The sequence below is a fragment of the Eschrichtius robustus genome, chromosome X, assembly GCF_028021215.1.
Source record: "Eschrichtius robustus isolate mEscRob2 chromosome X, mEscRob2.pri, whole genome shotgun sequence".
In the NCBI taxonomy this organism is placed as follows: domain Eukaryota; kingdom Metazoa; phylum Chordata; class Mammalia; order Artiodactyla; family Eschrichtiidae; genus Eschrichtius; species Eschrichtius robustus.
Genome location: NC_090845.1, coordinates 82940731 through 83084909, shown reverse-complemented (window position 1 = coordinate 83084909; position 144179 = coordinate 82940731). Strand labels below are relative to the sequence as shown.

Genomic DNA, 144179 nt, shown 5'->3' with positions numbered 1-144179 from the left:
GTTTAAAAACCTCATTGATGAGTGCTTCCAACAGTTATCCAGAACTTTGTAATTATAGAGACTTGAGTGTATCATTTTTTATTCGGAGGTGATTAGGTTCTAGTGAATTATTGCTAACCAAACTCACATGAATCTGACACATCCAAAATGTCCATTTAAATATTTCTAATATGGAATATACCTTCTCAGTGATCTGAGAACATGCTCTGAATCTCAGGTAAGTTTCACTGGCTCCAAAAGTTAAACTTAACTCAAACATTCCTCCCCATCAATGGAGTTCAAAGATAACTTTCTCTCTGGTGGCTTAATTAGATTTCAGTTTCCTTAAACTCATAACACATCTACAGATTAACCTTAATATCTAGTAACATATTCAATCAGACAAAAGATAATTTTCATTTGGGACAGTCACCATAGTACATTTATCACATTTATATTGTGTGTCACAGAGAAGGGCCCACTTATCTTGACCCTAGATTTTGGAGTCCATTATCTTTTTGTGGGGCCCAAAGCATCCTATTTATCTATGTCAGTGACCCTAAGCTACTAATATTGATATCCATGTTCAAAATTCAAGTTCATGATTTTTGAATTTAGTATCAGCTATGCTGTAGAAGTTAAAAGGCCAGAGGAAACAATCAGATATGCTATTCATGTGATTCAATCCATCAAATATAGATGAAGTGTTTGGTATCTGACAAGTACTGAGGAGAATTAGTAAGACATGATTCCTGTCTTTGAGAAAATTATAGCTTGTAGGTGACAGAGGCATTCCATGAAGGATCATCTAAGAAACAGTGCCTGTTCTTTGGATACCAAAGTCTCCATTCTCCTGTTCTTTTCAATTATAAGCATTTATATTTGTTAGATAAGTCTAATAGACTTTTTCCTAACCTATTTGGTCTAAAACCATTGTAACCACCTTCCTGTTCTTTGAATACATGAACTGTGCTCTTGCCTTTGAGCCTTTGTGCTGATCGTTCCCTCTGCCTGGAAAATCACACCCCCACGTAGCCACATGCTTGTCCCGTCACTTTATTTAGATCTCTGCACAAGTGTCATCTCAATATGGAAGATTTCCCTGACCATCCTATGTGTCATTCTCTAATTTATGCCCTTAGCCTGCTTTATGTTTCATCTCAACACTTCTCATCATGTATTCTTCATCCTCACTTGAATATAAGCTCCATAAAATGGACTTTCCATATTTTTTTCAATGTCAGATCTCCAGCACCTAGAATGTCTGGCATAATAGGCACCCAATATTTGCTAAATGGTGAATTATTAATCTATAATTTCTTGAACCTGCCTAGGGAATAAAAAAATCATTTTGTCATTTTTTCTATGATATATGGTAGGAAAGTGATTTTCAATTAAAGTGTTTTATTTTAGATGAGTCCATTAGGAAAGATTTATTATATAAAATACATTTAAAAATAATTTTTAATCATATTAAGTATGCAGTACTTACTTCTGTTTCTCACTATTTAATAAGCCAAGCATATTCTCTAATTTACTTAAATTAATTATGTAAGAAAAAGCATGATATGTAACTGATTTTTTAAATTATGTATGAAATTCTTATATATTGCTCTTACAAATTTAACTGGTTTATTTTTTATAATTTTCCTTTCATATATCAAAATAATGAGATGATAATAACAGTAGGTAACACTAATATGTAGCTTATTATTCCCACGCACCGTTCCAAGCATTTTGCATGTAATAACTCATTTAATCCTCACAACAACCTCATGAAGTATATACTATTATTGTTCCCATCTTTGAAGTGAGAAAGCTGAGGTACAGATATGTTGTGTGTGTCCAAATTCCCACAAGTTCAAACTCAGAATTTAGGCTGGTATTTTATCCAGTAAGTTGTTTACAAATAATAAATTGCAGGTGTGAATTTTTTACTGAAGTATAGTTGACTTACATTATTAGGGGTACAACAGAGTGATTCAATATTTTTATAGATTTTACAGGTTATACTCCATATAAAGTTATTTTAAAATATTGGCTATACTCCCTGTGCTGTACATTACGTCCTTGTATCTTATTTATTTCTAGTAGTTTGTACCTCTTAATCCCCTTCCCCTATGTTGTTCCTCCCTCAGTCCCTCTCCCCACTGGTAACCACTAGTTTGTTCTCTGTATCTGTGTGTCTGTTCCTGTTTTGTTATATTCATTCATTTGTTTTATTTTTTAGATTTCACATATAAGTGAAAACACACAGTATTTGTCTTTCCTAACTTATTTAGCTAAGCATAATACCCTCCAGACCCATCCATGTTTCTGCAAATGGCAAAATTTCATTCTTTTTTATGGCTGAGTAATATTCCATGGTGTGTGTGTGTGCGTGTGTGTGTGTGTGTGTGTGTGTGTGTGTGTGTGTGTGTGTATATATATATATACCACATCTTCTTTATCCATTCATCTGTTGATGGACACTTAGCTTGCTTCCGTATCTTGGCTACCGTACATAGTGTTGCTCGGAAGGTTGGGGTGCATGTATCTTTTTGAATTAGAGTTTTTGTCTTGTTTGGATATATGCCCAGGAATGGGATTACTAGATCATATGGTAACTCTATTTTTAGTTTTTTAAGGAACCTCCATACTGTTTTCCATAGTGGCTGCACCAGTTTACATTCCCACCAACAGTGTAGGAGGGCTTCCTTTTCTCCACCCCCTCTCCAGCATTTATTATTTGTAGACTTTTTGTTGATGGCCATTCTGACTGGTGTGAGATGATACCTCAATGTAGTTTTGATTTGCATTTCTCTAATAATTAGTGATGTTGAGCATCTTTTCATGAGCCTGTTGGTCATCTGTATGTCTTCTTTGAAGACATTTCTATTTAGGTCTTCTGCCCATGGGTTGTGTCTTTTCTAATTATTAAGTTTTTTCTTTTATATATTCTCAATACCAGTCATTGATCAAATATGTGCTCTTCAAATATGTTCTCCTAATCTGTGTGTTATCTTTTCATTCTCATTAAAAGAGAAGTTTTGAGTTTTGATGAAATATAATGTATCTCTTTTTTAATGGATTTTGCTTTTTGTGTCATATCTAAGGAATCTTTGCCTAGTCCAAGGTCACAAAGGTTTTCTCCTATGTTTTCCTTGAAGAGTTTTATAGTTTCAGGTTTAGCGTTTAGGTCTTTTATCCATTTAGACTTAAATTTTGTATGTGATGTTATGTATGGGTCAGTTCATGTTTTCAAATATGACTGTCCAGTTGTTACACATTGGTCGAAAATCAATTGGACACATACGTGTGGATCTAATTTTGGAATCTCTGTTCTATTCCATTGGTTTATGTATTTATCCTTTTACCAATACCACACTGTTGACTGAAAAAAAAATTGCACAACCTAAAAGTTGAGAATTATGTGTTATTCTGCAGACATACTGAGGACTTAAGCCAAAGAGACAGGCTCTCAGATAGCTCTGAGGGATTGTTCTGAAGAGGTAAGGGAGGAGCCAGGATATATAGGAGTTTTTGCAACAACCCCCCCCCCCCAAAACAAGTAGTAGGAACATCAAAAGATTACTGTTAATTAAAAAAACCCAGACTTCTGAAGTTAATGAATTTAGCACTTTTCTGTGTATGGGAAGATGCAAGAGTCTGGGCTCATTGAAATCATTCCTTTGATATGCACCTCCGCTATCTAGGGCCAGTATTGTTTTTCTCCATCCTGAATTCCCTCAGAGTTCACAGTCCGGGATAGCTACAGTGGCTGATGGCGTGATGGCTGCAACATCCTTTGTTTACTGATATGGCAGGCAACGTTCTTTGTCCACAACAGTGTTTTTTTTTTTTTTTTTCTGGCCATGCCACGTGGCAGAGTGCCGAGTCTTAACCACTGGTCCCCCAGGGAATTCCCCACAACACTGTCTTGATTACTGTAGCTTTGTAGAAAGTCTTGTAAATGGATAATTTAAGTTTTCCAACTTTGTCCGTTTCAAAATTGTTTTTCCTCTTGTAGTTGCTTTGCTTTTCAATATCAATTTTAGAATCAGTTTTTATAAAAATTTCTCCTGGAATTTTTATTGAAATTCCATTCAAATCATAGATCACTTTTACATCTTATCAATATTGAGTGTTACAATCCATGAACACAGTATACAAGTATACCTCAGAGATATTGTGGGTTTGATTCCAGACCACCACAATAAAGTGAATATCGCAATACAGCAAGTCATGTGATTTTTTTGATTTCCTAGTGCATATAAAAGTTATGTTTACACTCTACTGTAGTCTATTGTGTGCAATAACATTATGTCTTAAAAACAATGTACATACGTTAATTTAAAATGCCTTATTGATACAAAAAATGCTAACCACTTTTAGTGAGTCATAATCTTTTTGCAATAGTAACGTCAGAGATCACTAATCACAGATCACCATAGCAAATGTAATAATAATGAAAAAACTTAAATATTCCAAGAATGACCAAAATGTGACGCAGAAGCATGTAGTGAGCAAATGCTGTTGGAAAAATGGTGCCCATAGACTTGGTTGACACAGAAATTCAGTTTGTAAAAAAACCCCCATTTTCTGTGAAGTGTAATAAAGTGCAATAAAATGAGATATGCCTATATCTTTCCTTTATTTTAGGTCTTCTTGATTTCTTTCATCAGTGCTTCACTGTTTTCAGCACACAGCTCATACATATATTTTCTTAGATTTATACCTAAGTATTTAATGTTTTTGGTGCTATTGTAAGCCATACTATATACTATTTCAATTTCCATTTGTTCACTACTAGTGTATAGAAATATAATTGATTTTTGCATATTGATCTTTTATCCTGAGATCTTGCTAAATTCACCTGTTTGTTCTCATCGCTTTTTTGTACATTTTGGGACTTTTTACATAGACAAGTGTGTTTGAATAGAGACAGTTTTGTTTCTTCCTTTCTAGTCTATATGCATTTTCTTTTCTTGTTGCACTGGATAGGACTTTTGGCACAATATTAAATAGGAGTGTGGAGAGCTGACATCCTTTCTTTGTTCCTGATCTGGAGAAAGCATTCAATCTTTCACTGTTAAGTATGAAGTTAGCGCTAGGTTTTTTGTAGATGCCCTTTATCAGGTTGTTGGGATTCCCTTGTATTCCCAGTTTGCTGAGTTTAACATTTTTATTTTTATTTTTTTATCATGGATGGGCATAGAATTTGGACAAATGCTTTTCCTGAACCTACTGAGATGATCATATGTTTTTTCTTTAGTCTGTTGACTTAAATAAAGAATTACATTGTTTCATTTTTGGATGTAAAACTGGCTTTGAATTCCCTGGATAAATCCCACTCATCATGATGTATTATCATTTTTATACATTGCTTCATTCAGTTTACTAATATTTTGCTGAGAATTTTTGTATGTATGTTCATGAGTGATATTGGTCTTTAGTTGTAGATTGATCTTATGTATCCAGTCAATTTTCTAACCTCTTATTTCTAGTAGTTGGTAGATTCTTTTGGCTTATTCATGTGGAAAATTATATCATCTACAAGTAGTGGACTTTATTTTCTTCTTTCCAAATCCTCATGTCTTTAACTATTTGTGTTCTTTTTTTCATTAGACTGTTTAGGACCTACAGTGCAATATTGAATTGATCTGGTAATATTAGATATCCATGTCTTTTGCTTAATTATAAAGGAAGTACTTTTAATTTTTCCGATTTAGGATGAAGATGTGGTAGATTCTTGTAGATATTCTTAATACATTTAAGGAAGGTGTCTTCTTATTTCTAGTTTATTAAGAGACCTTTCTCTTGTTTTTCATTCATTAATGGGTGTTGATTTCTACCAAATGCTTTTCCTACCATGAAATGATCATACTTTTTTCTCCTTTAAAGTGGTAAATGACATGTATATATTTTCTAATATAAACCATCCTCAAATTCTTGGGATAATCCTAGCTTGGTCATGGTATATTTCCTTTTTCACACTCTGTAGGATTTAGTTAGCTTTTTGTTTAGGATTATAGCATCTCTAGTAACATTTGAAATCACCCATAGTTGTCTTTTCTCTTACTATCTTTGTTTGGATTTATTATGGCTGCTAAGCTGTGTAATATTTCCTCCTATTCTAATTCTTTGGAAGAATTCTCATAGTATTGGAAAAATCTTTTCCTTGAAAGTTTGTTAGATTTTTCTTGTAAAACTCTCTGGGTATGGTGTTTAATTTTGAAAATTTTTAGAACTACTTCTTTAATTTCTATGCTATTGGAATCTTTATACTTTTTATTTCTTCTTGAATCAGTTTGGCAATTTATGTATTTCCATGAAATTGTCCATTTCATCTAACTCTTCAAGTTTACTGACATAAGATATTTGACAACCTTTTAATACTTTCTAATATCTTCTTTAATTGTGATCATGTTTCATTTCTTATTTATAGTATTTTATACCTCCTGTCTTTTTGAAGGTAGATATTGCCAGGAGTTTTTTTCATTAGCATTTCTATATCTGAATCCTGTTTTTGATGTTCATAGATCACAGTGACATGCTACATCTGACACCTACTAAGTTCTGGTAATGGGTAGAGGCTTTCAAACTTCATCTAGAAAAAAGAGGGTCTATTTATAGTGGGGTTAAAAGATTGAATACAAGGATTAAGCTCATGATTTTTAGGCACTTTCTTGAAATCCGACAGAAATCCTTCATCCCCTTGTCTCTCCATCCTTAAGCTATCAAGTGTGAAAAGCAATAAATAGGTCATTGTACTTCAGCTACAGTAAAATAAGGAGAATTGTTAATGAAATCGAAAGTGATGATTAATAATATATGTATACTGCAATCTTTTGGAGGCAAATATAACAATGGCACTTGAATTTCAACGCACAGTGTACATGGGAATCTTTTTCACTTATGGTATTATTAACACAAAACACGTAGGTCCTTTTTTTTCCTATTTCTTCAGCTTTCTCTGTGCCAAACAAGATACCTAAGTTATACCACTTTGACAATCCAAGAAGTTGGCAATTATTAGTAGTTTTTGAAAAACAACAGACCAAAAGATTGTTAATTTGAATTTGACTTTGTGATGCTTTAAAGACTATCAAGGTGTCAGTTCTTAAGTCAGTTATACCAAAGGTGGAGTGTTTACATTAGAGGTGAAAGGTAGATTTAATTAAGAAAGAAGAACCATCTAGAATGTCCTGTTACAAAGTATTGTTTCTTAAATTCAAACCTATGCTACTAGCTGTAGCTTTTGGAGCATATACTAAGTTCCAAGTATTGTGCAAAAACTTTACATATATTTTCTCTGTTAGTCCTCATAATAAGCCTGAGAGGTAAGGAAAATTATTACCACTAGTGTGTTAAAGATGAGGAAATTGAAGCACCGAGATGCCTCATGGTTAAAATATTATTAAGGGTTTCAAAACAAGTTTGGCTCCAGAGCTATTACATTGTACACCAAAGAAGAACTATTTTTTCTGGTTTACTCAACTCAGGTTTATTTCTTGCTCACATTACATGTCCAGCACAGGTCAGAGTAACTTAATACTTTAAAAACAGTACATGTAGCTAAAGAGGTAAAGAAGTTCAGTGACCTAAGGATGAAGCATGCCTAATTGAACCAAAATATTTGCACTTGAAACTGTGCAGCATTCCTTGAGGATGACCCGTGCCTACTGTAAATACAGGGATGTTAAATCATATCAAAGAGAAACTGCAACTTAGGAACTTAGGCAAGTCAACAGCTGTGACCTCAGTCAAGCAGGCAGTAGAGTTTTCATTCAGCAAGCTGTGCCTCATGCTTCTTTGGCTAGAGCTATGTATATTTAATTAGTGTCCTCTCACCTTCACAGTACATGTTTTTCCACTTGACAGTTTCTGGCACCAAAAGAATGTCCTTGAGAAAAAAGTCAGGCCTGTTGACTACTAAGCATATTATTTGACTTGATGTTCAGCCATTCTGAAGAAAGAATTGGGAATAATGAAAGACAGTGGGGCATAGAGCCACTTTAACTGACAGTGTCAGGTCGGTCGAAGCTATTGAACAGTTCCTATTAAATTAGCTTAGCTTCATCTCGGCTAGTTAAAGCTGGCATGCTGACAAATGAGTTTCTATCTGTATAGAAAAAAAGAGTAAGGAAGAGCAGATTTACATTTGGGAGCTTAGTGACAGTCACATCACAAGGTCAATAAGAATATGTCCATCACAGAACTATGTTTGTCCCATGTCAATACATTGGATGACCAGCTTCAAAATATTTAACCCTTCACAAGGTGTGAGCGTATTCTTCCTAATGGAAGTTATTTCAACATTTCTTTGAAGGAATTTTAACACAGATAATGTCACAGTTTTTGTTACTTGTTGGAAATCCAAGTGTAAATTTTATTTAGCATTTTCACTCATAGAGATGTGGTGCAAGATTATATCCCCTTTTGAAAAAAATCATAAAGATGCTCATTTTCTTATGAAAATGTTTTTATTCTATACCTTAAAAAAACTGTATATATATTTTTGAATGGTGCCAAGAATAACCTTGGATCTATGATTTAAAAATGAGACAAAAGTTGATCCCATCTGATTTTTTTATCCTAGGGGTTAGATTTTAAGTTCTGTGATATTTAGGATTTCCACCAACACAAGGGAAGATAACTTTAATGGAGGAAATCCTAGACACTTCTAGGAATTCTTTTGGTTGTGGAACAAGAATCCTTTATTTTCCTTTAATTTTAAAAACTGCCTCTTATGGATACCAATGCCATGCATGCATAAAATAGCTTCCTTCCTTATGTTGCTCATAACAGAAGTGAACAGAAAACTTATTCTGGAAAAATCAGAAAATGAGACATGTCAAAACAATGTTCTGGCTGCTTGGGTATAGTGAAAAAAGTTTCTGCCATCCCTAGGCTAATCTCCTTTTAGCCTCCATTTACCTGATCCCCTTTTTGTTGCTCAAAATCTTTTCATGCTTCAGAATCCGCTCTTTCCTCTCCGTGCCTACTCATTGTCCAGCCACATATTGGAGCTGATCTTAGTATTTAATCAGATTACTCTATCACAAGAGGTTAAGTGGCTGATAGCTCTCTCAGAGCAACTTCGTACTTTAAAAGAGAAGTGAATGAATTTCTAATTGGTAGAATTTAGAAACTGTCACAAAATAAATTACTCTTCTAGAAGAATTCAAAAGCAAAGGGGCTTACCTGGTGCTTGCAAAGTACCCTACCTAATTTCCTTCATGCCTACTCCACTCTATTTCTTCTCCTCTCTCTCTCTTTTTTTTTTAAATTTATTTTATTGAAGTATAGTTGATTTACAATGTTGTGTTAATTTCTGCTGTACAGCAAAGCAATTCAGTTATACATATATATATTCTTTTTCATATTCTTTTCCATTATGGTTTATCACAGGATATTGAATATAGTTCCCTGTGCTATACAGTAGGACCTTGTTTATCCATTCTATATATAATAGTTTGTATCTGCTAACCCCAAACTCCCAATCAATCCCTCCCCTACCCCACCCCCTTGGCAACCACAAGTCTGTTATCTGTCTGTGAGTCTGTTTCTGTTTCGTAGATATGTTCATTTGTGTCATATTTTAGATTCCACATATAAGTGATATCACGTGGTATTTGTCTTTCTATTTCTGACTTACTTCACTTAGTATGATAATCTCTAGCTCCATCCATGTTGCTGCAAATGGCATTATTTCATTCTTTTTTGTGGCTGAGTAATATTCCACTGTATATACATACCACATCTTCTTTATCCATCTGTTAATGGACATTTAGGTTGTTTCCATGTCTTGGCTATTGTGAATAGTGCTACTGTGAACATAGGGGTGCATGTATCTTTTTGAATTATAGTTTTGTCCAGATATATGCCCAAGAGTGGCCTTGCTGGATCATATGGCAACTCTGTTTTTACTTTTCTGTCTTCTCCTCTCTTTAAACCCCCACCCCAACAGATTGCGAAAGTTGGTTCTCAGGCTTCACACCTGCCGTATTAGTTATACCACTGAATAACAAATTACCCCCAAACTTAGTCTGAAAACAGCAACAAACATTTTTATTTAACAGCTTTTATAGATCAGGAATTTGGGTGCAGTTTAGCTGAGTGGTTCTGGCACAAGGTCTCTCAGAAGGCTGCAATTACCTCAAGGCTTCACTGGGAGATGATCTACTTCCAAGCTCAAGTCATGTGGCTATTGGCAGGCCTCAGGGCCTCATTGGCTGTTGGCTGAAGATATCAGTTCCATAGGGCTGCTCACAGCATAGCTTCTTAATTCTCACACACACACACACACACATTGGGATTGAACCCAAGATGGAAATCAGTGACTTGTATACAACCTAATCTTGTCATAAGTGATACCCCGTCACTTCTGTTCCTCGGAAGCAAATCACTAGGTCCAGCTCACACTCAAGGGAAGACGGTGACATAAGGGCCAGAATACCAGGAGGTGGAGAACATTGGGGTCCATCATAGAGGCTCCTGCCACATTTACACACATCTAAAAAAAGGGATGGGAAGGGTGACATCACTTTGTTAGAAAGTTTGTTATGCTTAAACTTATATATAGAGTCTAAACTTGGCTATATCTGTAGATGTCCATGTGACCTATGTCAGTTACTGTCAGTATACTTTTTGAGAGCGCCTGCTTTTATGAAGGTATAACAGTGCATACTTTTAAGGATTCAGTAGAATGGGACTATATTCAAGAAAGAAGTGAAAAAAGAAGTAATTAAGTATGCCCACACAAATAATTCTTTTGTTAATTTCTAATTAAATAGTCATATTTATGCTCCTGCTGTATGTCAGGCATCATACAATATACTGTAGATTCAAATGTGAATAAGATAGTCTCTGCCCTGCAGGTCGCCTAGTCTAGTAGAAGTAACTAACAGGTAAACAAAACTTACTGAAGTATAAAGCATGTGTGAGAATAGGGGATTGCCTAAAATAGCACAGATAATGAAGTGTATACCTTTGCCTGGATAGCCAGGAAAGGAGTTGAATCTTGACCTGAGTCTTCAAGTAAGAGTGTTTCAGGTGGGCATAATGGGGGAGTGAATTACAAGCAACAGTGAGAACAATATGAGCAAAGATGTGAGTCAAGAAGGCATAGGCACTTTCAGGGAGCCCAAGATGTTCAGCATGAGGAGCCCTGGGTGTGTGAGAGAAGGAGAGGCATTGCAGGAGGCTTTAAAAGTAAGCAGGAGTCAGGTCATATTGGGCCTTCCCTGCCATGTGAGGAGCTTGAATTTTATCCTGAGGTTAATGCTGTACTACTGGAAGGATTTACACAAAGGTTTAAGAAGGCCAGATTTGTGGTTTAGAAACATCACTTTAACTTCAATGTGGATTTCAGAGTGGGGGTGGGGGAGGAAGCGAAGGGGAATGGGATTATACTGTGGTGCAGTGGTACCATGGGTACCATGAGATTGTACTATGGGTTTAAGAGCATGTGCTTTGGCCTCAAACAATTTCTGTTTCACAGTTACATAGAGAAAATAACAATCTCTTGCAAATCCTCAGATTCCCCATCAGTCAAATGGAGATTATTATAGCAAGCACCTACCTCACAGGGTTGTGATGGGGGTTGTAGGAACTGATAGTTCCTGGCACATAGTGATTGCTCCATAAATGGTAGCTCTTACTATTCAGCCTGTTTCAAAAAAAAGACCAATTATGAAGCTTTTCCAATAATTCAGGTGAGAGAAGACAGTGACCTGGATTATGGTGAAGGACGGGAGTGGATACATTAAAGAGACGTCCAGGAGACAAAATCAATAGGTCTTAATAACCAGTTGGAGTTATTCCACTATTCACAATTTCTGAGTCATCTATTATGGACCACTTAAGACTGCAGCTTTTATATGACTGGACAAAGGACCCGGTTATGGGCTGAACTGTAAGAGATCAGTATAGACCCCTAGTTACTTTAATCCTGCTGTGTTAATCAGGGTTGGCAGGATCTGTTCCTTTCTGTCTCTCTTTCTTTAGATTTGAAATTATGTAAGGAATACTTGCTCACTTTGGGAAGAAATGTAGAAAAAAATATCTCAGGAAATAAAATTCACCCTTATCAGTTCAACTGTTTTTGGATTCCATATCTAAATGAGATTGTGCAGTATTCTTATGTGTCTGGCTCATTTCACTCAGCAAAATGTCCTCCAGATTCATCCATGTCATTGCAGATGGCAGGATTTCCTTCTTTTTTAAGACTGAATAATATTCCATTGTGCATGTTTGTGTGTGTGTGTGTGTGTGTGTGTGTGTATACACACACATACATGCATACCACATCTTCTTTTTCCACTCATCTGTGGAGGAACACTTAGATGGCTTCCAAGTCTTGGTTATTATGAATAATGCTGCAATGAACATCAGAATGCAGATATCTTTTTGAGATATTTCATGCCCTTTGGGTATATACCCAGAAGTGGGATTGCTGAATCATAAGGTTGTTCTAGTTTGTTAATCTGAATATGGTGATTATTTCACAGTGTATATATATATATCAAATCATCAAGTTCTACACCTTAAATATATATAGTTTTTAATCATCAAATATGCCTCAATTTTTAAAAATCACCCTTATAATCCTACTAGCCAGAGAAAAAATTTTAATGTATATTAGACTGATTTTGTATAGATAATAATGATAATAGTAATAGTTTTAAATGATTATTAGTAGGTAATTTCTGTGTACCAGGATATTTTCTAAGTGTTTTACTTTGATATATATTTACGTATTTCATAGTTACAGTGACTCTGTGGGTTCAATACCATTTATTTCCCCATTTTATCAATGAGGAAAAGTGAGACTTCTTTATTTATTTATTTATAACATTCCCAAACCTATTTTTTAATTTAGCAGATAAAGTCAGTTCTCTACTTGAGGCGATGAACTCCTAACTCTCCTAGCCTAATAAGCTCTTCTTTTTATTATTTTTCCACCTTTATTGACATATATTTCACAGATAAACATCTTCTATATTTAAGGTATACAATGTGATATTTTGATGTATGTATACAGTGGGAAATGATTACCATAATCAAGATAATTAATACATCTATCACCTCACATAGTTATCTAATATTTTTGTGGTGAGAACACTTAAGGTCAGTTCTCCTAGCAAATTTCAAGTATACAATACAACATCATTAACTGTAATCACCACACTATACATTAGATCTTCAGAACTTATTCATCTACATACTGAAATTTTGTACCCTTTGACCAATATCTATTCATTTCCCCCATCCCCCATTCTATACTCTTTCTGAGCTATTATGAGCTCAACTATTTTAGACTCTACATATAAATGAGATCATGCAGTATTTGTCCTTCTGTGTCTGGCTTACTTCACCTAGCATAATATCTTCCAGGTTCATCCATGTTGTTGCAAATGGCAGAATTTCCTTCTTTTTTTTAAGGCTGAATAATATTCCTGTGTATATATGTGTGTATGTGTGTGTGTGTGTGTTACATTTTCTTTATCCATTCATAAATTGACAGAAACTTAGGTTGTTTCCATATCTTGGCTATTATGAATAATGCTGCAATGTATACCTCACAACATACACAAAAATTAACTCAAAATGGAGTAAATACTTAAATGTTATACCTGTAACCATAAAACAACTAGAAGAGAACATAGAGAAAAAGCTTCTTGACATTGGCCTGGGCAGTGATTTTTTTTGGGTATGACACCAAAGGCACAGTAAACAAAAGCAAAAATACACAAGTGGGATTGCACCAAACTTAAATGCTTCTGCACAGCAAAGGAAACTATCAAGAGTGAAAAGGCAACCAATGTAATGGGAGAAAGTATTTGGAAGCCAAATATCAGATAAGGGCTTAATATTTAATATATAAAGGAACTCAACTCAGTAGCAAAAAGTGACACTAACAGCCAAATTCAAAAATAGGCAAAGGACCTGAGTACACATTTTTTCAAAGAAGACATACAAATGACCAACAGGTACATGAAACTTCAGTGCTCAACATGATTAAGTATCTGGGAAATTCAAATCAAAACCATCAATATCACCTCACACCTGTTAGGATGGCTATTGTCAAAAAGTCAAAACAGGAGATAGCTTCAAAATGGCAGAGGAGTAAGACGTGATCACCTTCCTCCCCACAAATACATCAAAAATACATCTACATGAGGAACAGCTCCTACAGAACACCTACTGAACACTGGCAGAAGACCTCAGACTTCCCAAAAGGCAAGAAACTCCCCACGTACCTGGGTAGGGCAAAAGAAAAAAGGAAAAACAGAGACAAAAGAATAGGGATCGGACCTGCACCTCTGGGAGGGAGCTGTGAAGGAGGAAAAGTTTCCACACACTAGGAAGCCCCTTCACTGGTGGAGACTGGGGGGGGGGGGCGGGGAAGCTTCAGAGCTACGGAGGAGAGCGCAGCAACAGGGGTGCAGAGGGCAAAGCAAAGAGATTCCCGCACAGAGGATTGCTGCCGACCAGGACTCACCAGCCTGAGAGGCTTGTCTGCTCACCCACTGGGGCGGGTGGGGGCTGGGAGCTGAGGCTCGGGCTTCAGAGTTCAGATCCCAAGGAGAGGACTGGGGTTGGGTGCGTGAACACAGCCTGAAGGGGGCTAGTGCGCCACGGGTAGCCGCGAGTCTGGGAAAAAGTCTGGAACTGCTTAAGAGACAAGAGACCATTGTTTCAGGATGCACGAGGAGAGGGTATTCAGAGCACTGCCTAAACGAGCTCCAGAGATGGGCATGAGCCGCGGCTATCAGCATGGACCCCAGAGACGGGTGTGAAACGATAAGTCTGCTACTGCAGCCACCAAGAATCCTGTGTGCAAGCACAGGTCACTATCCACACCGCCCCTCCAAGGAGCCTGTACAGCCCGCCACTGCCAGGGTCCCGTGATCCAGGGGCAACTTCCCCGGGAGAACACATGGCATGCCTCAGGCTGTTGCAACATCACACTGGCCTCTGCCGCGGCAGGCTCGCCCCACATTCCGTACCCCTCCCTCCCCCTGGCCTGCGTGAGCCAGAGCCCCCTAATCAGCTGCTACTTTAACCCCGTCCTGTCTTGGCGGAGAACAGACACGCTTAGGCGACCTACACGCAGAGGCGGGGCCAAATCCAAAGCTGAACACCAGGAGCTGTGTGAACAAAGAAGAGAAAGGGAAATTTCTCCCAGCAGCTTCAGGAGCAACTAATTAAATCTCCACAATCAACTTGATGAACCCTGCATCTCTGGAATACCTGAATGACAAGGAATCATCCCAAAATTGAGGCGGTGGACTTTGGGAGCAACTGTAGACTTGGGATTTGCTTTCTGCATCCAATTTGTTTCTGGTTTTATGTTTATCTTAGTTTAGTATTTAGAGCTTATTATCACTGGTAGATTTGTTTATTGATTTGGTTGCTCTCTTCCTTTTTTTAAATATATATATATATTTCCTTTTTCTCCTTTTGTGAGTGTCTGTGTGTATGCTTCTTTGTGTGATTTTGTGTGTATAGCTTTGCTTTTACCATTTGTCCTAGGGTTCTGTCGATCATTTATCTATTTTTTTTATTTTAGTATAGTTTTTAGCACTTGTTATCATTGGTGGATTTGTTTTTTGGTTTGGTTACTCTCTTCTTTCTTTTTTTACTTTATATTTTTTATTTTTAATAATATAATTTTTATTTTAATAACTTTATTATATTTTATTTTTCTTTCTTTCTTTTTGTCCCTTCTCCTCTGAGCTGGTGGCTGACAGGGTCTTGGTGCTCTGGCCGGGTGTCAGGTCCGAGCCTCTGAGGTGGGAGAGCTGAGTTCAGGACATTGGTCCACCACAGACCTCCTGGCCCCACGTAATATCAAGTGGTGAAAGCTCACTCAGAGATCTCCATCTCAAGGTGAAGACCCAGCTCCACTCAATGACCAGCAAACTACAGTGCTGGACACCCTATGCCAAACAACTAGTAAGACAGGAACACAACTCCACCCATTAGAGAGGCTGCCTAAAATGATAATAAGTTCACGGACACCCCAAAACATACCACCAGAAAGGGTCCTGCCCACCAGAAAGACAAGATCCAGCCTCATCCACGAGAACACAGGCACCAGTCCCCTCCACCAGGAAGCCTACACAGCCCACTGAACCAACCTTAGCCACAGGGGGGAAGGCACCAAAAACAATGGAAACTGTGACCTTGCAGCCTGCGAAAAGGAGACCCCAAACACAGTAAGTTAACCAAAATGAGAAAACAGAAACACACAGCAGATGAAGGAGCAAGGTAAAAAAACCCACAAGACCAAATAAATGAAGAGGAAATAGGCAGTCTACCTGAAAAATATTTCAGATTAATGATAGTAAAGATGATCCAAAATCTTGGAAATAGAATGGAGAAAATACAAGAAACGTTTAACAAGGACGTAGAAGAACTAAAGAGCAAACAAACAATGATGAACAACACATAAGTGAAATTAAAAATTCTCTAGAAGGAATCAGTAGCAGAATAACTGAGGCAGAAGAACGGATAAGTGACCTGGAAGATAAAATAGTGGAAATAATTACTGAAGAGCAGAATAAAGAAAAAAGAATGAAAAGAATTAAGGACAGTCTGAGAGACCTCTGGGACAACATTAAATGCACCAACATTCGAATTATAGGGGTCCCAGAAGAAGAAGAGGAAAAGAAATGGACTGAGAAAATATTTGAAAAGATTATAGTTGTAAACTTCCCTAGTATGGGAAAGGAAATAGTCAATCAAGTCCGGAAAGCGCAGAGAGGCCCATACAGGTTAAATCCAAGGAGAAACATGCCAAGACACATATTAATCAAACTATCAAAAATTAAACACAATGGAAAAATATTAGAAGCAGCAAGGGAAAAGCAACAAATAACATACAAGGTAATCCCCATAAGGTTAACAGCTGATCTTTCAGCAGAAACTCTGCAAGCCAGAAGGGAGTGGCAGGACATATTTAAAGTGATGAAAGAGAAAGACCTACAACCAAGATTACTCTACCCAGTAAGATTCTCACTGAGATTCGACAGAGAATTTAAAACCTTTACAGACAAGCAAAAGCTAAGAGAATTCAGCACCACCAAACCAGCTTTAGAACAGATGCTAAAGGAATTTCGCTAGGCAGGAAACACAAGAAAAGGAAAACACCTACAATAAGAAACCCAAAACATTTAAGAAAATGGTGATAGGAACATACATATCGTTAACTGCCTTAAATGTAAATGGATTAAGTGCTCCAACCAAAAGACATAGACTGGCTGAATGGATACAAAAACAAGACCCTTATATATGCTGTCTACAAGAGACCCACTTCAGACCTAGGGACACATACAGACTGAAAGTGAGAATGTTTCATGTGCACTTAGAGAAAGAAGAACAAAAAAACCCCAAAGTTAGCAGAAGGAAAGAAATCATAAAGATCAGAAAAGAAATAAATGAAAAAGAAATGAAGGAAACAATACCTAAGATCAGTAAAACTAAAATCTGGTTCTTAGAGAAGGTAAACAAAATTGATAAACCACTAGCCAGACTCATGAAGAAAAAAGGGAGAAGACTCAAATCAATAAAAGTAGAAATGAAACAGAAGTAACAACTGACACTGCAGAAATATAAAGGATTATGAGAGATTACTACAAGCAAATATATTCCAATAAAATGGACAACCTGGAATAAATGGACAAATATTTAGAAAAGCACAATCTTCCAAGACTGAACCTGGAAGAAGTAGAATACATAAACAGCCCAGTTACAAGCACTGAAATTGAAACTGTGATTAAAAATCTTCCAACAAACAGAAGTCCAGTACCAGATGGATTCACAGGCGAATTCTATCAAATATTCAGAGAAGAGGTAACACCTATCCTTCTTAAACTCTTCCAAAATACAGCAGAGGGAGGAACACTCCCAAATTTCATTCTACGAGGCCACTATCACCCTGATACCAAAACCAGACAAAGCTATCACAAAAAAGAAAACTACAGACCAATATCACTGGTGAACATAGATGCAAAAATCCTCAACAAAATACTAACAAACAGATCGAACAGCACATTAAAAGGATCAGCCACCATGATCAAGTGGGGTTTATCCCAGGAATGCAAGGATTCTTCAATATACGCAAATCAATCAATGTGATAAACCATATTAGCAAACTGAAAGAGAAAAACCATATGATCATTTCAATAGATGCAGAAAAAGCTTTCAGCAATATTCAATACCAATTTATCAGAAAAACTCTCCAGAAAGTAGGCATAGAGGGAGCTTACCTCAACATAATAAAGGCCATATATGACAAACCCACAGCCAACATCGTTCTCAATGGTGAAAACCTGAAACCATTTCCACTAAGATCAGGAAGAAGAGAAGATTGCCCACTCTCAGCACTATTATTCAAAATAGTTTTGGAAGTTTTAGCCACAGCAATCAGAGATGAAAAAGAAAAAAAAGGAATCCAAATCAGAAAAGAAGGAGTAAAAGAGTCACTGTTTGCAGATGACATGATACTATACATAGAGAATCCTAAAGATGCTACCAGAAAATTACTAGAGCTAATCAATGAATTTGGTAAAGTAGCAAGATACAAAATGAATGCACAGAAATCTCTTGCATTCCTATACACTAATGATGAAAAATCTCAAAGAGAAATTAAGGAAATGCTCCCATTTACCATTGCAACAAAAAGAATAAAATACCTAGGAATAAACCTACCTAAGGAGACAAAAGACCTGTATGTAGAAAATTATAAGACACTGATGAAATAAATTAAAGATGATACGGACCGATGGAGAGATATACCATGTTCTTGGATTGGAAGAATCAATATTGTGAAAATGAGTATACTACCCAAAGTAATCAACAGATTCAATGCAATCCCTATCAAACTACCAATGGCATTTTTCACAGAACTAGAACAAAAAATTTCACAATTTATATGGAAACACAAAAGACCACGAGTAGCCAAAGCAATTTTGAGAAAGAAAAACGGAGCTGGAGCAATCAGGCTCCCTGACTTCAGACTATACTACAAAGCTACAGTAATCAAGACAATATGGTAGTGGCAGAAAAACAGAAATATAGATCAATGGAACAGGATAGAAAGCCCAGAGATAAACCTACACACATATGGTCACCTTATCTTTGATAAAGGAGGCAAGAATATACAATGTAGAACAGACAGCCTCTTCAATAAGTGGTGCTGGGAAAACTGGACAGCTACATATCAAAGAATGAAATTAGAACACTCCCTAACACTATACACAAAAATAAACTCAAAATGGATTGAAGACCTAAATGTAAGGCCAGACACTCTAAAACTCTTTGAGGAAAACATAGGCTGAACCCTCTATGACATACATCACAGCAAGATCCTTTTTGACCCACCTCCTACAGAAATGGAAATAAAAACAAAAATAAACAAATGGGACCTAATGAAACTTAAAAGCTTTTGCACAGCAAAGGCAACCATAAACAAGACGAAAAGACAACCCTCTGAATGAGAGAAAATATTTACAAATGAAGCAATAGAGAAATGATTAAGCTCCAAAATTTAAAAGCAGTTCATGCAGCTCAATATCAAAAAAACAAACAACCCAATGCAAAAATGGGCAGAAGACCTAAATAGACATTTCTCCCAAGAAGATATACAGATTGCCAACAAACACATGAAAGGATGCTCAACATCACTAATCATTAGAGAAATGCAAATCAAAACTACAATGAGGTTATCACCTCACAGCAATCAGAATGGCCATCATCAAAAAATCTACAAACAGTAAGTGCTGGAGAGTGTGTAGAGCAAAGGAACCCTCTTGCACTGTTGTTGGGAATGTAAATTCATACAGCCACTATGGGGAACAGTATGGAGGTTCCTTAAAAAGCTAAAAATAGAACTACCATATGACCTAGCAATCCCACTAATGGGCATATACCCGGAGAAAACCATAATTCAAAAAGAGTCATGTGCCACAATATTCTTTGCAGGTCTATTTACAATAGCTAGGACATGGAACCAACCTAAGTGTCGATTGACTGATGAATGGATAAAGCAGATGCGGCACATACATACAATGGAATATTACTTAGCCATAACGTGGAACGAAATTGAGTTATTTGTAGTGAGTTAGATGGACCTAGAGACTGTCATACCGAGTGGAGTAAGTCAGAAAGAGAAAAACAAATACCATATACTAACACATACATATGGCATCTTAAAAAAAAAAAAAAAAGATTCTGAAGAACCTAGGGGCAGGACAGGAATAAAGACACAGACTTAGAGAATGGACTTTAGGACACGGGGAAGGGGAAGTGGAAGCTGGGACGAAGTGAGAAAGTGGCATGTACATGTATGCACTACCAAATATAAAATAGATAGCTAGTGGGAAGTAGCTGCTTAGCACAGGGAGATCAACTCTGTTCTTTGTGTCCACCTAGAGGGGTGGGATAGGGAGGGTGGGAGGGAGACGCAAGAGGGAGGAGATATGGAGATATATGTTTATGTATAGGTGATTCATTTTGTTATACAGTAGAACTTAATGCACCATTGTAAAGCAATTATAGTCCAATAAAGATGTTTAAAAAAAAGTCAAAACATAAAAAGTGTTGGTGAGGATGTGAAGAAAAGGGAACTGTTTGTGGGAATGTAAACTGATACACCTGTTATGGAAAACGGTATGGAACTTCCTCAGAAAGTTATAAATAGAACTACTGCATGATTCAGCATTCTCACTTCTGGGTATGTATCCAAAGGAAATGAAATCAGTATCTCAGAGAGATATATATATGGTTGTAGGTTTTAGATGCCCTTTATCTGGTTGAGAAAGTTCCCCTCTATTCATCGTTTGCCGAGTATTTTTATTGTGAAAGAATGTTGAATATTGTCAAATGCTTTTTCTGTGTTTATTTTGATGTTCATGTGATTTAAAAAATTTACATTGATATATTACATTAAACCAACCGTACAACCCTAGGACAAATTACACTTGTTCATGGTGTATGATGTTTCTGGCTTTGGCTAGTTAGTATTTTGTTGAGTAATTTTATGTCTGTGTTCATAGGAGATATTGGTCTGTGATTTTAATTTCTTGTGATGGATTTGTTTTGGGATTAGGGTAATACTGGCCTCAAAAATCAGTTGGCATTTGTTCCCTTTTCTCTTTTTTGGAAGTGTTGTGAATAATTGGTATTAATTCTTCTTTGAATATTGGATAGAATTCAGAGGTGAAATCATCTGGGCATGGGGTCTTCTTTGTAGGTAGATTTTTAAAATTATTATTAGATTCAGTTTCTTTATTTATTATAAGTTTATTTAGATTGTCTATTTATTCTTGAATTAGTTTTATAAGCTTGTGGTTTTAGATGAGTTTTCCATTTAAATTATCTAATTTGTTGGTGTAAAATTGTTTATAGCATTCCTTTATAATCCTTTTTATTTCTGTAAGGTCAGTAGCGATTTCCCACTTTTATTTCTGTTTTGGTAGTTTGAATCTTTTCTCTTTTTTTCTTGTTCTAACCAGCCAAATGTTTGTCAATTTTGTCGATCTTTTGATTTTTCCTACTGCTTTTCTATTCCGTATTTCAATTATGTCCACTCTAATCTTTATCTATTTTCTATCTACTTGCTTTAAGTTTAGTTTCCTCTTCATTCTTCAGTATCTTAAAGTGGAATGTTAGGTTATTGATTTGAGATCTTTCTACTTTCTTAATATGGGCATTTACAGATGTAGATTTCACTCTAAGTACTACTTTTAGCTACATCTAATACGTTTTGGTATGTTGAGCTTTTATTTTCAGTTGTCACAAAAATTTCTCTAATTTTCCTTGTTATTTTTTTCTTTGATCCATTGACTGTTTAGTAGGGTGTTGTTTAATTTCCACGTATTTTAAAAATTTCTCAAATTTTCTTCCATTGTTGATATATAATTTGATTCCTTTGTTGTCAGAGAGGAAACTTTGTATACTTGTATCATTTAACTTCTTTTAAATTTATTGAGGCTTGTTTTATAGGCTAGCTTATGGTCTAGGCTCTAGAATGTTTCATGTGCACTTAAGAAAATATGTATTTTGCTGTTGTGGATGGAGTGTTTTATACATGTTTGTTAGCCTTAGTTAGTTTATAGTATTTTTCAAAGTCTTCTAGTTCATTGTTTACCTTTTGCCTAGTTGTTTTACTGATTATTGATAGTGGGGGTTTAAAATCTCAAAACATAATTTTGGAATAGTTTTTTTTTTTCTCTGCCATCAATATTGTCTGTTTTCCTCATATATTTTTAGGTCCTGCTGTTATGTGCATGTATAGTTATATCTTCCTGATGGATTGACCCTCTTTTCATTTTAAAAGTGTCTCTTCTAATAATTTTATCTTAAATTTCATTTTGTATCATACTAATATATCCACTACAGCCCTCTTTTCATTACTGCTACTTGGGTATATTTGTTCTCATCCTTTTACTTTTGAACTATTTTTATCTTTGAATCTAAAACAAGTCTCTTGTAGATAGTACATGGTTGGATCATGTTTATTTTTCCTTTTTCTTTTCTCCATTCTGCTAATATGTGACTTTAGATAAGAGTGTTTAATCCACTTATATTTAATGTAATTCCTGATAAGATAGGTTTTACATCGGCCAGTTTTCCAACTTGTTTTCTATGTGTCTTACATTTTTTTCCCTCTAGTCCTGAAATCCTGCCCTTTTTTTTGTTTGTTTGACTTAAGTAGATATTTTTAGTGTGCCTTTTAAATTTCTTTGTTGTTTCTTTCATGATATATCTTTTAATCATAATTTTCTTCTTGGTTACTTTGGTGAATATAATTAACATCTTAACTAAAAAACATCACATCCAGATTAATGCTAACTTAATTTCAATAGTATATAAAAACTTTGCTCCAATAAATTCCAATATTTCCCTCATTCTCTGTATTATTATTGCCATGCAAATTTATGTTTTCCCAACAACACAGTTTGGTAGTTGTTTTGTTTTCTTCTAAAATAGGTACAAGAAGAAAACAGTTAGGGACAAAAATACATATACTATCTTTTATAGTACGTATATAACTACTTTACAAGTTTTCTTCATTTCTACATTTGAGTTACCGTCCTGTGTCCTTGCCTATCAGTCTGAAGGATTCCTTGTAGTATTTCCTGTAAGTCTGAACTGATATCAGTACACTTTCTCAGTTTTTATTTATCTGTAAATGTCTTAATTTCATTTTTATCTTTAAGGGAGATTTTATAAAGGAGATTTACTAGGAGATTTTATAGAATTCATGCCTGATAGTCATTTTCTTTCAACAGTTTGAAGCTTTCACCCCATTATTTTCTGTTATTCATAGTTATCTGATGTTTGTGAGAAGTCAGCTGCTAATCTCATTAAGAAACACTTGTACCTCTTAAATCATTTTTTTTCTGCATTCAAGATTTTCTCCTTCGAACTTTGTCAATTTGACTATGGCATGTTTTGGTGTTATCTCTTTCACTTTATACTAATTTGAGTTTGTTGAGCTTCTTGGATCTTCAGATTAATATTTTCCATCAGTTTTGGCAAGTTTCCCTCCATTATTTCTTCAAATATTTTATCTTCCCCTTCTCTTTCTTTTCTCCTCCTGTGATTCCCATTACACATATGTTGGTATGCTTGAAGATGATGATGTCCCACAGGTCTCTGATGCTCTGTTAGTTTTCTTCATTCTTTTTTTTCATTTTGTTCATCAGACTAGATAATCTCTATTGATCTATCATCAGAATCACTGGTTCTTTTACTGTAAGCTCAAATCTTTTATTGATCTTCTCTAGTGACCTTTTTTCAGTTATAGTATTGAATATTTCTCAACTCCTGAATTTCTATATGATTCTTTTTATCATTTCTAAATATTTATATTCTCTAAGGACATATTTTTCTCATACTTCCTTTAATTCTTTAAACATGATTCCTTAAGTCTTTGAAAATAGTTATAATAGCCTCTTTAAAGTCTTTGTTTACTAAGCCCCAAATCTAGGCCTGTCTCATGAACATATTCAGTCAGCTGCTTTTTTTTTCCTGATTATTTGGCACACTTTTGTTTCTTTGCATATCTAGCAATATTTTGTTGACGTATTTTATATTTTATCCACTCTGATATCGTATTCCTGTGTCTCCAAGATTTGTGGTTGTTGCTGGTTGTTCTTGTACAGTTCTTTGTTGTTAGATTTTTATTTGAGAATTTTCCTTTTTCTTAGTGTAGGCATTTGTCACTATAAACTTCTGTCTTAGAACTGCTTTTGCTGCATTCCATAAGTTTTGGTGTGTTGTGTTTTCATTTTCATTTGTCTCAAGATATTATTTGATTTCCCTCTCGATTGCTTCTTTGACACATTGGTTGTTTAAGAGCGTGTTGCTTAATTTCCTTCTATTCGTGAGCTTTCTAGTTTTCCTTCTATTATTGATTTCTAATTTCATACTATTGTAGTCAGCAAAGGTACTTGATATGTTTCTTAAATTTGTTAAGACTTGTTTTGTGGCATAACGTATGATCTGTCCTGGAGAACGTTTCATGTGTGCTTGAAACGAGAAGAAAATGCATTCTGTTGTTGCTGAGTGGAATATCTGTTAGGCCCACTTGGGCTAAAGTGTAGTTTAAGTCCACTGTTTCCTTACTGATTCTCTGTCTGGATGATATATACATTGTTGAAAGTGGTATATTAAGGGCCCCCAGTATTATTGTATTGCTGTCTATTCCTCCCTGCAAATATGTTAATATTTGTTTTATATACAGTTGACACAGTTTTGATCTGCACAGGTCCAGTTATATATGGATTTTTTTCAATAAATACATACAATACTACACAATCCATGGTTGGTTGAACCTGCAGATGTGGTACCACACACATAGAGGGCTGACTGTTGGACTTGAGCATCTGTAGATTTTGGTATGTGCAGGGGCTCCTGGAACCAATACCTGTGGAAATTGAAGGATGACTGTACTTAAGTACTGTAGTGTTGGGTGCACATATATTTACAATTGTTATTTCCTCTTGAAGAATTGACCCCTTTTTCATTATATACTGACCCTTGCCTCTTATTACAGTTTTTGACTTTAAGGCATTTTTGCCTGACATAAATGATATAAAAAGAGAGCCTCTGCTCTCTTTCGGTTACCATTTGCAGGGAATATCTTTTTCATCCCTTCACTTTCAGTCTATGTGTGTCCTTAAAGCTGAAGTGAGTCTCTTATAGGCAGCATATAGGTGAGTCTTGTTTTTTTTTTTTTTTTTTTTCATTCAGGCAATTTAGGTCTTTTGATTGTATAATTTAGTCTGTTTAAATTTAAATAATTATTGATAGGGAAGGACTTACTATTGTCATTTTGTTAATTGTTTTCTCAGTGTTTTATATATCCCTTTCCCGTTTTTTCTCTCTTACTGTGTTCCTTTTTGATTTGATGATTTTCTGCAGTGATTTACTTTGATTCCTTTGTCTTTATCTTTTGTGTATCTATTACAGGTTTTTGCTTTGTGGTTACCATGAGTCTTCATATAACATCTTATAACCGTCTATTTTAGGCTGATAACTACTTAATATCAATCGCATACAAAATCACTACACTACTACTCCCCACCCTCACATTTTATATTTCTGTTGTCACTGTTTACATCTTTTCATATTGTGTACCCATTAACAAATTATTGTAGTTGTCTTTTTTAAAAAAAACACTTTTGTCTTTTAACCTTTATACTAGAGTTATAAATGATTTACACACCCTAGGCATGCAATGGCCCCAGGTATGTGTGTGTTTGGGGGGGTGTTCAGTGTCTCATTGGCTCAGGCAGCCGCAACTTACAATGTCAGCAGCTGTATGGTCTTTGGCAGCTAGAGCTGTGGCGGGGCATGGTGGCTATAAGGGCTGCTGGGATTCTCAGCAGTTCCTCCAGGTCCAGCAGAGAGGGACTGACACATCCAGCAGTGATGCTTCAGGGTGATGGTGTACTCATACATGGTTCCAGAGGCTTGCTGTGAGCATGCATACAGGGGTGGGGGCTGACAATAGGAGTCATGGCTGGCTGTGCTGTGTGCATGTGTTTACCTGCAGGGTTCAGGGTCAGCTGTGGGGGGCAGGATGGAGAGACTCAGGTAGCTGGAGCCTGTGAATGTGAAAACATGTGGGACCCTCAGGGGTGAACTCTGCTATGAATCCAAGACAGCTGTGCTGGCTGTTGGTTTCCTCAGTAGTGAAACCTGCTAGGGAACTCTGTGCAGCAGGCCACTGGGTTCTGTGGCTGGTCTCAACATGTGGCTGATACTGATAACTCTTGCCATTCTTCTTTCTTCCTAGCATCTCCAGAGTCTCAGCTATGCCTGTCTCCCCAGCGAACTGGATGGGGATAAACTGAGGCAAGTCCTTCATGCAATGCCCCAAAAAGCTGGGAGAGGTGATTGCTTGGACTAGGGATTTACCTCTTTGCACTGAGCAGTGCTGGCTTGAGGAATGGGATGATGCAGGCAAGATGAAACTGTTGTTCCTACCCTTTTTTGGATTCCATCTTGATTTATTTGTATTACTTTTCAGAAGTGTATTGCTTTGTATGTTTGTATTAGTGGTTGCTCTGGGCATTACAATGTATGTTAGGTCATATATATATATATATATATATATATATAGAGAGAGAGAGAGAGAGAGAGAGGGAGGGGGGGGGAGAGAGAGAGAGAGAGAGAGAGAGAGAGAGAGGGAGGGGGGGGGGAGAGAAAACCTATCACAGTCTACCCATATCACCTCTACCATTTCAAGTGAAGTGTAGAAACTCTTACATCCGTATAGGTTCCTTTACTCCCTGTGCTTGTCAAATATAATTGGCTTAAGTATTTCCTATATATACATTGAGTGGCACATAAACAGGTAGGGTTATAATTTTTGCTTCAACCATGTTTTTCTAAAAGCATGTGTGTGCGTGCATGTGTGTATATAAAGAGATTTTGATTAAAGTATAGTTGACTTACAATATTATATTAGTTTTAGGTGTACAGAGTAATGATTCAATATTTTTATAGGTTATACTCCATTTAAGGTTATTACAAAATAATGGCTATATTTCTCTGTGTTGTGCAGTATATCCTTGTTGCTTATTTATTGTATAAATAGTAGTTTGTATCTCTTAATCCCCTATCCCTATCTGGTCCCTCCCCCTTCCCTCTCCCCACTGATAACCACTATTTGTTCTCTATATCTGTGAGTCTGTTTCTATTTTGTTATACATTTGTTTGTTTTATTTTTTAGATACCACCATAAGTGATAACATAGGGTATTTGTCTTTTTCTGACTGACTTATTTCACTAAGCATAATACCCTCTAGGTCCATCCACATTGCTACAAATGGCAGCATTTCATTTTTTATGGCTGAGTAATATTCTATGTTTGGTATAATTCACCTGTGAAGCTGTCTGGTCCTGGACTTTTGTTTGCTGGGAATTTTTTAATAACAAATTCAGTTTCACTACTAGTAATCAGTCTGTTCATATTGTCTATTTCTTCCTGATTCAGTCTTGGGAGGTAGTATGTTTCTTTAGGTTTGGGAAGTTTTCAGCCATAATTTCATCAAATACATTTTCAACCATTTTCTCTCTCTCTTCTCCTTCCAGGACCCCTATAATGCAAATTTTGGTATACTTGATATTATCTTAGAGGTCTCTTAAAGTGTTCTCATTTTTAAAATTTGTTTTTCTTTTTGCCATTCTGTTTGGGTGATTTCCATTATTGTATCTTCCAGATGACTTATGCATTCTTGTGTCACCTAGTCTGCTGTTAATTCCTTCTAGTGTATTTTTCATTTCAGTTATTGTATTTTTCACCTTTGACTGGTTCTTCTTTATGTTTTCTAGTTCCTTGTTAAAATTCTCACTATTTTCATCTATATTTTTTTCTCTAATTCAGTTAGCATTCTTTTTTACTAATGCTTTGAATCCTTTATCTGGTAAATTGCTTATTTCTGCTTCATTAGTAGTTTTATCTGGGTTTTTTTCTTTCTCTTTCAATTGAAACAAATTCCTCTGTCTTCTCATTTTGTTTAACTTGCTCTGTGTCTATGAAATTAGGTGAAACAGTTACCTATTACAGTCTTGAAGGGGTGTTCTTGTGTTGGGAGTGTCCCTATATAGTCTTCATTTGCCCAGGGGCTTTGGTGTGAGAGCTGGATTTGATATGAATACAAGTCACAGTTTTCCCAGGGTGTGCTGGCAGCTATCATCTTGGTAGGAAGTGGGGCGGGAGATGGAGGGTATAGAACCAGAGCCAGGTGTGAGCCGAAGCTTCTCCTCTGGACAGTGGCTGCCACCACCCTATTGAGGGCGGGGTCAGGTCCCAAGTTGCTGGAGCAGAAGCCCTGGGGGTTGAGTCTGAGCTGGCTCCATTCCTTTTAAGTGTGTGCTCTCCCCCTCCCAGCACTGGCACTTTCACCCCAGAGGGAAGTAGTACTGGAGCAAGAGAGGCTGGTGTGGGTGCTCAGTGTGGGTCTGTGTTGGCCCCAGCTTCAGCCAGCAACTCAGACCACTTCTGATATGCTGCCACTTTGGGTCTGAGCCACATTTGTCCCACATAGCCAAGCTCTCCCCTCGGCTGCTGCAGCCCTCACAGTAGTGTGGAGCTGCACCACAGAGCAGGCAGGGCTGGTGTGGGCGACTGGTGTGTGTCAGGGTGCAGCCCGTGGTGTTCTGGCCCCAGTCAGAGACCTGGACTGCTTCTGATATGCTGCCTATATAAGTGCCATTAATGGCTGCCCTTCCCTGCTCAGACGCCATTCTGGGTCTGAGCCACCTTTGTGCCTCACAGCCAAGCTCTCCCCTTGGTTGCAGCAACCCTCACTCCAGTTTGGAGCTGCATCATGAAACAAGTGGGGCCAGAGCACTTGCTGGGCTCAGGCTGGGGCGCACATCGGAGCGGTTGTGGGAAACTGGTCAGTGACCTGTGCAGTTTCAACCTGCCCTCTCCACCCTTTTTCAGGGAGTAAGCAAGCGTGTGCGCACTCATCACGAGCAGAGTCCAGGCTTCCCAGGGCCCTCCTTTTAGTCCCACTGACCCTCTAACCAACCAAGGGGACTCATCTTACCAGTGTCGGACCCCAGGGCTGGGGGACCCAATATGTGGCTCGAACTGCTCACTCCCCAGGGAGAATTTTCACCTGTATAATCTCCCTCCTCTTCTGAATCCCCTTCCAGGGGCACAGGCCCCATTCCGGTCACTTCTCTTCCCTTCCTATGTGACTCTGTGTGTATCTTTCTTACAGCCTTGGTTTTACAGGAGTCTTTCTGCTAATCTCCAGTAAGTTTTCAGTGAGAATCGTACCACATATAGGTATATTTTTGATGTGTTTGTAGAGGGAGGTGAGTTCTGCATCATCTTACTCTGTCATTTTATTCCACCCCCTAAAGAAATTTATTATGAGGAATTGGCTCATGCATCTGTGGAGGGTGAGAAGTCTCACTATCTGCCGTCTGCAAGCTGGAGACCCAAGAAAACCAGTGGTGTAGTTCAGTCTGAGGCTGAAGGCCTGAGAACTCGGGGAGCTCCTGATTTATTTCCCAGTCCGAGGGCAGGAGAAGACCAATATTTCAGCTCAAGCAGTCAAGCAGAGAGGCGTATTTTCCCTTCGTCCACTTTTTAAAATTCTTATTGTGATCCTCAATGGATTGGATGATGCCCACTCACGCTGGGGTGGGCAGTCTGGTTTTTTTTTTTAATAAATTTATTTATTTATTTATTGTTTATTTTTGGCTGCATTGGGTCTTTGTTGCTGCACGTGGGCTTTCTCTAGTCGTGGCAAGCAGGGCCTACTCTTCATTGCGGTGCGTGGGCTTCTCATTGCAGTGGCCTCTCTTGTTGCGGAGCATGGGCTCTAGGCACGCAGGTTTCAATAGTTGCAGCACGCGGACTCAGCAGCTGTGGCTCGCGGGCTCTAGAGCGCAGGCTCAGTAGTTGTGGTGCACGGGCTTAGCTGCTCCGCGGCATGTGGGATCTTTCCGGACCAGGGATTGAACCCATGTCCCTTGCATTGGCAGGCGGATTCTTAACCACTGGGCCACTAGGGAAGTTCGAGCAGTCTGTTTTATTCAATCCATTGATTCAAATGCTAATATCATCTGGAAACACCTTCAGAGGCACACCCAGAAATCACATTTAGCCATATATCTTGGCACTTTACTATCCAGTCAAGTTGACACATAAAATTAACCATCACAAGTCCAACCCTTCTCAAATTAGCATCCATATGCATCTCCTTAAACCATAATTAATTTTCAAATAAACACAATGACAAGGTTATAATTCCACCTCAATAATACAACTCTTTTGTGTATAGATGAAAATATGCTAAACTCTTCCCCAGAAGAGGAGGTAAAGTTCTTGAGTGATGTTTATTCTTCTCCTTGATATCCCATAACTTAAATCCTGTGATGTAAAATTAACAATACTTAAATACTATGATATATAAAGGCAACATATATTTTATCATAAGAGAACGAGAGAGGGAAGAAAAGTATATGTGTTAACACACTTGTACATACACATATACGCAAACATATTCATAACAAAACAAGGAGGAAATACTCATGAGAATTATATTTCTATTTCTGAAGCTAGTCACTGGTCATAGCTGGTATTTGTAATTGTCTTCTACTACCCATTCTGTATTCCATTTGCCTTTAGCAAGAACCTCAGTTGGTTATTCTTCTTTAGCTGGTGGGATAACTCAAGATTTCATTCCTGAAGTGTCTGGGCCATTAGTAGTCCTACCTGGATTGGGTTATTATAGTTTCCCATTGACCTTAATCACAGGACATGGTAGTACTGAGAGACACCCTATCTGTTTTCCAGACATACTCTTACTTACCTCCACTGTGGAGCAGAAAAGCCTAATTTCCCCTTGGTAGCAGGATCAATCATCTCAGCCCACACTATAACTCCCTTCTTTGCCTATTGCTTCAGAGGCATGAGGAGCCCACAGTGGCCAGGCAGCAGTATTAACTTCCAGGTGAATGGAATCATTGTTGTGTGTCTTGGTGGAATTATTTCTTTCTCTGGAACTAAGACCCCCTAGGCCACCAGAGTGTTGGGTCATAGGAATAGGAAGCAAAAATTTTTCTAGTGGGTCAGTGGGGGTAATAGTGAGTGATGCCATTTCCATTTCCACCCTGTGCTTCCTGGGTCCATGAATCCTGGCTATGGGAGAAACAGCAGTGTTGGGAGGTAGAGATATTGAATAACATCCTCTGAATTGAGAAGGAACTTTAAGACCAAAAAACGAAGCAGGTAACTCCATAAAGTGCAATTATGATGTTTATTGTGGGTAACTTACATATAGGCAGGATCAGGCGGACGATGATCCCAGAGGCATTAGCAGCTGCACTCTGTACCGCCAAAAGGAGTACAGGGAGATTTAAAGGGGCCAAAGCTAAAAGTAGAATCAGACTACCAAGGGAGAAGGATGTCCACACTGTTGAGAACTGGATGTTTTTCCTCCCCCTGTGGGTCTCATGACCATTAACCATTTGCATCAGCAAAAGGCATTCTTCTACTTTTCATATCTGATGGAGGCAAGGGTAAAAGTTTACAGGGAACTTATCTCGCTTTGGCACATTCTTTGTGAGTAGGCTAAAGTTTTAGCCATGCATTAAGGGGAAGGGTAGGACTGCAGGCCTAATATGGAGCTAATAAAATGGACTCAGTGTGGTTCAGCCACATAAGGACCATATATTAGATGCCTTTCCCAAGCCCTGCAAGGTATTGTCATTGAGCTGGTGCTGTAACTGAGTCTTCAGAAGGCCATTCCACTGTTTTGTCAAACCAGCTTCTTCAGAATGGCGGGAAACATGCATGGTAAGACTAGTGAATTACATGAGCATGGGTCCATTGTTGTACTTCTTTTGCTGTGAAGTGAGTTCCTTGATCAGAAGGAATGCTTTATTGAATTACCATGACAGTGAATATGGCATTCTGTATGTCCTCAGATGGTAGTGCTGGCAGAGGCATTGCATACAGGAAGGCAAATCCATATCCAGATAAGTGTTTATTCCAGTAAGAACAAAACGGTGTCCCTTCAATGATGACAGCAGTTCAGTGTAATCAGCCCGCTTCCATGTAACTGGCTGAGTACCCTGGGGACTGGTGCCATATCGGGCACTCAGTGTTGATCTCTGCTGATGGCAGGTTGGGCACTCAGCAGTAGCCTTAACCAAGTTGATGAGTGGAAGTCTGTGTTGCTGAGCCCACGCATAACCCCCATCCCTGCCACCATGGCCACTTTTGTTCATGAACCTATTGGACAATGACATAGGTGGCTGGGCAAAGGAGGTAACTGGTACCTACAGAATGGGTAATTCTATCCACTTGATTGTTAAATTCCTCCTCTGCAGAGATCACCCTTTGGTGAGCATTCACATGGGACACAAATATATTCACATTTTTTGGCCCATTCAGAGAGGCATATCCACAGACTTCTATCCCCAATTTTTCTTATCACCAATTTTCTAAACATGTTCCTTCCAAGTTCCTGACCATTAAGCCAAACCATTGGCCACATCTATGAATCGGTATATAATTGCACTTAGGCCATTTTTTCCTTTCAAGCAAAGTGAACAAACAGGTGTGCAACTCCAAGTTCTGCCCACTGGGAGGACTTCCCTTCACCCCTATCCTTCAGGGATGTCTCACAAAGGGGCAGTAGTGCTGCAGCTGTCCACTTCTGGGCGGTACCTGCATATCTCGTGGATCCTTCTGTAAACTAGGCCTGAGATTTCTCTTCCTCTGTCAACTGATCATAGGGAACTCCCCATGAGGCCATAGGTACTGGCTGGGAAGGAAAAGATAGTGTAACAGGAGTGGGGATAATGAGCATTTGGACAACATCTCCGTGAAACTTACTTGTACTTTCAGGGCCCTTCAAGCCCAATCTCATATATGCCACTTATATTTGATGATGCAGTGCTGCTTTGCCTGCCCACTTTATTGCTTGGTGGTTCAGATAATACGTATTTCATGATGGTCAGTTCCAGTTGCAAGATAACTTGGTGGCCCATGGTTAAATGTTCAATTTCTACTGAGGCCCAGTAGCAGGCCAAGAGTTCTTTCTCAAAAGGGGAGTAGTGATCTACAGTGGATTACAGGGCTAGGCTCAAAAATTCTGAGGGCCTGCACTGCAGTTCACCTATAAGGACATGACATAGACTCCATACAGCTTCCCTATGTGCCACTGACAATTCAAGCACCATTGGATCTGCTGGATCATGGGTCCCAAGTGGCAAAGCAGCTTGCATAGCAGGCTGGGCAAGTTGCAAAGCTTTCTGTTACTCTGAGCCCCACTCAAAGCTAGTAGCTATTTGAGACACTTGGTAAATGAGCCAGAGTACCATACCAAAATGAGGAGTGTGTTGCGTTCAAAATTCAAAGAGGTCCACTAGGCAATGTGCCTCTTTTTGGTTATAGGAAGGACCAGATAAAATACTTACCCTTAACTTCAGAAGAGATATCTTGACATGTCCCACACCACTGGACCTCTTCAAATTTCACTGAAGTAGAATGCCCCAGAATTGTTGTTGGGTTTGTTTCTCACTGTCTAGCAGGCAAAGGTCCTACCAATAAGTCTAGAGTAGTAGCTATGTCTTACTAGGTCCAATCTTCATAATGTCATCAAAAAATTTCCACAAATTTTGTGGTAATGAAGGTGATCAAGATCCCTGTGAACCAAATTATCACATAAGGCTGGAGAGGTTATATACCCCTGAGCTAGGATGGTGAAGGTATACTGCTTGTCTTGCCAGCTGAAAGCAAATTATTTCTGGTGGTCCTTATTAACAAATATAGAAAAAAAAAATCATTTGCCAGACCAATAGCTGCATATTAGGTACCAGGAGATGTGTTAATTTGCTCAAGCAATGAAATCACATCTGGTTTAGCAGCTGAAATTGGAACCATCTCCTGATTAAGTGTACGATCATCCACTTTCATTCTCTAAGACCCATCTGTCTTCTGCACAGGCCGGATAGGCGAGTTGAATTAGGATGTTTTGGGAATCACCACCTCTGCATTTTTCAAGTCCTTGATGGTGGCACTAATCTCTGCTATCCCTCTGGTAATGTGGTATTGCTTTTGATTTACTATTGTCCTAGGTAGAGACAGTTTTACTGGCTTCCACTTAGCCTTTCCCATCATTTCCCTAACTAGAGGTCGGGGAATCAATGTGGGGATTCTGCCAGCTGCTGAATGTGCATGTGTGTATTCCATTTTATGCATTCCAGAACTGGGGAAGTAACCACAGGATGGATTTTGGGACCTACTGGGTCCCTGTGAGATGGACCTGAGTTAAAACTCCATTGATGACCTGACCTCCATAATCCTCTACTCTGACTGGTGGCCCACAGTGACGTTTTGGAATTAGTGTCTGTTCAAAGCCAGTGTCCAGTTGTCTCCCAAAGATCTGATTCATTCTTTTTCTCCCAGTGCACAGTTACTGTGATAAAAGGCTGTAGGTCTCTATGGGGAAGGTTGGGAAAAGGAATAGTAGCATAAATTTTCGGTAATGTACCAGATCCTTCCTCAAGGCTGTTCAGCCTCTCCCTCATTCAAGGGATTCTGAGTTTGTAAACTACAATCAAGTCCAGGAATTGAATGAGGGACTGTGACTCTGTTTCAGTGATTCAGGTTAGACTTTTGTTTTCTTGACCTAGAACTTTTCTGTTTATACATATCAAGTAAGAATTTAGTAGGCTTCCCATCTATTTCATTCTAGGAACACCATGATCAAGCAACCAACATCATAGGTATGCATGAGTCAGACTATTCTGATTACTGCTCTGAATTTGCTGTCCATTATGGTAATTATGTCTACCTTGTCTTTAGTAATTGAATGCTGACATTTGGACCCTATCACCTCAAGATCCAATTACTCCCATTGCATTTAGGTTTCTCAATTCAGTGACTGCTGTTCTCACTGTGAGGTCTGGCCTACAAAGAAGAGAATAAATAGCTCCTCAGTGATGCTGCTTTTCTCAGAAGTTTATCTCTCACAGTACTGCTTAAAAGTATGTCTTCTGGACCCTCCCAGTGTGGGTGAGTAGGTCCTAAATGGAAAAACCATTGTAATATGGATTTTACAGTCTCCCCAAGCCTTTGAATCCCTTTCTCTACATTAAACCAGAAATGCAGGTCGAGTATGTCCAATTCGCTCACTGTGGGCCACCTTTTGATCCATGTTTCAGTCAATGAACCAACCAACCAACCCACCAGACTGGTAGAGCCCTGTCTCCCTCCCTGAGCTGCAACATTAAATGCAGAATCTCTGCTTGGTGAGTCTATATCAATAAATTTGTCCTGACTCAACTTTATGTTCCTTCCACCATTATCCCACACCCTTAGTAGCCATTCCCACACATGTTCCCTGGTTTTCTGTCTGTGTAAGTTAGAAAACTTAAGTAGTTCTTTTGGAGTGTAGCACAATTCTTCATGGGTCACATTTTTTATCTCACCTTTAGGGGCCTGCTGGGACTTGAGCCTAGAAGCAAAGGGAGGTGATGCGGGTGGCTCCTGAGGAGAATCAGCCTTGTCTTGCATGGCAGCTGCCCCAGGCGAGGCCATTAGAGTTTTCTCAGGCAATTCGGGATTTATCCCCTCAGATGGGGGTGGAGGAGCCACTACCACTGGGAGTGGGGAAGCCACCATCATTGGGGGTGAGGCTGCTTCCACTGGGTATGGATAGGCCTCTACCACTAGCAAAAGAAGACTCATCAGAATTTAGCAGCTCAGTGGTCCCCGTTTCATCAAGGTCTTCTCATGCATCCCCATCTCAACTTACAGGATCCCATTCTTTCCCAGTCAGTGCTCTTACTTTAAAAGTAGACACACTGTGAAGATAAGAGTTCAGGTTGCATTGTCATTCAGCCAGTCTCAGAATGAGATTCTGTTTTTGATTTTCAGCAACCTTATCTCTGTGGCTACAGGAGCTAAGAGTCTCCTTCAGGGCACATTTGGGAGTTTTCAGATCATTAATATGGCAATTGAGCTGGGAATTTGAGTCCCTGAGCTCATCCTTTTCTTGCACCACTTTGCCAGTGACATTAGGAACAACCAGCCTACCTCATTATGTTCATTAGTTTTCTAAAAATGTTCTAAAGTATCATATATGCAGTCATTCATTCCTTGTCTCTTATGTTTTATTAGAAATATCCAATGCAGATATTTTACCTATCTCTATCACCAGGTAACATCATGGACTATCAGTGCCCTCTTTACTACTGAAAATAGAATCATTAACATCTTTAAATCTAATCAGATTAGATAGCCAATTCCAGAAACCCTGAAACCAATTTAGAAAACTCATCCTTAACATATTCTGTTCCTCTAAAACCACTCTCAGTACTAAAATCTGTATTAGTTAGAGTTCTCCAGAGAAATAGAACCAGCAGGATATATATTATAAATAGATTTAATATGAGGAATTGCCTCACATGATTATGGAGACTGAGAAGGCTCATGATCTGCTATCTGCAAATTGGAGACCCAGGAAAGCGGGTGGTGTAAGTTTAATCTGCCTGAAGGCCTGATAACTAGGGGAGAGGATGGTGTAGTTCCCAGTGTGAGGACAGAAGACTTCTATCATAGCTCAAGAAGTCAGAGAGGCAAATTCTCTCTTCTACTTTTTTTTTTTTTATTCTATTCAGGCCCTCAACGTATTGGATAAAGCCCACACACACTGGGGAAAGCAGTCTGCTTTACTCAGTCTACCAATTCAAATGCATACCTCCTCTGGAATCACCCTCACAGATATACCTAGAAATTATGTTTAGCCAAAAATCTGGGCATTCCATGGTCCAATCAAGTTAACACATGACATTGACCATCATGTTATTTTATCAAATCTGGAAAGTTTCCAGCCAGTATTTTTTTTAATGCTAAGCTTCATTCTCTTTCTCCTTCTGTTCTGGGACTCTAATGATAGGAATATCAGATCTTTTGTTATTATCCCACAGGACACTAAGGCTCTGTTCATTTTTTTTTTTTTCATTCTATCTTCTCTCTTTTGTTCATGTTGGTTAAATTCCATTGTTCTAGTTTCAAGTTCACTTATTCTTTTCTTTTCCATCTTGAATCTACTGTTGAGCTTTTCCAGTGAGTTTTTATTTCAGTTAATGTACTTTCAGTTCTATAAATTCTGTTTTGCTCTATATCTCAAATCTGCTATTTCTTTGCTAAGGTTTTCTGGGTTATTTTCCCTTTATTCAAAGAATATTTATAATTGCTCATTGAAGCATTTTTATGATTTTTGCTTTAAAATATTCACTAGATAATTCTAACATCTGAATCAACTGCATGTTGTCCTTTGTTCATTATTTTTTCAGGCTGTGATTTTCCTGTTTTTTAGTATGATGAGTGATTTTCTATTGAATCTTGGACATTTTAGGTGTTATGATAAGAGATTGCAGGTTTTATTTAAATCTTCTGTTTTACTAGATTCACCTTATATAGTTTTTAAAATTGAAACATAGTTGATATACAATATTATGTTATTTTCATGTGTACTACATAGTGACTTGACATTCACATACATTGTAAAATGATCACCATGATAAGTCTAGTAACTGTCTGTCCACATACCAAGTTATTACAATATTATTGACCATATTCCTTATGCTGTATATTACATCCTCATGGCTTTTATTTTATAACAGGAGGTTTGTGCCTCTTAATCACGTTCAACAGCTTCCACCCGCTTCTCTCTGGAAACCACCTGTTTGTTTGTTCTTTGTATCTATGAATCTATTTTCGCTTTGTTTTGTTTGTTTTGTTTTTTAGATTCCACATATAAGTGAGATCATGCAGTATTTGTCTTTCTCTGTCTAACTTATTTTACTTAGCATAATACCTCTAGACCATCCATGTTGTTGCAAATGGCAAGATTTCATTATTTTTTATGGCTGAGTAATATTCCATTTTATATATACATATAAAATATATCCATTATCCACTCATCTATCAGTGTACACTTAGGTTGCTTTCCTATCTTGGCTATTGTAAATAATGCTGCAATGAACATTGGGATGCATCTATCTTTTTGAATTAGTGTTTTTGTTTTCTTCAGGTAAATACCTAGAAGTGAAATTGCTGGATCATAGAGCACTTCTATGTTTAATTTTTTGAGGAACTTCCATACTGTTTTCCATAGTGGCTGCACCAATTTACATTCCCACCAACAGTGCATGAGGGTTCCCTTTTCTCCACATCCTCGCCAACGCTTGTTATTTGTTGTCTTTTAGATGATAACCATTCTGACAGGTGTGAGGTGGTATCTCACTGTGGTTTTGATTTACATTTCCCTGATGATTAGTGATGTTGAGGATCTTTTCATGTGTCTGTTGACGATCTGTATGACTTCTTTGGAAAAAAGTCTATTCATGTCCTCTGCCCATTTTTATTGGGTTGTTTGTTTATTTGATGAGTCATCTGTATTCTTTGTATATTTTAGATATTAACCCCTTAAGAGATGCATCATTAGTAAATATCTTCTCCCATTCACTATGCTGTTTTTTTGTTTTGTTGAAAGTTTCCTTTGCTGTACAAAAGCTTTTTATTTTTATGTAGTCCCATTTGTTTATTTTTGCTTTTGTTTACCTTGCCTGAGTAGATAGACCCCCCTAAAATTTTGCTAAGATCAATGTCAAAGAGCATACTGTCTCTGTTTTCTTCTAGGAGTTTTATTGTTTCAGGTCTTACATTTAAGTCTTTAATCTATTTTGAGTTCAGTTTTGTGAGAAGGTAGTCCAGCTTGTGAGAAGGTAGTCCAATTTGATTCTTTTGCAAGTAGCTATCCAGCTCTCCCAAACCCTTTATTGAAGAGGCTGTCTTTTCCCCATTGTATATTATTGCCTCCTTTGTTGTAGATTGTTTGACCATATATGTGTGGGTTTGTTTTGGGGCTCTCTATTTTGATCCATTATACTATGCATCTGTTTTTATACCAGTATTGATTACTGTATCTTTGTAGTATAGTTTGAAGTCAGGGCACATGATGCCTTCCAGCTTTGTTCTTCTTTGTTAACATTGCTTTGGTTTTTCAAGGTCTTTTGTGTTTCCACATCAATTTTAGAAATATTTTTTCTAGTACTGTGAAAAATGTCTTTGGTATTTTGATAGGTATTGCATTGACTTGTGTAGTTTGGTCATTTTAACAATAGTAAGTATTCTAATCCATAAGCTTGGTATATATTTCCATTTATTTTTGTCATCTTCAGTTTCTTTCATCAATGTCTTATACTGTTCAGAGTATAAGTCTTACCTCCTTGGTTGAATTTATTCCTAGGTATTTTATTCTTTTTGATGGAATTTTAAATAAGATTGTTTTTTCTTAATTTCTCTTTCTGAAAGCTATTTATATAGAAACAACAGGTTTCTGTGTATTACTTTTGCATCGGACAACTTTACTAAATTTGTTTACTAGTTTTAATGTTTTTTGGTAGCATCTTTAGGACTATATGTATGTGTATACATATACATATATATATATATATATATATATATAATATCTTGCCATTTGCAAACAGTGACAGTTTAACAGCTTCCTCTTAAAATTGAACATTTTTTCCAAGGTATTCTTGAATCAACTTAGTTTTCTCTTTTATCTAAGTGTCAGTAATGAATATTCCTTGATTTGATGAAATTAGTGTGCAAGGGAAGACATTTATTCAATCAACAAAAGTATATGTGGCACTTCTTTCTGACAGGCAAATATTAAGGCAATAAAGACTATTACAAGAAACAAAGAAGGACACTACAGAATGATCAAGGGATCAATCCAAGAAGAAGATATAACAATTGTAAATATTTATGCACCCAACATAGGAGCACCTCAATACATAAGGCAAATGCTAACAGCCATAAAAGGGGAAATCGAAAGTAACACAATCACAGTAGGGGACTTTAACACCCCACTTTCACCAATGGACAGATCATCCAAAATGAAAATAAATAAGGAAGCACAAGCTTTAAATGATACATTAAACAAGATGGACTTAATTGATATTTATAGGACATTCCATCCAAAAACAACAGAATACACTTTCTTCTCAAGGGCTCCTGGAACATTCTCCAGGACAGATCATATCCTGGGTCACAAATCAAGCCTTGTAAATTTAAGAAACTTGAAATCGTACCAAGTAACTTTTCCAACCACAATACTATGAGACTAGATATCAATTACAGGAAAAGATCTGTAAAAATTACAAACACATGGAGGCTACACACTACACTACTAAATACCCAAGAGATCACTGAAGAAATCAAAGAGGAAATCAAAAAAATACCTGGAAACAAATGACAATGAAAACACGACGACACAAAACCTATGGGATGAAGCAAAAGCAGTTCTAAGAGGGAAGTGTATAGCAATAGAATCCTACCTCAAGAAACAAGAAAGATCTCAAATAAACAACCTAAGATTACACTTAAAGCAATTAGAGAAAGAAGAACAAAAAACCCCAAGGTTAGCAGAAGGAAAGAAATCATAAAGATCAGATCAGAAATAAATGAAAAAGAAATAAAGGAAACAATAGCAAAGATCAATAAAAATAAAAACTGGTTCTTTGAGAAGATAAACAAAATTGGTAAACCATTAGCCAGACTCATCAAGAACAAAAGGGAGAAGACTCAAATCAATAGAACTAGAAATGAAAAAGGAGAAGTAACAACTGACACTGCAGAAATACAAAGGATAATGAGAGATTACTATAATCAGCTATATGCCAATAAAACTGGACAACATGGAAGAAATGGACAAATTCTTAGATAAGCACAAGTTACGAGACTGAACCAGGAAGAAATAGAAAATATAAACAGACCAATCACAAGCACTGAAATTGAGACTGTGATTAAAAATCTTCCACCAAAAAAAAGGCCCAGGATCAGATGGCTTCACAGGTGAATTCTATCAAATATTTAGAGAAGAGCTAACAACTATCCTTCTCAAACTCTTCCAAAATATGCAGAGGGAGGAACACTCCCAAACTCATTCTACAAGGCCACCATCACCCTGATACCAAAACCAGACAAAGATGTCACAAAGAAAGAAAACTACAGGCCAATATCACTGATGAACATAGATGCAAAAATCCTCAACAAAATACTAGCAAACAGAATCCAACAGCACATTAAAAGGATCATCCACCGTGATCAACTGAGGTTTATCCCAGGAATGCAAGGATTCGTCAATATATGCAAATCAATCAATGTGATAAGCCATATTAACAAATTGAAAAGGAAACACCATATGATCATCTCAATAGATGCAGAAAAAGCTTTCAACAAAATTCAGCACCCATTTATGATGAAAACCCTCCAGAAAGTAGGCACAGGTGGAACTTACCTCAAAATAATAAAAGCCATATATGACAAACCCACAGCGAACATCATTGTCAGTGATGAAAAACTGAAACCATTTCCTCTAAGATCAGGAACAAGACAAGGTTGCCCACTCTCACCACTGTTATTCAACAGAGTTTTGGAAGTTTTAGCCACAGCAGTCAGAGAAGAGCAGGAAATAAAAGGAATCCAAATCAGAAAAGAGGAAGTAAAGCTGTCATTGTTTGCAGATGACATGGTACTATACATAGAGAATCCTAAAGATGCTACCAGAAAACTACTAGAGCTAATCAATGAATTTGGTAAAGTAGGAGGACACAAAATTAATGCACCGAAATCTCTTGCATTCCTATACACTAATGATGAAAAATCTGAAAGAGAAAGTAAGGAAACACTCCCATTTACGATTGCAACAAAAAGAATAAAATGCCTAGGAATAAACCTACCTAAGGAGACAAAAGACCTGTATGCAGAAAACTATAAGACAGTGACGAAAGAAATTAAAGATGATACAAACAGATGGAGAGATATACCATGCTCTTGGATTGGAAGAATCAACATTGTGAAAATGACTCTACTACCCAAAGCAATCTACAGATTCAATGCAATCCCTATGAAACTACCACTGGCATTTTTCACAGAAGTAGAAACAAAAATTTCACCATTTGTATGGAAACACAAAAGACCCCAAATAGCCAAAGCAATCTTGAGAAAGAAATCCGGATCTGGCGGAATCAGGCTCCTGGACTTAAGACTATACTACAAAGCTACAGTAATCAAGACAGTATGGTACTGGCACAAACACAGAAATATAGATCAATGGAACAGGATAGAAAGTCCAGAGATAAACCCACACACATATGGCCACCTTATTTTTGATAAAGGAGGCAAGAATATACAATGTAGAACAGACAGCCTCTTCAATAAGTGGTGCTAGGAAAACTGGACAGCTAAATGTAAAAGAATGAAATTAGAACACTCCCTAACACCACACACAAAAGCAAACTCAAAATGGATTAAAGACCTAAATGTAAGGCCAGACAGTATAAAACTCTTAGAGGAAAACGTAGGGAGAACATTCTATGACATACGTCACAGCAACATCCTTTTTGACCCACTTCCTAGAGAAATGGAAATAAAAACAAAATTAAACAAATGGGACCTAATGAAACTTAAAAGCTTTTGCACAGCAAAGGAAAACATAGACGACGAAAAGACAACACTCAAAATGGGAGAAAATATTTGCAAATGAAGCAACTTACAAAGGATTAAACTCCAAAGTTTACAAGCAGCTCATGCAGCTCAGCATCAAAAGAACAAACAACCCAATCCAAAAATGCACAGAAGACCTAAATAGACATTTCTCCCAAGAAGATATACAGATTGCCAACAAACACATGAAAGGATGCCCAACATCACTCATCATTAGAGAAATGCAAATCAGAACTACAATGAGGTATCACCTCACAGCGGTCAGAATGGCCATCAGGAAAAAAATCTACAAACGATAAATGCTGGAGAGAGTGTGGAGAAAAGGGAACCCTCTTGCACTGTTGGTGGGAATGTAAGTTTATACAGCCACTATGGAGAACAGTATGGAGGTTCTGTAAAAAACTAAAAATAGAATTACCATAAAACCCAGCAATCCCACTACTGCGCATACACCCTGAGAAAACAATAATTCAAAAAGAGGCAAGTACAACAATGTTCATTGCAGCTTTATTTACAATGCCAGGACATGGATGCAACCTAAGTGTCCATCGACAGATGAATGGATAAAGAAGATGTGGCACAGATATACAATGGAATATTACTCAGCCATAAAAAGAAACGGAATTGATTTATATGTAGTGAGGTAGATGGACCTAGAGTCTGTCATACAGAATGAAATAAGTCAGAAAGAAAAAAACAAATACTGTATGCTAACACACATATATGGAATCTAAAGAAAAAAAAAGTGGTTCTGGAGAACCTACTGGCAGGACAGGAATAAAGACACAGATGCAGAGAATGGATTTGAAGGCACAGGGAGGGAGAAGTGTAAGCTGGCACGAAGTGATAGAGTAGCATTGACATATATACACTACCAAATGTAAAATAGATAGCTAGTGAGAAGCAGCCACATAGTACAGGGAGATAAGCTCGGTGCTTTGTGACCACCTAGAGGGGTGGGATAGGGAGGGTGTGAAGGAGACCCAAGAGGGAGGAGATATGGGGATATATGTGTACATATAGCTGATTCACTTTGTTATACAGCAGAAACTAACACAACATTGTAAAGCAGTTATACTCCAATAAACATGTTTAAAAAAAGCTATAGAAAAACCTCACTATTATATTTGTCATGGGATATTATTGAGGATGCAGACTGCTATGTCAAACAATTTTCCCTTTATGTGGATCCATTGGGGAAATACCTCTTGGGTTCACAGAATTTTAGCTTTCAGAAAATGCTGTGTCTCTCCTGAGCCTGCTTTGACTCTATATTATAAAGTTGTTGAATCTGATAGTTATTTGCCTCTTTTCTCAAAGACTAGACAATAGAGAGCTCAGAGCCAAATATTAGGTTCACTTCTCGCATTTCTAGAGGAATGTATGGTATTTTAAATATAGACTGTTTTGCTGGCTTTATCTCATTTTCCTACTGTGCTTTTCCTGTCATTTCTATTCCTTCATTCATCTTATTTGTTTTTTTAACAATAAAAATAAGAGTAACACTAACATTTATCAACTATTACAAAATAATATTTTTTAACATCTTTATTGGAGTATAATTGCTTTACAATGCTGTGTTAGTTTCTGCTTTATAACAAAGTGAATCAGCTATACATATACATATATCCCCATATCCCCTCACTCTTGCATCTCCCTCCCACCCTCCCTATCCCACCCTTCTAGGTGGTCACAGAGCACCAAGCTGATCTCCCTGTGCTATGCGGCTGCTTCCCACTAGCTATCTATTTTACATTTGGTAGTGTATATATGTCCATGCCACTCTCTCACTTCGTCCCAGCTTACCCTTCCCCCTCCCCATGTCATCAAGTCCATTCTGTAAGTCTGCATCTTTATTCCTGTCCTGCCCGTAGGTTTTTCAGGACCTTTTGTTTTTTTTGTTTTTTTTTTAGATTCCGTATATATGTGTTAGCATACGGTATTTGTTTTTCTCTTTCTGACTTACTGTTCTACATAGTGCCTGTATCAATTTACATTCCCACCAACAGTGGAAGAGGTTACCCTTTTCTCCACACCCTCTCCAGCATTTATTGTTTGTAGATATTTTTGATGATGGGCATTCTGACTGGTGTGAGGTGATACCTCATTGTAGTTTTGATTTGCATTTCTCTAATGATTAGTGATGTTGAGCATCCTTTCATGTGTTTGTTGCCAATCTGTGTATCTTTGGAGAAAGTCTATTTAGGTCTTCTGCCCATTTTTGGATTAGGTTGTTTGTTTTTTAGATATTGAGCTGCATGAGCTGCTTGTAAATTTTGGAGATTAATCCTTTGTCCATTGCTTCATTTGCAAATATTTTCTCCCATTTTGAGTGTTCTCTTTTTGTCTTGTTTATGGTTTCCTTTACTATGCAAAAGCTTTTAAGTTTCATTAGGTCCCATTTGTTTATTTTTGTTTTATTTCCATTTCTCTAGGAGGTGGGTCAAAGAGGATCTTGCTGTGATTTATGTCATAGAGTGTTCTGCCTGTTTTACTCTAAGAGTTTTATAGTGTCTGGCCTTACATTTATGTCTTTAATCCATTTTCAGTTTATTTTCCTGTATGTGTTAGGGAGTGTTCTAATTTCGTTCTTTTACATGTAGCTGTCCAGTTTTCCCAGCACCGCTTTTTGAAGAGGCTGTCTTTTCTCCATTGTATATTCTTGCCTCCTTTGTCAAAAATAAGGGGACCACATGTGCATGGGTTTATGTCTGGAATTTCTATCCTGTTCCTTTGATCTATGTTTCTGTTTTTGTTCCAGTACCTACTGTCTTGATTACTTTAACTTTGTAGTGTAGTGTGATGTCCCGTAGCCTGATTCCTCCAGATCCATTTTTCTTTCTCAAGATTGCTTTGGCTATTCAGGGTCTTTTGTGTTTCCATGCAAATTGTGAAATTTTTTGTTCTAGTTCTGTGAAAAATGCCACTGGTAGTTTGATAGGGATTGCTTTGAATCTGTAGATTGCTTTGGGTAGTAGTGTCATTTTCACAATGTTGATTGTTCCAATCCAGGAACATGGTATATCTCTCCATCTATTTGTACCATCTTTAATTTCTTTCATCCGTGTCTTATAGTTTTCTGCATACAGGTCTTTTGACTCCTTAGGTAGGTTTATTCCTAGGTATTTTATTATTTTTGTAGCAATGGTAAATGGGAGTGTTTCTTAAATTCTCTTTCAGATTTTTCATCATTAGTGTATAGGAATGCAACAGCTTTCTGTGCATTAATTTTGTATCCTGCTACTTTACCAAATTCATTGTTTAGTGCTAGTAAGTTTTCTGGTAGCATCTTTAGGATTCTGTATGTATAGTATCATGTCATCTGCAAACAGTGACGGCTTTACTTCTTCTTTTCTGGTTTGGATTTCTTTTCTTTCTTTTTCTTCTCTGATTGCTGAGGCTAAAACTTCCGAAACTGTGTTGAATAATAGTGGTGAGGGTGGGCAACCTTATCTTGTTCCTGATCTTAGAGAAAATGGTTTCGGTTTTTCACCATTGAGAACGATGTTGGCTTTTAGTTTGTCATATATAGCCTTTATTATGTTGAGGTAAGTTCCCTCTATGCTTACTTTCTGGAGGGTATTTATTACAAATGGCTGTTGAATTTTGTTGAGAGCTTTTTCTGCATCTGTTGAGATGATCATATGATTTTTCTCCTTCAGTTTGTTAATATGGTTTGTCACATTGATTGATTTCCGTATATTGAAGAATCCTTGCATTCCTGGGATAAACTGGACTTGATTATGTTTTACGATCCTTTAATGTGCTGTGGATTGTGTTTGTCAGTATTCTGTTGAGGATTTTTGCATCTGTGTTCATCAGTGATATTGGCCTGTAGTTTTCTTTCTTTGTGACATCTTTCAGGGTGATGGTGGCCTCGTAGAATGAGTTTGGGAGTGTTCCTCCCTCTGCTATATTTTGGAAGAGTTTGGGAAGGATAGGTGTTAGCTGTTCTCTAAATGTTTGATAGAATTCGCCTGTGAAACAATCTGGTCCTGGGCTTTTGTTTGTTAGAAGATTTTCAATCATAGTCTCAATGTCAGTGCTTGTGATTGGTCTGTTTATATTTTGTATTTCTTCCTGGTTCAGTCTCAGAAGGTTGTGCTTTTCTACGAATTTGTCCATTTCTTCCAGGTTGTCCATTTTCTTGGCATAGAGTTGCTTGTAGTAATCTCTCATTATCCTTTGTATTTCTGCAGTGTCAGTTGTTACTTCTCCTTTTTCGTTTCTAATTCTATTGATTTGAGTCTTCTTCCTTTTTTTCTTGATGAGACTGGCTAATGATTTATCAATTTTGTTTATCTTCTCAAAGAACCAGCTTTTAGTTTTATTGATATTTGCTACTGTTTTCTTCATTGCTTTTTCATTTATTTCTGATCTGATCTTCATGATTTCTTTCCTTCTGCTAACTGTGGGAGTTTTTTTGTTCTTCTTTCTCTAATTGTTTTAGTGTAAGGTTTGGTTGTTTATTTGAGGTGTTTTTTGTTTCTTGATGTAGGATTGTATTGCTATAAACTTCCTTCTTAGAACTGCTTTTGCTGCCTCCCATAGGTTTTGTGTCATCATGTTTTCATTGTGATTTTTTTCTAGGTATTTTTTGATCTCCTCTTTGATTTCTTCAGTGACCTCTTGGTTATTTAGTCGTGCATTGTTAAGCCTCCATGTGTTTGTACTTTTCACAGATTTTTTTTCCTCTATTTGATATCTAGTCTCATAGTGTTGTGGTCAGAAAAGATATTTGATACGATTTCAATTTTTTTAAATTTACCAAGGCTTAATTTGTGACTCAAGATATTATCTATCCTGGAGAATGTTCCATGAGCACTTGAGAAGGAAGTTTATTCTGTTGTTTTTGGATGGAAAGTCCTATAAATGTCAATTAAGTCCATCTTGCTTAATGTATCATATAAAGCTTGTGTTTCCTTATTTATTTTCATTTTGGATGATCTGTCCATTGGTGAAAGTGGGGTGTTAAAGTCCCCTACTATGATTGTGGTACTGTCGATTTCCCCTTTTATGGTTGTTAGCATTTGCCTTATATATTGAGGTGCTCCTATGTTGGGTGCATAAATATTTACATTTGTTACATACTCTTCTTGGATTGATCCCTTGATCATTATGTAGCGTCCTTTTTTGTCTTTTGTAATAGTCTTTATTTTAAAGTCTCTTTTGTCTGACCTGAGAATTTCTACTCCAGCTTTTTTTGATTTCCATTTGCATGGAATATGTTTTTCTATCCCTTCACTTTCACTGTGTATGTGTCCCAAGGTCTGAAGTTATTCTCCTGTAGACAACGTATATACGGGTCTTGTTTTGGTATCCATTCAGCCAGTCTGTGTCTTTTGGTTTGAGCATTTATTCCATCTACATTTAAGGTAATTATCGATAGGTATTTTCCTATTACCATTTCCTTAATTGTTTTGGGTTTGTTATTGTAGGTCTTTTCCTCCTCTTGTGTTTCTTGCCTAGAGAAGTTCCTTTAGCATTTGTTGTAAAGCTGGTTTGGTCGTGCTGAATTCTCTTAGCTTTTGCTTGTCTGTAAAGGTTTTAGTTTCTCTGGCGAGTCTGAATGAGATCCTTGCTGGGTAGAGTTATCCTTGTTGTGGGTTTTTCCCTTTGATGACTTTAAATATGTCCTGCCACTCCCTTCTGGCTTGAAGAGTTTCTGCTGAAAGATCAGCTGTTAACCTTATGGGCATTCCCTTGTATGTTATTTGTTGATTTTCCCTTGCTGCTTTTAAGATTTTTCCTTTGTATTTAATTTTTGATAGTTTGATTAATGTGTGTTGTGGCGTGTTTCTCCTTGGATTTTTCCTGTATGTGACTCTCTGCACTTCCTGGACTTGCTTGACTATTTCCTTTCCTATGTTAGGAAAGCTTTCAACTATAATCTCTTCAAATATTTTCTCAATCCATTTCTTTTTCTTCTCTTCTTCTTGGACCGCTGTAATTCGAATATTGCTGTGTATAATGTTGTCCCAGCAGTCTCTGAGTCTGTCCTCAATTCTTTTCATTCTTTTTTCTTTATTCTGCTCTGCGGTAGTTATTTCCACTATTTTATCTTCCGGGTCACTTATCCTTCTTCTGCCTCAGTTTTTCTGCTATTGATTCCTTCCAGCGAATTTTTAATTTCATTTATTGTGTCGTTCATCATTGTTTGTTTGCTCTTTAGTTCTTCTAGGTCCTTGTTAAACGTTTCTTGTATTTTCTCCATTTTTTTCCCCAAGATTTTGGATCATCTTTAGTATCATTCTCTGAATTCTTTTTCAGGTAGGCTGCCTATTTCCTCTTCATTTGTTTGGTCTGGTGGGTTTTTACCTGTCTCCTTCATCTGCTTTTTGTTTCTCTGTCTTCTCATTTTGCTTAACTTACTGTGTTTGGGGTCTCCTTTTCGCAGGCTGCAGGTTTGTAGTTTCCATTGCTTTTGGTGTCTCCCCCCAGTGGCTAAGGTTGGTTCAGTGGATTGTGTAGGCTTCCTGGTGGAGGGGACTCGTGCCTGTGTTCTGGTGGATGAGGCTGGATCTTTTGTTTCTGGTGGGCAGGATCCTGTCAGGTGGTGTGTCTTGGGGTGTCTGTGAACTTATTATGATTTTAGGCAGCCTCTTTGCTAATGGGTGGAGATGTGTTCTTGTTTTGCTAGTTGTTTGGCATAGGGTGTCCAGCACTGTATCTTTCTGGTCGTTGAGTGGAGCTGGGTCTTAGCGTTGGGATGGAGATCTCTGGGAGAGCTTTTGTTTGGTATTGTGTGGAGCCATTAGGTCTCTGGTGGACCAATGTCCTGAACTTGGCTCTCCCACCTCAGAGGTACCGGCCTGACACCTGGCTGGAACACCAAGACCCTGTCAGCCACATGGCTCAGAAGAAAAATGAGAAAAAAGAAAGGAAAAAATATAATATAATAAAGTTATTAAAATAAAAATTAAAAAATAATTATTAAAAATAAAACAATTAAAAATTTATTTAAAAAGGAAAAAAAAGAAAGAAAGAAGAGAGCAACGAAACCAGAAAAGAAATCCACCAATGATAAGTAGCACTAAAAACTATACTAAAAAAGAAAGAAGAAGAAAGAAACAGACAGGCAGGACCCTAGGACAAATGGTAAAAGCAAAGGTATACAGACAAAATCACAGAAAGAAGCATACACATACACACTTAGGAAAAGAGAAAAAGGTAAAAAAAATATATATCCATATATATAAAAAAAAAAGGAAGAGAGCAACCAAATCAATAAACAAATCTACCAATGATAATTCAGTCTAAATACTAAGCTAAGATAAACATAAAACCAAAAACAAATTAGATGCAGAAAGCAAACCCCAAGTCTACAGTTGCTCCCAAAGTCCACCGCCTCAATTTTGGGATGACTCCTTGTCTATTCACGTATTCCATAGATGCAGGGTATATCAGGTTGATTGTGGAGATTTAATTCATTCCTCCCGAAGCTGCTGGGAGAAATTTCCCTTTCTCTTCTTTGTTCGCACAGCTCCTGTGGTTCAGCTTTGGATTTGGACCCGCCTCTGCACGTAGGTTGCCTGAGGGCGTTTGTTCTTCACTCAGACAGGACGGGGTTAAAGGACCAGCTGATTAGGGGGCTCTGGCTCACTCAGGCTAGGGGGAGGGAGGGGTATGGAATGCGGGGCGAGCCTGCCGCAGAGGCCGATGTGACGTTGCAATAGCCTGAGGCATGCCGTGTGTTCTCCTGGGGAAGGTGTCGCTGGATCACAGGACCCTGGCGGTGGCGGTGGCGGGTTGCTCAGGCTCCCGGAAGGGGAGGTGTGGATAGCGATCTGTGCTTGCACACAGGCTTCTTGGTGGCTGCAGCAGCATCCTTAGCGTTTCGTGCCTGTCTCTGGTGTCTGCGCTGATAGCCGCAGCTTGTGCCCGTCTCTGGAGCTCATTTAGGTGGTGCTCTGAATCCCCTCTCCTTGTGTACCCCAAACCAATGGTCTCTTGCCTCTTAGGCAGGTCCAGACTTTTTGCCAGACTCTCTCCCAGCTAGCTGTGGTGCACTAGCCTCCTTCAGGCTGTGTTCACACAGCCAACCCCAGTCCTTTCCCTGGGATCTGACCTCCAAAGCCCAAGACTCAGCTCCCAGCCCCCACCCGTCCCAGCGGTTGAGCAGACAAGCCTATCAGGCTGGTGAGTGCTGTTCAGTACCAATCCTCTGTGCGGGAATCTCTCTGCTTTGCCCTCTGCACCCCTATTGCTGCGCTCTCCTCTGTGGCTTCGAAGCTTCCCCCATGCCACCCCCATCTCCGCCAGTGAAGTGTCTTCCTAGTGTGTGGAAACTTTTCCTCCTTCACAGCTCCCTCCCAGCGATGCAGGTCCCATCCCTATTCTTTTGTCTCTGTTTTTTCTTTTTTCTTTTGCCCTACCCAGGTACGTGGGGAGTTTCTTGCCTTTTGGGAGGTATGAGGTCTTCTGCCAGCGTTCAGTAGGTGTTCTGTAGGAGTTGTTCCACATGTAGATATATTTCTGATGTATTTGTGGGGAGGAAGGTTATCTCCACGTCTTACTCCTCCACCATCTTAAAGGCCTCTCCCTAATTTTGTTTTAAGCTCAGAAGTGAGATTAATTAACTTAACCAAGGTCATGTACATAGTCAGTGATAAAATCAGGGTTTAAACTCAGTCATCCCATTGTCAAAGTTTACATGCGTAAACGTTACATTAAGCTGTTGAATATGATGTTTTCTCAAATCTACCTTTGGAATTAAGTGTGTGTGTGTGTTTCCTTTAAATTACTGGTTGGATGCAAGGATTGAGGAATGTAGGATGCTTTGAATAAATGTTTTTGCAAAATCTATTGTGAAACATTCTCAAAAGCTTATTTCAACCTGTTATATCCCTCGAAATTGAGAGGGGAAGGTTTTCAAATGCTATACTTCATGATTGAGTGCCAGTGATATATATGGTGATGAACTGAGTGAAAAGAACAGTTGAGACTTAGTGACAAGAGTTTTAAAGAATGGTGAACCCACTTTTTTAGGGTAAGGAGGCAGTATGCATAGGGATTGAGTGGAGGCTGAAGAGCTACACTGCCTAGATTCAAATTCTGCCTCTACTATTTACAAACTGTGTATTTGGCAAGTTATTCAACCCCTAGAATGCTCAGTTTTTTAAAAAAAATATATAAACTGTGGGTAATAACAATATGCAATGTATAGGTTTGTTGTGAGGAGTAAACCAGGTAATGGCAATGTGCTTATTCCAATGCCTGGCAAATAGTAAACCCTTAACCAAGCGACCAAAGTTAATAGTACCAGTGATGAGACATAGTGACATCCTGTACCTACTGGTAAGGGCCACTGGTAGGGGCACAGACTCTCTTCTTTGTATTCTTGCACAAAGTGCATAATCTGAATTTGATCATAATGAAATAGCAGATATGGGATAGATTAAAAAATGAGGAATATTCTTCAAAATAACTGGTTAGTATTCTTAAAAAGTGTCCAGGTCATGAAAGAGAACACAGATTGAGTAACTGTGCCAGATTAGAAGATACCAAGGAGACATGACAACAAAATGTGATGAGGGATCCTGAATTAGATTCTGGAACATAAAAAGGACATTTAGTGGAAAAACTGGTGAAATCTGAATAGTCTGTAGTTTATTTAATACTGTTGAACCAATGTTAATTACCTGGTTTCAGTAATTATACTATGCTTATGTAAGATGTTAACAATGGAGAAAGCTAAGAGAACGGTGTATTGGAACACTGTAGACTAATTTCGCAACGTTTTTATAAGTCTAAATTTATCTCAAATTAAAAGGGTATAATAGAGATAACATAAATCGAAGTGCAGTACTGGTTGGAAAAGAAAGTTTTTAGATTTTGGTCACTGCTGGTAATTTACAGCTATGAGGCATATACCTTAGACCTTAGTTCATAATAAACCAAGTATATTCAAATTTATTTTACAGCTTATTGCTTAACTTTATTTTGTTTAAAACTTTGGGAGCTGTTATGGATTGTACTGTATGCCTCTATAAATTCATGTGTTCAAATCATAACCCACAGTACCCCAGAATGTGACTGTATTTGGGGATAGCATCTTTAAAGAAATTAGCAGGTATTCACCATTCCCTTCCAATAACATTTTGATGAATTTAGGATACTATGTGAAAAGTATTATAGTAAAATTGCAATATACTAAAATGCTGGGAAATGTGCATTCTGGTTAACAGGTTTTGCCTACACGAGTACTTAAAACGAAATATATTTTAGTGGTGTTAGTCTACCTCAGTAATGGTAATCTAGTGAAGGTAATTGATTCTTTGATCATTAAGACTCTTACAGAGGCCTTAGGCCATTATTCTTCACATAAATGATTTGTGAATATCACTGTACCTGTAAATAAATATGTTTTGAGAGTTTTGGTGAGAACATATACCTTTTAGATCCCAGCATCTACTAGAGAAAGTACTTTATTGTGTTTTATACCTCTTATGTGCTGGTTACGAACATACCTCTTCCTCCTAATAACCATGAGACCAAAATGAAAATGTGATTATTAAGGATTGCAATTAGTTGAGTTTTGGCTAATCAATGTTTTCTTGTGTTACAGTTGTTGTTATTTTTGTAATGATGGAAAGAGAACTGGTTTAGAACTGAACTCAGGTTCAGAAGGCCTGTGTTATAGTCCCAATTTTGTATTTTACTAGCCATGTGACCTGGGCAGATTACTTAAACTTGGTTAGTCTCAGTAAATGCTACCTAAATTAACTTGGTTAGTTTAAAAAGTAAATAGATATATCTGGAAAATGGGCAAAAATAAATGTATTAGTCTTCACTGCTTTACCTAAAAAGGTTGTTAGGAGGGTTAAATAAGATGATGTATATAAAAACTGTATATAATTTATAAAGTATTATGTAATATAAGGCACTAATAATTAACAATTAAAATAATGAAAATAATAAGATGTAAGTATTTTATCCACAACAGTTTCAAAGAGAATTCCAGGGCATTTGTTAATGTCTCTTTTCCTTCATATAAGCTCATGAGAATCAGCCAACAATATTTATATTCATTTAACTATTTTTTGAAATAAAAAAGCATTTAATTTTTATCTGTATTTTGCTTGGAGAAAATAAATGATGTTTTATTTAAAGAAATAAAATTCCAAGTATAGGTGTCGAGAAGGAGACGAGTTGACATTTCTACTTAATGTGCTTATGTACCTGTAAGCACAAAAAGAAAATTAACTGCTCTCTTGTGCCTAATCACTGAACATATAGTACTGCAATATGGAAATCTGGAAGCACTAGGAGTGTGTAGAAATAGATATCTGTTATCTGGCAATTTCAAAAAAATGCCTTTTTTCTTAATTTCTTTTCTTTACACTTTGGACATAAAATAATACCTATTTATTAGATAATGTGAGTATTAGAAGGTCTCTGAAATTAGGAAAAATATCATATGGACCCTAAATTTTCTATGTAGCTAAGTGGCTTATCAGTTTACATACCATGCCTGTAGATAGCATGAGAAGGAGTATTGCATAGGCTCTAGAGGGTGGAGAATCCAGTTGAGAAACTAGCTCCACCACTTACAAACTGAATGAATTTGGGCAGAGGCTCTTATATTAGTTTCCTCTGGGTGTTTATAACAAATTACCATGAGCTCCATGGCTTAAAACAACATAAAATTATTCTCTCACACTTCTGGAGGCTGGTGGTCTGAAATCAGTGTCACTGGGCTGCAATCAAGGTGTTGGCAGGGCTGGGTGCCTTCCTGGAGGCTGTAAGTGAGAATTGGTTCCTTGACTCTTCTAGCTTCTGGTGACTGCCACCATTCCTTGGCTTGTGTCTGCATCACTCAGATCTCAGCCTCTGTGGCCACATTGTCTTCTCTTCTGTCTGTTCCAAATCTCCCTCTGCCTCCCTCTTATATATATATATATAAACTACTATTATCATAGCACAAAGCCTCCATTCCAGATAATTTCTAAAACACAGCATATTCAGAACCAAGTTTGTATTCTTGTTATGGCTGAACACAGAGAAAGTAACAGGAAAAAGAGAGAGGAGGCAGTAAAATGGTATTTTCAGTATCCCTTAAACCCCTGAACATAGTTGCCTGTTCTCCCACAAACTATACTGAATTCAGTTGCTAATACTGAAGATAATGGACATAACATCAATACATGTTTTTCTTCAGGCTACAAGTACCACTGACAAATGTACATCTCATTGGATACAAAGTCTTGAATCTGTATTGTCTACTTTTAAAAAAATAATAAATATTGCAAATTTTTAAATAGTTTTAGATTTATAGAAAAGTTTAAACAATAGTACAAAGGGTCCCCATAGATCTCATATCTTTTTCCCTCTATTGTTAACATCTTATAGTACTATTGATACATTTGTCAAAACTAATGAAACTGTTTTGATATAATATTATTACCTAAAATCCCTACTTTATTTGAATTTTCTTAGGATTTTCACTAGTATTCTTTATGTTTCAGGAATCCATCCAGGATACCACATTACATTTAGTCATCATATCACTTAGGCTTCTCTAGACTGTGATAGTTTCTCAGACTCTCCTTGTTTTGATGACCTTGACAGTTTGAGTACTGGTCAGGTATTTTGTAGAATATTCATCAATTTGGGATTGTCTCATGTTTTTCTCATGATTAGACTGGGGTTGTAGGTTTTGGGGAAGAAGACCACAGAGGTAAAGTACCATTTTTATCACATCATCTCAGTGGTACATGCATCAACATGACTTATCACTGATGATAATCACTTCAATCACCTGGTTCAGGCACCGTTTGTCAGGTTTGACCACTGTAAAGTTATTGTTTTTCTTCCTGCCTTTTCTTTCTTTCTTTTTTTTTTTTTTTTTTTTGCTGGTGCATAAAACATTTTATTATTTCTATCTGGTAGAGTGAAAATGATTACAGTATTTCCTGCTCATAGAGCATTATTCCAAGCATCTATTAACACTAGTTTATATCCTCTAGCTTGAGGTGAAAACATTAGTTGTTTTATCAAGATTAGTTGATGAAATTGCACCTGAGCTGGATGACCAGAACTGCCTGCCTTTTCATATTGTACTTTTTGGAAGAAAAACACTCTGTACCATCTACATTTTGAAAAATTGTGATAAAATACACGTAACAGAATTTACCATCTTAAACATTTAAGTGTACAGCTGTGTTAAATATTTTCACAGTGTTGTGCAACCAATCTCCAGAACATTTGCAAAACTGAAACTGTATAACCATTAAACAACAACTCCTCATTTCCCTCTCCTCTGAGTCTCTGGCATCGACAATTCTTTCTTTTTTTTTTTAATTTAATTTTATTTACTTTTTTACACACCAGGTTCTTATTAGTCATCAATTTTATACACATCAGTGTATACATGTCAATCCCAATCACCCAATTCTTCCCACCCCCACCCGCACCCACTGCCTCTTTCCCCCCTTGGTGTCCATACGTTTGTTTTCTACATCTGTGTCTCAATTTCTGCCCTGCAAACTGGTTCATCTGTACCATTTTTCTAAGTTCCACATACATGCGTTAAAGTACGATATTTGTTTTTCTTTTTCTGACTTACTTCACTCTGTATGACAGTCTCTAGATCCATCCACGTCTCTACAAATGACCCAATTTCGTTCCTTTTTATGGCTGAGTAATATTTCATTATATATATGTACCACATCCTCTTTATCCATTAATCTGTTGATGGACACTTAGGTTGCTTCCATTTCCTGGCTATTGTAAGTAGAGCTGCAATGAACATTTTGGTACATGACTCTTTTTGACCTATGGTTTTCTCAGGGTATATGCCCAGTAGTGGGATTGCTGGGTCGTATGGTAGTTCTATTTGTAGTTTTTTAAGGAACCTCCATACTGTTCTCCATAGTGGCTGTATCAATTTACATTCCCACCAACAGTGCAAGAGGGTTCCCTTTTCTGCACACCCTCTCCAGCATTTGTTGTTTGTACATTATCTGATGATGCCCATTCTAACTGGTGTTAGGTGATACCTCATTGTAGTTTTGATTTGCATTTCTCTAATAATTAGTGATGTTGAACAGCTTTTCATGTGCCTCTTGGCCATCTGTATGTCTTCTTTGGAGAAATGTCTATTTAGGTCTTCTTCCCATTTTTGTATTAGGTTGTTGGTTTTTTAACATTGAGCTGCATGAGCTGTTTATATATTTTGGATATTAATCCTTTGTCCGTTGATTTGTTTGCAAATATTTTTTTCCCATTTTGAGGGTTCTCTTTTCATCTTGTTTATGGTTTCCTTTGCTCTGCAAAAGCTTTTAAGTTTCATTAGGTTCCATTTATTTATTTTTGTTTTTATTTCCATTACTGTAGGAGGTGGATCAAAAAAGATCTTGCTGTGATTTACGCCAAAGAGTGTTCTTCCTATGTTTTCCTCTCAGAGTTTTAGAGTGTCCGGTCTTATATTTAGGTCTCTAACCCATTTTGAGTTTATTTTTGTGTATGGTGTTAGGGAGTGTTCTAATTTCATTCTTTTACATGTAGCTGTCCAGTTTTCCCAGCACCACTTATTGGAGAGACTGTCTTTTCTCCATTGTATATCCTTGCCTCCTTTGTCATAGATTAGTTGACCATAGGTGCGTGGGTTTATCTCTGGGCTTTCTATCTTGTCCCATTGATCTATATTTCTGTTTTTGTACCAGTACCATATTGTCTTGATTACTGTAGCTTTGTAGTATAGTCTGAAGTCAGGGAGTCTGATTCCTCCAGCTCCGTTTTTTTCCCTCAAGACTGCTTTGGCTATTCGGGGTCTTTTGTGTCTCCATACAAATTTTAAGAGTTTTTGTTCTAGTTCCGTAAAAAATGCCATTGGTAATTTGATAGGGTTTGCATTGAATCTGTAGATTGCTTTGGGTAGTAGAGTCATTTTCACAATGTTGGTTCTTCCAATCCAAGAACATGGTATATCTCTCCCTCTGTTGGTATCATCTTTAATTTCTTTCATCAGTGTCTTATAGTTTTCTGCAAACAGGTCTTTTGTCTCCCTCGGTAGGTTTATTCCTAGATATTTTATTCTTTTTGTTGCAATGGTAAATGGGAGTGTTTCCTTAATTTCTCTTTCAGATTTTTCATCATTAGTATAAAGGAATGCAAGAGATTTCTGTGCATTAACTTTGTATCCTGCAACTTTACTAAATTCATTGATTAGCTCTAGCAGTTTTCTGGTGGCCTCAGTAGCATTCTCTATGTATGGTATCATGTCATCTGCAAACAGTGACAGTTTTACTTCTTCTTTTCCTATTTGTATTCCTTTTATTTCTTTTTCTTCTCTAATTGCCATGGCTAGGACTTCCAAAGCTATGTTGAATAATAGTGGTGAGAGTGGACATACTTGTCTTGTTCCTGATCTTAGAGGAAATGCTTTGTTTTTCACCATTGAGAATGATGTTTGCTGTGGGTTTGTCGTATATGGCCTTTATTATGTTGAGGTAGGTTCCCTCTATGCCCACCTTCTAGAGAGTTATTATCAGAAATGGGTGTTGAATTTTGTCAAAAGCTTTTTCTGCATCTATTGAGATGATCATATGGTTTTTATTCTTCAATTTGTTAATTTGGTGTATCACATTGACTGATTTGTGTATATTGAAGAATTCTTGCATCCCTGGGATAAATCCCACTTGATCGTGGTGTATGATCCTTTTAATGTGTTGTTGGATTCTGTTTGCTAGTATTTTGTTGAGGATTTTTGCATCTATATTCATCAGTGATATTGGTCTGTAATTTTCTTTTTTTGTAGTATCTTTGTCTGGTTTTGGTATCAGGGTGATGGTGGCCTCATAGAATGAGTTTGGGAGTGTTCCTTCCTCTGCAATTTTTGGGAAGAGTTTGAGAAGGATGGGTGTTAGCTCTTCTCTAAATGTTTGATAGACTTCACCTGTGAAGCCATCTGGTCCTGAGCTTTTGTTTGTTGGAAGATTTTTAATCACAGTTTCAATTTCATTACTTGTGATTGGTCTGTTCATACTTTCTGTTTCCCCTGGTTCAGTCTTGGAAGGTTATACCTTTCTAAGAATTTGTCCATTTCTTCCAGGTTGTCCATTTTATTGGCATAGTGTTGCTTGTAGTAGTCTCTCAGGATGCTTTGTATTTCTGCAGTGTCTGTTGTAACTTCTCCTTTTTCATTTCTAATTTTACGCATTTGAGTCCTCTCCCTCTTTTTCTTGATGAGTCTGGCTAATGGTTTATCAATTTTGTTTATCTTCTCAAAGAACCAGCTTTTAGTTTTATTGATCTTTGCTATTGTTTTCTTTGTTTCTATTTCATTTATTTCTGCTCTGATCTTTATGATTTCTTTCCTTCTGCTAACTTTGGGTTTTGTTCTTCTTTCTCTAGCTCCTTTAGGTGTAAGGTTAAATTGTTTATTTGAGATTTTTCTTGTTTCTTGATGTAGGCTTGTATAGCTATAAACTTCCCTCTTAGAACTGCTTTTGCCACATCCCATAGGTTTTGGGTCGTTGTGTTTTCATTGTCATTTGTCTCTAGGTATTTTTTGATTTCCTCTTTGATTTCTTCAGTGGTGTCTTGGTTATTTAGGAACATATTGTTTAGCCTCCATGTGTTTGTGTTTTTTACGTTTTTTTCCGTGTAATTGATTTCTGATCTCATTGTGTCGTGGTCATAAAAGATGCTTGATATGATATCAATTTTCTTAAATTTACTGAGGCTTGATTTGTGACCCAAGATGTGATCTATCCTGGAGAATGTTCCGTGCACACTTGAGAAGAAAGTGTAATCTGCTGTTTTTGGATGGAATGTCCTATAAATATCAATTAAATCTATCTGGTCTATTGTGTCATTTAAAGCTTGTGTTTCCTTATTAATTTTCTGTTTGGATGATCTGTCCATTGGTGTAAGTGAGGTGTTAAAGTCCCCCACTATTATTGTGTTACTGTCGATTTCCTCTTTTATAGCTGTTAGCAGTTGCCTTATGTATTGAGGTGCTCCTATGTTGGGTGCATATATATTTATAATTGTTATATCCTCTTCTTGGATTGATCCCTTGATCATTATGTAGTGTCCTTCCTTGTCTCTTGTAACATTCTTTATTTTAAAGTCTATTTTATCTGATATGAGTATTGCTACTCCAGCTCTCTTCTGATTTCCATTTGCATGGAATATCTTTTTCCATCCCCTCACTTTCAGTCTGTGTGTGTCGCTAGGTCAGAAGTGGGTCTCTTGTAGACAGCATATATATGAGTCTTGTTTTTGTATCCATTCAGCAAGCCTGTGTCTTTTGGTTGGAGTGTGTAATCCATTCACGTTTGCGGTAATTATTGATATGTGTGTTCCTATGACCATTTTCTTGATTGTTTTGGGTTTGTTTTTGTAGGTCCTTTTCTTCTCTTGTGTTTCCCACTTAGAGAAGTTCCTCTAGCATTTGTTGTAGAGCTGGTTTGGTGGTGCTGAATTCTCTTAGCTTTCGCTTGTCTGTAAAACTTTTGATTTCTCCATCGAATCTGAATGAGATCCTTGCTGAGTAGAGTAATCTTGATTTTAGGTTCTTCCGTTTCATCACGTTGAGTATATCATGCCACTCTCTTCTGGCTTGTAGAGTTTTTGCTGAGAAATCAGCTGTTAACCTTATGGGAGTTCCCTTGTATGTTATTTGTCGTTTTTCCCTTGCTGCTTTCAATAGTTTGTCTTTGTCTTTAATTTTTGCCAGTTTGATTACGATGTGTCTCGGCATGTTTCTCCTTGGGTTTATCCTGTATGGGACTCTCTGTGCTTCCTGGACTTGGGTGGCTATTTCCTTTCCCATGTTAGGGAAGTTTTTGACTATAATCTCTTCAAATATTTTCTCGGGTCCTTTCTGTCTCTCTTTTCCTTCTGGGACCTCTATAATGCAAATGTTTTTGCGTTTAATTGTTGTCCCAGAGGTCTCTTAGGCTGTCTTGATTTCTTTTCATTCTTTTTTCTTTATTCTGTTCCACAGCAGTGAATTCCACCATTCTGTCTTGCAGGTCACTTATCCCTTCTTCTGCCTCAGTTATTCTGCTATTGATTCCTTCTAGTGTAGTTTTCATTTCAGTTACTGTATTGTTCATCTCTGTTTGTTCTTTAATTCTTCTAGATCTTTGTTAAACATTTCTTGCATCTTCTCCATTTTTGCCTCCATTCTTTTTCCAAGGTCCTGGATCATCTTCACTATCATTATTCTGAACTCTTTTTCTGGAAGGTGGCCTATCTCCACTTCATTTAGTTGTTTTTCTTGGGTTATATCTTATTTCTTCCTCTGGTACATAGCCCTCTGCCTTTTCATCTTGTCTATCTTTCTGTGAATGTGTTTTTTTTTCCACAGGCTGCAGGATTGTAGTTCTTCTTGCTTCTGCTATCTGCCCTCTGGTGGATGAGGCTATCTCCACCATTCTACTCTCTGTTTATATGAGTTTGACTACACTTGACACCTCATATAAGTGACACCTCCTTATACACTTGATACCTCATATAAGTGAAATCATAGAATATTTACCCTTTTGTATGTGGCTTATTTCACTTAGCGTAATGTCCTCTGGGTTCCTCCATGTTGTTGTGAATTGCAGGATTTCCTTCCTTTTAAAAGCTGAATAATATCCCATTATATGGATTTACCACATTTTGTTTATCCATATATCTGTTGATAGACGTTTGTGTTGCTTCTACCTTTTGGCTATTGTCAGTAGTGCTGCTTCTATGCCACAGGTTGTGCCACTCACATTTAAGGAGTGGGGCGTTATGTTCACCCATCTTTATCACAGAATGTCTACATAAATGGTTTGGAATTCTCCATTAAAGATTTGTCTAACTCAATTATTTAATCATTCATTTATATCAGTGTGGATTCACGGATATTAATTTTATACTTTGGGTTATAGTCCAGTACTTTTTTTTTTTTGGTTCAAATTGTTCTAGCTTTGGCCATTGAGCATCCTTTCAGTTGGCTTCTGCATTGATATGACAAACTCCTATTGTTTTATTTTTGGGGCACTTCCTTTATTTCTGGCAGTATAAGGTGCTCTAAGTTCATTTTACCTATTCCCTTCTCTAGTACTAGAATCAGCCTTTTCTCCAAGGAGCCTTGGTTCCTTTCATCAGATAATGACATAGAAATGAGTATCTGGACACTAGGTATGCTTGTTGCTACTGTGGTGGTGTTGCTTCTAGGTCTTCTCAGTGGACAGAACTTGGAAATATATCTGCTTATACAAACCCCTGTATACACATGTACTGATAATTATTTGTAATTTATTGATCAGTATCTATATTAATCTAAACATGAGCTTATTCTGTCTCTAACTCTATTTGAGTATAATATGATCCATTCTAGCTTTCTCCTTTGGTTTATCTGTAAACTGCCATTCCAACAGTGAAAAGCCTGACTTGCACCATCCACTGTTTACTTGCTTATGCAATCCCAGTATACATGTGTAGCGATTTCAGTATTGTTAACATGTATGTCTAAAGGAAACAACTTAATCAACTCAATCAAGAGTACAGTGCTGTGTCTTTTGCCTTTAGTGTTATTCTCTACTCATTTAGAAAGTTACTAAGGTAAGCACCTTTACCCCATCTCCTTCAGTGAGGTTTCATACGTTCCATAATACACTTAGATTATTTTGTCACATTCTGCATTTCATCCTGGGATCTGCTGAATTCCTAGATGATATTTTAAATATCTACGTACGTTAATGTTCCCTCTTTGTGTTGTAAATTTCTACAGGTTTTGACAAACATGTAGTGTCATGTATCTACCAGTACAATATCATTCAAAATAGTTTCATTCTTTGGTTTCTGATCTTAAATTAGTTATAAACTAAAGTCATTCTTCTGGTTTTATATTTCTTTAAAATTATTTATTTATTTATTTATTCTTTAATATACTTAAAATTTTTATTTATTTTTTAATTTAATTTTTATGTTATATTGGGGTATAGTTGATTTACAATGTTGTTAGTTTCAGGTGTACAGCAAAGTGGTTCAGTTAAACATATACATATATCCATTCTTTTTCAGATTCTTTTCCCATATAGGTTATTACAGAATACTGAGTAGAGATACATGTGCCATACAGTAGGTCCTTGTTGATTATCTATTTATATATAGTAGTGTGTATATGATAATCCCAAACTCCTAAATTATCCCCCACCTTTCCCCTTTGGTAACCATAAGCTCGTTTTCGCAGTCTGTGAGTTTGTTTCTGTTTCGTAAACCAGTTCATTTGTATCAGCTTTTTAGATTCCTCTAGGTCCATCCATGTTGCTTCAAATGGTATTATTTCATTCTTTTTAATGGCTGAGTAATATTCCATTGTATATATGTACCACATCTTCTGTATCCATTCCTCTGTTGATGGTAATTTAGGTTCCTTCCATGTCTTGGCTATTGTAAATAGTGCTGCAATGAACATTGGGGTGCATGTATCTTTTCGAATTATGGTTTTCTCTGCTTAGGTACACAGGAGTGGGATTGCTGAATCATATGGTAGTTCTATTTTAAGTTTTTTAAGGAACTTCCATATTGTTCTCCATAGTGGTTTTACCAATTTACATTCCCACCAACAGTGTAGTAGGGTTCCCTTTTCTCCACACCCTCTCCAGCATTTATTGTTTGTAGAGTTTTTGATGATGGGCGTTCTGACTGGGGTGAGGTGATACCTTATTGTAGTTTTAATTTGCATTTCTCTAACAATTAGCAATATTGAGCATCTTTTCATGTGCTTTTTGGCCATCTGTATGTCTTCTTTGGAGAAATGTCTTTTTGGATCTTCTGCCCGTTTTTTGATTGGGTTTTTTTTTTTTTATGTAGAACTGCATGAGCTGTTGTTATATTTTGGAGGTTAATACCTTGTTGGTCACTTTCTTTGCAAATATTTTTCCCATTCTGTGGGTTGTCTTTGGGTTTTGTTTATTGTTAGCTTTTCTGTGCAAAAGCCTTTAAGTTTAATTAGGTCTCATTTGTTTATTTTTTGTTTTTATTTTCATTACTCTAGGAGGTGAAACCAAAATGATACTGCTGTGATTTATGTCAAAGAGTGTTCTGCCTATGTTTTCCTCTAAGAGTTTTATAGTATCCAGTCTTACATTTAGTGGTCTTTAATCCACTTTGAGTTTATTTTTGTGTATGGTGTTAGAGAATGTTGTAATTTCATTATTTTACATGTAGCAATCCAGTTTCCCCAGCACCACTCATTGAAGAGACTGTCTTTTCTCCGTTGTGTATTCTTGCCTCCTTTGTCATAGATAAATTGACCATAGGTGCATGGTTTTATTTCTGGGCTTTCTGTCATATTCCATTGATCTATATTTCTGTTTTTGTGCCAGTATCATACTGTTTTAATTACTTTAGCTTTGTAGTATAGCTTAAAGTCAGGGAGGCTGAAGTCAGAGTCCTCCAGCTCTGTTTTTCTTTCTCAAGATTGCTTTGCTTATTCAGGGTCCTTTGTGTTTCCATACAAATTAAAAAAAATTTTTGTTCTAGATCTGTGAAAAATGCCATTGGTAATTTGATAGGGATTGCATTGAATCTGTAGATTGCCTTGGGTAGTATAGTCATGTTGACAATATTGATTATTCCAATCTAGAACATGGTATATCTTTTCATCTGTTTGTGTCACCTTCAATTTCTTTCATCAGCATCTTATAGTTTTCAGAGTACACATGTTTTGCCTCCTTAGGTAGGTTTATTTCTAGGTATTTTATTCTTTTTGATGCAATGGTAAATGGGATTGTTTCCTTAATTTCTCTTTCTGATCTTTCGTTGTTGGTGTATAGAAATACAACAGATTTCTGTGTATTAATTTTTTATCCTGCAACCTTACCGAATTCATTGATGAGCTCTAGTAGTTTTCTGGTAACATCTTTAGGATTTCCTATGTATAGTATCATCTCATCTGCAAACAGTGACAGTTTTACTTCTTTTCCAATTTAGATGCCTTTTATTTCTTTGTCTTCTCTGATTGCCATGGCTAGCATTTCCAATACTATGTTGAATAAAAGTGGCAAGAGAGGAGGTAGGAGATGGTAAAGCTGAAGGATCGTCAGCAATAGGAGACAGAGGGCAAGCTGCAATTTCACTCACGCCTTACGTGATTGGACATATGAACACACATTTGCATCTTTGAAAGTTTGCAACTTGAAGGTTCGTATATAGGGGACATACTGTACAAGATTGTTTTAAGTTGCTGGTCTCTTAATTTCGAATGCATTTCTAATATCCTGCATTTGTACTTTCCTCCTTTCATGATTACTGGGTTTGATTTCATATTTGTGTGTGGATGATTTCCTACCTTTACTGTATGTTTGCCTTTACCAGTGAGCTTTCCCATGTCCCTGGGACCCCTATAATGCAAATGTTGGTGTGTTTAATGTTGTACCAGAGGTCTCTTAGACTGTCCTCTTTTCTTTTCCTTCTTTTTTCTTTATCTGTTCTGTGGCAGTTATTTCCACCAATCTGTCTTCCAGCTCACGTATTCGTTCTTCTGCCTCATTTTTTCTGCTGTTGATTCTTTCCAGTGTATTTTTCATTTCAATTTTCGTATTGTTTATCTCTGTTTGTTCATGCATTAAATCTTGTAGCTCTTTGTTAAACATTTCTTGTATCTTCAAAATCTGTACCTTCATTCTTTTCCTGAGATCTTGGGTCATCCTTACTATCATTATTCTGTATTATTTTCCAAGCAGGTTGCCTATCTCCACTTCACTTAGTTGTTCTTCTGGGGTTTTATCTTCTTCCTTTGTCTGGAATATATTTTTCTGCCTTCTCATTTTTTCTAAATTTCTGTTTGTATTCTCCGTTCTGCATTCTGCAGGATTGTAGTTCCTCTTGCTTCTGGTGTCTGCCCCCTGGTGGATGAGGTTGGTCCAGGGGCTTGCACAGGCTTCCCGGTGGGGAGGAACTGTGTCCTGCCCACTGGTATGTGGAGCTGGGTCTTGTCCCTCTGGTGGGCAGGGCCGTGTTCAGGAGTGTGTTTATAGGTGGCTGTTGAGCTCAGTATGACTTTAGCCACCCTGTCTGTTGATGCATAGGGTTGTGTTCCCACCCTGTTGGTTCTTTGGCCTGAGGCATTCCAGCACTGGAGCCTGCAGGCTGTTGAGTGGGGCCAGGCCTCAGTGCCAAAATGACGACCTCTGTGAGAACTCACACTGATGAATATTCCCAAGGATCTCAGCTACCAGTGTCCTTGCCCCCACAGTGAGCCACAGCTGACCCCCGCCTCCCCAGGAGACCCTCCAAGACACGCAGGTAGGTCTGCCCAGGCTCCTATGGAGTCACTGCTTTACCCTGGGTCCCAGTGCATGTGAAACCTTGTGTGTGTACTCCAAGAGTGGAGTCTCTGTTTTCCCACATCCTGTGGAACTCCTGCTCTCAAGCCCCACTGACCTTCAGAGCCAAATGCTATAGGCGCTCCTCCTCCGATGCCAGACCCCAGACTGCGGAGCATGATGTGGGACTCAGAACTCTCACTCCTGTGGGAGAACGTCTGTGATATAATTATTTTCCAGTTTGTGGGTCGCTCACCTGGCAGGTATGGGATTTGATTATATCACAGAAGTGCCCCTTTTACCTTGTTGTTGTGGCTTCTTCTTTGTCTTTGGATGTAGAATATCTTTTCTGGTAGGTTCCAGTATTTTTTGTCAATTGTTGTTCAGCAGTTAATTGTGATTTTGGCGTTTTTGTGAGAGGAGGTGAGCTCAAGTCCTTCTACTCCACCATCTTGCCTCCTCCCTCCATTCTTCTTTCTTAAAATATTGATGAGAGTTATGGAACCTAATATCTTGTGTCCTAAGTGTTTTTTTGAGGGATGCTGTTATATAAGTACTAATAAGAATATGACATTTATGTTTTACAGGTCCTTCATATATATTGTCTCAAACGAGTCTTTAAAGAGCCCTAGGAGTCAGATAGAATATTAGTGTCCTCATTTCACATAAAACCGAGGCTTTGAAAAGTTTGAGAAGGTTTCAAAATTATACAGCTTAAAATAAGAGGGGCTGAGAAAATCAGATCTTCTAGATCCAAGACTAGGCCTCTTCCCCCTGTGTCACACTGCCTATTGCTATTACCGTATTTATAAAATTATTTTGTAAAATTATTGGTACCATACTGTATGTGGTACCGCTATTTGGGGGAAGATATAGAAATTGTGCTCTCTGGATTTGGTTTCTATGATCTTGTCTACTACCCTTCTCTAACCTGGTTAACAGTTCTATATACAAAGCCTGTTTAAATAGGTCAGATTCCAGCACAGCTTGGTGAAATCAGGCCCTAAAAAATTAATTTATATCAATTAAAATGAGTATCTGATGAAAAGGGGAATAGGTTAACTACTTCTTAGAGCAATGTCAAATTATAACATTAGTGTTTTACCCTTGCCTCGTGATATTCCCATAACAATATTTTTAGAATCTTTAGACTACAGTTGAAAATTCTAGCAAATTATTGGCCAAAATATTGACATGAACTGGAATAAAAAGCATGAGATTTTTAAAAGGATAATAATGAACATTAGAGAATATTAAGATATTATTTCACAGTGCTATAGAAAAGACAGGGCTTTTAGATTGAATTTGAATAGTGTCCCAAGATCAGTTCCCCCCCTAGAATTGCCCTTATGACTTTGAAACATATGATTTCTGCTGATGCATAAGATGACTTTCTGAATTCAAGAAACATATTTGTTGCTGGTTGTCAAGTGCAGCAGTCATTAGTGCTGCTTACTGGCTCTTTTCTTCCAGGCAAATGGTAAGATTGTTATTTTCTTGGCTTCTTTGTGATTGGGTGTGGCCTGAAGACCAGCTTTGCCAGAGGATTGTGAGTGGACGTATAGCAAGTCTCCTTTCCGATCCCAACATTTAATTTTTGTGTGAAACCCTTTAAGTATTGCTGGTTTTTTTTCTGGCATGGTAGCCAGCAAAATTCATGACATTGGCTGCTCTGTAAACTCTGAGTGATTATGATGAAAAGATCTTCCCTGTAGATCAGTGTGAGGTATAAATAAACCTCTGTTGTTTTAAACCTGTACCTACAACATAATCCAGGTGATTTTGACTGATAAACACATCATCCATCCAAGCAACATACCATTCAATTGTATGACATGAAGATTCATTTATTTATTCATTCTTTCACTCAGTACACTTCTTGTGTATCAGCAGACGCTGTGCTAAGCTCTAATTTGCAAAGCTCAGAAAGACACGGTGGCTATTCTCAAGTAGCTAATAGTTTGGTGGGAGAGATATGAGTAAACAAATACTTTCAACCTAAAATGGAAAGAAATAAAAACCTGTTTGCAAAGTGCTATGGGAACAGATTAAGGAACAGTTAACAGCTTGAGCCAGAGATAAAGGAAATCGTCACAGAGAAAGTGACATTTGAATTGTATCTTGAAAGATGAGTAGGATTTGGCCCTGTGAACATAAGTGGGATAAGAAGTATTCTAGGCAAAGGGACAATTCTATATGAAAGATATGAAAGATCATATAATTACAAGAAAAAATAAGTTTTTTTTTCTTTCCAGCCTTATGAACAGTTTTATAATTCAAAGCTAGAGTTCATATTAATACTTTTTTTAAAAACATCTTTATTGGAGTATAACTGCTTTACAGTGATGTGTTAGTTTCTGCTTTATAACAAAGTGAATCAGTTATACATATACATATGTCCCCATATCTCTTCCCTCTTGCATCTCCCTCCCTCCCACCCTCCCCATCCCACCCCTCTAGGTGGTCACAAAGCACCGAGCTGATCTCCCTGTGCTATGCAGCTGCTTCCCACCAGCCATCCATTCTACATTTGGTAGTGTATGTATGTCCATGCCACTCTCTCACTTTGTCCCAGCTTACCCTTCCCACTCCCTGTATCCTCAAGTCCATTCTCTAGTAGGTCTGTGTCTTTACTCCCTTCTTGCCCCTAGGTTCTTCATGACCATTTTTTTTTTTTTAGATTCCATATATATATGTGTTAGCATACGGTATTTGTTTTTCTCTTTCTGACTTACTTCACTCTGTATGACAGACTCTAGATCCATCCGCCTCACTACAAATAACTCAATGTCGTTCCTTTTTATGGCTGAGTAATATTCCATTGTATATATGTGCCACATCTTCTTTATCCATTCATCTGTCGATGGACACTTCGGTTGCTTCCATGTCCTGACTATTGTAAATAGAGCTGCAGTGAACATTTTGGTACATGACTCTTTTTGAATTATGGTGTTCTCAGGGTATATGCCCAGTAGTGGGATTGCTGGGTCATATGGTAGTTCTATTTTTAGTTTTTTAAGGAACCTCTATACTGTTCTCCATAGTGGCTGTATCAATCTACATTCCCACCAACAGTGCAAGAGGGTTCCCTTTTCTCCACACCCTCTCCAGCATTTATTGTTTCTAGATTTTTTGATGATGGCCATTCTGACTGGTGTGAGGTGATATCTCATTGTAGTTTTGATTTGCATTTCTCTAATGATTAATGACGTTGAGCATTCTTTCATGTGTTTGTTGGCAATCTGTATATCTTCTTTGGAGAAATGTCTATTTAGGTCTTCTGCCCATTTTTGGATTGTGTTGTTTGTTTTTTTGATATTGAGCTGCATGAGTTGCTTGTATGTTTTGGAGATTAATCCTTTGTCCATTGCTTCATTTGCAAATATTTTCTCCCATTCTGAGGGTTGTCTTTACGTCCTGTTTATGGTTTCCTTTGCTGTGCAAAAGCTTTGAAGTTTCATTAGGTCCCATTTGTTTATTTTTGTTTTTATTTCCATTTCTCTAGGAGGTGGGTCAAAAAGGACCTTGCTGTGATTTATGTCATAGAGTGTTCTGCCTATGTTTTCCTCTAAGAGTTTGATAGTGTCTGGCCTTACATTTAGGTATTTAATCCATTTTGAGTTTATTTTTGTGTACGGTGTTAGGGAGTGTTCTAGTTTCATTCTTTTACATGTAGCTGTCCAGTTTTCCCAGCAGCACTTATTGAAGAGGCTGTGTATTCTCCACTGTATATTCTTGCCTCCTTTATCAAAGACAAGGTGACCATATGTGTGTGGGTTTACCTCTGGGCTTTCTATCCTGTTCCATTGATCTATATTTCTGTTTTTGTGCCAGTACCATACTGTCTTGATTACTGTAGATTTGTAGTATACTGTGAAGTCAGGGAGCCTGATTCCTCCAGCTCTGTTTTTCTTTCTCAAGATTGCTTTGGCTATCTGGGGTCTTTTGTGTTTCCATACAAATTGTGAATTTTTTTTGTTCTAGTTTTGTGAAAAATACCATTGGTAGTTTGATAGGTATTGCTTTGAATCTGTAGATTGCTTTGGGTTGTAGAGTCATTTTCACAATGTTGATTCTTCCAATCCAAGAACATGGTATATCTCTCCATCTATTTGTATCATCTTTAATTTCTTTCATCAGTGTCTTATAATTTTCTGCATACAGGTCTTTTGTCTCCTGAGGTAGGTTTATTCCTAGATATTTTATTCTTTTTGTTGCAATGGTAAATGGGAGTGTTTTCTTAATTTCACTTTGAGATTTTTCATCATTAGTGTATAGGAATGCAAGAGATTTCTGTGCATTAATTTTGTATCCTGCTACTTTACCAAATTCATTGATTAGCTCTAGTAGTTTTTTTGTAACATCTTTAGGATTCTCTATGTACAGTATCATGTCATCTGCAAACACTGACAGCTTTACTTCTTTTCCGATTTGGATTCCTTTTATTTCTTTCTCTTCTCTGATTGCTGTGGCTAACACTTCCAAAACTATGTTGAATAATAGTGGTGAGAGTGGGCAACCTTGTCTTGTTCCTGATCTTAGTGGAAATGGTTTCAGTTTTTCACCATGGAAGATGATGTTGGCTGTGGGTTTGTCATATATGGCCTCTATTATGTTGAGGAAAGTTCCCTCTATGCCTACTTTCTGGAGGGTTTTTATCATAAATGGGTGTTGAGTTTTGTCGAAATCTTTCTCTGCATCTATTGAGATGATTATATGGTTTTTCTCCTTCAATTTGTTAATATGGTGTACCACATTGATTGATTTGCATATATTGAAGAACCCTTGCATTCCTGGGATAAACCCCACTTGATCATGGTGTATGATCCTTTTAATGTGCTGTTGGATTCTGTTTGCTGGTATTTTGTTGGGGATTTTTGCATCTGTGTTCATCAGTGATATTGGCTTCTGGTTTTCTTTGTTTGTGGCATCTTTGTCTGGTTTCGGTATCAGGGTGATAGTGGCCTCGTAGAATGAGTTTGGGAGTGTTCCTCCCTCTGCAATATTTTGGAAGAGTTTGAGAAGGATAGGTTTTAGCTCTTCTCTAAATGTTTGATAGAATTCGCCTGTGAATCCCTCTGGTCCTAGCGTTTTGTTTGTTGGAAGGTTTTAAATCACAGTTTCCATTTCAGTGCTTGTGATTGGTCTGTTCATATTTTCTATTTCCTCCTGGTTCAGTCTCGGAAGGTTGTGCATTTCTAAGAATTTGTCCACTTCTTCCAGGTTGTCCATGTTATTGGCATAGTGTTGCTTGTAGTAATCTCTCATGATCCTTTGTATTTTTGAAGTGTCAGTTGTTACTTCTCCTTTTTCATTTCTAATTCTATTGGTTTGAGTCTTCTCCCTTTTTTTCTTGATGAGGCTGGCTAATGGTTTATCAATTTTGTTTATCTTCTCAAAGAGCCAGCTTTTTGTTTTATTGATCTTTGCTATTGTTTCCTTCATTTCTTTTTCATTTATTTCTGATCTGATCTTTATGATTTCTTTCCTTCTGCTAACTTTGGGGTTTTTTTGTTCTTCTTTCTCTAATTGCTTTAGGTGTAAGTTTAGGTTGTTTATTTGAGATGTTTCTTGTTTCTTAAGATAGGATTGTATTGCTCTAAACTTCCCTGTTAGAACTGCTTTTGCTGCATCCCAAAGGTTTTGGGTCGTCGTGTTTTCATTGTCATTTGTTTCTAGGTATTTTTTGATTTCCTCTTTGATTTCTTCAGTGATCTCTTGGTTATTAAGTAGTGTATTGTTTAGTCTCCATTTGTTTGTATTTTTTACAGATTTTTTCCTGTAATTGATATGTACTCTCATAGTATTGTGGTCAGAAAAGATCCTTGATACCATTTCAATTTTCTTAAATTTACCAAGGCTTGATTTGTGACCCAAGATATGATCTATCCTGGAGACTGTTCCATGAGCACTTGAGAAGAATGTGTATTCTGTTGTTTTTGGATGGAATATCCTATAAATATCAATTAAGTCCATCTTGTTTATTGTATCATTTAAAGATTGTGTTTCCTTATTTATTTTCATTTTGGATGATCTGTGCATTGGTAAAAGTGGGGTGTTAAAGTTCCCTACTATGATTGTGTTACTATCGATTTCCCATTTTATGGCTGTTAGTATCCGCCTTATGTATTCAGGTGCCCCTATGTTGGGTGCATAAATATTTACAATAGTTATAACTTCTTCTTGGATTCATCCCTTGATCATTATGTAGTGTCCTTCTTTGTCTCTTGTAATAGTGTTTGTTTTAAAGTCTATTTTGTCTGATACGAGAATTGCTACTGCAACTTTCTTTTGATTTCCATTTGCATGGAATATCTTTTTCGATCCCCTCACTTTCAGTCTGTATGTGTCCCTAAGTCTGAAGTAGGTCTCTTGTAGACAGCATATATACAGGTCTTGGTTTTGTATCCATTCAGCCAGTCTGTGTGTTTTGGTTGGAGCATTTAATCCATTTCATTAAAGGTAATTATCGATATGTATGTTCGTATTACCATTTTCTTAATTGTTTTGGTTTTTTATTGTAGGTCTTTTCGTTCTCCTCTGTTTCCTGCGTAGAGAAGTCCTTTAGTGTTTGTTTTAGAGATGGTTTGGTGGTGCTGAATTCTCTTAGCTTTTGCTTGTCTGTAAAGGTTTTAATTTCTCTGTCAAATCTGAATGAGATCCTTGCTGGGTAGAGTAATCTTGGTTGTAGGTTTTTCTCCTTCATCACTTTACGTATATCCTGCCACTCTATTCTGGCTTGCAGAGTTTCTGCTGAAAGATCAGCTGTTAACCTCATGGTGATTCCCTTGTGTGTTATTTTTTGTTTTTCCCTTGTTGCTTTTAATATTTTTTCTTTGTATTTAATTTTTGGTAGTTTGATTAATATGTGTCTTGGCGTGTTTCTCCTTGGATTTATCCTGTATGCGACTCTCTGTGCTTCCTGGACTTGATTAACTATTTCCTTTCCTATATTAGGGACGTTTTCAACTATAGTCTCTTCAAATATTTTCTCAGTCCCTTTCTTTTTCTCTTCTTCTTCTCGGACCCCTATAATTCGAATGCTGGTGTGTTTAATGTGGTCCCAGAAGTCTCTGAGACTGTCCTCAATTCTTTTCATTGTTGTTTCTTTATTCTGCTCTGCAGTAGTTATTTCTACTAGTTTATCTTCCAGGTCACTTACCCGTTCTTCTGCCTCAGTTATTCTGCTATTGATTCCTTCTAGAGAATTTTTAATTTCATTTATTGTGTTGTTCATCACTGTTTGTTTGCTCTTTAGCTCTTCTAGGTCCTGGTTAAATGTTTCTTGTATTTTCTCCATTCTATTTCTAAGATTTTGGATCATCTTTACTATGATTATTCTGAATACTTTTTCAGGTACACTGCCTATTTCTTCTTCATTTGTTAGGTCTGGTGGGTTTTTGCCTTGTTCCTTCATCTGCTGTGTGTTTTTCTGTCTTCTCATTTTGCTTAACTTACTGTGTTTGAGGTCTCCTTTTCGGAGGTTGCAGGTTCCTAGTTCCTGTTGTTTTTGGTGTTTGTCCACAGTGGCTAAGGTTGGTTCAGTGGGTTGTGTAGGCTTCCTGGTGGAGGGTACTAGCGCCTGTGTTCTGGTGGATGAGGCTGGATCTTGTCTTTCTGGTGGGCAGGTCCACGTCTGGTGGTGTGTTTTGGGGTGTCTCTGGCCTTATTATAATTTTAGGCAGCCACTCTCCTAATGAAGGGGGTTGTATTCCTGTCTTGCTAGTTGTTTGGCATAGGGTGTCCAGCGCTGTAGCTTGCTGGTCGTGACGTGGAGCTAGATCTTGGTGTTGAGATGGAGATCTCTGAGAGATTTTCGCCATTTGATATTACGTGGAGCTGGGAGGTGTCTTGTGTAGCAGAGTCCTGAACTTGGCTCTCCCATCTCAACAGCATAGCCCTGACCCCTGGCTGGAGCACCAAGAGCCTGTCATCCACATTGCTCAGAATAAATGGAGAAAAGAAAGAAAGAGCGAAAGAAGAAGATAAAATAAAGTAAAATAAAAGAAAGCAAAATAGAATGAAATAAAGTTATGAAAATAAAAACTAATTATTAAAAAAATTTTTTTTAAGTAATAAAAAAAAAAGAAAGAAAGAAAGAAGAGAGCAACCAAACCAAAAAACAAATCCACCAGTGATAACAAGTGCTAAAAACTATACTAAAAAAAAACAAAAACGGACAGACAGAACCCTAGGACAAATGGTAAAAGCAAAGCTATACAGACAAAATCACACACAGAAGCATACACATACATACTCACAAAGAGAGAAAAGGGGAACAGAATATATAAATCGTTGCTCCCAAAGTCCACCTCCTCAATTTGGGATGATTCATCGTCTATTCAGGTATTCCAAGATGCAGGGTACATCAAGTTGATTTTGGAGATTTAATCCACAGCTCCTGAGGCTGCTGGGAGAAATTTCCCTTTCTCATCTTTGTTCGCACAGCTCCTGGGGTTCAGCCCTGGACTTGGCCCTGCCTCTGCGCGTAGGTCGCCTGAGGGTATCTGTTCTTCACTCAGACAGGACGCGGTTAAAGGAGCAGCTGCTTCGGGGGCTCTGGCTCACTCAGGCCGGTGGGAAGGCGGGTACGGAGTTCAGGGCAAGCCTGCGGCTGCAGAGGTCAGCGTGACGTTGCACCAGCCTGAGGCATGCCGTGTGTTCTCCTGGGGAAGTTGTCCCTGGATCACGGGACCCTTGCCGTGGCGGGCTGCACAGGCTCCCGGGAGGGGTGGTGTGGATAGTGACCTGTGCTTGCACACAGGCTTCTTGGTGGCTGCAGCAGCTGCCTTAGCATCTCATGCCCGTCTCTGGGGTCCACACTGATAACCGCAGCTCACACCCATCTGTGGAGCTCCTTTAAGCGGTGCTCTTAATCCCCTCTCCTTGCTCACCAGGAAACAAAGAGGCAAGGAAAATTCTCTTGCCTCTTCGGCAGCTCCAGACTTTTTCCTGGACTCCCTCCCAGCTAGCTGTGGCGCACTAGCCCCCTTCAGGCTGTGTTCACGCAGCCAACCCCAGTCCTCTCCCTGGGATCCGACCTCCGAAGCCCGAGCCTCAGCTCCCAGCCCCCACCCATCCCAGTGGGTGAGCAGACAAGCCTCTCGGGCTGGTGAGTGCTGGTCGGCACCAATTCTCTGTACGGGAATCTCTCCACTTTGCCCTCCGCACCCCTGTTGCTGCGCTCTCCTCCGTGGCTCCAAAGCTTCCCCCCTCCGCCACCCACAGTCTCTGCCCACGAAGGGGCTTCCTAGTGTGTGGAGACTTTTCCTCCTTCACAGCTCCCTCCCACTGGTGCAGGTCGTGTCCCTATTCTTTTGTCTCTGTTTTTTCTTTTTTTTTTTTGCCCTACCCAGCTATGTGGGGAGTTTCTTGCCTTTTGGGAGGCCTGAGCTATTCTGCCAGTGTTCAGTAGGTGTTCTGTAAGAGTTGTTCCACATGTAGATTTATTTCTGATGTATTTGTTGGGAGGAATGTGATCTCCGCGTCTTACTCTTCCGCCATCTTGAAGCTCCCCCATATTATTAATTTGATTGACTTAAAAGATAAAACACTTATTGGCGTATATATTATATACATAGTATATCTTTACATGCATGCTTACACATATATACCTGAAAGTAAGCAATTCGTTTTTTTGGTGACACTCGAGTGACATGGAGTTGTATGATACACTCATGTGTCTCTCTTCCCACTATTACTGTAACCTCTACAATATCAGGGAAGAGTCTCCATTTTGTTCAACCTTATGTGAATTGCCATTGCTTTGCACAGTGCCATCCCACAGTAAATACATAATAACTGTTGAATGTATAAGCATTCCTGATCCTTAATGAAATATGTCATCTAACATCACTACTAGTTTATGGGATCTTTGAAACTCTTCGAGCCTTTCACGTTAGTTGTATTTTTGAAACATCTACGTTGTTTTAATTTCTTTACCTAACCTACTGAATTACCTTCCCTTCAAAATAGTTCTTCAGTGAGCTCTTCCAGTGCCCTTATCTCATTTACAATGAAGCTAGGAGATGAAGCTAGAAGTGTTAGTTATGATAGTAAACATATGGTCTTATCAAGTACTTACTCTGTGTTGAATCTGACAAACATATCCAGGAAACTGAAGTTTGAAAGCAAAGACGTGACCAAGTGCTCACAATTGTGTATTTCTTACCCTCTGCTTTACTTTGACTTAATTTTAATCGAGTTTCTTTCTTCTCCATAGATTCTTGGACTTTGGCTCCCCCAAGTCTGAATAAGCACTAAAATGTAAAACATCCCCCCTTAACAGCATGTGATGCTTAATTTTATGCATCAACTTGGCTGGGCAATGATACCCAGATATTTGGTTAAATGTTATTCTGGATGTTTCTGTGAAGGTGTTTTTGGATGAGATTAACATTTAAATTGGTAGACTGAATAAAGCAGATTACCCTCCATAATGCGATTGAGCCTCATCCAATCAGTGAAGCCTTAATAGAACAAAGACTGGTCTTCCCATGACAAGAAGGAATTTTGCCAGAAGATTGCACTTGGACTCAAACTGCCACTCTTCCCTGGGTCTCCATCCTGCCTGGCCTACCTTGAAGATTTTAGGGTTACCAAGCCTCTACAATCATGAGGCAGTTGTCTTTTTATGTATACACATCCTGTTGGTTTTGTTTTCCTGGAGAACCCTGACTAATACACAACACATCCATAGAATTGAAGTGGGCAAACCACAGTGAGAAACATTTTCTTTCAGACCCCCGTGAACATGCTATCTGCTTACTCACTCCTTTGACTAGTTTCCCCTCAAAAGTTTCTGTTGGCTCTGATGATCCCTCCCTACATGAGAAAAGCCTTTTTCTGTTTGGTTTTGAGACACTTGCAGATCCTGAGGTTGGAATGTTCTCCCGATTGCAGTAGGTCTTTTTGGAAGAAGTTTCATCTTACCTAAGTCTGGATTTGTTTTTATTTGACACAAGAAACCATTAAGGAAGAACAGGAAGATTAGAATATAAAAATAGAAACGTGATTAGCAGAAGTCAGGGATAAATGCAGGTGAACAACAACAACAACGAAAGGTCAGAAAAAAATTGAAGATGAGAATACAAATGAATGTAAGATATGCACAAGGAAGAAGAGAATAGATAAAATGATAAAAACAACTAAGATTAAAGAAGTTAAGATAGTTGTTTCTTGGTTGCTAAAGTGTGCTTTTTTGTTCACTAAATAAGCATGATAGATGGTCACTGAGAGCTGCCCAAAGGAAATATGTGTTTAGATTATATTTAGAGAATTGTTCCTGAGATTATTAGCTGAATATATTTGTAGCTCTCTTTCTAATAGAAATCTATGGTAATAGAATCATTAACCTATTGGTTAATATCTTAATCATAGTATCCTCAGTGGAATTAAAGTAGAATTCTCTAATCATCACAGAAATCATGCTGGCATCCACATTCTATACTTAAAATAGAAAAAATTAGAGCAAAATCATTCTTCTCTTCTGCCTCACTCAGCAAAATACCTCAAATTTCTTTAGACAAACAATTAAAAAAACACATTTTTATGTAATATGTTTAGTTTCTATCTTACAGATTGTAAGTGGAATGGAGGAAAAGATGACAATAATTGTACAAAAGCTAGGAAGAGACTTCTCTCTAGTATATAAACTGAGTGACTTTCTAGGCCATAGCTATCCTACCACACATGTGCCCACCTGTCAGTGGGCATTACTCAGGTGGGAATGGATGCATCCTGGGTAGGAATTCCATGCTTAAAACTGCCCTCAAGAAAATGTTTGATTTGGAGTTGTTGACAATCTTTGCTAAGCCCATTACAAGAATGTAGTAAAAGGAAAGTGCAGCATTAAACTCATTAATTAGTTTTCTTGTATATTTCAGGGAGGGCAAAATGTCAGACACACATAGTAATTAGAAAAGGGTTTTAATTTTTCATTAACTCTAATTAATATTGACTCTTCATGTTTCATTAACATTATTTCTGCTGACTAGGGAATTTATCAAAAGTATGGGAAGGATGATCAGTCTACACTAGATAATGTATTCCGGGCGTGAGAGAGTAGGTGGTTCTTTGAAATATATTTTACGCTAGAATCAAGTGAAGTTCAATTACCTCAACCACAGAAAATTGTTAAGGGTCAGAAGAAAACTTGGGAAGCAGTTGTCTCATGGTCTTAATGTTAGGGAGTCATTTCTATCATTTTAAAAATTATCCAGTTAATGCTCTGTACTTATTGAAGAATCCAGCATTTCTTATCTTCAGAGCAACAGCTGCAGGACAACACATTTGCTTAATGGGAATCTCTGTGGTTATCATCAGTGTCTTTTTTTTTTTTTTTGTCAGTGTCTTCTTTTATCAAGCGTGAGTGAATGTTCCCAGTGTACTTCTCTCAACACAGGGGGAAAGACTGATCCTTCATTCTCCTTCAGTTGCTGCTGCATTTACACTGGGCTGCATGGTTCCTGTAATGGTTGAAGGACAGAAGCCTAAGGGAATGGAAAGTTCCAGAATATAGGCGAACAAAGAACCTCTTTTGAATAAGTTAATAGCTAAAATCTAATGAGCTTTTACAATATGCCAGGCACCATTTTGCATGCTTTACATAAATAACTCATTTGATCACCACAACACCCAATCCAATGATGTAGGTACTACTGTTACACTCAATTTACAGATGAGAGAACCAAGGGATAGAGTTTTAAGAAAGTCACCCAAAGGTTACAGAGGTATTGACTGTGAGAATCAACATTCAAATCAAGGTGATTGAGCGCCAGAGCCCATGTTCCTAACCAATATACTATTTAATAAGTGCAAAGTGTGGATAAATACTTGGGTTTAGAGTAGATCTGGCAGAATGGGATGGTCTGTTTAACTAAGTCGTTTTGGAGACGGTTTCTTTGAGGTACAAAATGGGAAAGGAAAGGATGTGGTTTGCTGGACCAGGGAAGGAGTGAGTCTCCATGCAGGTGAAAAATTAATCAAAATTAGTAAAAGGCAAGCAAAAAAGCTAAACATAGGAGACAGCAAGAGGGTTTTATGGAGCTATGTAAGTCATTGAACTTGAATGGATTTTTATCAGATTCTCTTCCTACAGATGAAATATTCACTATACACCTTTGTAATGAAAATAGAGCTGGTAACTTTGCCAAAATGCATTGCATCCCCATACAGGAAAGGCAGTGACTAAAAACATTGATTTTGAAGTCAGTTGGCCTGGGATTGATTCTATATTTCATCACTTATTAGCTGTGTGAATTTAGGCAATGAGGTGAATGGCACTTCCTTAGTAAAATGGTGATAACAATAGTACCTACCTCATGGGCAGTTGTAGAATGAGATGTTGTTTTTAAAGAAGATAGCAAATACTCCATAAATGGCAGTTATTATGAAGAAAGGAGGAGGAAGAAGTGAAAGAAGAAGAGAAGGAGGACTTCTGCTATTAAGGCTGTCTTAATTTAGGTTGTGGTACACCATGGCTATAGGTAACTAACTCTTCCTAAAAGAAAAATTTTAAGAATTTTAAAGGCTGTAATTTTCAAAGGGTATACCTGCATCCTTTGTCATATAAGACAACTTCAAAGTATTCTTCATTTTCAGTCAACTATATTCAAATATAAATTGAAATATACTTCTTCAGTTGAAGATGTATTCCATAATTTGTACAACACATGAAGTATTATCATCTGTGTAACCAGTTTTTATTTTCTCTCAAAATTAGCATGCCACTTAGTATTCACTTACACTATGCTTTATTGTGATAAAAGATAAGCCAATTAAATGTGACAGACAATATGAGATTTTTTAAAAAATTGAGCTCAAGTCTAATTTACTTAAAGATTATGTGACCCATGTCTCTTTTTGAATTATGGTTTTCTCAGGGTATTTGCCCAGTAGTGGGATTGCTGGGTCATATGGTAGTTCTATTTTCAGTTTTTTAAGGAACCTCCATACTGTTCTCCATAGTGGCTGTATCAATTTACATTCCCACCAACAGTGCAGGAGGGTTCCCTTTTCTCCACACCCTCTCCAGCATTTATTGTTTGTAGATTTTTTGATGATGGCCATTCTGACCGGTGTGAGGTGATACATCAAAGTAGTTTTGATTTGCATTTCTCTAATGATTAATGATGTTGAACATCCTTTCATGTGTTTGTTGGCAATCTGTATATCTTCTTTGGAGAAATGTCTATTTAGGTCTTCTGCCCATTTTTGGATTGGGTTGTTTGTTTTTTTGATATTGAGCTGCAATAGCCAGGACATGGAAGCAACCTAAGTGTCCATCGACAGATGAATGGATAAAGAAGAAGTGGCACATATATACAATGGAATATTACTCAGCCATAAAAAAATGAAATTGATCTATTTGTAATGAGGTGGATGGACCTAGAGACTGTCATACAGAGTGAAGTAAGCCAGAAAGAGAAAAACAAATACCATATGCTAACACATGTATATGGAATTAAAAAAAATGGTTCTGATGAACCTTGGGGCAGGATAGGAATAAAGATGCAGATGTAGAGAATGGACTTGAGGACACGGGGAGGGGGAAGGGTAAGCTGGGATGAAGTGAGAGAGTAGCATTGACATATATACGCTCTCAAGTGTAAAATAGGTAGCTAGTGGGAAGCAGCTGCATAGCACAGGGAGGTCAGGTTGGTGTTTTGTGACCACTTAGAGGGGTGGGGTAGGGAGACACAAGAAGGAGGGGATATGGGGATATATGTATACGTATAGCTGATTCACTTTGTTATACAGAAGAAACTCACACATTGTAAAGCAATTCTACTCCAATAAAGATGTTAAGAAAAAAAAACCAATTCTTGGAAGTCTATCAATTAGAAAGGAATGCAATTTCCTGAATTGGCTTTCTCTCCTAATTACCTCTGTAATTGCCCTTTCCTATTATTTTGTACCCTTGTAATACAATACCCTCTTAACTGGTGTCTCTAACTTTTGTGTCTCCCTTCCCCAGTCTTTATTCCACATAGCAAATAAAAAATTATGTTTGTAAAGACAAAAAAGAAAAAAAAGATTATGTGACCAACAAAAATAAGTAAGGAAAACTTTAAGGTATTTTCATTTTTATTCTTTTTTTACACAGCTTTGAGCTGTATTTCATATACAATAAAATTCACCCATTTAAAGTGTGAAGTTCAGTGTTTTTTAGTATATTAACAGAATTGTGGAACTATTACTACAATTTAACCTTATAACGTTTTCATTAACACCAAAATAAACTCCATACTCCTTAGCTGTTATCCACCAACCCCCATCCTCTGTGGATTACCTATTCTTGACATTTTGTAAAAATGTTATTGTATTGGGTTTGTCAAAAAGTTCGTTCGGTTAGTGAATACATTGTTCAACAAAGTTCTTGGTGAAAATGAAAAAAGTCTTTTATTTTTACTTAAAACCGAATGAACTTTTTGGCCAACCCAATATATGTGGTCTTTTGTCACCAGCTTCTTTCTCAGTTAGCATGTTTTCAAGGCTAATCCATGTTGTAGCATGTTATCAGTACTCCATTTCTTCTTAGATTAATAATATTCCTTTGTATGGATATGTCACATTTTATTTACTCATTTATCAACTGATGGACATTTGGATTATTTCCACTTTTTGGCCATTATTAATGCTGCTAGGAACATTCTTGTACAAGTGAGTGTATGTATGTTTTCATATCTCTTGGGTATACACCTAGGAGTGTGATTGCTGGGTCATATGGTAACTGTACATTTAACATTTTGATGAAGTACCAAACATTTTCCCAAAATGTACCGTTTTACACTCTCATCAGCAATATATGAGGGATCCATTTCTCTATATCTTTGCCAACACTTGTTATTATCTAGTGATGTTGAGCATCTTTTCACATGCTTATTGGCCATTTTTATGCCCTTTTTTGGAGACATGCCTATTCAGATACTTTGATCGTTTTTTACTTGGGTTATTTGTCTTTTTATTATTTTATTGCCTTTTTATTATTAAATACATGTTCTGGATACTTATTAGTAATATGATTTGCAAATATTTTCTCCCATTTTGTGGGTTGTCTTTTCATATTCCTGATGATGTCTTTTGAAGCACAAAAGGTTTTAGATTTTATGAAGTCCGTTATCTAATTTTTCTTTTGTCACTTAAACTTTTTGGTGTAATAAAACCATTGCATAACCCAAGGTCATGAAGATTTATTCCCTTGTTTCCTTCTAGGAATTTTATAGTTTTACCTCATACGTGTAGGTCCCTGATCCACTTTGAGTTAACATTTGTGCATGGTGTGAGATAGGGGTCTAATGTTATTCCTTTGCACAAGATATCCAATTGTCCGAGCACCATTTGTTAAAAGGACTGTTTATTCTCCCATTGAATGGTCTTGGCACCCTCACTGAATATCGAGTGATCATAGATATATAGATTTATTTATGGACTCAATTCTGTTACATTGGTCTGTCTATCCTATGCCAGCACCACAGTGTTTTGGTTACTGTAGCTTTGTAGTAAGTTTTGAAACTGTGAAGTGTGAGTACTCCAGTTTGTTCTTTGTCAGGATTGTTTTGGCTATAGGTACATTCACTTTTTTTAAATAATCTTTTTTTACTTTAAAAAAAATATATTTATTTATTTATTTTAGTTTTTGGCTGCATTGGATCTCCATTGCTGTGCGCAGGCTCTCTCTGGTTGTGGCAAGCGGAGGCCACTCTTCGTTGTGGTATGCAGGCTTCTCATTGCGGTGGCTTCTCCTGTTGCAGAGCATGGGCTCTAGGCATGCGGGCTTCAGTAGTTGTGGCACACGGGCTCAGTAGTTCTGGCTTGTGGGCTCTAGAGCCCACGAGGCTCAGTAGTTGTGGTGCATGGGCTTAGTTGCTCTGCGGCATGTGGGATCCTCCTGGACCAGGGCTCCAACCCGTGTTCCCTGCATTGGCAGGCAGATTCTTAACCACTGCACCACCAGGGAAGTCCCTACATTCACTTTTTTTTTTTAACATCTTTATTGGAATGTAATTGCTTTACAATGGTGTGTTAGTTTCTGCTTTATAACGAAGTGAATCAGTTATACATATACATATGTCCCCATATCTCTTCCCTCTTGCATCTCCCTCCCTCCCACCCTCCCTATCCCATCCCTCTAGGTGGTCACAAAGCACCGAACTGATCTCCCTGTGCTATGTGGCTGCTTCCCACTAGCTATCTATTTTACGTTTGGTAGTGTATATATGTCCATGCCACTCTCTCACTTTGTCCCAGCTTCCCCTTCCCCTTCCCCGTATCCTCAAGTCCATTCTCTAGTAGGTCTGCATCTTTATTCCCATCTTGTGCCTAGGTTCTTCATGACCATTTTTTTTTTTTTAGATTCCATATATATGTGTTAGCATACGGTATTTGTTTTTCTCTTTCTGACTTACTTCACTCTGTATGACAGTCTCTAGGTCCATCCACCTCCCTACAAATAACTCAGTTTTGTTCCCTTTTATGGCTGAATAATATTCCATCGTATATATGTGCCACATCTTCTTTATCCATTCATCTGTTGATGGACACTTCGGTTGCTTCCACGTCCTGACTATTGTAAATAGAGCTGCAGTGAACATTTTGGTACATGACTCTTTTTGAACTATGGTTTTCTCAGGGTATATGCCCAGTAGTGGGATTGCTGGGTCGTATGGTAGTTCTATTTTTAGTTTTTTAAGGAACCTCCATACTGTTCTCCATAGTGGCTGTATCAATTTACATTCCCACCAACAGTGCAAGAGGGTTCCCTTTTCTCCACACCCTCTCCAGCATTTATTGTTTGTAGATTTTTTGATGATGGCCATTCTGACCGGTGTGAGATGATATCTCATTGTAGTTTTGATTTGCATTTATCTAATGATTAATGATGTTGAGCATTCTTTCATGTGTCTGTTGGCAATCTGTATATCTTCTTTGGAGAAATGTCTATTTAGGTCCTACATTCACTTTTAAACTGAAAAGAAATGCTAAGCATAAGAGACCTATACATTTCTAAATAAATACAAAGATGCTTATAGGTATTGTGCCTTGTTTCTGGTTTTCCAGCTTTTTATAGTGCATACCATTGGTTAATAAAATATTTTCTATTGAACCAATTTTCTATTGCCTGTAATAGGCAATGGCTGAATCAATACATTTTAATTGAATATAATTGTCCTAGCCCGGTCTGCTGTAACAAAATACCACAGAGTGGGTGCCTGAACAATGGACATTTGTTTCATACATTCTGGAGGCTGGGAAGTCTGAGATCAGGGTGCCAGCATGGTTGGGTTCTGTTGAGAGCTCTCTTCCTGGCTTGCAGACAACAGGCAGTTTTCTTGCTGAGTCCTTAACACAGTCAGGTCGGGGGTACGGTGGGGGTAGGAGGTGAAGTGGGGGCTTGAGGGAGAATGAGGGGAGAGACTAGGAGAATCTAAGATGTTTCTCCTGGCTGCAATTTGCTTGCTATTGCTGAATGTTCTTTTAGGATGACCATTTGCTTTCCTTCCTCCTATAGGATGAGAGTAAATCATAGTAGTTCATTGAGCACATGAACTCTGAAATCAAGAGAGAAGTGGGTGGAGCACAGGCTCTGCCTCCTTCCGCTGTGATACTGGCAAGGTCTTTAACCTTTCTGACACCACACATCCTCATTTGTAAGGTGGGATTAGTAATAATAGTGCCTTACTCATAAGATTGTTGTGACAATTACATTACTAAGTTGTGTAAAACCCATAGTATAGGGCCTGGCCTATAGTAAATGCTCAATAAATTCTAGCTATTATAATTGATTGTAACATAAACTTTATTATATTTAGAGAAAATTATCCATTTAGATACCTCAGAAAGAAACAACCAGGATTCCAATTTTGAATTCCTTTTTGTGAAGGGTAAGCTAAGAAGTCACATATGCACTCAGAATTGTTCATTCAGAATGCTCAGTACTGCTTAAAAAAAGATGCACACACAGGGTTTTGCTTTCCCAATTCTCCTCTTGACAGATTTTTCTCTAAGAAGGTAGCTGACCATGGAAACCAATTAATCTCTCTCCTGAGGCAAAGCAATCATTTGCAAAAGAATGCACTGAAGTGCCACCCCCAAATGCTCCAGAACAGCTAGAGGGAAGAAGGCTGCTTTTTCTTTGATTTTCAAGGCTGATGAAAGCAATTATTTAGGGAGTACATGAGCGTGGGCGCACACACGCATGTGCGTGTGCATGTGCGTGTGCATGCGTGTGTGTGTGTATGTAGTGGGAGAGGACATAATTCAGTCATTACTACACAGCTTCATGAAGCATTATGTGGGGTATGAGAACTTGTCTAGACACAGACATTTATTTATCACACATTTTGTGTCTTCCTTCATGTTCATGGATCTGTTTTTCCCTCTTGGCTTCTCCAGTGCCTGGTGAAGTATACAGCACATAATAAGCAGAAAACATGCATTACTGCACAGAAATAGTTTGCAGTCTAAGGTGGTTCAGTACATGGATCTTGGAGTCAGGAGCTGAATCCCAACTCCACCAGTTACTGGCTCTGTGATCTAGGGTAAATTATTAACTTCTTAGAGTCTCAGTTGCTTTACTTGTAAAACTTAATTAATATATAAACCATAGGTTGTTTTGAAACTTAAGTGAGGAAGTGTGGGCAGAGTATCTAACAAAGTTCTTGGCATGTTATAAGCATGCAGTGAACGATAGTTATAGGAACCAAAGAAATGTTTGTCAGTTGAATGAATACATAGTCATTTACTAATCATTTATTTTAGGATTGATTTATTCAATATACATTAAATAATATCTACTATGTACCAGTGTGCAAAACGTCAAAATACAGAGGTAAGGCACAGTCTCAATCCTCAATGAACTCCCAGTAGAGTATAGAATATAGCAAGGTAAAACAACTAAAAGCTATAACGTTTAAGAAGTTACTGTGGCAGAAGTCTGTATAAAGGCACAATAGGGGCCCATAGGTGGACTTGAGGGTACAGTTGAACTTGACTGAAATAATCGTAATTTTTCTAACATTTCACTAAGAGAAATGTCAACCATAGAAGAAAAGCTTAAAAGAATTGTACAGTAAGAATCTATATACCAGCCACCTATAGTCCCCAACTATTGAACTTTAGTTAATAATATGTTTTCTGAGGAGTAAAGCACACTATCTGCATCGAACTTTGAAATGATTTAAAAATTTGAAAGACTGGTGGGTGGATAGAGTTTTAGATATGTCATAAGCGAAAAACCCTTCTTGACTATATTTCCACATGTGATTCTCTACTTAAACGTAATGAAAACGTTCCGTTTTTAAAACAAATTGTGACGGATGATGAAAAGTGGTTACTGTACAATAATGTGGAATGGAAGAGATCATGGGGCAAGCGAAATGAACTGCTACCAACCACACCAAAGGCCAGTCTTCATCCAAAGAAAGTGATGTGTATATGGTGGTATTAGAAGGGAGTCCTCTATTATGAGTTCCTCCTGGAAAACCAAACGATTAATTCCAACAAGTACTGCTCCCAATTAGACCAACTGAAAGCAGCACTCGATGAAAAGCATCTGGAATTGGTCAACAGAAAACGCATAATCTTCCATCAAGATAATGCAAGACCGCGTGTTTCTTTGACCACCAGGGAAAAACTGTTACAGCTTAACTGGAAAGTTCTGGTTCATCTGCCGTATTCACCAGACATTGCGCCTTTGGATTTCCATTTATTTTGGTCTTTACAAAATTCTCTTAATGGAAAAAATTTCAATTCCCTGGAAGACTGTAAAAGGCACCTGGAACAGTTCTCTGCTCAAAAAGTTAAAAAGTTTTGGGAAGATGGAATTCTGAAGCTGCCTGAAAAATGGCAGAAGGTAGTGGAACAAAACAGTGAATTCGTTCTTCAATAAAGTTCTTGGTGAAAATGAAAAATGTGTCTTTTATTTTTACTTAAAAACCGAAGGAATTTTTGGTGAACCCAATACTTTTTTTCTATGAATTTGCCTACTTTAGATACCTCATATAAATGGAATCATACCGTATTTGATTTTTGTGACTGGTTTATTTCACTTACATAATGTCCTCAAGGTTCATCAATGTTGTAGCATATGACAGAGTTTCCTTCCATTTTAAGGCTGAATTATAGTCCATTGTATGTATATACCACATTTTGTTTATCCATATCTCCATCTATGGACACTTGGGTTGCTTTTACTTCTTGGCTATTGTAAATATTGCTGCTATGAACATGGGTGTGCCAGTCTCTCTTTGAGATACTGGTTTTTAATTCTTTTGGATATATAGCCAGAAGTGGGATTGCTGATAATTCTATTTTTAATTTTTTGAGGAATTGTCATATTGTTTTCCACAGTGACTGCACCATTTTATATTCTCACCAGTAGTGCACAGGGTTCCAATTTCTCTACATCCTCACCAGTACTTGTTACTTTCTGTTTTTTTTTTTTTTTTGATAGTAGCCATCCTAATGTGATTGAAGTGATATCTCATTCAGTGGTTTTGATTTGCATTTCCCTAATGAGTAATGATGTTGATTATCTTTTCATATGCTCCTTGGCCATTTGCATGTAATCTTTGAAGAAATGTTTATTTAATTCCATAGCTCAATTTTTACTTGGGTTATTTGCTTTTTTTGTGGTTGAGTTTTAGGAGCTCTTTATATATTCTAGATATTAACCCCTAATCATACAGGTAGTTGGAAAATATTTTCTCCCATTCCATAGGTTGCATCTTTAACCTATGTTGATTATGTCCTTTGATGCGCAAAGGTTTTTGTTTGATATAGTTCCATTTATCTATTTTTGATTTTGTTGCCTGTGCTTTCAGTGTCATATTTAAGAATGCATTGCCAGATCTAAATCCAATGTCATAAAAGCTTTTCCCCTGTGTTTTCTTTGAGGAGTTTTATATTTTTCAGTCTTTGATCAATTTTGAAATATTTTTTGTATATGATGTATAAGGGTCAAACTTTATTCTTTTGCATTTGGATGTCCAGTTTTCCCAGCACCACTTGTTGATAAGATTGTCCTTTTCCCATATAATCTTGGCACCATTGTTGAAAATAATTTCACCATATATGTGAGAGTTTATTTCTGGGCTGTCGGTTCTATCCCATGGTCTATATGCCTGACTTTACACTAATACCACACTGTTTTGATGACTGTAACTTTGTAATAAGTTTTGAAATCAGAAGTGTGAGACCTCCAACTTTGTTCCTTTTCAAGATAATTCTGGCTATTTGAGTTTAGATATGCATTTTAGGATGGAGTTTTGTATTTCTTCAAAAAACGCCATTGGCATTTTGATAGGGATTACATTGAATCTGTAAACTGCTTTGGGCAATATTTACATTTTAACAATATTAAGTCTTTCAATCCATGGACATGGGTTGCCTTTTCATTTATTTGAGTCTTCTTTAATTTCTTTAAGTAGTGTTTTGACATTTACTTCCACACATGGCACCCCCCCCCCCATTTACATGGTCTGGCGCACACACTTGCACACCCAATCTCTGATGCCAGCAAACTTTTTTCCACATATGCTATTCAGCTCTTAAAGTGGGAGAAGTTGTACAAAGGTACTGTGTGGTTGTTAGACTCCTGGTTATATGAGTTGAGATATCGCTAAGGGTAAGTGATGCAGTGACTATACTGACCTGCTCCAAAGTCACTTTAGGAAAAACTGGAAAAAGAACTCAGAGCCCTAACTTAGGTCACACAAAAGGGGTTTCAGAGTAGTGTCATATGCATAATACTTAGACTTGCTGCCCTAGTGTGGCTCTAGAGGGCCTTGAGCAATTCTCTAAAAGAGTAATTCCTGGGATATCTGAGCAATTTGGTAGCTATTTTACTGTTCAGCAGGGACTTTGTTATGCATGAGGTGCCTCCTAGTGGCCTCTGAAGGAAATTGCCCAACTGCTCATGGGAAAGGGAGGTTTATGAACTGGAAGAGGTCAGTCATTCAATAGTAGCTGGACCTGAGACTGCACTTGGAAGTCGTGAAAGAAGGTGGTGAATTGCAAACTAAAAGGAATGTAAGGAACTACTAGATAAGTTTTTAGGCTAAGGAAGCCCTTTACTGCCTGGAGGCCTAAGTCCTGCTCTGTCACAGCAGGGATTACCTGCAGGAGAAGAAGAGATGTGTTAACCTGGGAAAGCAAATTCGATTTAATTATTAGATTCTAAATCAATATTCACATTACATGATTCATCACCAAGCCTGATACCTGCAGAGACCTCACTGGCAATGCATCAATTTCACAAAGATAACACTCATCCTAGCTGGAAATAGGGTGTTTTATTTCACTGTGTCTCTTATTTTCTTCTGGATTACTTTCTATCCTTTGTCTCAAGGGGAACCCTTGTGAGAGGAAAGATCGTGAGGTTTCCGAATAGCCCATCTGCTCCCTTCCTTTTTTCCCTCTAGACAACCTGGTTGCTTTCAAACTGATACTGAAACAAGACAGGCATCCAGGTTTACCTAATGCCAGCCAGCCTCAGCATTGTTAACATAAGTCAAAAGGTTATGAATCACAGTGGGAAATTTATTCATCTGTTAAAAAAGTAGAGAATGTACCTGCAGTTTATATCAGGGCTAGAAATTCAAGTTTAAAAGCAGTCTTTGAAATTCTTATTATTCAAAATCAACACAGGCAGTAGTAATCAGCCAGGTACATTTTGTTAGCTCCCACAGGGTGTACAGGTGCTTAAGTCAGAGGCCATTTAGACCCCTTGTGTTGCCTGAATCCAGAAAATGCCACAGGAATGAAAGGCATCTTAACTAGAAGAGTTGCTACCTTAAGGCTGTAGCTTGCTACCAAGGAAGGTTATAGAACACGGGATAGTGCGTGGAAGGAAAACTGTCATTGAGAGATATAACCCCAATGTACAGTGAATGGTCCCTTCCAGAACTTTTCTGGTTCCCTAATAAATTCTCAGCAGGAAATATCTCTGTCACCTTGAACAACTATCAGGAGAATTTAAGAATTAGGAGTTTGGGCTTGATAAGTGCTTGTCTTTACTCATTATAACTTCTCCTTTTTTGTATAGGAAAGAGTGACCTTTAAAATATAGCTGATTCACTTTGTTATACAGCAGAAACTAACACAACATTGTAAAGCAATTATACTCCAATAAAGATGTTAAAAAAATCTAATCTTTCATGTTCTTTTAGACACAGAAAGATGTAAGTTGCTCAAAAGGATATTAAGAAGTTGTGTTCAATGTTAAAAACATAATAAAGAGGCATTTTCAGAACATTGCAACTGTGCTACCTAGTCAGGAAATTTATATAACTGAAAAACATTCCTCGGGGTCCTCTCCAAATGAAGTATATTCACCATTCCTGCAAGGGATTTGGTGGTTACTCCAGCCAGCATTGTGCCTATTCTCAATTTTCCTCACGTTTCCCCCACACATAGAGCCTTAACAGGTTTTAAAGCTCAGGGCACAAATGTCTGTCTCTGTTTTCCCATTCAAATTTTGTCCATCTTAATTAGCTAGGTTTTATCATTTTCACAAGTAAAGACTTACTAGGATTGAGGACTCCGTGGCCATATGGCCATTCCCTCCACAGGAACCACAGAACAAATCTGACAAGTGAAATGTACTTATTTTAATATAGTATTTCTGTTTGTGACAGTTAGATTTTTGCCTGCAGCTTGCCCTGTAGGGTGTTGGGAGTAGGTTGGTAGATATTCTTTCACCTCTGAATGAAAATCTCTTCATCAAATAGACCCCTTTAAAAAAGGGGAAAAACTTTAAGGCAATAAATTTGATTTAATGAATCACGCAGTCTTCAGTGGAGACAGTGTGCTTATAACATATTGTGATTGCTGAACTGAAAAAGTACTTTTGTGCTATATAGATGTAGCATCATTCTCTGCAGTCCAACTACTTCTCTTCACTTTTTATGGGAATTAACAACTTTGGTACCTGATACTGATTAGATGCCATTTACTATGGTTGAAACCAACAACAGAATTGCTTTACCCACCATCTATCTTATTTCTCAACTTAAATTTCTTTCCATCCTACAGGAAAATGACTGCATAATGCACAAGTATCACATCAGTATATTTCATCCTTTTCTGTTCTACAACATAATCACACATAGTAAATCTCAAATTACAATTGCTGACAGGCCAATGGTTGCTAGGTGATAGGACAGATATAGGTCATCTTGGAGGAGGTGTTCCAAGGCATTGAAAGCATTGGCATATGTTGCTGGAGGAATAGCATTATACAATCATGATAATCCATTTTCCTTTTTTTATTTTTTTATTTATTTTTTTAACATCTTTATTGGAGTATAATTGCTTTACAATGTTGTGTTAGTTTCTGCTGTATAACAAAGTGAATCAGCTATACATATACATATATCCCCATATCCCTTCCCTCTTGCATCTCCCTCCCACCCTCCCTATGCCACCCCTCTAGGTGGTCACAAAGCACCGAGCTCATCTCCCTGTGCTATGCAGCTGCTTCCCACTAGCTATCTATTTTACATTTGGTAGTGTATATATGTCCATGCCACTCTCTCACGTCATCCCAGCTTACCCTTCCCCCTCCCCGTGTCCTCAAGTCCATTCTCTATATCTACGTCTTTATTCCTGTCCTGCCCCTAGGTTCTTCAGAACCATTTTTTTTAAATTTTAGATTCCATATATATGTGTTAGCATACGGTATTTGTTTTTCTCTTTCTGACTTACTTCACTCTGTATGACAGTCTCTAGGTCCATCCACTTCACTGCAAATAACTCAATTTCATTTCTTTTCATGGCTAAGTAATATTCCATTGTATATACGTGCCACATCTTCTTTATCCATTCATCTGTCGATGGACACTTAGGTTGCTTCCATGTCCTGGCTATTGCAGCTCAATATCCAAAAAACAAACAACCCAATCCAAAATGGGCAGAAGACCTAAATAGACATTTCTCCAAAGAAGATATACAGATTGCCAACAAACACATGAAAGGATGCTCAACATCACTAATCATTAGAGAAATGCAGATCAAAACTACAATGAGACATCACCTCACACTGGTCAGAATGGCCGTCATCAAAAAATCTACAAGCAATAAATGCTGGAGAGGGTGTGGAGAAAAGGGAACCCTCTTGCACTGTTGGTGGGAATGTAAATTGATACAGCCACTATGGGGAACAGTATGGAGGTTCCTTAAAAAACTAAAAATCGAACTACCATACGACCCAGCAATCCCACTACTGGGCATATACCCTGAGAAAACCATAATTCAAAAAGAGTCATGTAACACAATGTTCATTGCAGCACTATTTACAATTTTCCTTTTTTAAAGGCCTCACAGAAATTCACCAAACTCATGAAAGTAAATAAATTGTGACTGGACCCACAACATGAAGGGAAAGGATCACCTACTTAGAACACTTGGAAAAAAGTTTGCAATGGTCACAAATCCACTGGAAATTTCAGATCGTTTGTATATTTGTACGTGATTCTGATGTGCTTTGTTTGATAAACTTAGTGTGAAATTTCTTCTCACAGGAGAAATCAAGGATAGGACAGGTGGTGCTTCTACCGAACAAGGGTTCATTCATACAAGGTAGATATTGTGAATGATGTAATTGTGTATCCTTCTTTAAGTCCCTTGACTGACAGAGCCAAAATTGTGGCTCACTTTTTCCATTATATAGGACTTCATGAATGTTTTTCCTGGCTAACTTGACACACTGAACTCCCTCCTACTTTACAGCTTTAATTTTCCTTTGCCTTATGTCCCCACTTAATTATAATTTATTACATGTTACTGTATTATATACATCTTTGAACTGCTATGCTGCCTTATAAGTTTTTTGGAACAAGGCATGGTAGGGAGGTGAGGGCGGATTTGTGGGGAGAGGGGGACAGACAGAGGGAGGGAGAGGGAAAGAGAGAATATGAGAGACAGAGAATGATTGATTGTGTGAAAGCGGCCTGGCTGATCTATACAACTATCTCGGTGGTGAATTCAAATTGCTGACAAGCACACATGATAGCAATAAGACTGAAAAAATAAAAACACCGAATCAGGCCCACTGCTGTCCAACCTGCCACCTAAGTCAGTTGCAGGTTCTTGAGATAAAACCCAAATCTTGGACCATATTTCATGTACTGTAGTTAGATTCACCCCACCACCTCCCCTGCTACATTGATTGTTGTTGCTTTAAACCCTTAATTACTCAGACTCCTCAGTTAACTGGAATTGGTCTTCATTTTTAGGGAAAATGGAAGATAAGAAGAAAGTAAGCTGATTTCCATGATTTGTTTCTTAAAACTTAGCTTCTGCTATATTGTCTTGTGTGTGTTGCCGTCAACCCATTGTTCGTGCCATCCTTGAGCTCTGTATTTAGAATTTTCTCTGCTTGGAATACACTACTCCCTCATTCAGTACATTGGCAAACTACTAATCTTTCAAGCCTTAGCTCAAGTATCCTCTCTGGAAATCTTTATGAATCATCTTCAAGCTGGGTTGGATACCTGCCTAAGTACTACCATAAGATCTTGTGCCCACTTCTCTTGGCCCACACTGTATTTAAATCTATGTCTGTCCTTCTACTAGAATCTGAGCAACCCGAGAGGGGAAAAAAGTGTGTCTTATTTATTCATTGTTGTGTCCCCAGCACCTTCCATTGTGTGTCCTTCTAACAGGTATTCAGTTAAATGAATTAATGGAATAATTGTCTGTATACTTTGTTTGGCAGTCTAAATGACCAGAGGCTCACATGATCTAAGCACGCTTAGAAAATGATGCTCTCTTTGACCATTTTATGATTTGGTTTATTTTGAAATGGAAACAGCCAGAATCTCACCTCTAAATATATGTCTATATGCCTCATTTAGTGATTGGGCAGCTGAGAAAATCCCGTGATAGCCCTTCGTTGTTAGGGCTTACAAGGGCATTCTTCAGTGGGTGACAGCTGTCCCACAGAGCACCTGCCTTTAGCCTATCTTCACTAAACCCAGAATGACTAGGTAATTTTCCCTCCGGTGTCTGCCCACATTGAAAAACCCTCAGAAATTGTTTTCAACCCTGTGGAGGCAGTTAAACTCTTCAGTTGGTAAGGACACAACCCAATTATAGAGAGAACTGCTAAATCTTTTAGATAAAATCAGTAATGCAGAGACTAAGGCACTGGGTGCTTGGATTTTGCACTGTACTCCAGATGAATTTCTTGTTATTCTTAATACAGTGTTATCAGATCCATTTCTGAAATGCAAATGTCATGAGTGACCTGATGTGCCAAGTCCTTTAGTATCACCAATTTTAAATGGAATTAAAGTTAGAATCTAAAGCTTTAAATCGCTCATGCAAATAGACTAAAAAAGGCCCTCATTAATTTAAAGCTAGTTCAAATAGTCCAGGTGTCAGAGTTCATCTGCTTGGTGAATTTCATAAAACACTTGTCATTCACCATGGTCAAATAATTATACTGCTAGAAAATAATTTTTTTCTGAACATGTGGCAGAGAAAATTACTGCACAGGAGGGGGTTAATGAAATTGTCTTCCAGTGGAGTCAATAATCGAGGGGCAGAGAGCTGGGTATTAGGTTGATTAGAGGCTTGGTGCCCTAAATTATGCCTTGTTACAGGTAGGGCATCGACACATTTTAAGTGGAAACAGATGACTTAAAATTAAGCAACACCGCACACCTAATATTTTGATGACTATGAATTTGTGTCGTTTTTCTCTTAAATTTTGTGATTAAAGCTGTAAATTGTAGTACCACTTAAACACTTTCTTTCTAATCCTGTCATAATCTATCCACTGTGATATGAGGGACAACTTTTCAGAGACATTTATAAAAACACCATGACATATTCTGTGAAGACCATATTTTTCAATTATGTATTTCATAATTTTCAAAACCAGAGTGAAAAAAGTATGTAATTCAATTATAATTGAATGTAAAATTCCACATAAAATTATTTAAGACTCAGAAAGTAGAGAGTCACATATTTTAGAGCTTAAATGAACTTAGAAGTCCTCTAATATGCCGTCCCCTCCCCCTATTTTATAGTTGAGAAATTGGAAAGTAAGAGAAGGTAAATGCCATTCACCAAGTCACACAGCTTGCTGGTCCCAAACAGGCAGTCATGTGATAAACTTTTCTTTCTTGACACATACTTTTATGTCTTTCTTTGCTTTTTTATATATTTTTTTAAGTACCATTCTTCTAGCCCTCTATTAATGGGGAGGCCCTAAAGCACAAGGGTAATATCAGTGAAGAAATGCAGTGTCAAAATACATATTTGATTTATAGTATCAGTACAGTATTAAAATGAAAATTTTAAAGGTCCTTGGATTATGTCTGGAGAGAAGAGCAACTTGAAGGATGCTTTAATATCTGTCCTATGATCTCCAAAGGTGTTTTAACTTGAAGAAGAGTAAGCAGTTGTTTTCATATTTTATTGGGGATATAAGTGTTTTCAAGGAAATTAAAATCAACATCAGTATGGAAAGTTAAGATAAGATGTGAAAGATTTGCTGATAGTGAGTTATTAAATATTACAATGAGTTAGTAAAAGAAGATACGTAACTGAGGGACTCATATTCAAGGAAATATTTTGTCTATTTGGGATAAATCTCTCTACATATGTCACTGAAATAGTATTTTTTTCATATACCTACATAGAGAAAAAACTGACTGAACAATGGTTTGTACTAAACATTTAACAAATAAATGAAATTGCTTTAGTGTTTTTATGAAAATAAAATCGTATTCTGTGACTTCAGGGGCCAATTAAAGAGTTAAAGGAGAGAGCATGACATAGCAAAGCAAATATGGGCTTTTGTGAGAGGCAGACCTGTGTTTGATATCTGGCTTGGATAAATAATACTTCTACAATCATGGGCAAGTCATTTAACCACTCTTGAATGTAGTGTCTCATCTGTAAAATGGAGGTAATAATGCCAACAGTGTGTTGTTGTCTTCAGGTTTAACACTAATGCATGTAAAATACTTGGTTCATTGTAAATGATCAATAACTGGTAAATGTCATTATTTGAGAAGCAATAGGAGCTATGGTTTAAAAGGATGAAACTCCGTGATGCCAGTGGTTCAAAGGAAATATAACATCAGGAGATTCTGTCTTGGGGGAAGGGACGAAGGGTAGGACTGTAACAGAGAAGAGAAGCCACTAGTTAAGCTGAATAGCTACAGAACAACTCATTCATTCAACACATATTTATTGAGTTCCTACTCAAATAGTGGTATACACTGTTCTAAGTCCTAGGGATTCAGCAGTGAACAAGACAGAAAATTGTCAAATTAGCAAAGAGGCGATCTACAAGGCATTTTTCTTGATCTTTTTTTTTCAGTGTTGGTAAGTTGTGTAATTGGTAGTTTTATTAAGATATTATCTATTTAGAGGAAAACATTTTTCAAAGTAGGAGCCTGTGTTTTTATGTTTGAAAGTTAATTAGATATCCCTGAAATGACCAAATTCTCTTGGCTATTATTCCAGAAAAAGTTACCTCCACCATCTCATGGCAAGTACCCTAAATTTTAATAAGATGGTAGCTAGAGTGAGTCATCCTTGTATTGATATATTCAACAAATTATATGTTTTAAGTGCCTTCCAAGGTCCAGGCTGGATTTATAGTGATGAACAAAGAGAAATAATTAGTATTTTACAGTGTATTTTGGGAAATAGACATTAACACATTAAATATAAGTGTAAATTTTATGAAATTACATGAAGGAAGAAAATCAAAGTCTATAAGAAAGAATAACAAGCAGGCGCTGATTTTATAGTGCAGTGGTGAGCAAAGTCCTCTCTGAGGAAGTGCTGTTTAAACCGAGAATTGAAGGATGAATAGGAGTTAGCTAAGCAGAGAGAGCGAGAGAGAGATTGAGAGTGTCTGTGCCCTGTGGGGTAGGATGGTGGTGGTGGGCATATTCTGGGAGAGGGAACATATGAGTGCAGGAAAAAATAACTGGTTTGAAGAACTCAAAGAAAATGAGCATTTTAGGCAGTACCAGAAGAACAAAGCTGGCCTATCAACACAACTTCAGGAACATGAACAACATATTCTCTCTAACTTTAAAATTTGGGGAAACAGCTCTTTAGTCAAGCTCTTCCTGAAATTTAGATGTTGGGTAGGCCCATTCTCTATCTTATGCCTCTTCATATTAGTGTAGGTCATGCAGTGCCCTGTACCTAAATTATACCTGGACGGTATGATGTTGAAATGAACTATTCCCACACATGCAAAACACTGCCAACTGCTTTCCCCCTCATACCGTGTTGTTGCAGCAAATATTTGAGACATTGGAGAGTTTCTCTCATTTCTCTCTTATAACTACTAGCTTGACTGTGCCCCTTAGACTTTTCAAAAGAATATACTTGAGAAAACTAGGTATTTTATCCTGGTAGCAACTCCTACCAACACACACACACACACACACACACACAGTTTATTTTTACTGTGACATAGTAGGAGACCCGTGAAACAAACTAGACCTGTTCAGGGGTCACTTTCTGAATGTGGCCTCTAAAAGGGTATCTTGGATTTGTGATAATGGATCACAAAAAATGGACTACACAAATAGAAATATAATTTTTAAACTAAACTGATCACTTGATGGAGGGATTGGGCATGAGGAGAGGGAAGGTGTCGGGGACGGTGTAATAAGACTTTTTAACATCAACTAAAGCCTTGATTATGAAAATTGGGGTGAGGGTAAGGGGCAAATGAAGGTCTCACCAATTTCACAGCCCAGAATGCTGACCTATTTTTATTTTTAGGTTAAAGCTGTTTAAAAGCTATTTGAGAAGACTGGAGTAATATATTATCCAACAAAACTTGAGAAAAATGTGACAGTGAACAGATAAGGCACTTAGATAATAAGATGTAGGGAGAGGTATAGCGCCTTATTAGTTATTCTTCAGGAGACCTTTCCCTTTTGACTGATGGGGCAAATTGGGGAAATTGTACTCTGTTTAGTATCTATTCACTATGCTCTATGCGTAAAGCTTTTATGCCTATTAATCTGCAGTCTAATTTCATTAAAATTTTATTTGGCTATCTACTATGAAACACCTGGCCTTTCTGTTGAGCTTGGCTCCAGACTGGAAAAAGTAAAAAGACAAATCTAATATGCCGAAAAGGAAAACCTGCAGAACTATGTGGCTGGGGCAGGGTGGGGGGAGGGGGAGTCAGCTGTAGATGATACACACCTGGGTGTAAACCTGGACGCTTATGAGATGCAGCAGTTATAAAGCAACATGTCAAACCTTTAGAAGCATCATCACCACTCCCTGAAACCCAACCCCCTTCCATAAGCTTAATTCACCACTGGAATATGTAATGCTTGATACTTATTTCTGCTCTTCTTCATTCCTTAAGACCTTTAAGAATTACCAAATTGCTAAATATATATATATATATACATATATACATATATATATGTATATATATATGTATATAAATAAATATATATATATATATATATATATATATAAAGCCTTATACCAAAACATCTCCAAGGGTAGGTCAAACAAACATTTCCCAGAACATGTAAATCTGTTTGAAGGAGTTAACCTAATCATCAGTATGTCTGTCAGACCTCAAGGAAAGTGATAAGTAAATCAAGTAATTCCATGAAATACGGACTTTTACTTTGCTGGCTTGACCTTCCTCTTTGCTGTTTAACCTTTCTACCCTTCAAAACTCAAAGAATGTGTGTGCAATTAAGGTTCTTGTAAAGTTCTCTTCTGTTGCATCAGGCAGGACTAATGCATTATGATCCTTCCAACAATAATGATTGGAAGTAAGACAGTGGGATGAAATTAGAAAACAATATTGCTGATCTTGAACATTTGGTTATTTCACAGATGCTATCATTAAACCATGGATATCAGGAGTGCTTTAAATAAATTGACAAAAGATGTTATAGAAAAAAAAACAAAAGAGAAAACTTAATTGGGGAACGTTTTACACAGCATATTTATATTTCCTGGAATATAAAAATGTGTCGCTGTGCATTGTAGCTTGGCAGTGTTTACTTACATTTTGTTGCTGTTTAATGTTTCTGAATGTAGTCTTAAGAAGACGAACAGGAATGCCTTGCTTTATTACAATTATATATATACAAGTGTGGGTTTGCTACATTCACAGTCCTGCCAAAAATATAGTGTATTGTGTGTCCTTATGTTCTGAATATTTGGAGTGAACAAGGAAAGAAAGAATACGTGAACATGATTCAGTCACCGCTTTCTGAAACTTACCTTAGATTTGCCATAAGGGCAAACCACAGTCCTTGATTTGAGGCAGAACACACTGAGTCCTAGCCCACAACCAAATGGGTGCTTCAGCGTGCTGCCTCACATTATTTTGGAGAAATCGATGTCTGTGAGATCTGATTCCTCTGGGGCAGTAGAAAAGTCATTTCATATATATTAGAGAGCAACTATGGTAGTTTATTTTGAAAACGGGGAACAGTGGACAGTTGTAAGTTCTTAGAAATACAAACTATTTTTATTCCTAAATCACTGACCTTCTAAACAGAAAGACAGCAGAGACTGGAGAGTCAGATGGTCCTGGGTGCAAATTCAAGATTTACCATATACTAGCTGTGTGATCTTCAGTGGATTACTTGACTGTTATGAGCTGAATTATGAATCTTCCTCCCCAAATTCATATGTTGAAGTGCTAACCCCCTGTACCTGAGAATGTGACTATATTTGGAGATAGGGTCTTTAAAGAGGTAATTAAGTTAAAATGAAGTCATTAGGGTGGGCTCTCATCCAGTCTGAGTGGTATCCTCACAGAAAGAGGAAATGTAAACACAGGTATGTACAGAGGGAAGACCATGTGAAGACAGGGAGAGGATGGCCATCTGCAAGCCAAAGTGAGAGGCCTCAGAAGACGTCAAACATGCTGACACCTTCATCTTGAAGTTCTAGCCTCCAGAGGTGTGAGAAAATACATTTCGGTTGTTTAGGCCACCCCATCTGTGGTACTTTCTTTGTTAGGGCAGCCCTAGCAAAGTAATATAGATTGGATCCTTGTGAGTTTCAATATTCACATTAATTAAGGATTGTAAAGCACCTGGCCCACTTTAGACACTCAATGAATTCTGGTTCTTCTGTCATTATGTTTCATAGACACGATCTTTTTTCTTATTTTTTTCTCTGTTCAAAGTGGATGATATGCTTAATGGTAATAAGTCTGTGAGACTGTTCTTTGAAAATCATAAAAGAAACTACGACTCAGGACATATGCACTGAAATTGGGTTGTTAGAACCAAATATCCTTGATCTTCTACAGGGCTTGCTCTTAGCAAATTATAGTTGGGAAAATTACAAGTGCTTGAGACTTGAAATACAGATTATTAGGACAAAAACAAACCGCTTATCATATAGTAAAAACCATTCCATATCTTTCATTTTAGCTTGGTACAGGTTGAGGAGATGGTAAGAAAAAAAAAGGTTCTGCTTTTTGCATCCTCCGTTTAGCCCGAAGAAACCACTACTTTGTCATCATACTAAGAAAAATAAGCTTTTGGTACTCAATTAGTTGGCTAAGTAGAAGACCAGATATAGAATCCAGTCAACTTCAATAATTTTCCACAGTGCAAGAAAAAGGACAGAAATCTGGGCAGGTCAGAAGAAACTCAAGAAAAAGTCTGATATTAGTTGTATCACAACACTGATATATGATATTACAAAGGCCTTTTATCAGATATAATGCTTTGAGAGCCAACTCATTCCTATTTGAGTTCTATGTTGGTAATAATTTCTTACGGAAGATGTTTTATAGTTTTGATCTATCTAAATTTAGTTAAATGAAGAGAAAAAGAAGGCCAGTATGCTACAAAAAAAGTCAGATTATCTTTTTGAAAAATTTTTATCTTATTGAAGTATAGTTGATTTACAATGTTGTGTTAGTTTCCGGTGTACAGCACAGTGATTGTTATATATATATATATTCATTTTCAGATTCCTTTCCATAATAGGTTATTACAAGATATTGAGTATAGTTCCCTGTGCTATACGGTAGGTCCTTGTTGTTTATTTTATGTATAGTAGTGTGTATGTATAAATTCCAACTATAGTTCCCTGCGCTATACGGTAGGTCCTTGTTGTTTATTTTATATATAGTAGTGTGTATGTATAAATCCCAACCTCCTAATTTATCCGGCACCCCCCTCCCCCTTAGTAAAGAGTTCCTAACAGTACCCAGCACAGTGTTTTGCACTGAGTGGACTACCAATAAATTATTGTGTAAAGAAAAAGGAGGGAAAAATAGAGGTACCAGAGTTTCAAAGGGGTTTGCCTGACAAATTCATGTACATTGACCTCATATTCATACTCTCTTTAGGCCATTTAGCTGTAGATCCTGGGATCTGAAATGGAGGGGCTCAGTTGTTGTTGTTGATAGTCTGAAGATCAGTTTAGGAAAATATAGTCACCTGCAGGATCAACAGAAGCCAGAGTATTAGGCAGTCTATAATCAATAAGTTTGGCTGGTTAATAAAATGAAGGAACAAAGCTTTCACATCCACACAATCTCGGAATGTGCGGGGAAGTATAAATACAGTAAATGTTTTTTTTTTTTTTTTGAAAAAAAATTGTGATTATCTGTTTGGTGTATTTGTTTAGTGTTGCACTTATTTATTTTTTAAAATGGGATAAAGACCTCTCTAATACTAAATATCATAGGCTTTCTGCAGCATAAGATAACTGCCCTCCTTTCCTACATAGTGTGATTCCTCTTTTCACATTATTTAGATAAAAGTAGATTATATTGAATTGAATTGTAGCAGGTGTTGCTGACAGGTTCTGACCTTTTGACTCAAACTTTTCTATTATGCTTTTTTTTTTTTTTCCTGTCATGTGGATGTTCTTTTTTCTTTCATGATGCTTCAAGACTCAGCTACTGCTTTATGATATTTAATTCATATTCTTTAAAAATATGTTCCTTCCTATGAACAAAAGACTCAAATATGTGGAGTCATCTATATAATATTAATTACAATTTTTAGTCCTCGCCTTTTTTTATTTAAGAAAATACACATATACAAGTCACTTTGGGGGTTATATTTTTGGAAGATATTTTACTGAGAGAAATATAAGTATTTTCAACTTTTCATAAAAATAGAAATGTAATCTCTCTCCTCCCCTAATGCACACTATTGTTTGGGTTGGAGTGAACAACTTGTTTCAGCTTAAAATACCTTTATTGGGAAAATAAGCTAAAGAGAAAAATATTAGTTGCTTTGAAATATATCCTTTTCAAACATGGCTTTATTTTATTTACAGGGTACTGTTTTTTCTTTTACGTTCAACTTTAGTCTTAATTTCTACCACCTATAGGAAAAGAAAGCATCCTGGTGGTAATTATTTGACATCAATTTCATAGCTTCACATTGTGATTGGTATTTTTGATGACATGGATGATAGTGGGCACACATTGAAAGATAAATTCACGGAAGATAAATGACTTGAGTTTTATCTGTATACACAAACTATACCAGTTGAAGGTTAAAAGGCAACCAAGCAGCTCCACTAAACCAAATTACCATTCTGACTCATTTTTTCACTAACTTGTACAATTTCTTTAACCTTATTGAAATCGCCAAATCAATCATGCTTTGGCATCATGTAGACACAGTCATAAAATATTTTCCTGGAGAAATGAGACCATTTTAATAGCTTCATTTTTTCCCCCTTCAGTAAAAAGCACTCATTTGGACTGTGAAAGAAATATCTTCCTCTTATAAATCCTTCAGAATTCAAAATATTAGAACATTCAACTGTCACAATGTCACTTCCATCTACACCTTTCACTTTTGTAGTGATTCTTATTGCCAAGTAAAGATTAGCACTAGATACTCTATAGAATTATTTTTTTCAGGTTTTTTGTGAATGTGGAAGGATATTTTCAAGTGTATTTTTGCAGAATTATATTGCAGTAAGACCTAAGAGGCATTTAGTAACTGTCTTCAAGAATTTGGTGTATATTTTCTTGAACAGCCAGTCTGAAAAGATACTATTGTATTACGTTGAGGTAGTTAAAAGCAAAGACACTGATGCCTTATCAATTCTGAAAATAAACAATTATGTATACTAAATAGAATTGTTAAATTTTAATTGAAAAAATAAAACTATTGGAATAGCTTTTTAAATCACTTCATCAGAGTAAGAAATTAATTTGATTCATGAATAAAAGATTTCCAAACCAATTACTGTAAAAAGTAGCTGCCTCTAGTGCAGCAATAGCTTGAAAAAATGACTTTTATTTGAAATTTCAGAATAATGAAATATTGATGAAATTACCATTATTAATATGTCCAAAAGAAGTAATGCTGTTTACCTGTAACAAAAACCAAAGTTCTTATAAATTGTAAATACATCAGATAGCAGTAAAGAGCACAAGCTTTAGGTTTCACAGGCTTGGACCAAAATCTTGGTTCTACCACTTATTAACTGCGCAGAAGTTGCTTTCTCTCTTTGATCCTCGGTTTCCTTGTCTGTGAAATAAGGATAATAGTTTCCATTTTATTTTTTTTTAATTAATTTTATTTTTGGCTGCATTGGGTCTTCGTTGCTGCGCGCGGGCTTTCTCTAGTAGCGGCAAGTGGGGGCTACTCTTGTTGCATTGCGTGGGCTTCTCATTGTGGTGGCTTCTCTTGTGGAGCACGGGCTCTAGGCGCACGGGCTTCAGTAGTTGCTGCACGTGGGCTTAGTAGTTGTGGCTCACGGGCTCTAGAGTGCAGGCTCAGTAGTTGTGGCACACGGGCTTAGTTGCTCTGTGGCATGTGGGATCTTCCCAGACCAGGGATCGAACCCATGTCCCCAGCATTGGCAGGCGGATTCTTAACCACTGCGCCACCAGAGAAGTCCCCAATAGTTTCCATTTTAAAATATTGTAAGCAATTATGTATATTATGAAAAGGTGTGTATATGTTAGGTTCCTGATTAAGAGCTCAATAAATATTAGATATTATTACAAGCACCATAGTTGTTTCCTTGTCTTCTTCAAATTTATATTAATATAAAGATATATAGTTTATAAAGTAGAATGGAAAATCCATATGAATTTTAAAGATAAGAGGTGTCTCTCTGTGTGTGTGTGTGTGTGTGTGTGTGTGTGTGTGTTGGTCCGTGTCCTTATGGATGTCTATTTTAGGCTATACCCCTTAGATTACTAGGGACAGGAGTTTACTTTCCTTGTTGTTAAGGATATGTTGATGGAATAAATTTTGTCATTCATAGGTCTGAATTTAACAAGTTTGGATAAAATATTAGCTGATTTTTGGATATAGAGCATCCACTCACTCTTCCTAAATGCAACCCAATTTCCTTGTGAGGAATTACCTCTTCCCTACAGTTTGGTGGTACTTTAATTGGGCCTCTCTTTTCCTAAATAAAGGGTAACTATAACCCAAGCTGGACAAGTCAGAAACTCCATTCCTGGAACTAAAATTTTTAATGGAGGGTAACAGAAATGAAAATGAGCTGACATTCATTCACTCCTAACAGTGGTGAGGCACTGACTAGATTGTTTCTGCAGTCTGCTTCCAAGCTCCTTTGTTTCCAGTTCTTTCCAAGATTAGATCTCCAGTCTCCTGTTATCCTGCTCTCTTTTTAAAAAAAAATTCTTTTGCCTAAATTACACAGAGCGATATTATGTTACTTGTGATCAAATAATTGTAACTGATAGAGGATAATAGCTAGATTACAAATGGAAGGGACTGTGCTTTTCCGATGTTGGCTGTTGTTGCTGTGGCTCGCCATGGTGTCACTCACCAGCAGGGTGTTTCTAACTTAGTTACTAGAACTTAAGCACAGTGCCTGGCACATAGAAGGACTCAATAATGTTTAACTGATGAATTGCCCTGAAAGCAAAGGAACTAACTTCTAAAGGTGGTTTTGTCACTTCAGCACAGTATAGCATATATGTGCATGCACGCACATGTGTGTTTGGTGTGGGCAGCTCTGCACGTAGGTTCTCTGCATGGACTCCAGCACTATTCTGAATTATATTCAGGTGAATTTGATGTTCAACAACCCTATTTTCCATTACTTCCCAATACCAGCGCCCTGTTTCAGTGATGTCATTCTTCTCATTGTTCCCCAAACACACCCTTCTCATTCACAGGTCCAAGTTAAGACATGCAATTTCCTATACTGATCTCTTCTACCTCTTGAATAAAATAAGCAGAAGAGTTGTCATGTGTATCAGCGTAGCAGAACACTTAAGCGATAGAACTCTAGAACCAGTGTACCCAAGGTTCAAATCCCGATTCTATATCATTTATTAGCTTTTTGACTTTGGACAAGTTCCTTAACCTTGCAATGACTGTTACCGCATCTGTAAAACAGGGCTAATAATGGTGCCTAATTCATTTTTTGGGGGGGAGGTGTAAAGTTAATATTTACAAAGGACTTACCTAGTGCTTGACACAGTGTTGTAGACATTACACAGTGCTTGACACAGTGTTGTAGACATTACAACTGTTCAGCAATATTTGGTTCCCTTCCACCTCTGGGCATAGATGAGGATCACAGTTCTCTGCTGTTGCTCACACCACCACTGCCACCTTTAAGTTGACCTCCTGACTTGCTCTGACAGGCAAGAAGAAGTGCCCTAAGACATTCTAGAATTCTAGTCATCTTGTCGAGGATATCTGTTCTGGAAAGTCACCTAGACCTGCAGTAGCCTTTTAATGGGTTACGTCACAGTGTCAACTAGCCTATCCAGGTGAATATGCATACTACTATACTACAGTACTATGAAACTGTTAGTTGATTTTGCTATATAGTCACCTATTCTGTCAGTCACTTCTGTAAGTTCATATATTTTTAGGTTTGTATCTTATATCTTCCCAACAAAGTGTTAGAGGGGAGATATCATAGCTTACGGTATCTTCTGTCATCCTTCCCCAGTGCCTAATACCATGAGTACAAGGCACCCTGTGAATGTTAATCAAATGAAGAAGCTATTTCAGTATTCTAGCTCTAAAGGAGAATTTGTAGTTTCCCCATGGGATCTTTTAAAAAGGATGATAACAACTTATCGGAGAGGATTGTAGCAGGTATGTATAAATGCATAATCTCCAAAATCTTTCTCTCAGTCTCAGTTTCTGTATCCACTAGGGATCTGAGCCAGAAACCTAAAAGTCATACTTGACTCCTGCCTCTTCTTCGTCTCCCACATCCAGTCTCCAAGTCCTGTCATTTCTACTTCCCAAATATTCCTCAAGTTTCTCGCTCTCCATTTCCTTAGCAAATATTTTAGTTCTTTTCACCATAATTTATTTTATGAAAAATTGAAGCAGCCTCCTAACTGTTCTGATTTCTAGTCTTGGCCCCTCCCATCTATTTTGTTTTCTTCATCCAGAGTGAACATTTTACAAAACACACATCTGATCATGTCACTTGCCTGCTTATCGTGGGTCTCCAATTGCCTTCGTGATAAATTCCAGATTCTCTAATTTGGCAAATAATGTCCTCCACGATCTCCTAATCTTTTCATCATGCTTCCCCCTCATTACTCCTCTCAAGCACTATGCTTCAGCCACATAAAATTATTCACAGTTCTTAAACCCTATTTTTCTCTTTACTCTAGGTCTTCTTATAATTTTCCTTTAGGCTGGAACAGTCTTCCTGTTCCCACTTTGCTTCATTAACTCCTGTTTGTCCTTCAGGTCTCAGCTAAGATGACCATCTCCTCTGGGAAGTCTTGCAGACTGCCCCAGAACTGTTCATCCATAGGACCACATTGACTTGTGGTCAGACACATATGGGTTTGAGTATCAGCTTTGCCAGTTATTTGAGGAGTGACCTTGGGCAAATTACATGGTACATCGTGATAATAATAGTATCTTCCTTGTGTGATTAGGATCAGAGGCTTTTAGCACATTGCTTAGAACATAGTAAATGCTTTATAAATGCTAGCTTCCTTTGTTGTTGCCTCACTTAACACACTGTCCCCCAGAGTCTTAAGTGAACCATCGCACTTTCAGGTCTGAGAAACAAGTTTCTCCTCTTTCCACCTTTTTTAAATGAATGAAAGCAACCCTAGTTTTTAGTGACAAATGGAGAGTTAAAGTCTGTTTCTCCTAATACTACTGAAGTTCTCCCTTAGTGCCTTTGGGAAAATGTTTAGTGAATCAGAATGAGAAGAACTTTGAATAAAATTTTCCAAAAATATAACTATTATCTTCAACTCTTAAATTTTGAAGGGCTTAGATCATTGTATCTCCTAATCATAGGGATGCCATTTAAATAGTGAAGGCGTTCTGTTTCGTATGCAGGGATGTTAGGATGCTGTGCTGAGTGATTGCCTTGGTGCATTTCCTGGGTTGTCTGTTCTTTAACGAATAATTCCCCTGTGCAAATCTACAGAGGCTCTGTTTACTGGGTCTTTAGAAACCATCTGGTGGATCAACACTCAGGAAAAGTCTGTATCTAAATGAGTCAAGGATGTTTGTCTTACTTTTAGGGATTGAAAATGGAAGGGAATTCCTTTTAAGATATACTCCCTTTGCTAAAAGTTAAGCACATCTCCCCAGTGTGCTAGTTCTTTCTAGTTTCCATGTAATGAATAACTTTAATAGTGGAAGTGAGTTATTAAAATTGCCCTATGCTCTCAGCCTTCTGAAGATGACATCATATAAATTCTTTTGGTTGTTTACCATCCAAAAGTTCTTCTCTGAGTATAATATATCATGTGATTCAATACTAGAGAACAAAAGTCATATTTGTATACATGTGTAGCATTGCTTGCTTTTTAAAGAACTTTAAAGATTCTTATTATAGTATTTCATCATTGATCTCTCATAAAAGAAGTGTGATTAATGGCATTGGGAAAGGATGAGGTGATAAAAGGAGGAAGGTTATAAATAAGTGGGATATTCCTAGAGTTCTGAGACTCAAATTTCTTCTATATGCAATGTATCCTCTTTCCAAACTTATTCTCAATGTAGATATGATGCTTGGCATAGATATGAAGAATAGTGATGCAGACTGACTCTGTCTCTCTCAGAAGAGAAATTCAGGCTTTATTGACTGATTTGAAATCAGCAAGAGCCTATTAGTGAACCCCTTTCCCCCATCTGGGGAGAAGAAGTAGTTTCTCTAAATTGTTCCTATTCAATCTGTGTCTCACAGCCCTACTAAGTGGGAGCAAACCTCAGAGATCCACATTCATATTACCCAGGTACCAGGAGTGGGTCCTAGCCCCCCACTCAGATTGGGAGTAAAAGAGTTACCCCTACAGAGATGAGGGCTACAGATAGTTCTAGAAGAGAATCTCTATAATCACTACCTGGTAGCCCCTCCATCCACTCCTTCAGCTTCCCTCCAGGCTATATGTTAAACTTATCAAATGTAGGTCTTTGAAAATGAGGACTGATTTGCTCTTTCCTTAGGAAGGACACAGTTGCCCTATAGAAGCTTTCTCTTTATGTGTAGAGAAGAAGGAAGTCTTTCCTCATTCTTCCTTTAAACAAGCAAACTCTAATATAAAAGCCCGAATAATCCATTTTTGTTTTTTATTGTGGTTCCCAGATCTAGGGAAATTGACTTACAAATAACTGCTGCCAAGAACACCTGAATAAAATACTCTGAATGAGAAAATAGTGAAAATGATTAAATATTGCTTTTTTCCTAGGGATGAAGAATTCTAAGGGCAAAAGTATGGATCTCTCTCTGCTGTCTATCAAACTTCACTAAGGGCGGCGGGGCTCAGGCGGCGGAGCGGGCGGCCGCGGGCGCCGCCGCCTCCTCCTCCGTGGCTGTTTACCCGGCTGCGTTGTGGGAGTTTGACCTCCGCCGCCGCCAACCGCCGCCTCAGCTTGCGCCGCCGCCGCCGCCGCCGCGCACGCCATGGGAACCGTGACTGACGACGAAGTCATACGGAAGCGTCTCCTAATTGATGGAGATGGCGCTGGAGATGATCGGAGAATTAATCTACTAGTGAAAAGTTTCATTAAATGGTGCAACTCTGGATCCCAGGAAGAGGGATACAGCCAGTACCAACATATGCTGAGCACACTGTCCCAATGTGAATTTTCAATGGGCAAAACTTTGCTGGTGTATGATATGAATCTCAGAGAGATGGAAAATTATGAAAAAAATTACAAAAAAATAGAATGTAGCATTGCTGGAGCACATGAAAAAATTGCTGAGTGCAAAAAGCAAATTCTTCAAGCGAAACGAATACGAAAAAATCGCCAAGAATATGATGCATTGGCAAAAGTGATCCAGCGCCATCCAGACAGGCATGAGACATTAAAGGAACTAGAGGCTCTGGGAAAAGAACTAGAGCATCTTTCACATATTAAAGAAAGTGTTGAAGATAAGCTAGAATTGAGAAGGAAACAGTTTCATGTTCTTCTTAGTACCATCCATGAACTTCAGCAAACACTGGAAAATGATGAAAAGCTCTCAGAGGTAGAAGAAGCTCAAGAAACAAGCATGGAAACTGATCCTAAACCATAGACCAACTAATCACTCACCATTCCCAAGAATATTGAAGTAGCAACATGATCTTAGTGTGTTCAGAATTTGTTGTGCTCTTGAGACATTTAAAGTTTTGGCAGTGAACTACGTTGCTTTTAAATTTTAATGCACAGTTCATTCATATTTCTTCACACAAAGGGAGATGACTTCATTATATATTTGTTTTTATTGAAATGCCTTTTTTATACTTAAAAGATAGGAAGCAACATCCAAAAATGTTTAATGAAATATTTTCAAGCCAGATATGTTAGTGCTCGTTGGTATTCTAGGTAGTTTTTAACTGGTAACATTGATTTGCTCACAAAATAAGTGGAAGATAGTGAGAAGGTGGCATTTCTAGGATGTACCTGAGAAAATTAGTCAATTTCTGGAAATCGTTACCACTTTTGAAAATGAAGTCCATGAATAGGCTCTCAGGAGGGCTGTGAACTTATGAAATGATGTACAAAATGTTTGTGGTGTATGCTTATTGTGGGAGAGGTTCCATGATATTAAGAATCACTGATATCAGAGGTAATTACAAGATGCAAAGTAAATCAATATGCATTACTTTCTTAAAAAAAAAAAAAAACTTCACTAGGACGTGAAGTGAGCTTTAGGCATATTTCTATCTTCAAGTTCTAAAACCCGCAATATTTATGATTTACCAATAGGTGGCACTATAAGATAAGGAAGATGAATTAGCCCCAAAAGAACAAAAAAGTGTTAGGGAAGATAACGTAAGTAAGGAAAATTCAGAAATAAAAAGGTGATTTCTGTATTTAAATCTTATTCTTCTCCTAGGTAGATAAGGCAAAAATATTTTCTTCTGGAGAAACATTCTAAGATATGAGGAAATACACATTTTCTTTCAGAAATTAACAGTAGCACTTGTCAGTACTGAAGTTCCCTGTACCGAGGGTGATTTACAGTTCTACACAGTATTATATCATTTAGAGCTCTGTATGGAATTTCAGCAATTTGGAACATACTGGGCTTTTGAAAATGTGGGACTACCAAATGAACACAGATACACACACACACACACACACACACACACACACACACACAGTGTCAAAGATGACCTTGGCATTGGCAGCTCTGGCATTCAAAATGACTTACAAGTTAAGAGATGCAGGTAGGAAAATGTTTTAGGTAGTCATCCATTTCCATAGGACATCTTTTCTTTCCTTTGTAATTTGAGACGAGTTTTTCGAGAGTCAGATTTGTCCCCATTTATATTCTACATCCTCTTTCCTTCTCCACGAATTTATTTACTTGTAATCATCCTTTAACCAGTTGGCTTTGTTGATTTGGTTCACATTATTTGAAGAAATATGTAATCAATAAGATGGAATGTGCTACATATCTTTGAAATTTGTTTCTTGCCTATATTCTTAGCGATAACGCCATTTAACTGAAAAGAATCTGAACAAAACATACTTCACGCTGTGGATGCAGGCAGCTAGCTGCTTATATAACCCAGCACTGAAAAACAACTCATTCATGAGGAATACTGATGGAAAAGTAGCCTTAGCTTAAAAACCACTTTGTGATTTTGGTCCTGTGATCTTTCGGCTTATAAGAGAGCTCTCTCTCTCTCTCTCTCCTTTTTTTTTTTTTTTTTTCTTGGTATGGCTTTTCAAATAGCTCCTTTTTTCCTGTTGCATTTGGGAAAATTGGCATGAGAGAAAAAAATTAAAACAACTTAAATAATTAAGTGTTTAACCCTCTTAAACTTCTAAAAATACACTCAGTCTATTTCCTTATATGACTGCACTGTTAAAAGGGGGAAATTTTATCCAGTTTTGGAAAGACATGACAGAATGTTAAGATCTCATATGGTTTTATATTCCCAATCCTTCAGGCACTGGGTCTTTGGAGATTACTTCCTTGGAAACTTGAATTGAGATAAATTGGGGTGACCATTCTAGCTGGTTCCTTTCATCTTGTGCTGCCAATCCTCAGAGGTACCATTCTGCTCTGGGAGCAAGAAAGAAAAGAGAAGCATCTTGTGTGTAAATGGCTTCCCTTTGTCTACTTCTACCCCACATGCCCTGATGCAAGTAGCTGTTTGAGGGCAAGTACTTTGTTTTCTTTTTTAACAGGATTTTTTTTTTTAAGTTCTTTATCCTTGGCACTTAACACAGTGTCTGGCACAGAGAAGTGGCTTAGTAAATGACTGATAAATTAAGGTGTAAATGAATGAATAAATGCCTACTCCTCCCTCAGATCAAATTTTTGTTGCAAAGAGCTGATGTTGTATAAGTGGTTCATTGATAGCTGGGGCAGACAAGAAAATAAACTTGGTGCACAGTGAATATTTATTCAACACACATTGCCCTCAAACACATCCAGAAATAGAAATATAAACAGGGCCAGTCCTCAGCAAAATTGTGAATTTCATCAAATTGGCCTTTGCCACTTCATCTTCCCTACCAAGACCCATTTCTCTCCACCTAAGAAACAAAGTGGTGTCATGGAAAGATGCATGGACTTTGTGACCAACAGGTCTGGGTTGGATTCCAGTTGCCACTTGTAGCCTTGAGTAACTTACTTCTCTCCGAACTTTAGTTTCTTTAGTTTCCTCATTTGTAAGAAGAATGAGATTGATACCTATTTTATAAGGTTGCTGAGAGGACTCAGAACCAAAGTGCCTAGTACAGTACCTGGTATACCAATGTTCAATAAATACTGTTCCTTTCCTGTACTTGCTGTTACTTTTCCTCAACACAACTTCATGAGGTAAGTATTGTTCTCATTGTTACTGTATTAGAGTTGAGGAAATGGAGGCTCAGTGAGGTTAAGTAACTTACCCAACTATGTAGGGGTAAAAGACGGAGGAACTGGGATTCAAAGCTCAACTCTCCAGTTTGTGCTTTTAACCACTACACTATATTAACTAGGAATTTTATTTTGCTTTAGCATGAGAAAAGAAAGGCATGACATATTTATTATTATGTTATCTTTGAAACTTGGTGCACATATGTGTGTGTGTGCATGCATGCATGCTTCCACACACACACACGTACACACATGCATACACATACACAGATATATAGCCAGGACAGGAAACAGTATAATGGTTAAAAGTGCAAGTTGTGGAGTGGAGTCACACATCACGTTGTCTGGGTGAAAAACTTGGCTGTTACTTATTAGCTGTGAATTTAGCCAAGTCACTGGCTTTCTGTACCTCTCTACTGTCAGTGTTGCAATGGGGATATTAATGGGTCTCACTTCATAGGGCAATTGTGAGGATTCTGTAAAACACATGTAAAGTACTGTCCCTAGCACATAAGTGCTCAAGAAAAGTTTTAACTATTATTATTGGGAACAGAAATATGAATAATAAATGGTAGATAACCAGGAAAATATTCTCAAAGATATTTCCAAAGAAAGCTTGTGTACATTTTTATAGATAATATCGTAACATTTAATACATTAACATGTTATTCTTAGGAAGCCTCCCTAAAAATATTCTCTCTACTTTGTTAGGCAACTACCAACCTAGCCTAAGTTATTGGAAATTCAAGCTAAGTTAGAATATCATTAACATTCTCTAGCTCAACTTCATTTCTAACATCTTTTAACCCAGTAACCTAATGCACATTCCTTGCATACATTTATTGAGGACAGACTTATGTAAACTAAAATTACATCACATTTGTTTGCGGGAGTGTAAGGTAGCCATTAGGCAAACCAGTCTAATTTGGAGAATGTTGAAAGATCAAAAGTTTAGGACTGAGAATAAGTGTGATTCAGCAAAAGTAGAGACTTGCTAGTAAAGACAAGATACTTTAGAAATAACAGACCCATTCATTATGGTTCTTGAACGTTTAAAAAGTTCTGTTTAAGAATATCTAAGCTTCCAGATGATTGTTTGATAAAAGGGAATGGAACATTAAAAAATAAACACAAACATTTAATTAATATAATTATGGATCTATGAATTTTGCAATTAATGGTTCTATGAAAGAACAGACCAGTGAATTCCAAAAGAACAAATTTAGAGGGCAAATTTCTGGGCTGTCCATATGGTTTTATAGTGCAATTCCATTATGACTGTGCTGCCAGAAATCACACTTCTAGTCAGGAAGCCTAGAGATAAAACAGTAGAAGCATCTTCATCAGTAATAAATTACTGAGTTAAAAGAACAACTTTTGGGGCTTCCCTGGTGGCGCAGTGCTTGGGAATCTGCCTGCCAATGCAGGGGACACGGGTTCGAGCCCTGGTCTGGGAAGATCCCACATGCCGCGGAGCGACTAGGCCCGTGAGCCACAATTACTGAGCCTGCGCGTCTGGAGCCTGTGCCCCGCAACAAGAGAGGCCGCGATAGTGAGAGGCCTGCGCACCGCGATGAGGGAGGAGTGGCCCCCGCTCGCCGCAACTAGAGAAAGCCCTCGCACAGAAACGAAGACCCAACACAGTCAAAAGTAAAATAAATAAATAAATAATAAAATTAAAGAAAAAGAAGAACAACTTTTTTGTACACTTCATAGGACAGCTATGAATATTCTACAAAATATATGTAAGTCAAAACTGGATACATGCAATCTAAGTGGGTTAGAGTAAGATGTTGAAGATGGAGAAGGAGTGTTTGAGGGGAGACTTGCTTCTCTTTGCCAAACCCTAAATTAATTAACTCACTCTTTCTTTTAGTTATAAGGCAGAGAGTGATAGATTTAAAAGTCTAAGAGATTGGGATTGACGTATATACACTAATATGTATAAAATAGATAACTAATAAGAACCTGCTGTATAAAAGTAAATAAATAAAATAAAATAGAAAAAAGAAAGTACATCTGCCTGATTCGTTCCATTTTCTATCATCTCCACCCCTCGATGAGCTTTCTTCCAATGATTTTATTGGACAATATTCCTTGAACTTTTATTCTGATCGGAGTTTTGGAGGAGTGCTAGGGGCAGTTTATTATAGAATCTAGCCCTGTAAATTTTATTAGATTAAATAAAAGATCATGACTTGCTCAAGATGACCTGGCTACTTGGGGGCTGAGGTCTTCTGACTCAGCACCCAGTTCTCTTTGCCTAAGTAGAGGATAAATATTAGTAAAGTTTTTGTCACATTATTAATGACTTGACCACAATATTGCTTTTAATAAAAATTCTTCCAACCGCAACACATTATCTCTATTTTGTAACAATTTGCATGTTTCCATTTTAAAGAATGTAATAAGGATCACTTAATAATGATTTTGCTTTATTAAAGTTTGATTTATATGCAACCTCCAGAAAAATATCTACAAAGACATGTCAATTTATAGAGAGGTCAGGCCATAAATTCAGTACAAAAAAAACCCTCTAAGAGATAGATATGAATCAAATGAGTTTTTCAAAAAAGCCCTTAGGTTTCCTACTCAAGATAATAGTAAGTATTAATCAGGTAATATCTGTTCTGGTTTCTCAGGATTCTCCTAGTAATTTATCTTTCTTTGAATTACTTCAGAAGTTCAAACACTAAAGACACCTCTGCTATACCCTACTCTCTGTCTTAGGTTGGCAGACAAAGGATTATCTTTGAACTCAACCTGGTCAGTGCTTCCTAGGGAGCAAGGTCATCTTCTTTCCTTTTTGCACATGAGAGTTAATTGACAGTGATATCAGGTACTAACAGCATTCTCTTTCTCACTTGGGGCTTCCTCTGGTCTCTAAGAGAAATATTATGAAGTAAAAGTGTGCAAATATTCTCAGAACAGAGAACAAGATGTTAAGATTTTGAAGACAATGTTAGGTTTTTTTCTCTCATGATTATAATATTAAGCTATCAGTTGTGAGTGAAACAGCTCATTTATGTAGCCTTCTTACTGAGAGTTTATTCAGTCCATCTATTTTCCCAGAGGAGGAGAGGATTATCACATGGCAAATGGCCGTGAAGCCATGGCTTGTAAGTTAGTATTTCCCAAATGTCTCCTGGCACAGAATGGTAAGAACTTTGAAAGAGAGTTCCTGCTTGATGACAGAATAGAGCTGTGAAAACTTGCATTCTGTTTAGTTTTACTCTCTGCTCTTTATCTCTAGAGGACTGGACATTTTACCCACATCAATGCTTTTGAAATATAGAAAATGTCTTCATAATGACAGTTGTTTAAAATGACATTTTAAAAGGGTACAAATGAACTTATTTACAAAACGGAAGTAGAGTTACAGATGTAGAAAACAAACTTATGGTTACCAGGGGGCAAGGGGGGGAAGGGATAAATTGGGAGATTGAGATTGACATATACACACTACTATATATAAAATAGATAACTAATAAGGACCTACTGTATAACACAGGGAACTGTACTCAATACTCTGTAATGGCCTATATGGGAGAAGAATCTAAGGAGAGGATATATGTATATGTATAACTGATTCACTTTTCTGTATACCTGAAACTAACACAACATAGTAAAGCAACAATACTCCAATAAAGATTAATAAAAAATTAACTTATTGTAATCCTTTTATCTATATAAGCTGAATATGCCAACATATGAGAACTGTTTATACTGATTCTATACCTTTTAGCCCAAGCTAGTTTATAGGTGCTGTAGCTGTTTTTGGCTGGGAAAACCTTAGATTTTATTGGCCACATGGTTTAACTCATGTCATGAGAGTCAAGCAATGTCTAGGACAAAGTCAATACATTTTTTATACATGTAGAAAATACTAGTATTATTGAATGTTAGTTCTAGTATCAGGATATACCCACTCCTCTGTTAAGGTTCCTGCTGGATGAACCTTCTTCTGTTCCTTGCCAAAATATTGTATTTCCACCTCATTTTGCTACCAAGGCCTTCCCCATTCAATTCTATGACTGTTTTGTTAAAGACTGGGGAGCCTCCATGAGTTCATCTATCAAGGTTGTCCATTAAGGGCCTTCCATCACCTTATCCACTTGAGCCAAAAGAGGGGAAGATCCCTATTTGCCCTAGGGGTAGATAGAATAGGAACATGGGGAAATGGTAAAAGAAGAGAAGAGAGTGATGACAGAGTGAAGTACAGAGAAAGACAAAGCACCGTTAACAAGACTTGTGTCAAATCTTGAAGTTTACGTTAGAGGGGAGTAATGACTTTTTCCAGCTTCTCTGGATTTGACGAAGAGAGAATTTTCCAGACACACTCCTGGCAATTCTGCACTCCTTTTAATCACTCTGCCCCAGGTGATTTGGAATGACATGTGATTGGTAGACAAGTGGCATGCTTGACTAAGCTCCATCTTTTTCCTTTTTGGGAATAGGCCTGCCCACAGGCCTAATTGTGCTCTGCCCCTTATGGGGAAGGGGGGTGGGGGGCTGTCCTGGTTCAGTGACACTGATTCAGCTGCTATGAATCAGTGAATTTGCCTGTCTGATTTCAGGGTTTATTATTAATAAGTCCGCCTGGTTAATAGAACTAAAGCTACATCTTTCAGCTTATATTCCATTAATAATCAAGGTGATATGTTGGTTCTCTACCTCCCTCTCCTATGTTTTATTTTTCAATTTGTTCAGAACCTGGGAAGGGAGCCTTTTGGAGACCTCAAAAGTATGCAAGAAAGCGCGATTAAAAAATCAAATTAATAACAAATTTTATGGTTGCCTTTACAATCACTACATAATTAAAAAAAGAACAGATTCCAATTTTAACTTTACTGTCTGCAAAAAGTGTCAGAAAAATAGCATCTCCTATACGTAAAGTACTTGACAATTCAAATAAATGCTGGTACTGGAATTCTGATCATTCTAATTATTATTTGAGCTTTGTGTTGTGTTGAAATTTCACATATTTTCATAGGTAAATGAAGTACAATAAGGGTATATTTGTTTGAAATATATATATCGTGCCATTGATCATTAATATTTTCAGACTTCCTTTATGTAAAAAGGGAAATAATTCTAATTATTAGAGAGGTATTTGGTTTTTAATGGAGATTAATTTTATAACACTGCAGGGTATGAACAAATATAACCTCCCAAATTCCATAGAATAAATTTTAGTGTTATAAGTAAATATGTGTCTTAGAGTATTTTTGAGGGAGCAGTGTTGGGAAATCAAATAATCCCATAGATGTACTCAAATTTCTGAAGAATTGCAACTCACTCTTTTAAATGATAATAATGAGGAAAAAAGATCCTCATAGTGGAGAAAAAATTTTTCTTCAGTGTGACAAGATGTGAGCAATACAATTTGATACTATTAGAAATTGTCAACAAAATGATGTTGACCCATTCAACAGTGACCTTTTCTTGAATGGACTGACAGCCAGAGAAATCAGAAAAAGAAATTTCACCACATGAGTCATCAGCTAGAATGGGGAAACTTTTTCATTAAAGCCTAAGTCAATATCCATTTCTACTCACCCATCACATACCCCTCTTGGGCTTTTTGAGTTTATAGATGATTCAAGCAGATATTTTCATGCCAGAAAAGTTACCCACAGTGGTTCACTTACAGATTTTGAAATCCTTGTTAAACAACCTTACAAACATCTGCTTTCTAGAGTAGCCCAGGGCTTAGCAGCCTTTTGGGTGATGCCTGATAAAGAATGGCAACATTTTAATGGTACTGTCCCAGAGAACAGCTTAGCTTAGGCACAGAGCATGTCTGCTTCACCATCTCATAAATCCCTATTATTATCTTTTTAAGTTTAGCTGACATATTAATTCATGGTATAGAGAGCACTGAACAAGGATTCAAGAGAACTTGATTCTAGTCCTGGTTATGTTATTACTGAACTATATAATCTTGGGCTAACCACTTAGAATCTTTGAGTTTCAATTTCCACATGTATAAAATATGAGAGCTAAGTTCTTTAAGATTCTTTTCCATTCTGAACACACTAATTCCATTAATTTACTCATTGTGGGACAACAAGGAATATAAACAAAGAAAAAATTATACGATTTAATTATTGATAAAAATGGCCCATGGGAATCTGTGGGTACATATCTTCCACTGATCAGATTAATTTCTTGGCATTAAAACTGGGTCTGCCCAGAAGGTGCAATACCTCTATATAGCTATATTTATATGCAAGAGGTTTTACAGACATAAGCATTTGGAGGATACTCAGGAACTCCTTGAATCTGTCACTACTAATTTAAATTTTTATCCCTAACCTTTCATCTGCATTTTGTTCAAATGGAAATTAAAACACGCTGTTGGTGGCAGCAATAACTTAATTTTACCTTTCGTAAAAATAAATTAATCATAAGATTTATAGGCAATTAAGTGGAAGAGAGTTAACTATATAGTAGAAGCCCTCCTCCAACATGTTGAAACACCTTAAACTATTAAGTTTAGAAAGTAAGAATGGTATTTCATTATTGTCCATGCTACAAACAATAGTATATCAATTTACGTCTCCCTTCTAGCTCCAGAGTATGTGTACCCATACCAGTGAACCTTTCAGTGCTGCAGAGATGCTAAAATTATTTCTCTGTATCCTGTCCTGATTATCCCTTTTATACTGGTCTTTAAATATCTGGATATTATACTATGGTAGGTTTACAAAAGGAGAAACACAAACTGGTTTGAGCAACACTGGACAGCCAGCTTAAGGGGCAAATGTTTGAATTCAGTAACTCTTTCAAGTCTGTGTTGACCCTTTCTTCTTCCCTATGTTTACATTGACAGTGCTTCTGTAGCTCTTGAATATCCTAAATTTCCTTATTTATGGATAGAGCTACCTGTTCATGACCTGCATCCCCTTTGGCAATGCATGTGTAGTTTATATTTTCTCCTCGGTGTATAGTTCTAGTATTTGTCTTATCTATAAGTATCATATATTGGTAATGATATGCATGGTTGTAAGCCAAAGATATGCCACCAGTGTGCCACTAGTATGCAGCACAGTGGGTCACAGATGAGCTGGGATATCATTTCTCTTGGTCCTGGGGTGGCTGTATAGGGCCTAGGGCAGCCAGATCCCCTAGAGTCCAGTTGTTTCTTGCTAAGAGCAGCCTTATCCAGAAATGGCGGTGTGCTTTACAAATATATATTATCATTTTCTAGAAATAGGGAAACAGTGATCTTAGCTCTTGCTGCTCAAAGTATAGCCTTCAACAACCAGCAGCAGCATCATTTGGGTGCTTATAAGAAAAGGAAAACCTCATTTCCCACCTAATGAATCAGAATCTGTAATTTCATAAGATCCTCAGGTGAGGCATATACACATTAGAGTTTGAGAAGCTATGGACTAAACGCTATCCTTGGTGCCCAGATGGTTTGCAAGCTTATCTGTGCCTCAAAATCACCTGGAGGGCTTTTACAAATCCTGATGTCCAGACTGCACCACAGACTATAGAATCTCTGGGGCTGGGTCCTAGGCATAGTGGTTTTAAGATTTCCCCTGGGGACTCCAATATGCAACTAATGTCGAGCACCACTGATTAGCAACACCTCCACTTCTAGTAGGTGGGCAGTACATGTCATGAGATAACCAAGAATCCAAAAGAAATGTATAATATGGTAATCAGCTACTCATCGTGTGTTGTACAACGGTGATATGTGTGGGTGTGTGTGTGTTGGGGGCAGAGGGAATTGTGTACCATGGAGATGGGCATAATTCACATAAGTCTGTAAGTGTCTACAACTTTGAGTTGGGTTTGAGGTGTCATACTGTCGATAAAATAATCTAAGATTCTACCCCAAACAAACAAACCTTGTCTCTTTTCTTAACTGTATCACCCCTGGGTCCATGGCTACTGGTGCCCTGATGTGAGTTCCAGGGTAACATTTTCAAGCAATGCTAGCTCTAAATACATTATGTTTCCTTCAATCAACTTAGGTTACCCCTTGCTTTTATCTTTCATTTTGTCTCTGCTGTCAATTCTTAAAAGCCATAACCCATTTTTCTTGGAAAACTATCTTCAAAGAAAAAGTCTAGTTTGATAGCCACAACTGAGATATATCTTTAAACTATTTATGTACACAGAAGACTCTGTCAGGTAGAAAAGAACATAAAATAAAATAAGAAATATTGAAAGCTAACAGCCATGGAAATGCGAAGAATGAATATATTTATTTTATTCTGGTTTCAGAACTCTTATAAAAATTTTATAATATCCCTTAGGAGCAATAATAAATGTCCGGAGGATCCTGGTTTCTTGTATCACCACCAGCCGAGATTTAAGGAGGTGATGTTTCAGGGTTATGACCTTAGGAACTCAGCTTTTTCTCCTTTTCTCACTCGTAGTGACTTAGCACCCAGATCAGCTGTTGGTCATGTTAAGATACTTGTATAAAGTTTTCTGTGACCGCTGAAACAAATTACCACAAACTTGCTGGCTTAAAACAACAGAAATTCATTCCTTCACAGTTCTGGAGGCCAGAAGTCCAAACTCAGTATCACTAGGCTGAAATCAAGGTGTGGTCAGGGCCACACTTCCTCTGCAGTCTCTACAGCAGAATCCGTTCCTTGCTTCTTCTAGCTTCTGGTAGCTGTCAGCATTACTTGGCTTGTGGCTGCATTGCTCCAATCTCTGTCTTCACATTACCTTCTTTAAGCAGTGCAAAGAATCTCAGGGCACAGTTGATAAATCACAGATATATATTATAACTACAGTGTATACCTAAGAAGGTTTCTTAGGGAAACCATTTTTCTGGGCATCTTTGTTCATCACCCATGGTTATCATTGCCGACCCAGTTCTTTCTGTCTAGATCCCCATCCTGTCTGATTTCATCTGCTGATTTTACCATGGTTTTATCAGTATTCCAAGCCAGCATCTTTGATTTCTCAATGTCCCTTACTCCAGCTCCAATAAAATAATCGTATGAAATGCTGGTGTCACTGAAATAGGGCTGACCTAGTAGAAGTCTGCAACTAGTGAATGCTTAGCTTATACATTCAAGTAGCTACTTTGAGATAATGCCTGTGATTCTAATGTATAAAACTGAAGAGATCAACACTTTATATATAAAGTCATTGTTAATATATCATTTCATTAAGAGATAAACAACAGAGCAAGTCTCCATTTTGCTGTTCAACCAGTATAAAGTTCTAGTTATACAAGATAATTTCTAGAGATCTGCCATACAACATTGTATTTATAGTTAACAATATTGTATTGTACTTAAAATTTAAGAGGATAGATCTCATGATGTGCTCTCGCCACAATAAAAAAAGAATATTTTAAAAAAGAGGTAAACAACATATATGCAAAATGTACACGAATCACATCACAAGACAGAATTCTAGGCAGAGCTGGTGCCGTTTTTTTGTTTTTTTTTTACCATTCTCCCATGACCTGCTCTTTAGCTCTAGAAACTGTCTAATATTTCCCTGTTTCAGCTGTGTTCTTTTAGTCTGTTAACACTTTCAAGGATCAACTGAGCATGGCAGTCATGTTTCTTTAGCTGAGATGATCCTTTGAACATGCAGGTTATGTTTCTCAGATGGTTCCTAACTCCTCTTCCCCCCACTTGCTCACGACTGTATTCCCAGTACCTAGCCCAGTGCCAGTCACATAGTAGGAGCTTACAAACTACTTGCTGACTGAATGAAAAGAAAAGCTATCTTCTGATTTAGAGAGGGAACAAACAGACTGGCTGATTACTGATTAAACCAGACTGGTACCATCTGGTAATGATCATGAACTGTTTCCCTTCCTAAATCATTTATAAAAATGCTTCTTAAAGGTGCTGGACTTCCTCTTCCTTGAAAATGTTCCAGATATTCTGAACACAATCAATTTTTAAGAATGTTTGTAGTATCTTGCGCATACTCATTATCTAGCCTTGGTTCTGTGGAATGACCAGTACTTGATTGAAATAGTGTGAGAGAAGTTGTGGAGTAAAGCATTCTCCTCATTTGGACTCACTGCTGCTTTTTTTCTAATTGCTCACTGGTTTTTCATTCCATGAATGCTTCAATCTATATTTTTTACCTGTTAATTGAATACCCATTAGAAATTTACAAAGGTATACAACTTCATGTACATAGTTTTATTTAAGATCTTTGTAAACATAGATAATGCATATGATAGAAATGATTATCTACCTAGCTTTGTGAAAAATGTGTTAACTGGAATGAAAGACTGGTGTCCAGTGTCATAGAATAAAATTTTGCTAGTTATAACCCTGGTAAATGAAAATGTGTTTGAATTACTGTGAAGTTCGTTTACATTTCACAGCATAAATCCAGGCTTACCTCCCAGTTTATAGGCTGAAACTTGTAATCATGGCATAGCATTAAATAAAAGAGAAATATATTTGTGGTAATAGAAATCTAAAATAATGATTGCAAACTTGTTCGTTTTTCTTTGTGACAATTCCCAGATGGAGTTACATGGAACTGAAACACTTGAGGAGAATGTTAATGTCTTTCTTTATCGCTTAACTCTTTAGTGCATAAATAAAAGTTAAACTAGTTGGTTTCTTACGACACATTCATATAGCCAAATGAAGCAAAGGGAATGCAATTACTCGGTGATAGTGAGGACAGCTAATCTCAGTCTGTTCTCTTCACACAGTTTATGAAATTTATACCCAAAGAACTAATGAGGACAAGATATTATGTATTTCCATATAGCAGAAATTAACTCTCTGAGTGCCAGAGCTTTATTTAACAGATTTCATTTAGAAGTTTTCAAAAATGTGGTACATGTTTTTTCCTACCTCATTAAGTGTGTTAGGCTGTCATCTAATCTTTTATTAGTGACTCAGAATCATCATTTCAGACCTGAAAATATAGTTTTGTTTACACTCTCGATGGTGTAAAGACCTCAGAGAGATTTTGGGACTTCCTTTCTGGAAAAAGACCCAGAAATGACATGAGCTTTCATCTTAATCGCTTACCTCTCTGTATAGAGGTACCACAGATGAACATCTTGAGTAATATGATATGGCTATCTTTATGCACAATTAATAAGTGGATTGAATGCTAAAATAAGTGGTTTTCTTATTCTCCAGAAAATTATCATCTTTATTTCTTCTTGATTTTGTTGCAGGATTCGGAACACTATCTCTTACTTCTTCATACTTTACAGAACATATCAGGGACTTATCTTCATCTGCTCATATGTAATTTTCTTCCTTGCATTATTTGCTACCAAGATAAAGGAAAATTCGCCATCCCCATTTCAAGAATTTGTGAAATTGTGCTCTGCTGGAGGGAATATCTCAAGAGTGACAAATTGTTCATCATCACTATGAGGTGACAGCAGTCCTGCTGATGAGATACCACACTTCAGTGTTCTCCAACCCTTATGTAATATTTGGCTTATAATAGAATCCCAAGCAAATACATATTAAAATGTCTATAATCTTTGTTAAAATCAGAATGAAAGCCTTGTATCATCCCTGCATAATACATCAACTTTCCCAAGAAATTTCATCTGTCATGTCATGTCATATTCTGAGAAGCACCTAGTTTTATAGGATCAGTGAGGTAACATCCTGGGAACAGAGAAGTGCTAAAAAAAAAATTCCCTGGAGAGCTAGCCTTGCTTTTTTTAAAGTGAGCTCTTCAGAAATCCAGAGCAGTGGTTCTCAAACATAATGAGTAAAACGATCACTTGGGAATGTTCTGAAAAATGCCCCACCCCCCAAATCCTGATTTAGTAAGTGTGGGGTGGGATCTGGACTTTTGCATTTTTAATAAATACTCCAGGTAATTATGATACAGGTGGTCCAGAAGCAACATTTTGAGAAGCAGTGTCTAGACCGGTAGTTTTCAACCATGGCTGCACATTAGAATCCTCTGAGGAGATTTTAAAAAATTACTAGTATTTGGAACCCACCCCAGACCAATGAAATAGAACCTCTGAGTGTGAGGCACAGGAATTGGTAGTTGTAAAACTTCTCTGGTGATTTCAAAGTGCAGCTGTGTTTGAGAAGCAAGAGTATAAAGGTAGCTATTTTCTCATCTTCTGATTCTGAGGAACACAAAAGATAATGGGACAAGAAAAAAGAAAGTGTTTCTATCCATGCAAATTTTCCTTCTTGGGAGCTTACGGCATTAAGCTGTAAAGATCTATACTGAAATTGGTTCCAGCTGAATGAAGATGTTACACAGTGCGGCTGCCTAGAACTTCCCCCAAATCTAACTGTAATCATATACTTGGTTCCCAACCCATGCAGCCTTCTTAGCATTGCAGGGCTACGTAACTTATATATGTATACTCAGAATCTTGGACTAAACCTGTCAGTAAGCAGAAGAACTGCACAGAGCCTTACACTAGTAACTTACCTGAGTTAGCTGTGCCGCTGGTTCTCTTTAGATTCTGATTTTGTCACTTGAGTTCTTGCCTTATTCCTTGCTAGCCAGTCTTTGTTTGACACTCTGGTGCTAAAAACTTGGTTCCTTCATTATCCCCTGCATGCCTGGGCCCCTACCTAGATTCTGTGTTCAATGCCTTCATTCACTGGATGTTCAAAAGCATTCAAGCCCCAAGATGGAATCCCAAGAACTTTGCCTGAGGGTTTTTTGTTTAAGTATTTATTTTGTAAAAATTCATATTTACAGAAAAGTTGCATGAATAGAACAAGGAACTCTCATATATCCTATACCCAGATTCACCGATTATTTATATTTTGCTTCTCTCTTTCTCTCTTTATATATGTGTGTATATTAATGTATGTATTTATGCATTTTTTGAGAGAGAATAAGTTATAGACACCATGCCCACTTTTCCCTAAATACTTCAGCATGTATTTCCTAGGAACAAGGGTGTTCTCCTACGTGACAACAGTTATCAAAATCAGGAAATTAAACAACTTAAATCAGGATAATACACAACTATTATCTAATCCATAGTTAATATTCAGATTTCATCAGTTGCCCCAATAATGTCTTTTTTATTAATTAATTAATTTATTTATTTATTTTATTTTTTGGCTGTGTTGGGTCTTCGTTGTGTGCGGGCTTTCTCTAGTTGCGGCGGCTACTCTTCGTTGTGGTGCACGGGCTTCTTATTGCAGTGGCTTCTCTTGTTGCGGAGCAAGGGCTCTAGGCATGCAGGCTTTGGTAGTTGTGGCACACGGGCTCAGTAGTTGTGGCTTGCGGGCTCTAGAGCGCAGGCTCAGTAGTTGTGGCACACGGGCTTAGTTGCTCCATGGCACATGGGATCTTCCCGGACCAGGGCTCAAACCCATGTCCTTTGCATTGGGAGGCAGATTCTTAACCACTGTGCCATCAGGGAAGACCCCCAATAATGTCTTGTATAGCTCTTTTTCCTGGTCCAGAAACCAACCTCATTGAATTTAGTAGTCATGTCTCTTTAAGCTCCTTTAATTCAGAACGGTCCCTCTATCCTTCTTTGTGTTTTTTGGCTTTGACATCTTTGAAGTGTACAGGCCAGGTACTTTGCAGAATATCCCTCAATGATGTTTCCTTATGTATAGATTCAGGTTATGAATTTTGGGGCAGGAATATCTCATAAGTGATATTGTATCCTTCTCAGGGCATCATATCAGGAGCCTTATGATAGTAGTTTGCCCCAACATTGGTGATGTTAGCTTTGATAATTTGATTAAGATGGTGTCTGTTAGCTTTCTCTCCTGTAACTTTGTAATTGATAAGTAATTTGTAGGGAGGTCCTTTTAAGGCCTGATGTATACATTCTGTTTCTCATCAAAATTTCACCCAGTGGTTTTAGCATGCATCAATGATTTTCTAACTCTGTTACTATTTATATATTAATTAGTTGTTATTCTACTGTAAGAAAGAATTTCCCTTACCCTGCCATTGATTTATTTATAACCATATGGGCTCTTGGATTCTTTTCTTTTTCATTAATGTATTTATTTTTATTTTTTAAAATTTTATTTATTTATTTATTTTTGGCTGCGTTGGGTGTTCGTTGCTGCGTGCGGGCTTTCTTTTTAGTTGCGGTGAGCAGGGGCTACTCTTCGTTGCGCTGTGCAGGCCTCTCATTGCTGTGGCTTCTCTTGTTGCAGAACACGGGCTCTAGGCACAAGGGCTTCAGTAGTTGTGGCTCACGGGTTCAGTAGTTGTGGCGCACGGGCTTAGTTGCTCCATGGCATGTGGGATCTTCCTGGACCAGGGCTCGAACCCATGTCCCCTGCATTGGCAGGTGGATTCTTAACCACTGCACCACCAGGGAAGCCCCATTAATGAATTTATTAGTCACTTAATTCAACAGTTTTTTTCCCTCCCCCCCCCTCCCTTCCTTCCTTCCTTTCCTTCTCTTATTCCTTGTTGGTTCATTTAGTAAGAAGTGGTTTTTATTTAATTTTTATTGGGGTATAGTTAATTTACAATGTTGTGTTAGTTTCAGGTGTATAGCAAAGTGTAATGGCCTATATGGGGAAAGAACCTAAAGAAGCGTGGATATATGTATATGTATAACAGATTCACTTTGTTGGGCTCATGGATTCTTATTTTATTCAGTGGGATATAATCCATTATTATTATTATTTATTTGAAAGTTCATGTTGTTCCTTTGAGCTGTCTCCTCTATCTTTTTCACATGTCCCCACTATTCTTTAAATACTTTCTTATTTTCTGGTTTCAAATGATGTTCTAGGCACATCTTGTACTTTCCCTGTTCCTGCCCTGGAATCAACCAAGGAGCCCAGGTTCCTTTTATTGGAGAATAATATTTAGAAACCACGATCTGGGCTTGAGATGTGCTCGTTATTATTGGTGTTTCATTTCTTTTAGGTTATTTCAGCAGATTGAGCTAGGAAATATATCTTTGCATAGGTGTATGTTTGTCTCTCTCTCATATATATACGTGTGTGTGTGTGTGTGTGTGTGTATTTTTTTTGCCATACTGATACTTTCAATTCTAATTCAGCAAAACAGGGTACATTTTTGTATCCTCCCTTTCCATACTTGTAACTCCTGTAACAGTGAGAAACTTAGCTCTCATCATCCTCAATATATTTAATCATATGCTCAAGTCTGGAATATACAAGAATGTAGTTTCAAAATTTCTAACCCATGTCACTGTAAAAACCTTGCCTAGGTTTTAAATTTAAGTTCCAAGCCTCTGAAAGAGGGATCCTAATGAACAGCATCCCAGTTTGCTCTCCCAGAATCCATCCTGAAATTAAAGTCTTTTTTCTTAAATGCAGTTTCTGAGTCCTAACCCCCATCATTTGCTGATAGACTTGTCTGAAGTTGAAGGTCTGCTTCCTTGAATCTTTGACTACTGTCTATTTTAAATAGCACTTCCAATCCCCTAGCACCGTATTGCAAATTATTTTTGCTAGGGCTTCTCTGTATCTCCAGCTGGTCTCTGTGATCTCTGTCTGACACAGTTCACTTCCAACAAAGCCCTGATTCAGACAAGTACAAGGAAGAATTGGTCGTCTATCCTTATTGTGCTTAAAACAGAAATTGTACTGTGTATGTGCATGCAAGCATGTGTGTCTGTGTTGTGTGTGTGTATGTGTCTGTGTGTAGAGGGGGTTGTGGATGCGTGTGGAAATGAGTCTTTAACAGGCACTTACAAAACTCAGAGTTAGCAACTCTTGCCAAAACAGTTCAGTTTTATCAGCATTGCAAATATATAATATATTCAGATAATTTTCAGAAGGCTTTTTTTTTGTGGAAAAAATTACATTCTTTTGCAGCATCATAAATTGCTGTCTTTTTTTGAATACCAACTCTATGTAGCCTTCTAATGCTCCATCTCACTTTGAAATGTCAAAGTCATCCTTCTGAAAAGTCACACAATTAGGTGAAAAGTATTGCCTAATAAAAATCTTTCACCTTCTCAATGAACACTGGGACAAAAATAAGAGGCCTTTAAGAACCATTCACACAGGATATGACCTGGGTCTTCTAATGTGAATATCTAGTGTTTTAATGATTCAAAATCTATTTTAAAAATCAAGCACTACTCTTTTGGGGAAGACACTGAGAAGAGACAAAATTCCATTTAAGATTGTGAACTCAGGAGTCAGATAAAACTAAATCTTAGTTACTTAACTTTTCTATAATTCAGTTTCTTTACCTGTAAAGTGGGTATAATAACAGAACTTCACTTGCAGGCTTGCTGCATTAAATAATATATTGCAATAAAACATTTAATGGTGTACTTACACCTAGGAAATACTCAATAAATGTTATCTCTTCTTATAAATATTATTCAGATTTATAATTCTTTTCTGTGCTTTTAGTTCTTGGTTGGTTTGCCTGTTCCTCTTGTAACTGTTTACAATTCTGCTCCTTGCCCTTCATTGAAGGGAGATTATTGGATGATTTCCGTGCTGCCCCGTTTCTACTGTGTTGCTTGTGCATGTGGTATCTGTCAAGGCTTATTGCTTATTCTAATATAGCTCAGCTTGTGCCCATAGTGCTGTAAGGTCTTCAGAGGCACTGTATTGAGGCCCTATGATGCATTTACCTGCTTCTCACAACTAAGGTGATATTAATGAAGTACAAGGGATTCTCAGTCATTGTCCTACCCCTAACTACACTGCCAATCAGGTTTGTCTTTTGTTTTTCATTGTTAGCTATCTTCTTTCTTCTTTTGTATGCCGCTTTTTGCTACTCTACCTCCCAACTGCTTCAAGTCACTGCCATTATACCTATCTTTTCTCTTTTCTTCCTTTAATTGCTTCTCTAATATTTTCCTTACTTTGTTTGCATGAACTGTCTTAGGCTGATATTTTGTAAAATCACCAGTCAATGGAATACTCTTCACACTACATAGTGAATTGACCAATCATGATATACTAGTTGAAACATTTGGGTCTCTTGTACTTCTTTCATTTGTCTATTTGTTGGTGGCTATTTAGAGGTTATGCCTTTGATCTTAAATATAGTTTTATTTTGTTTGGATAACTTTTAAGATATGTGCTATTACAGTAGACTGAGGCTTTCAGACAGCTAATCTTTGGGGGAGCTGAGGTCTTATCACATTTTGAACCCAGAAAAATCTTTCCTGTAACATATTTTTTAAAAATCAGGAGATGCTTTGTCTGGGAAGAGACCAGGAAGAGGCAATATAGGATTTAAGAGTATAGCCTCTGGAGTCAGACAGAGTTGTCCTTGGAAAGGCACAGATAACATCCTTTTTTATCTGTCTCCTTTTTTTGATTTTTATCTCTAAAGAAATTACTCACATGGAAGTGAGGGTCTCTGAAATCATGTAGGGCCATAATAGCTTTACTTTCCTGTTCCTAAAAAAGCACAGAAACCTTTCTGAAGTAAAGGGCATCATATTAGCTATAGGCACTGGTTTCTGCTCCTCTTCAGAGCTAAGCTACCTAATTGGGTTTGAACAGAGCATCAGGCATGTATGTGCCTTAGTCATGGAGGGGAGCATGAGAACCTGCAGAGGGCTTCCTCTAAAATAATGATTTTGATGATGATAAGAAAATAATGTTCCTATAGAAGCAGCATTTGTTGAGAGTTTACCATGTACCAGGTATTCATAAACACATTTATTTTTGCAAAAACTTTGAGTTATTACTGTTATTCTCATTTTTACAAATGAGTGAACTGAAGCCCAGAGAGGCTGATTTACTTGTCCCAAGGCACGAAAGTAGGAAAGCTACAGATTCAGTGTTACCTTACTCTAAAGCCCATGCTTTTTTTTTTCTTTTTTATCACAGTAGGCTACTTATAGACCTACCTGAGCCTTGCATATCCTATACTCTGTCTTACCTGAGATTCACACACAGATAAGGAATCAGACTGGATCTCATTTGCATGAATAAGGTTCCAGATGTCTAGCTGAAAAAAAAGACATATTTATTATTCACTCACATTCAGAGCCAATTGAACAGTAAATACAGTGGCCAGAAGATAGAGATCAAACTGTCATGTTTATTACTAAGTTATATTTGAGGCAGTGGCTTAGCATTCCTCCCTCCATCTTGGAACTGCTCACCCGAGGGTCAATTTGGTTTTGCAGAGGATACCATTTACCTAGAGTTGCTGCTGTACACTGGTCTGGTGTGAAGAGGGAAGGAGAATGCTTACAGATTTAGACTATTGGCCTACTAACGTAATTTTGGACCAGTGGGTATAGCCCACCTACCAGGAAACTCACTGCATCTCAGTGGAGAGGAGTAAGGCGCGGGGCAAGAGGCCTCAAGATTTAATCCCTCCTCAGGGAAACCAGAGCACTGAGGAATAAACAAACACTCCCTCTAATATCTCCGAAGTTTAGAGATTTTACCCAGTGACTCATACATTAAAAATGATAGATCAAGGCTACACTCAATCTGTAGCTTTCTTTGAAAAGAAAAATAAAGGCTGGGTGAAAAGAAGCCAAAGAATTTCTTCTTGTTAGAAATATAATATTCTGTGGCCCAGGCAGACATGGCTTTGAGGTCAATTTCCTTTTCAAATCAATGAAACCTATATAAGTGCTTCTCTGCTGAATCCTTTAGGTGTTTATATTTCATGAATAGTCCACTTCCCCAAGAAAGTCATATTAGAGAAATGCTTTCTCTTGGTCTTCCAAGAATGTATATGACCAAGCCCACTGGAATATGGAGGACAAACAGGGCAATCAAAGAAGAGAAACTATGTAAATGTGTGTACACCTCTTTTGTCTATCACAGAAGTGAATGGATATATCTGTACAAATACATGGTAATTAAACTTGATGAGTCTCAATGAATGACAATTTTTATAAAATGGAAAAGGAATGGCAATTTTTATCTTATCCGTACAGTTTTTAAAAGGAATTTCATGACTTTGGCATTTGCATACTAAATCAGATGTTGGCACTACAGTAGTAATAATGAACATTAATAACAATGCTAACAGTTACTCTGTGCTTTCCTGTATCAAGAACCATGCTAAGACATTTACACATATTATCTCATTTAATACAACATTCCTATAATGTATATACTACCGTTATTCCCATTGTACATAGAAAACTAGGATTAGAGAGTTTAGGTTGCTTGCCTAAGTTTACTAGTCTAGGTGACTTAGTAAGTCATTCAAGTCTTTCTCACTTCAAAGCTATACTGTAAACCACTATGCTATAAGTCTTCATTTGTTAAAAGACATAATTCTAACCTTCTAATGCTTCTGTGCTTTAAAAACCCCTAGGGTTTAGGTATAATTTGTTCATGTATTTATTTATTCAAGAGCTTTGTTCATCTTTATCTAGAGCTTATGACACTAGGCCCTAGCAAAATCAGCACAGCCTCTGCCTTCATGCACTTCACCATCCAGTGCACCATTGAGACTCATCGCATCCTGCTAGGACAGCTTAGTCATCCTCATCTATCTGGATTGAAGGGAGGAAGGGGCTTCGTAAAATACTACAAACAAACTAATTCTTTAAGAGACATGTCCTCCCCTTATTCTTTGCTCAAATTTGTATAAGTGAGCTGGATTCAGTGACTTGAAAGCAAGTGATTCTGTATAGGAAAACCATCCCTAGGTGATGTCCTGGGTGGGAGTTCGATGCCTGCCAACTCTGGTGTAGCAAAGGAGGGAGGATCATGGTGTGTGGTGACTTGGTGCTGTGTTTTGTCAGGGGCACAGCCAGATTACTGGCTACATCCCCAGGAATTTACTTAGGAGCGGATTGTTAGCTGCTGCACAGCTGTGGTGCTCCTGATGGCTGGCTTGGAAAAGCATCTGAGCCAGCCCCAACAATGGGAGAGAATGGGGGCCAAGGTGGTTTGGGGCCATTGGGTGCTGGTTTTGAGTGCCACAAGTGTGGATGGCAAATGGAACACAACAGATAAATAAAGAGCTCACAATTCCAAAACGAGATTTAAATTTTAATTTTGAATGACATTGGAAGAGTAGTGTAATCTAAAGTGATTTTCTGTTAATACATAGGCTCTAATATTAAAGACTATTCTTTTGGTAGATGTTAATAGTTCTGTTACTATGGAACATTTATTCCTTTAATTTCATGTAAATTTAAATTTTATGATGTTTGCTTTACCAAGATTATATAATCCTTTTTTGTTATTGAAAAGAATCACAATTATGCAAATGATTATATCCAAGGAGACAAGCAGCAATTAACTGTGAAAGACAGGCTGTTACTGTAAGAATTGTATTCATACTGAATGGAATTGGACTTAAAATAAACCTTTAATAAGAAAATTCAGTTGGTAGAGATTTTAAAGGCAAGCAGTTCGTTGAGACAAGTTTGTACTCTTGCCATAATAGTTTTGCATTCTAATATTTATAGTTTTCTCTTACTCTAGTATGCTTTTAGCTCCTGCCTTATAAAAAAAATGACTGCTTCAGCAAGTAAGAAATATGTGCGGAAAAAATCTCACTCGGGTTTATATAACTTTAATCTAACTACTACCCACTCTTCATTATTAAGAAAACTGGGCAATAATAACCGTTTTAAAGTTTTTTTTAAACCTAAATGTGCTTCATTTTTATTTATAGCTTTTCTAAAATTAAAACTTGTTTTTTCATTGTGATTCTTCAACATATATTGAGCCAGAATTTCCCTTGGGCCTACTTTTTGGTAGTGAATTGCACATAGAGGGAAGGGCTTTTACTGCTTTAAGTGGGTGAGCCTCCATTTACTGCATTTATTTTGCTACTGTCACTATTCAAAGGGCCCAATAAGACTTGGAGGTGGTTTAGCATCTGTTCAAAAGCGCAGATTATTTTTTGAAGTTAAGCACTTACTTTTTTTTTGTATTTTTTAAAATTAAAGTATATACAATGTTATATTAGCTTCAGATGTGGATCATACTGATTTGGTATTTATATACATTTTGAAATGGTTACCATGATAAGTCTAGTTACCATCTGTCACTATACAAAGTTATTACAGTATTATTGAGTATATTCCCTATACTGTACATTACATCCCATGACTTATTTATTTTATAACTAAATTTGTACCTCTTAATTCCCTTCACCTATTTGCCCACCCCTCCCCAACCCGCTTACCTTCTGGCATCCAACAGTTTGTTTTTTGTACAGTATCTATGAGTCTGTTTCTGTTTTGTTCTGCAGAATTCACATATAAGTGAAATCATACGGTAATTGTCTTTTTTGTCTGACATTTCATTTAGCATAATGCCCTCTAGACCCATCCATGTTATTGCAAGTGGCAAGATTTCATTCTTATTTATGGCTCAGTAATGTTCCATTGTATATATATATGCCACACCTTTTTTTTTAAACATCTTTATTGGAGTATAATTGCTTCACAATGTTGTGTTAGTTTCTGCTGTACAACAAAGTGAAGCAGCTATATGTATACATATATCCCCATATCCCCTCCCTCTTGCGTCTCCCTCCCACCCTCCCTATCCCACCCCTCTAGGTGGTCACAGAGCACCGAGCTGATCTCCCCGTGCTATGCGGCTGCTTCCCACTAGCTATCTATTTTACATTTGGTAGTGTATATATGTCAGTGCTAGTCTCTCACTTCGTCCCAGCTTACCCTTCCCCCTCCCCGTGTCCTCAAGTCCATTCTCTATGTCTGCATCTTTATTCCTGTCCTGCCCCTAGGTTCATCAGAACGATTTTTTTTTTTTTAGATTCCATGTATATACGTTAGAATACAGTATTTGTTTTTCTCTTTCTGACTTACTTCACTCTGTATGACAGACTCTAGGTCCATTCACCTCACTACAAATAACACAGTTTCGTTTCTTTTTATGGCTAATATTCCATTGTATATATGTGCCACATCTTCTTTCTCCATTCATCTGTTGATGGACACTTAGGTTGCTTCCACGTCTTGGTTATGGTAAATAATGCTGCAATGAACATAGGGGTGCATATATCTCTTTGAATTAGTGTTTTTGTTGTCTTTGGATACATACCCAGGAATGGAATTGCTGGATCTACTGTAGTTCTATGTTTAAAGTTTTGAGGAACCTCCATACCATTTTCCACATTTGTTGCACCAATTTACATTCCCACCAACAGTGTAGGAGGGTTCTTTTTTCTTCACAACCTCTCCAACACTTGCTATTTGTTGTCTTTTTGACAACAGCCATTCTAACAAGTGTGAGGTGATGTGTCGTGGTTTTGATTTGCATTTACCTGGTAATTAGTGATATTGGGCATCTTTTTATGTACCTGTTGGCCATCTGTATGTCTTCTTTGGAAAAATGTCTATTCAAGTCCTCTGCCCATTTTGAAATCAGATTGCTTGATTTTTGACATTGAGTTGTATGAGTTCTTTGTATATTTTGGATATTAACCCCTTATCAGATATAACATTTGCATATATCTTCTCCCAGTTAATAGTTTGCCTTTTCATTTTGTTGGTGGTTTCCTTCACTGTGCAAAAGCTTATTGGTTTGATGTAGTCCCATTTGTTTATTTTTGCTTTTGTTTCCCTTGCTTGAGGAGAGAAGTCCAAAAAGATATCACTAAGAATGATGTCAAAGAGTATACTGTCTGTTTTCTTTTAGGAATTTTATGGTTTCAGGTCTAACAGTTAAGTCTTTAATCCATTTTGAATTTATTTTTGTATATTCTGTAAGATAATGGCCCAGTACCATTCTTTTGCATTATCTGTCCACTTTTCCCAACACCATTTATTGAAGAGAATGTCCTTTCTCCATTGCTTATTCTTGCCTCCTTTATCATAAATTAATTGACCATATGTGCATGGGTTTATTTCTGGGCCTTCTACTTTGTTCCATTGATTTATGTGTCTGTTTTTGTGCCAGTACCATACTCTTTTGATTACTGTAGCTTCATAGTAAAATTCTGAGCATAATACCTCCAGCTTTGTTCTTCTTTCTCAAGATTGCTTTGGCTATTTGAAGTCTTTCATGGTTCCATACAAATTTTCGAATTATTTGTTCTCGTTCTGTGAAAAATGCCATTGATATTTTGATAGGATTTAGGTAGCCTTGGCATATTACTAAAATTAATTCTTCCAATCCATGAGCATGGTATATCTTTTCATTTATTTGTATCATTTTCAGTTTCTTTCATCAATATCTTAATAGTTTTCAGAGTACAGGTCTTTCACCTCCTTGGTTAAATTTATTCCTAGGTATTTTATTCTTTTCGATGCAGTTGTAAATGGGATTTTTCCTTCATTTCTCTTTTTCATAGCTCGTTATTAGTGTACAGAAACACAACCATTATCTGTATATTAATTTTGTATCTGGTGATTTTGCTGAATTCATTTAATAGTTCTAAATTTTTGATGGAGTCTTATTTTATTATTTTTATCATTTTATTATTATTTTCTATAGGTAATATCATATCCTCTGTAGATAGTGACAGTTTTATTTCTTCCTTTCCAGTGTGGATGACTTTTATTTCTTTTCATTGCCTAATTGCTCTGGCTAGGATTTACTGTGTTGAATAAAAGTGATGAGAGTAGGCTGGCATTCTTGTCTTGTTCCTGATCTCAGAGGAAAAGCTTTTAGCTTTTCTCCATTGAGCATAATGTTAACTCTGGGCTTGTCATGTATGGCCTTTATTATGTTGAGGTATGTTCCCTCTGTACTCACTTGAAATTTTTTATCATAAATGGATGTGGGATTTTGTTAAATGCTTTTTCTGTATCTAATGAGATGATCACATATTTTCTATATTTGGTCTTGTTAATGTGGTGTATCACATTGATTTTTTTGTGGATGTTAGACTGGACCATCCTTGCATCCATGGAACAAATCCCACTTGGTCATGGTGTATGATATTTTTATTGTATCATTGAATTCAGTTTGCTAATATTTTGTTGAGGATTTCTGCATCAGTGTTCATCAGGGATATTGCCTGTCATTTTTTGTGTGTCTAATGTCTTTGTCTGGTTTGGTATCAGGGTAATGCTGGCCTTGAAAAATGTTTAGACGCATTCCTTCCTCTTCAGTTTTTTGAAGTAGTTTGAGAACAATAGGCATTAACTCTTCTTTAAATGTTTGGTAGAGTTCACCAGCACAGATTATTTTAGAACTCAACAAACCTGGGTTCAATTCCTGCTATTTCCACTTATATTAACTATGTAGCCTTGGGCAAATTAATCTCTTTGAGTCTCAGTGTGCTCATTTGCATAAAGGTTTTAATAATATAAACTGCCTCATGAAAATTAACTGAGTTAATCCAGGTTTAGCACAGTGTCAGGAACATAGTAAGTACTCATACTGATAACTGCTATTATTATTACCTACCTTACTGAATAGTGTGTACTCTGGAGAACTGAGTCTAAAATAGGGACATTCTAGTAGCTCTCTTTGGTGAAAAAGCAGAGATAGAACAAAGTACCAAAGTTTGCACTGAGACTGAACTTCTTAATCGATTTGCTTACATTCAGATGATCATTTCTCACATGTGCAAGAGAGAGAAGGAGAAAGAAAAAGGCATGATGAAGAAATCTGTCATTGATTGCATCAAGTCATTCCGGGAAAAACAAGATGACTGCATATGTTCATTAGGACAAGAAAATCATAAAGCACCAGCACACTTTTTTGAATTGGCACATTCCCATTGGGCCTGGGTAGTTTAACTGGAAGGAATTGCAGAGGGAGGTACATATGGCGATAATTTGCCTGGAGGCTGCATTTTAAATTGAGAGCTCTCAGGTTTTCATGGAATCTCAGGCTGGAAGGAACCAGTTAAGGAAATTCAACCTCACTTATTAGCCTGGGATCATTAGGGTCGGGTTCTAATTTAAAACATCAAATATAAATAAGTTGAGGATCAAGGGAGCATGAGCTCTTCCAAACCACCATCACCACCACCACCACCACCACTACTTAACACGTTCAGTTCCCAATTAATGCCAGCTGAATCCCAGCTAACCACCATGAGTCTTGTGGGCAGAGCAAATAATAGAGCAGAGGCAAGTCACTGTGGGGCCCAATAACAGACTTTAGAATGAAGCATATCAGGAAAAAAGCCACTGAATATTTTTTCTGTTCTTATTCCCCATCCTTTATAATTTGCTGCTTGGGTCTTTAGTCCTGGCTCTGCCACTAACTAACTCAGTGTCCATGGACAAGTCACTCATATCCTCTCTCTCTTAGTTTCCTCTTCTATAAATTGAGATTGTAGAATTTCTAAGGTTCTTTATGCTCTGACAGCTTATGATTCCGATTCTAATAGAAGATTAAGATGGTAAAAGGGAACGTGAGACTAGAATGCATGAGTATGGGTGGATGAGTATGGGCAGCTCTCTGATTCCTGGAGTATGATAGTGAATGAATCTTCTCCCCCAAGAGGGTTATTCTCACATGCTGTCTGATTAGTAGTGGTGTGTGTGTGTGTCTGTGTGCGTGTGTAAATAGAGAAAGAGAGAGATAGAGAGGAACAAATGAAGAATCAGAGTGAGAAGATGAAGAGAGAAAGATATTGGAGGGAAGATGGGACTAGGGAAGTAACAGACTCAGAATCTTTTGAAATGTTTCCTTTTACACGTCTATTCCTTCTGGGTCCCTGTAGGAGCTCTAACTTTAGAATCACGCACAAATTTAATTAGTTTTTTCCAAATTATTAATAAATTATTCAAATCAAACCAGATCTTCAATCCCAGTAAGCTTCCCCAGACAACTGCTACCACAGAAAACTACAGTCTGATAAAAGAGAAGCAGCAGAAGTACTTCAGGGCTTCTGCTCCTCATCCATGAACAGACCTAACTATGTGCTTTTCAGCAAGACCAATTCATTAACAGAGAAAACTCTTAATAATACTGGATTAGCTACCTGAGAGACCATCTGAGCCTCTTATTCTGAGGCAACTGAGAATGACTTGGTTGAGCGGGCTGCCTCATTTTCATATAGGTCAGAGGCAGGACTTGGGGGAATTAAATATTTGAGACTGCTCTTCCTTTTAATATTTACTGAATATTACCTTTTCTGTCTCTCAAGTCAGCAGTCTTAAATTAAAGTAAAATACTCCTTCAGAGTATTTGTTTTCATAAGCTGTGGACTGGACTCTCATAAACAGTGAAATGGCTGTCAGAGATGGTTTGATTGTAGGAATGTCTTCATACAGTAGGCATTACAATAGATTTATTTACTAGAGACATCCTGATGCATTGCTGCTTATTCTATTTATTCACATCCAGGGGTAATTACAATAAGGTTTTATCCAGGGGAATCATGTCTTAAGTGACTCCAACTCTTCTATATCAGATCTGAGCAGCCCAAAATGCCAACCCCACCCTCATCCCATGTTGTTGGGAGGTACTCAGTATATTGTCTGTGTACTTAGAGTATTTAAGCCTTGGAGAAAGAAAGACCTCGGTTCAAATACTATCTTAGTCACTAAATCCTGAACCTGTTCTCTCATCTGTAAAATAGAATAACAATAACATCAGTCTCACAAGGATGAAGTAGGATATAAGAATTCAATGAGATAATATTCATAAAGAGCTTAACAGTGTTTTAGTCATAATAGCAATGTCTTAGCTTTTACCATTGTTACCCTAAAATTATCTTTAGTGAACCTATAGTTTCAAAAATATGTTGAAAGCTTTTAAACATTAAAAAAAATACAAAATACAGTTGTTGGTTATGAAATGGCATCTTCTTGTTAAAAAAGCTTTTTAAATATTTATTTTCATATTTACTAAAATGCTTGTTTTTCAGACTCTTAATTTTCTGATAATTGGAGATTCACATGCACTTGTGAGAAATAATCAAGATCCCATGTAACCTATACCCAGTTTCCCCCAGTGGTAACATCCTGCAAAGCTATAGTACAGTATCACAACCAAGATGCCAGCATGATATAAGTCACCAATCTTACTCAGATTTCTAAGTTTTATTTGTACTCATTTGTGTGTATGTGTGTTTAATTCAATGCAACTTATCATGTATCCAACACCATAGACAGGCAAGACACAAAACAGTTCCATTATCACATGGATCCCTCGTGTTGGCCTTTTATAGCTACATCAATCTCCACCCAAATTCCCTGTCCCTAACCCCTGCTAACAAATAATCTGTTATCTATTTCTATAATTTTCTCAATTCAAGAATGCTGTATGAATGGAATCATACAGTATGTAATCTTTTGGCAGTGCCTTTTTATGCTCAACATAATTCCCTGGAGATTCATCCAAGTTGTTGAGTATATCAAGCTTGTTCCTTTGTACTGCTGAGTAGTATTTCATGGTATGGATATTCAGTTTTTTAACCTTTCACTCTCTGAGGGATACCTGGGCTGTTCCCAGTTTTTCTCTGTTACGAATAAAGTTGCTTAAACATTCTGGTACAGGTTTTTGTGAGACCATAGTTTTCATTTCTTTGGGATAAATGCCTAAGAGCACAATTGCTGGGTCGTATGCTGGTTGCATATTTGGTTTTATAAGAAATTGTCAAACTATTTTCCAGAGTAGTTGTACCATTTTACTTTCCCACCAATGGTGTATTAATGGTCCAATTTTTCAACATCCTCACCAGCATTTTTTGTTTTGATTATTTTTTATTTTAGCCATTCTGATAGGTGTGTAGTGTTATCTCATTGTGGCTTTAATTTCCATTTCCTTAAGGGCTAATGATGTTGACCATCTTTTCATGTGCTTATTTGCCATCTGTCCGTGAACTGACTGTGCATATCTTTAGCCCATTTTTAAATTGGATTGTTTGTTTTCTTATTGTTGAACTTTAAGAGTTCTTTATTATATTCTAGATACAATCTCTTTGTTGGAAATATGGTTGCAAATATTTTTCCACTCTGTAGGTTGTCTTCATTCTCTTAACAGGGTTGTTCACAGAGCAAGAGTTTTTAACTTTGGTAAAGTCCACTTTATCATTTTTTCTCTTATGGCTGGTGCTTTTGGTGCCAAGTCTAAACTCTCTTTGCCTAGCCCTAGATCCTGACAATTTTCTCCTATTTTTTCTGAAAGTTTTATAGTTTTATGTTTTATATTTAAGTCTGTGATCTCTTTTGAGTTAATTTGTTAATTTGTGTATAAGGTGTGGATTAGGGCAAGGTTCTTCTCTTTTTTGCCTAATGAGTGTCTAATTGCTCCAGAAACATTTGTTGAAAAGGCTATCCCTCTCCATTAAATTTCTTTTGCCCCTTTGTCAAAACTCAGTTGGGTATATTTGCATGGGTCTATTTCTGCATTCTCTATTTTGTTTAATTGTTCTATGTGTCTATCTCTTCACCAAGAGCACAGTGTTTTGAATAATATAGATAAATATTAGGCCTTAATATTCCACACGATTCTTCTTTTTTTCAAGATTGTTTTAGCTGTTCTAGGAACTATGCCCTTTCACATACATTTCAGAAAAATCTTGTCTATGTCTACAAAAAACATGCTGAGACTTTGATAGTGATTGCATTAAAAAGCTATGGGTCAATTTTGGGAAATCTGAAAACTTTACTGTATTGAGTCTTCCAATCTATGAACATAGTATGCCTCGCCTTTTCTTTCGATATCTTTAATTTCTTTTATCAGGATTTTATAAGTTTTAGCATACAGATCCTGTATATGTTTTGTTACCTTTACACCTAATTATGTCATTTCCTCTGGAGTGATTGTAAATTGTAATTTTCATTGTAGTTTCCACATATTCAGTTCTAGTATATAGTAATTTAATTGATTTGTGTGAGTTGGTATATCTTGTGAAGGTGCCCCTTGCAGTGGAAGTGTGGAGTCTTAACCACTGGACCACCAGGGAAGTCCCTTTTTAGTTCTTAAGAGTTTGTTTTTTTTTTTCTTTTGGTGTGTAGATTCCTTGGGATTTTCTTGTCATCTACAAATAAGGAAAGTTTTATTTCTTCCTTTACAACCTGAATGTCTTTTGTTTCTTTTAATTGCCTTATTGCAGTGGCTAGAACTTCCAGTACTGTGTGGAATAACAAGGATATTCTTGCCTTGTTCCTGATCTCAGAGGAAAGCCTTCAGTCTTTGACTATTTTGAAACATCAAAATAACACCTGTAGGGTTTTTAGATACTCTATATCAGGTTGAAAAAGTTCCCCTCTTTTCCTAGTTTACTGAGTATTTTTATCATGAAAAGGGTGTTGGGTTTTGATACAAGATTTTTTCTGAATCTATTGAAATGATCATATTTATTTTTTATTTTCTTTTGATATGGTGTATTACATTAATTGATAGTCTTGTGTTTAACCACTCTTGCAAACCTGGGATTAATCCTACTTGGCATGGTGTATAATCCTTTTTATATGGTGCAGGATTCAGTTTGCTAGTATTTTGTTGAGAATTTTTGCATCTAAACATGAGAAATATCAGTTTATAGTTTTCTTGTACCATTTTGTCTGCCTTTGGTACCAGGGTAATACTGTTCTCATAGAATGAGTTGGGAAGTGTTCATCTGTTTTCTTGAAGAGATTGTGTACAATGGTGTCAATATTTCTTTAAATATTTGGTGGACTTCTCCTTGTGAAACTGTTTGAGCCTGGAGATTTCCTTTTTTGGGAGCTTCTGAAGTATGAGTTCAATTTTCTTAGTGGTTATAGGACTATTCAGATTATCTATTTTATCTTAGTTTGCTTTTGGTAGTTTGTGGTTTTCAAAGAATCAGTCCTTCCAATTTCATTATTTTTTTTGTTTGTTTGTTTTTCAATTATAAAATTAATATGTTTTCTCATATAATATTCACAGATATTATTTTGGTGAGGTAAGAATCATAATGTCAGTATTTAACAGGACCATGCAGCTGCTCACTTGCTAGCTCCGAGTTTTTAGTTGTGAACTTGGTACAATTAAGATAATCCATCTGTTGGACTACAGAACAAGGCTAATCCTTTTGCTCCAACTGAATTTCAAGTAAATAACTATACTCCGTTGGATATGGGAAGCAGCAAGAGTATATCACTCACAAAACCCAGGAGATACAAGGACAGGTTTACATGAGAAAAACTAAAGAGTTGGAACCATACTAGTTTGGAATCCCAATTCTGCCACTTACAAACTGTGATCCTGGGGGAGTTAACATCTGTAAGCCTTCTTTTCTTCCTCTGTAAAATGGAAATAATAATAGTGCCTATCTTATAAAGTTATGAGGATTAAATGAATTGGATACATAGAATCTCTCAATATATGGTATACACATATCTTTATAATTAGTCTCACTCTTTAAATTGGGTGTGCCCGGATAATGCCACTAAAGTTGCTTCTCTTTGTCCTCACTCCAAATTCTCCCTACCACCCTTGGGGGAGTGGGAGATACAAACTATTGGGAATAAGATAGGCTCAAGGACGTATTGTACAACGTGGGGAATATACCCAATATTTTGTAATAACTGTAAGTGGAAACTAACCTTTAAAATTGTATAAAAATTAAAAAAAAAATTAAAACCAAAGAAACAAAAAAACAAAAAAACCAAATTCTCCCTACCACCTTTTCTTACCTTGCTCAATATGCTTTTCTGGGAACTTTAACTGAAAACAGGGAGACTATGGCACGTGACTCACAATCTTCAATGTCTTGTGAGTGACAAAACCAGCTAATCTTATTATCTTGGCCATCATAACTACTCTTTGTTATTTCTTATTTCAGGGTCTACCTCTTCCAGGAATCTTTCCCCAGTGAATACCCATCATTCTCAAGTCATCTGTAGACCCCCTCATCATACCATCCCTCCATTCATATATTTGACAATCATTTATTGAGCACATGTTATACATGAGGAACATTTGCCCTCTAAGATTTTTACCTCCTGAAATTCAGTGACCTTCACCTGTTTTCTATTTCAGCTACTCACCATTGACCAGATCTTCACTATCTGTGAAATCTTTAAATTTCAATGTTCTTTTCTCTAACCACAACTTTCTGTAACTTTCAGTTGTCTCAGAAATTGCCTACCAACTCCCCCCAACTTCCTTTTTATAACCTAATTAGGCCTTCTAGATCCTTTAACTTTTCTACTTTGTCTTAGTTTATCAATTTCCTTTGGATTTTTTTTTCTTCTGCATTCCACCTGGACCCAATGCTAAAATTATCCTTTTAGCAACACCCTCAAATTCCTTTTCTTATGCTTCTGTAGGACCTGTTCAGCAAAACTCAAATGACGAATTAATTCTAAAATACTTCTTATCCATATGTGGGGGAATGGAGTGCTGCTGAAATAAACCAAAAATGTCTTATGAGTGCGTGTTAGGATCATTACAACTGATGATCATTATTACGGCTGGTGTAATAATCAGCTCCAGCTGGGCCTGCAATGTTGCCCTTCAGTCCTTTTACTTGATCTGAGTCAACTCTTTCCAATTCGCTCCAAAATATCCAAGGATATTCCAAAAATTGTCACTTTTCTCAACCCCATATTCAAATGTTGACTCACACCTTTTCAAAAGATGACAGAGGGAATCAGAATGTCCTCCCCCAATTTCTAATCCTTCTACTTACAAACTCATCTGTTCCTACAGCCCTCTTCATATCCTTTCAAGGCAAATCACTCCACTTTTACCCTCATCCCCACTCCTCCTTACCTCCCCTGCAACCTTCACAATCCCCTCCCTCTCTACTGATTCTTTCCTCTCAATCTATAAACATACTAAAATTTCTCCCAAAACAAACACTACCCAACCCTTCCTTCATCTCTGTTGCTACCATTCAGTCTAATATCTGAATTTTTCAGAAGGGTAATATACATTTAGTATCTCTATTTTCTAACTTCACTCTGCAACTGACTGCAATCTAGCTTTTACCGCCATGTTCCATCAAATAGCTCTTATTCATATTACCAGTTATCTTCTAAATACCAGTGGGTACCCTCCCCGTTTGTGTCTTACTGCATATCAATCCTGCATTAATCATTGTTGATCAAACTCCCCATCCTGAAATATCAAAACTCTTGGCTTCTGAGAAGTTATACATTTAATACCCTTCTTGGGATATAATATTTCTTTGGCTTCTGTGACACCACAGACTTTTAAAAATAAACCTTGCTGAGATATAATTTACTTACAGTAAAATACCTTCATTTTAAGTGTACCATTCGCTGAGTATGACAAATGTGCACACTCCTGTCATTACCACTATAATCAAGATATAGAATATTTCCTTCATCCCCAAAAGTCCCCTCTTGCCTCTTTTTAGTCAGTCCTTTCTCCCTCCCCAGCCAGCTGCTGATCTGCTTATATAGGTAATTA

General features: G+C 37.3%; 2 pseudogenes; one reads left to right on the top strand and one right to left on the bottom strand.

Annotated features, from left to right (window-relative positions):
* Positions 1 to 31662: 31662 nt before the first annotated feature.
* Positions 31663 to 108665, bottom strand: LOC137756352 (uncharacterized; annotated as a pseudogene).
* On the top strand, positions 108631 to 109731 carry LOC137756807 (THO complex subunit 7 homolog pseudogene; annotated as a pseudogene).
* Positions 109732 to 144179: the final 34448 nt, after the last annotated feature.